The following is a 144,179-nucleotide window of genomic DNA, read 5'->3' on the forward strand; positions in this document are numbered from 1 at the left end:
GGCCGCCTCTCCAGAACACCCCTTCGAGCTGTTGACTTTTGCTTTTGGCTCTTTCCCTTTGTGGTAGGTGGGAATCTGTCGTCCTGGAGACGTTGGGTCTGATGTCTCACACCTAAATCTTCACAAGACCTTCTGCATTCCCCATGGCGGAGGTGGCCCTGGCATGGGGCCCATCGGAGTGTGAGTTCTGGGCCCTGGTTGCAGGATGGCTTTGGAGACTGAGAATCAAAGATGGGTCTCAAACTCTCTGTTCTTCTCTTCGAGGTCTTCAAGTGTCAGGATACCTTCACATGTGGCGTGCCTATAAGGGCTGGGTGAGGAGCAGTGAAAGGGGTGCTTTTAGGGTTTGTCTAAGGAGAAACAGACTTAGATTTTGTTAACCACAGTGTGTGACCACACTCAGCTCCCAGTCATGCATAGACAGAGCAGGATTATTAACCGAGTGATGAATAGGGAGCTTTACGGAGCATTATGGCTGAGAACCGGCGTATTAGCACCTAGAAGTGCCTCTCAGACTTTAACTTAGACTTCTAAGCAGCTTTTCTTTGTTTCTTTTTAAAATCAGCTGATGGTTACGCCTGAGGATCTAACACATAACATGGTGACTATAGTTGAGAACACTATTGTATAATTGAAATTTGCTAAGAGAGTAGAACTTAAACGCCCCTCCCCCCAAAAAAAGTGAATTGGGTGTAAGATGTTGAACACTTTGCAGCCTGAATTCTTATTACATCTGAGATAAGTAAGAAGGAAACAGACCTTATTACTAGAAATAATTGGATGAAGTCAGAATAAGACTAAAGCAGTATCTCGTAGCAGTTGATAACTTTACACCATGAAGCCAAATCATCTCATGAAAATGGTGCTGAGCAGCCATTTCCTGAGCATCTTCATTTTTCCAAAACTGTGCCAAAGGGGGTCAGTCTTCAGGAATGCTGCGAGCCTGGCCCCCTTGCTTTTTTCTTCTTTCCTTTTTGATTACTATTATTTATAGTAAGTGAAGGAGGCCCAGTGCCTCAGCTGTGGGGGAGGCAGGGTGGCTGATGTTCACGTGCTGGCCTCTGATGTGTTACCCCATGGGGCTTCTTCTCAGCAGCGTCCTTCTGTATCCCTTAGATGCCTTGGGAAAGAGTGTGGGAGCCAGGGCTGGGAGGGAGAGGGTGTGTAGGGCTGGGATGTCACCACATTCTTGTGAGCCCATGGCCCTGCATACTATTCCAGGCTGCTTGTCTCTGCCAGATTCGCCGCCCCGGTTCTTGGGTGAGCTGCTGGGATGCTGATGGCTGCTGAGCCATGCCTCCAGCAGAGGAGGAAGGAAGGAACACTTCCTGAACATCTGCCCCTTAGCAGGTGCCGGGTCCCTCCCATGTCAGAGTTCCTCTGCTAGGAATAGAGCTTCCCAAGAGGGCCCAGCACCTGCCTGTTTGGTTAGACTGGATCTTTTTACAGCTTCTAAATTTGTATTAAAAAAAACAATACAGGAAGAAGCATCTTGTCCCTTTTCTGCCTAATCATCCCATCATTTCGGTAAAGCCAAGCGAAGATGCCCGGCCTTTGGGTACCGTCAGCGCGGCCCCATGGGGCTCCAGTTCCATCTTGCCCATTTCATGGGCTTATATTAAGGTGAGGCCTATGGATGTGTGTTAGAGGGGTGGGGGGGTGTGATGTGTGGGTGGGGAACTGAGACTGCAGACTTGAAAATTGCTTACTTGAGTGGAGAAACCTTCCTAAAGAGATCAGCTAAAACTCATTTTGTCTCTTCTTCATCAGGCTGTTTTCCTTTGGGTTCTCATAGTGGGTTTAACACCAGAGGAACTGACATGCCAGATATATTTTTCCAGACAGAGTTAAGTACCATGAGTCATATAGATGTTCTGGCCACGTCATTTGGTTTCCTGTAGGATTTGTACGGCCCCTCGCAAGTGAAAAACAGTACACATACTAATTATTACACTTGGTTGAGATCCTGGGATAAATTTTAGGAATACATCTCGCTTTATATTTCTTGGGAGCCTGGAGGATAAGATGAAAATAGCAGAAATTTGCTTATGTGGTGGTTTCCCAAAGCTCTTTGCCCTTTAGGGCCTGTGGAACTATACTCTTGGGGGTAATTAGACTTCGTCGGAGAACAGGCTTCCTTCCTTTGTGTTTTTCCAAGAAACACTATGGCCAGAGTTTATTTTATACAGCTCTTGTTCAAACTGTCCTGCCTACCTCCTGGGCTGAGAAGACCGTGCATTGGATAGGAGCACTTCTTCAGCCGCTAATTAGAGCAGCCTTCCCCAACTGGCTCCCCTCCTTAGAGGAAGGGAGGCTTCTGGTGAAATAAACCCCTAACTCAGCTATGCAAATAACACCAGATGACTCTTTGGGCTGGTTGTTATTCTTGAACAGTGTCGCATTTATGATTCTTAATGAAAACTTTCTGGGAAGCTGGAACAACAATTCTGTACCCCAGAGACTAAAACCTGCTTTTTGAAATGATACTCCAGTTAGTTTGCAAGTAGTAAAAACAAAAACAATCATCATAAAGGTCTGCTTCTTTGCAAACAGAATCTAATTTACAGCTTCCTTTTGGTCTCTACAAACCTGAGTTATTTGTTATGGAATGTTATTTGGGCTGGAGATGAATCACGTATAGAAAATAAATGCCCCAAGGCTGGTTTGGCCATATGCCAGGAACACCAGAGAGAGCCTCAGTTTAAAAATGAAATAAATAAAGTAGGGTTTAAGCCACCCCTCTGACCTTGGGCCCTTTCGTTATTTCAGGCTGTTGTTACTTATCACCTGGACTCTAGAATTATCTTCTCTCCCTGCTGCAGTCCCTCTTGGAGCCTCCCTACAGGACTGCTAGATTCCCGCCAGGGCTCTCCCTCCTCTCCTCGCTTCCCTTTGCCTCTGCTGCTGGATCTCACTAGCCTAGCCTGCACAAAATCCTTAGGGGATTCTTCCAAAATGCACTTGCCTAGGGCCCATCCCAGAGAGAATCAAATTCAGCATATGCAGGTTAGGGCTTGGGCCATCAAGCTGCTCAGAGACTCTGATGCACAGGCCGAGAGGCAGTGGCTAGCTGAACCAAGTCCAGGTCCTTCCCAGCAAGGGTTTGAGGCTTGTGAGAGGTAGTCACAGCCTACCCGGCTCTACAGCACCTCCCAAGCTGCAGCCATGTGCCTTCCATTCCCTACCTTTGTTTCTGCCATTCTTCTCACTTGGAGTGTCGTCCCCTTTCTCTTTGTCTATCCAAATTCTACCCATTTTCAAGTTTCCACTCAAGTTTCTAACTCTTACCCTAGGAACCCTTCTTTGACCAAAATGTGTCCTCTCCTTACTTTGGACTTCGGCGTCCCTGCCCTTTTACTTGGTGCTTTCTCATTTGCTTTACGTTAGTTATGTATTAATATACATCAAGCCTCCATCATATGAGGTGTTTTGGGAAGAAAGTAGTGAGTAAAAATTGGTGCAGTCCTGGTTTTAAGCTCTTTGCTGCTAATGGCATTCACCCCATATAATCACAGGGACTTATGAACCACCAGAAAAGAATAAGATTGAACCTGGCAGTTGTTAAACATAAAGGCCTCAAATATGGACAATTGGAAGACAAACCATACAAAACGGATTCAGTGGGGATTTTGGCCAAGATCCCATGAGATTCCTGGCAATTATCAAGGCATCTCAAATTCACAATGAACAACCAAACAAAACCTCCCCCAAATGCATGTAACCTAAGAACAATTCTTTTTCTTCGGTAGATAACACAATAGTCAGCAGTTAGTTTTGCCCTGTTCTAAGCTTTGTAACTACAATAAGAAGCATAAAATTACTGTTCAAAGGAGAAAACCAAAAATTATTTCAGGCTTAGAGAGGATTGACAGATACCCTTGTTAGGATATTTCACTCATCTGCAACCCAGAGAGCGATGGTAGGCCGATCTCCTTTGTGAGTGGGATTATCTGGGGAGACCTTTGGTTAGCGTCCATTGGGTTCCCTGTTCTGTGGCTGATGGCTCTTTTTCCCTCTGTTGCAGATGATGGGAGGCAAGGGCCTTAAACAGGCCACAGAAATTGCTATATTAAATGCCAACTACATGGCCAAGAGATTAGAAAAACACTACAGAGTCCTTTTCCGGGGTGCAAGAGGCAAGTATGAACTTTAGTCTGTATTCACCTTGGTTTTCTTCCACCTAGTGGATGAGGCTTTCAGAAGAGGGTGGGGAACTTCTGTTTCTTAGCACAGACCAGAGAAAAGCCTAGAGTTATTGGAAAGCACTTCAGTTTAGTAAACAGGATATCACTGTTTGCAAGGCTCTGCCATGCACTTAGTCTCTGAAGCGCAGCCCAACACGGAGCCCACACCACTGAGAGACGTATACATAAATACCATGCACTCGTTACCTCCTCCAGTTCCATGGGAATGAGTGGAGTAATTCAGACTGGGCAGAGGCAGGGCAGAACAGTTGGGAGAGCCTTCTGGGAGGAGCCATTTGAGATAAGCCTGAAAGGAAGAGTAGCAGAACCCCAGTAAACAGAGATACAGGAGCAAGCCGGAGAGAAAGGAGTTGTCTGGGTGGCAGGAGTGTTGGGTGGGTTGAAGGATGGGATAGGAGGAAAGGGAGCAGATGAAGATGAGGCTGGAGAGGTAGCATGGGGCTTTGAAGGCCTTGGAAGGCTCTGGACTCTACAGTTGGGCCAGAAGGGTTTTTGAGCAGGGTAATGACAGGATTAAGAGGATGTTAATATCATTAAGACAGTAGGAGATGAACATGCTGTTAGAAGTAGAATCAGGGGAGTTAGTTACTAATTAGTTGAGAGTGAAGAAATGTTAGGTAAGCCTCCCTCTTAGAGGGAGTAAGAGATGGAGGAACAAGCTCTCCCTGGAAGTGATGGGAGAGGCTGGAGCAGGTAGACTTGCAGAGATGTGGCTCTGGGCACAGGATCTGAGAGCAGGCTCTTGGAATTGGTGGGACCCAAGGAAACAGTGTTGAGAAGCCAGAGCAAAACCCCTGAAGCAGATGGCTACATGGAGTGGGTGCGGAAAAGTGGCATCTGGTGAGGGGGGCTCTGCGCCGAGGCAGCTTTAGATGCCCCCCTTCCCAACCCCCAGCATTTGTCATGGCGCCTGTCCTTCCTGCCTCTGCTCTGGCCCCACCTCCTCCCTGAGGCTGCCCTTTCCTTTCCCGGTGGTGAGAACTGCTCCTCTTGGCTCCCTCCTCCACGGAGGATTCTCCCACTCCGTTTATCATCTGGCTGTCTCCTGCAGACCTTGAGCTCCTGCCCGGCGGAGGCTGTGGCTGCCTCGGTCCCTGGCATCGTGTCAGCACAACACGCACGTGTCAGCTGACGCACATGTGGGTGGTCTTACGTGACATGGAGGGACAGGCTGAAGAGCAGGTGGCTTAAAAAGACTGAGGTCTCATGAGTCTTAAAAAGCACCATTACCTTTCACAATTAGGAAGCCTTTGGTCACCTTGGAAAGCAGTTAGGGCCCAACAGTGCGGTAGATGCTAGATGGAAATGGGCTGAGAAGTAGGCTGAGGTTGGGAGAAGGGAGAAGCTTTCATGGTTTGGGGGGTTTGGTGGTGAAGGGGGACAGGAGCTGCTTCAATAGGATGCAGCTTTGTTTTTTTTTTTTTTTTTTTTTTCGGTACGTGGGCCTCTCACCGCTGTGGCCTCTCCTGTTGCGGAGCACAGGCTCCGGACGCGCAGGCTCAGCGGCCATGGCTCACGGGTCCGGCCGCTCCGCGGCATATAGGATCTTCCCGGACCGGGGCACAAACTCGCGTCCCCTGCATCGGCAGGCGGACTCTCAACCACTGCGCCACCAGGGAAGCCCAGCTTTGTTTGTTTTTAAATAAGAGAACAAGATGATTTTAAGCTGCCAGGGAAGAGGCTGTGAAGAGGGGAGAGTGAAGCTACAATAGAGGGAATAATAGGAGGGGGAGTCAAGTCAACCTGGAGGTGATGGGAGGGTGGCGCTAAGAGTCAGGTGGACAGGCGGCGCATGGGCTGTGGGCACAGAGTCTGAGACCAGGGAGCCACGGGTCTTGAGCTTGGGGCAGAGAGAGCAGAGAGCTGTCAGTAACCAGTGCCCAGACCCAGGGCCACGGGTAGGAGGCCACTCTTTGGCTCTTAGTGTCTCCAGCCCAGGGAAGTGTGCATCTCCACCTGTGATCTTTAATTTAAAGGCTCATCTTGCTTTGTAAATATGTATCCAAAAGGGTGGTTCTGGAGTTTGAAAATAGAAAAGAACTAAATAATCGGGAGCTCTGGTTAACAATGCTCCCCAGAGAGTAGGAAAGAAAGTTGTGGGCAATATGTCTCTAAGCAACACAATGAAATGCTTTTGTTGGGTATGAAAGAAGCTACAAGAGCTACTAATTAATTCAAATATAGCTCCTGTGCTGTGAGATGCATCCTGCTTATGTATTGGCCTTCAGGATTAGCATCAGTATTGGTTTTGTCTGATTATATAAGTCATGTACATATGCTCAACATAGAACATTTGGACAATAAAAAAGTTTGAGGAAGAAAATGTAAGTGATCCATGGTTCCATCAAGCAGACATAACCACTGAATATTTTGCTGTATTCCTTCCCACCTTACTTTTAGACAATTGAGATCATATTATAAACACAGTGTGTATCCTGTTTTTTAACTTTATTTTATATTGCGATTATTTCCCTCGTCATTAAAGGTGCTTTGAAAGTTGCTACATCGATTCTATCATATATACCATGATTTAAGTAATTGTAGGGGTCCCCCCCCCGCGCCCGCCTCCTGCCCACCATGTTATTTGCATTTGTAACAATGCTGCAATGAACATCTTTTACCTAGATTTTTTCTTTAAACGTCCTTGACTATTTCCGCAGGTTAGAGTTGTAGAAGAGAAGTTATCTCAGACGATCTGAATGCATTTAAGTTCTTGAAATGTATGGCCTTATTTCCCCTCAGAGACAATAGCAATTGATTTCATTCTAAGAGCATACGCGTGACCATCACATTAGGGCCCAGAGAGCACCAAGTGCCAGGCTGGGAAAGCAACACAAACCAAACCCAAAATGTCTTTGCCAATTTGATGGGTGAAAATCATCTTTTTGCTTTAATTTACAAGGTTTAGGGTTTTTTTTCTTCTAATTGTTATTTTTTATTTAATACTTCCTTAGGATTAAGTCTGTTTAACAACTTCATTGAGATAGGATTCACATACCATACACATCACCCACTGAATTTCAGTGGTTTTTAGTGTGCTCACAGAGCTGTGAGATGCAAGCCTGAGTTCTTTAGAGCAAGAACGAATGTGGTGTGGACCGCATGGGGATGCATGGCACTCCAGGAGAGGAAAGTGAATGAGCACCTGTGGCTCAGGTGCCTGCCGTGTGCTTGGCATCATGTGACTGGTTCGGGCAGAGACTGTCCCAGGAGATTCGCAACACAGAAAGATGGATGAAATTTCCATTTGTTTCCATTTTATCCAAGAATTAAATAATGAATTGTATTTCTTATCCCAAGCAGAAAGAGATTGGTGATTACAGACTTTCTTACCCAATCCCAAAGTTCATGAAACCAAATATTGTCTCGTGTTTGGTCTGGTAAACACATTCATTATACAATCGGAGGCTTAGTATTTTAGAGTCTAAAAAAGAATGATCGCCGTACCTCCTGAGAGCCCCAAATAGAAATGTTCTTAATAAACACATTGTATTCCAAAATGTCTAATGGCAATATTAGAAGACGTTACTCATCTTAATCATATTTACCAGCTCTAAATAAGACTGGAATCACGGACGACTGTGAGGCAATAATTTTAATGAACTCCAGGCTTCCCTTTATGAACCATTTCTTTGAGAGATTTGAAAATACCAGCGAAACTTGTTGAGGCTTAGGGTTTTGTGAAACAAGGAAGTGATAGCCAAGAATTGGGATGGGGAAGCAGCAGTGGTATTTATTCTGCTAGGATAAGGAAAGGAATTACCTCAGGTAGGGTGAGGCGTTTTTAAAGGAGGAACTGAAAAAATTCACAGGTGTCTGCTCTTGTGGGAGGCTAGGCTCACTGTTTGACCCGAGTTCCCATCAGTGGATAGGCCATTTTGTTAGTAGCCCAGTGTTTTATTTACGTTTTAATTTCTTAAATGCTTATCTCTTTTTGACCTTAGGCAAACCTAACTCTGCCTGGAAATTCCTGTCCCTGAGAGGTTTTCCGGTGGCCTTTATGGGCAGGTGGACATGGGCCTTAGAGGCTGGACCCTCACATCCCTGGCTGGGAAGTGACCTCCTGAGGCTAGAGGGGGATGGCCCACCTACTTGACCTCATTCCCAGGGAAACAGGAGTCTTGATGCTGTTAGTTGTGGTCCCTGGGTTGCAAATGAAAAGCTTGACCGAGTGTTGATTGCCCACCCAAGCTCTCTAATTAGCTAGTAAGTTCCATTTATTTCTAGGCATTCACTCTGAGGATGCAGGATAAGAAGGTTTCGATGCCTGCTCTCAAGGAGGGTTTTGGGAAGCCTTATCTTTCTGTAGCACTTTCCCATGTCATCTTCAGCCTTGTAAGATAATTAACACATGAGGGGTTGAGAGGGGGGATGTTCCAAGCTTAGAGCCAAGCCGCTTTCTTTCTTTTTTTTTTTAGTTGGGGTATAGTTGCTTTACAAATCTGTGTTAGTTTCTTCTGTACAGCAAAATGAATCAGCAATACATATATATATATATCCCCTCTTTTTTGGATTTCCTTCCCATTTAGGTCAGCACAGAGCATAGAGTTCCCTGTGCTATACAAAGTTCTCATTAGTTATCAATTTTACACTTAGTAGTGTATATATGTCAATTCCAATCTCCCAATTCATCCCCCCCCCTTACTCCTTAGTATCCATACGTTTGTTCTCTATGTCTGTGTCTCTATTTCTGCTTTGTAAATAAGATTGTCTATACCAGTTTTTTTCAGATTCCACATATATGTGTTAATATACGATATCTGACTTACTTCACTCTGTATGACAGTCTGTAGGTCCATCCATGTTTCTATAAATGACCCAACTTCGATCCTTTTTATGGCTGAGTAATATTCCATTGTATATACGTACCACATCTTCCTTTTTCTTTTTTTTTTTCTTTTTTTTTTTTTGCGGTATGTGGGCCTCTCACTGCTGTGGCCTCTCCCGCTGCAGAGCACAGGCTCCGGACGTGCAGGCTCAGCGGCCATGGCTCACGGGCCCAGCCGCTCCGTGGAATGTGGGATCCTCTCGGACCGGGGCACGAACCCGTGTCCCCTGCATCGGCAGGCAGACTCTCAACCACTGCGCCACCAGGGAAGCCCCACATCTTCTTTAACCATGCGTCTGTTGATGGACATTTAGATTGCTTCTATGTCCTGGCTATTGTAAATAGTGCTGCAATGAACATTGGGGTACATATATCTTTTTGAATTCATTTTTAATCTTTTCCAGATACATACCCAAGAGTGGAATTGCTAGATGATAGTTCTATTTTTAGTTTTTAAGGAACCTCCATACTGTTCTCCATAGTGGCTGTATCAATTTACATTCCCATCAACAATGCATGAGGGTTCCCTTTTCTCCACACCCTCTCCAGCATTTATTGTTTGTGGATGATGGCCATTCTGACTGGTGTGAGGTGATACCTCATTGTAGTTTTGACTGGCATTTCTCTAATAATTAGTGATGTTGAGCATCTTTTCAAATGTTTGTTGACCATCTGTATATTTTCTTTGGAGAAATGTCTGTTTAGGTCTTCTGCCCATTTTTTGATTGGGTTGTTTTTTTTGATATTGAGCTGCATGAGCTGTTTGTATATTTTGGAGATTAATCCTTTGTCAGTTGCTTCATTTGCAAATATTTTCTCCCATTCTGAGGCCTGTCTTTTCGTCTTGTTTATGGTTTCCTTTGCTGTGCAAAAGCTTTTAAGTTTCATGAGGTCCCACTTGTTTATTTTTGGTTTTATTTCCATTTCTCTAGGAGGTGGGTCAAAAAAGATCTTGCTGTGATTTATGTCATAGAGTGTTCTGCCTATGTTTTCCTCTAAGCGTTTTATAGTGTCTGGCCTTACATTTAGGTCTTTAATCCATTTTGAGTTTATTTTTGTGTATGGTGTTAGGGAGTGTTCTAATTTCATTCTCTTACACGTAGCTGTCCAGTTTTCCCAGCACCACTTATTGAAGAGGCCGTCTGTGCTCCATTGTATATTCTGGCCTCCTTTGTCATAGATTAGGTGACCACAGGTGTGTGGCTTATCTCTGGGCTTTCTATCCTGTACCACTGATCTATATTTCTGTTGTTGTGCCAGTACCATACTGTCTAGAGCCAAGCCACTTTTATTTTGCTCTTCCATCATCCCCCCGACCCCTCTTCTTTCCTTGCTCCTTCAACTTACCCTTTCAGACTCTCAGCTGTAGTCATGGTTAGGCCCAGAGGAAACACATACTCACTGAAAATTAAAACTTGTACTGATCAGTTTATACAATTTCTACTTCAGATTACTCTGACTCACCATATGCCATATATTTGTATATTTTTTCTCCTTAAAAACTGCAAACAAAGATGAACATCTTGGCATCTGGCCTCCAAGAACAACCAAGTTTAAATTTCACCCCTTTTCAGCCTCGAGAGAGAGAGAGAGAGAGAGAGAGAGGCCGAAATCCCACTACAGTTTCCATTTGAACGTATTAGAATATGGACTTAGAAAATAACATCTGAACCTCATTTTGAAAATGGAGCTCTTCCCAAACCACTTGGCTGTGGCGGGGCCTCTGCAGATGAAGTCTTGCTTTAGCAGCACTGGGCTGGGCTTGGCTTGATGCGGCCTTTGAGCTATTACTGAACCTCTGCTTGAAAGACTGTGCTGTCTGCCCGCCAGCAAGAGAGACTCCTCCCCACCGTGTGTCCGTCTCCTCCTCCCCTCCTGATGGCTGAGTGTTCTTCAGAGCAGTGAGCTCCATTAGCCGCCTTCTTTGAGTCATTGTCATGGTACTGGGATGGCTGCCAGAGCCTCAGAAAAGGTCGAAGCTTGAGGTTGGGCTCCCCAAATGGGGTAGTGTCGTAGGGCATTTAGCATTTCTGAAATTAATAGTTGATGAGGATTTAAATAATGTCATGATTTTCCCCCTGAACATTCCAGCTGGTCATTCCTTTTAGGCACTTTTTTTTTGGTCTAAGTTTATCTACCTCTGAATACACCTTTCTAGTTTTGAACCACACTCCTTACAATTGAATCCTCATCACGGTTAGAAAGCTTGTTTTAAAAATATGCAGTGACAGTATATTCAAAGTCTCAGGTTCTCATACTTTTGTTTTCAAACAAAGCCAATCCCTTCATATGTATTCATCACACAAGAAGCTGAGCAGTTCACATACTAGATCTTCAGGGGCTGTTAATGACTGGAGCTTTTCTTCTCAGGCTTGAGGAGTTATGTCAGCTCCAAGTATCTGTAAGTAGATTCACTGTTTGCTGAGGGTCAGGATAGCGGGTTAAGAAGGAGTACGTTATTTTCACCTGAGTAGATACTTTCCTTGAAGGAAGTTCATCAGTTGTGTGGGCCATGGAATTTGGGAAGCTCCCGGGAATGTTGTTCTATTTAAGAAAATGCTGACTTACTCCGTGGTTTATTCTAGATGTTGGATGGGTGGTCAACAAGTCATGCTGGGGAGATGGCAGCCTGAGGCTAGAGAGGCAATTGGTTTACAAATTAGAACAAAGTGAACTGACCCCCACAAGACTTCGGCCTCATCAGCTCCTTGCCACTTGTGGTGTGCTGTTTGACAGCCCTTATTTCTAATTCTCAGCCTGAAGCCTGAAACCAAAACCTCAAAAGCCCCTTTGAAGAATCAAATAAAATTCTGTGTCTTATGGATATTTGTTTAGTATGTATTTACACACACACACACACAGAAGAAACCGTTATTTGATGTTGGGAGCAATGTTGTTGAAAAGGGTGTCAATGTACCTTTAACTCTAGAAATATTTTATATAAAAGGATCAGCCCCATGATGACATGTTTAACTGTCCCAAGTAGATTTTAGGTCCTTTGAGTAGAAATGGTCTCATCCCCTGGGATCTCAGCAAGTCTTCCAGCTACTGTTCCACCTCCCACCAGCCTCCTGGCTCATGGGTGTGTTGAGCACTGAGGACGGGACATATTGGCCCAACATGTTAACAATTTTTATATGTAATAAGAGCAGATGAAATCTTTGTTGTCAACTATAAACTTACCAAATGCCCATGGTTTCTTGGTCCTCAATGATATGCATTAAAAAGCTGGTTTATTTGTTCATTTGCTTGGGTAAAACAACAAGCTGATGTTAATCTTGAGCTGAAATAATCTTCCTCGACAGGTTATGTGGCTCATGAGTTTATTTTGGATACAAGACCCTTCAAAAAGTCTGCAAATATTGAGGCCGTCGATGTGGCCAAGAGGCTTCAGGATTATGGTGAGTGGTCTCCCGGGAGTGACCCCTTGTAGGGGAACTTGGGTTTTTGACATTCATGTAGCTGCCCATGTTGGCTATGGACCACAGACTGAAGGTGCAGGTACCATAGTAACCTGATCCACAGGCTAAATGGGGATCTGGGGGCTGTGGATAGAGAAAAAACTTTCCCCATGACTCCATCGGTACCATCCTTCAAAAGATATTAAATCACGCGTCTTGAATCCATCAGCAGCTAGGTAAAGACGACTTTATAGTTAACAAAGTTAAAAATCCCAGAGAAAATGATTGCTGCTCTCTGCCCATGTTTCTGGTAAATCCTTCCACCTATCCTACTCCTGGTAAACAGAGAGGTCCATGAAAGTGAAAGAAGTGAAGCAGGCATCCTGTAGGAGTGTTAGAAAGATGAGTGGCATTTGAGTTTTATAGCCACCTCAGTCGTGGCATAGCTGTTTCAGCTGCTCGTAGAGATGAAGGAATAGGTGCACCTTGTTTTCCCAGAGATGATGTGGTTTTCTGTGAAGTCTTTTATCTGTGTGTTGTTAGTGGATGTTCACTCAGCACAGCCGTTATTAAAATACATTTTCTTAGTGACATTATTAATAACATCACAGAACCTTCAATTCTCAGGAAGGCTAAGTTGGGGAGAACTTTGCCTTTTGATGGATGTGGAGTCCTATCTGAATTTTAAGATGATTTGAATGACTTCTTTTAATAAGGAATGTAAAAACTTTAATAATTTAATAGTTTTACTATCATAACGGGAGTCCCACGTGTGTGACTCATTTCTCTCGTGAATGAATGATATTATGTAGAGTTACACTGATAATAAATGGGAAAACCAGAGTTTTCATTAATGAAATTAGCCATTACCTCAAAATCTCCTGTTGGCTGCTCCTATGACCTGACTTAACTTCTCAGGCAATGGCTGAGTGATGGCTGATTCAGGTTAAGGCTTCCCTTCTGCGATATGTGGTCTGTATCCCGCATCTGACTGCAGCAGCATTTGCAGGGAGCGAGGTGGGGGATGGAGGTAGGAGGGAAGTGGTGTTTGAAGTCACTGCCCAGTATTTCCAAGTTCTGCTCTATCTACAACCTTGATATTTTGATGTTTGATAGAGTGATGGCTATGCTTGCCCTAAGCCCAGAATTGTCCAGGTGCCTGGCACATAGGAGGCACTCAGAACAATTGTGCTTAATAAGTGAGAGAATGAATGAATGGCTAAGTAAAAAAAAAACAACAGTGAAAATGACAGCACAGATTCTGGGTCTGAATCACCTACCGAATCAGAATTACTGATGACACTAGGGGTGAGGCCTAGTGATCTGTGTTTACAAGCACTGGGATGAGTCCTATCCGGTGAGTTGTGGGTGGGGCATGCTGCCATATGGCAGAGATTTCCAGACTTAACCTGATTCTGATATGAGTTTTTAAAGGCTCATACCTTGGATTTCCTGAATCAGGGTTAAAATCCAGGAATCCATGTTTCCATGACAACTCAGATGGTTCCAGATATGGGAACCACTACAGCAGAAAATACTGGGCTGAATTTGCTCACACATGGAATTGAGGTCAGACTTAATGGGTAATGAGATCAGCTTGTTGTTTAAAAAAGAAATCCCTGTCTGATTTGGGTGACACAGTTGTAGGCATTTGTCAAAATTCATTAAATTGTACACTTAAGATTTGTGTATTTCACAATAAGTAAACTATCACAAAAATATGGGGACAGACATTGAATTCTAGCTAATAATATGCATGCTGAAGTGTTTAAGGGGGAAGTGTACTGATGACTGCAACATGCTTGGAAATGCATCAAAACTAAGATGGATGCCTTAGATATGTGATAGGAATAGATGAGTAGATAGATATGTGATAAAGCAAACAGAGCATCATTGTAGATTCTAGGTAGAAGGTATATGGGTGTTCACTCTGCAGTCCTTTCAACTTATCGGTATATTTGAACAATTTTATAATAAAATGTTGAGAAGACAATCCCTTAAAGAATGCAGGCATGACTCTATTATAAAGCACTCCACGTAATGATGCACACCAGAATTGGGAATCATTGCCCTCCAGGGCCAACTTAGTTGACAGAAATATCAACCTGGGAGCTGTTCTTCATCTTTTAAAGTTTCATAGGAAAAAGTGTAAGAATTGGGGAAAAGTTTTTGGCTTTTGTCCAGGAAAAGACACTCTTGACCATGTGTCTTGTCAATTGATCTTAACACGTGAAAGCTTTTGGAAACATAGAAATACCTTCAGCCTGTATTCAGTGTAAAGGTGAAGACTTTCTACATCCTGGGCAGGCCTCAGTTTCCTCATCTGTAAAATAGGGACAGTAACACTCACCCCAGGCTCCTTAATGCTTGTTACCTCATTATTTAACTTTTGGTAGGCTATAATATTTTAATTTCTCTTAACCTAAAGTATTACATGAACATTATAAAAAGATTCTAAAACACAAAGTGAAATAAAAACCCTAGCCTCATTTTCTGGCAATAGCCCTGTTAGAATTTTAGTATTTATTCTTCAAAGCAGCTTCCCTCATAAAATATACATACATATATAAAGTGTATGTATATATATATACATATACACACATCTATAAATGTGTAAATATATAAATACTTTGCCATTTTTAAAATAGAAATGAGACAATATCATTAGGTAGCTTGCCTTCACTTAAGCTGGGTAAACATTCAAAAATATTAACTAATATACATTTAAATACTAAGAATGGTTGCATATTTATTGTATGGAAGCCCAGTAAAATTTGCCTAACCAATCCTCTATTGTTGGATGTTAGGTTATTTCCTAAGCTTTTCTTCCATAAATAGTGCTAAAATGAATCCCTAGATATATACGGTAGCAAATTTATCAGATTATTTTCCTTGGGATAAACTATAAGATGGGGAGGGTCTCTTCTTCCCAATTGGGGAGGTCAAAGTTAGTGACACAAGTTCCCCCATCTCCTTTGCAGGATTTCATGCCCCTACCATGTCCTGGCCAGTGGCAGGCACTCTCATGATTGAGCCCACTGAGTCGGAAGACAAGGCAGAGCTGGATAGGTTCTGCGATGCCATGATCAGCATTCGGCAGGAAATCGCCGACATTGAGGAGGGCCGCATCGACCCTAGGGTCAATCCACTGAAGGTACGTAGGCACTGGTACTTTATCTAAAATATCCCAGAGAGTATTAAACAGTGTCTGGATGGTGTGCCGGCAACCTCTGAAGTCTTACTGGAAGATGATATTCTTGCCTAGAATAATGCCATTCTTCTGAGCAGACCGTACGTTCATTACCTGGAAGTTTAAATCTTCTTGAATCAACACAACCACTGTACTCAAGTATAATGTGGTTATTTATTTTCTTTTTCCTTTTTTTTTTTTTTTTTAAGATTTTTTTGATGTGGACCATTTTTAAAGTCTTTATTGAATTTGTTACAATATTGCTTCTGTTTTATGTTTCCGTTTTTTGGCCACGAGGCATGTGGGATCTTAGCTCCCTGACCAGGGATGGAACCCGCAACACCTGCATTGGAAGGCAGTCTTAACCACTGGACCGCCAGGGAAACCCCGAATGTGGTTATTTCTGATATGTTTTAACTTTATGTATGCGTTTGGTGGTTGCAGGAGCTATTTACCCCACAAGGACCCAGTTGGCTTCCAAAGGAGGGAGCAGAGGCTGAAGGACCCTATATAGTTGGAGAAGTCTTATCATTCTGTGTCTCTGTTTGATGTACTCTACTGAGATTATTTACCTTATAAACTCTGGATAAATATATTCTTTTATTGGAGTAGTTATCTCTTAGAACAACCAGATTGGTACTTGGCCTGAATGTTTTACCATGTTTATGGCCTACACTGGAAAAAAAATTGTTAGGCATTACTTCGCCTCTTCCAAAATATGTTCCTTTTATATCTGGTCAGAGCTCTAAGTTCTGCATTAGGTCCAGACATTATTAAGCTGAGGGATCATGAACTGAGAATACCTCGAAGGCTGTGGTTCTGTTGTTATGGCTTCAAGCCAGAGGAGTATGAGATGTTCAGGGGAGCTCAGACAAGTTCCAGAGCTGCCCAGCTGAAGGTGGAGTGCTGGGGCCAGTGGCTGGCGGGAGAAGGCCAGCACCGTGCTCAGTGTGAGTTTGACAGGGTAGTGGAGGAATATATGATTTGCTCTCATTATTATTTCTCTTTTCTCTGGATTCTTTCAGGGTTTAGGCAGTTTTTTTAAAAATAGCAATAGACATCTGAAGAATACAATACTGAGATACAAAAGCAAGTGGAGGATAATACTCACAGGATGATATAAGGTTTAAAAGTGTACCAAACTAGGCTCTATGCAGTTTATTAAAATATGCAGTAATAGTATAAAAACACGATGAGAATTGTGACAACCAAATTCAAGGTAGTTGTTATCGCTGGGGAGGAGGGCCAGCAATAAGATGGAAAGGGGATATGCAGGCAGCTTCAACTGTATCTGTAATGCTTCTTGTTTTAAAAGGTTAAGAAATATGACAAAAATGTTGATTTATGTTGGGTGCTTATTTTATTACTGTAACTTTCTGATATTTGTAATATTTCACAGTAAAAATTTCCCTACCAAAATTTCCTTACCCCCCCAAACTGAAACAAAACCACCACCCTCCGTCCATGGGCTTCCATCACCTCACTGGTTAATGTGATGTGCAGAAGGAAAAGGCAGTGTTCTGCTCTGACCCCTCTCCCATCCATGTCTCTGTCTCAGATGTCTCCACACTCGTTGACCTGCGTCACATCCTCCCACTGGGATCGGCCGTATTCCAGAGAGGTGGCAGCATTCCCACTTGTAAGTTCTCCTCTGAAACTGGATGGGCCAGCTGGTCCACGTTCATGGGTGTATGAGAGGCCATCACCTGCTCTGAAGGGCTCCCACTCTTGCTGTCTCCTCACCATAGTGACCACATGTAGTCAGAACAATGCAGAACCCAGGAATTGGCTTTCAGAGCTCTGAGGTCAGAGTCAGAATGCCAACCAGGGGGCTGGGAATCCTCGGGGTGCACAGTGCAGGAAGACCAAACAGGAGTCCCTGTCAAGTGGATCGATGTTTTCTACCATCATCCAACAGAGAGATGGCCCCAAATGCAGTCTTTCTCCCCTTTGATTCTTAGGTGAAGGTGCTCTGTGGTATGCTCGGCAGAGTAGGGACAGGGGGATTCGGATGGACAGTAACGAAGGAGTTTGGATTTTAGCTTTTTATACTTTTTGAGTACTTGTTGGGCTAATGGTACCTCAGGCCGTGGGAATATCATTGCAGTTTCCTCTTCCCCACCAAGAGAAACCTCTCAGAATATCCCAGAAGATTTCCGTCTTTTGTCCCTTGCAGCCCTTCGTGAAACCAGAAAACAAATTCTGGCCAACCATTGCCCGGATTGATGACATCTATGGAGATCAGCACCTGGTTTGTACCTGCCCACCCATGGATGTTTACGAGTCCCCATTTTCTGAACAGAAGAGGGCCTCTTCTTAATCTTCTCTCCCTAAGTTCAAGTGACTGATTTAATGGCTTTGGAGCGCCTGATAAAGAAATGTTTCACTTTCCACCGCAGACTCAAGTAGGGGTTTTATATACTGTGTATATTTTTGTAATCTCTCTCAAGGTAAATGTAAATACAATTAGCATAGTGAGTGGAAGCTCATTGTTGGAAGATTGATTTGCTTTGGTGCCTCTGCTTTCACATGTAGCAGTTGACGTTCAGGTTGCCTTGATTGGGACCACTTAGTTTTTTGCATAGAAAATTTGGGGTGTGCTAGTAACTTTAACTGCAATGTAGCAAGTTTGCAGTATAGAGACTATACTGAAGATCCGATAGACATATTTTTATTCCAAATAAGTCCTTGTGGACTGTGCCATCTGTGGGAAATCCCAGGGCAAATGTTTACATTTTGTATACACTGGAGAAATCTTCTTCCCCCTACTAATTTGCCTAATCTGTAATAGTATTTCTGAGTGTTCTCCTTTTTCCATGTGTGTAGTTTTTTAAAAATCTGCAATTAATAATATTCTAATAAAAACACTGCAATTTGAAGAATGCCTTTTTGGTCCACTTTCCAATGTTAACTCCCATGTACCCTAGTTTCGGAGGAGTTTGAAGGGTAATGAGAATACCTAACCCAGTAGAACCGTTACATTATTAGTTGTGTCTTTGGCTAAAGAAACAGTTTGTATGTCTCGGTCAGCAGTGAATGCCACTTTAGCCCTTTCTGCTAGAATTGTGTTTGGCTGCATATAACTGAAAAACAACCACAGCAGTTTAATTAAACAGCAGCTCATTTTTTCTCATTTAACAGTAAGTCCAGAGATAATAAGCCGAGGGGTAGTCTTCAGTCTTCCTGTTCTGCCTTCTTTGCATACAGTCTTCATCCTCACGGTCTTAAGATGGCTACTGCATACCCAGGCATCACATACCCATTCTAGGCAGGAAAAAGGAGGAAAAACAAAAGGCAGATTCCATCCAAGTCAGCTGCTTTTGAAATGCTTTCCCAGAGGTTCCACCCAGTAACTTCTGCTTACTTTTAACTGGCCAGGCTTGGTTCAAATTGCCACTCCTAGCTGCAAGGGAGTATGAGAAGGTCTTTTACCTGGGCATGTTACTGCCCCAAAGAAAACCAGAAGTTTGTTAATTGAAGAAAAGGAAAAGAATGAGTTTCAGGTAGGCAACTAGCAGGCCTGCCACAAATAACTTTTCCCTAGAAATAGCAAATGCTTCATATGTTCTTCCCCAAAAGTTATTGAGCAGCTGCTCTAACCCTGACTACTTGGTTCCTTGTTTGTTACTCAACCATCATTCAAGCTATTATGATAGTGACCTGGATGAAAGGTCTGCGTGCTCTACTGAATGCTCTGCAAGCGGTCTACTCATTCTCACACTTAAAAGTTTGTAGAACTGTTCATTTCAGCCTAACTAAGCAGTAGCGGAGCGATGGGATCCATGGTTCCTTTTTTACATAATAATTAAATGATTAATATCTGTTGAGTACTTCTCAGGTACTATTCTAAGTGTTTTATTATTTCATTGGAGCCTCACAACATTCCACTTTTACACGAGGGGGAAGGTATGGAGAGATGCCCAAGGTCACACAGCTGATGAGAAAGAACAGCCAGAATTTGAACCCAGGCTGAACAACTCCAGTTCCTACCGGTGTAAACTGGGTACCACACTGCCATGGTCACCACACACCTGAGACTCTGCCCTTCCTGAGCTGGAAACCAGGCTCTCAACACAGACTGACCATCAGGGAATGGAGTAGCCCCTTCTGAGGAAGGACAAGCATGTGTAAACAAACCATCAGAGTGAACAGCAATTCTTTTCTTTCTTATCAGACTGTAAAGTGTTAGTGGTCGAGTGCCCATGTTGTCTCCACAGCTGGTCATTCACTGCTTGCCCTGGAATATGTTAGGGGCAAAAGCAGGTGATTAAGAGAGTTGAAGTAAACTGTCTGTCTTCACTATTAAGTCACTCATGCGTTCACCTGAGGCTTGTGCCGTCTTTCCCTGCTCCGGGTCTTTGCCCGTGTAGTACCGTCCACCTGGAGCACTTGTCCCTGTCACCTTTGCTTTGCTGGCTCCCGTTTGTTCTTCATGTTCCAGCATCTCTTCAGGAGGTCTTCTGCACGTCTCCATGAAATGGGATCTCTCTCTTATTTTCTAGCTTGGCACTCAGTTTGTTATCCTACACTCTTTGCACAGTTAGTAATTATTCTGTTTACTTGGTTTTTGTCTGCCTCATTAGACTAAGTTTTCTGAGAGCAGGGACCATATCTCATTCATCATTGGATTCCCAGTGCTGAGCTGGGGTCTTCCACATTGTATGTGTTCAACAAACAAATATAAATTGAATGAATGAAGGAATAATCCTTGATCTCAAAGAGGGACACTGCCATGGAAACCAGTATTCCCAGTGCATGCTGTGAGGGTTCTATTAAAGCTAAGTACAAAATGCCAGGCCTGGGAGACACGCCTCTGGACAGGCTTTGTGTAGTTCCCCCTCACCCCCACCTTGTGATAAAATTTACCATTTTAACCATTTTAAATTATTCAATTCAGGGGCATTAAGTACCTACAAAATGTTATGGAGAATATATACCTTTTGAGCACTTTTGAAGATGAGGAGTCTGATGTAGACACACACATACATCCTGTGAATCGGGCATCCCCTTGGCCTTCTCACAGCCCTGGGACAGGCCACAGGCCACTCCTGGAACAACCCTCGCCTTGCAGCTGTGTGTCATAGAGGGGAAGAGCCCCAGCTCAGTCTGAAAACCCCATGAAGGATTTCCCTGGTGGTGCAGTGGTTAAGAATCCACCCGCCAATGCAGGGGACACGGGTTTGAGCCCTGGTCCGGGAAGATCCCACATGCCGCGGAGCAAGCAAGACTGTGCGCCACAACTACTGAGCCTGTGCTCTAGAGCCCGCGAGCCACAACTACTGAGCCCACACACCTAGAACCCGTGTGGCGCAACAAGAGAAGCCGGCGCAACAAGAGAAGCCACCGCACTGGGAAGTCTGCGCACCGCAACGAAGAGTAGCCCCCGCTCATTGCAACTAGAGAAAGCCCACGCACAGCAATGAAGACCCGATGCAGCCAAAAATAAATAATAATAATTTAAAAAAAATCATGAACCCTCTAGATACATATAGGGAACGTGTTTTCCAATGACCATACTGGTGCCTTTCATGCAAATAAAGGAGGTAGGTGCCAGTTTTGGGTGCAAGAAGCCATCTGGGACAAGCAGTTTGGAAGTTGAGATGTTAGCACTTTGAGAGGTTTGCAGGGCTCTGGGACCTAACATTTGGCTCAGACATCAGCCAGGGTTAGGGATGTTACCTAGGGCAGTGGTTTTCAAACCTTAGTGTGTCTAGATCACCAGAAGGGCTTATAGACAACAGAATGCTGAGCCCTGATGCATTTCTGATTCAGTACCTCTGGGGTAGGGCCAGAGAATTTGCATTTCTAACAAGTCCCAGGTTTTGTTGCCGCTCAGCTTTCTTTGTTCACATTTCAGAGACATTTCCAGAACTCTAAGCCTTTAAGGGATGGGTCTGGGGAGGCAGGTAGGGGTGAGGAAGAGGCTGGACTTAGTCAACCTTGCATCTTTTATGCAAATCTTACCATTTTGAGAGGAAAATCCCTCTATGACCGGAGTAGACTGTCCTAGAGCCGATGCCACCTGTGCTTCTGCCTGTCTGGCCTGCTAGGCTCGCTCCTGCCATTTGGAAAACAAATCAGCTTTATTATCAATAAGAAGCCAATTGGAGACTGTGGTTTTAGACCTCTAGCTGGAAGGGCTTGCTTCTCCATTTTTACCCCCATGCTTCAGCAATCTGAGCCCGGGGACACCCCACTCAAGAAAAAAGCTTGAGTCTGTAGAGCAGATACGCTAATCCAGAATTGCCGCCCTGTGCTGATCCCAGGTGAAGGGAAGAGATAAAGGGGGGGGGGCCTCCCCAGTGCTAGTGGAGTAACGTGGTGATCATCATCAATCACCTCCTCTGGAGAGCAGTAAGAGGTAAGCCAGGAGGCAGGAGTGTTACATCAGCTGAGGTCATTCCAGAATGTCCAGAAGATAAGAATCCAGGAAGCAGGAGTTGGTGCCCAACACAGAGCATACTACTCTCATAAGTCTGTTTATTTTCCTGCTGGGTGTAGTGCAGGATAGCAACCAGAGTACTTGCTTTGTAGTCAGACTGCCTGGGGTGGTATCCCAGCTCCCCTATATCGTACCTGTATGGCCTCAGAGAAGATAATTAGCATCTCTGAGCCTCAGTCGCCTTATCTGTAAGATGACATTACCACTCCTAGGTGAGAGTGAATTCGATATATTGTTTGGAACCTGGCACAAAGTAAGTGCTCCTAAGTGTTAGCTCCTGTTATTATCCTCATCTTCACATAGGATCTAGTGTCCTATTCTATACATCCTGCACTCCCTGTACCAGCACAGGAGTCCTGACTCCAGTTTGACTTACCTTGCATTCAGATCCATCTTCTTTCCCTTTCCATTCCTAAGGGCCCTTTTCCTCTGGACCACCAGAGAAAGTGGGAGGAACATGAGCTGTGACTTCATACGGATCTGGATTAAATTCTCAGATATACCAACTGTTTTGAGACAACAGGCAAATTCACTTATCCTTTCTGCACTTCAGTTACTTAAGGTATAAAATAGCAATAATAAAAGTACTTACTTCAGTCAGCCTTGTTGTAAGGATTAAACAAGATAGAGCGAGCACTTGGCATAGTGTCTGGTACCTAGAAATCACTAACTTATTCAGCAAACTGACTGAGCCATTATGTACCAGGCACCATTCTAAATGACAGAGATAAAAGATGAACAAGAAAGTTAAGTCCTCTTTCATGGGACATCAATTCTAGATGGACCAACACATCAAGACTTCACAGTATTAAATGTTCTTTAGAAAACAAAAACCAATATGGTCTGTGGGTGGGTGGTGTTTGGGAATCCTTTATATTAGGTGACCAGGGAATGATTCTCTTACAAGGTGACTTTCAGGCTAAAATCTGAACAAAAAGAAGCCAGCCATGACTAGATGTGGAGAAAGGGCGAAGGGGGTGTTCAGGAAGAGGGAGAAGCATATTCGAAGGCCTTAGTATCTGTATTCTCCATCTTATTTATTTAGCATTTGGTTATTTTCAATCTCATATGTAAAGGGTTTTAAGAATCCCTGGGAAATAGGGAAGGAAGAAAGAAGATGAGGAATAAACGCTGGGGTCGAAGAAAGGTGTCCGAATCTCTCTGGAGTCAAGAAGGGGGAGGAGGGGTTTGAGCCTAGAGTCGAGATCATAGGGAATGAAAATAGGGTCCAGAGAGGAAAAAAGGGACCCTGGCACAGGAATGGAGGGCTTTGAGGGAAAAGGAGAAAAGGTGTTGGGGAGAGGGAGCGGTCCTTGGGTCAGGAAGGGAGGGAAGGATTTGTAATTGGGGAAGGAGGGAGGGAAGAGAACTGAAAGTGGGAAAAAGATGCAGGTTAGGAACAGCAAGGAAATGGGGGAGGCGGTGGTAGGGGTCTGTGGTAGGATGGGGAGAAGGATCCAGATGTGGAAGAGGAAGGAACATCATTAGCTCAGTGACACGGCAGATGAAAGAAATACTGGGGGGAAAGAAAAGCCAGATGGGGGGGTAGGGGAGGTGGGAGAAAGTTCTCCAGGGTGAGAAGGAAGAGAAGGGAGTCAAGAGCACGAACAATTGGCCCAATTAAGGAGGCAGAAGAGAACTCCCTCAAATTAGGAAGAGGAGAGAAATCAAGAGAATGGGGAAGGGGGGTGGTTAAAAAGTTGACTTGAGAGCACAGGGTCTGACAAAAGGAAAGGGTGGAGGGCAGGAAGAAGCCCAAGCTTGGGAGGGAGGGAGGCCAGCAGTAAGCAGAAGGTGGAGGAAGAGGAGAGAAGCAGTGTTGGGTGGAGGGTGGGTGGCGAGTGGACCAAGAGACCTAGGATCCAAGTTCCCTGGATGAGAAAGAGGCTGGGAGGGGGGCACCAGACATAGTGGAGTGGGAAGGTCTCTCAATACAGGGGTAGAGGGAGGACCCCATGATTAGGAGGGAAATGTGTGTGGGAGGGGAAGACGCTGAGAGAAGAGGAAGGACAAGGAAGTCTTTCTTAGAAACCAACTAGGTGGCAAGAGTTCTGAACTGAGGGAACCATACAGGATCCAAACCTGAGGCCAGAGGTAAGGAAGTAAGAGGCAGGGGGGTGACTACCTCGGGGTTAGGATGTCTGTGAAGTTGAAAACTGAGTCCAGAGAGCAGCAAAGCCCTGAGGACAGGGCTGGTGGAAACCTCCCAGGAAGGGAGCCTGAGGGGCTGGAGGACCCGCCTGCTTATTACTGGCCACAGAAGCAGGCAGGGACCCTGCTGTGTATGACTAACCAAGATGTGTGGTCTGTGCAGGTGAGTGTATAATGTTCTTTTTCCTCTTTCTTGCTTCTCCTGTTCATATGTAATTCTTATCGCTTGCTTCATTGACTACTTGATCTCCCCCTTCCCCCCTCCCCTAGCCCTCCCTGTTCCAGGGGGCCTCCCAGCTGTAGCTTTACCTTGCCAACTAACTTCCCAGCCTTCATACACGTTGTCCATCTGGAGCTTTTCCCATGTCTTCTCCCCACCTCTCATATATATAACTTCCTCAGGATGGGGAATAAGTCCCTGATATTAAAGAAGCTACAATCTCTGCTGTCAGATCACCCATCCCGAAGTTTGTTTTGGAACATGTAGTCTATCTAGGGGAGGGCACAGTCTCCGGTGCCTGGAACTGGGAAGGGTTACTGGATACCTTTTCCGTAAAAGCAGTGCTGCTCAATTAGGGTTTAAGAGGCTTTTGAAGGCTAACCTGGAAATCTACCTCTTTCCTCTGTCTCATTGTTCCTACAGGAAATATTTGTACAAATTCATAGAAGAGATTTCATTTTCAACCTACATTAAGTCATAGATTATGGCCATCATTCTTCGACAAATTAAGTTCTGAAATGCAGGTTGGAGATTGCCTGTAATTTCTCCTGAATTCAAGAGAATCAATGGACAGTGGAAGGTTGAAAAAAATCAACTACAAATTATTATTATTATTATTTTGCGGTATGTGGGCCTCTCACTGTTGTGGCCTCTCCCGTCACGGAGCACAGGCTCCAGAAGCGCAGGCTCAGCGGCCATGGCTCACGGGCCCAGCTGCTCTGCGGCATGTGGGATCTTCCCGGACCGGGGCACGAACCCGCGTCCCCTGCATTGGCAGGCGGACTCTCAACCACTGTGCCACCAGGGAAGCCCCAAATTATTTTTTTTTAAATGGACCTCCATGACTCTCTGGGGGTCTGGATCTCTTATAGAGGTCTAGGGTTTTCAGAACCAACGCAAGAGAATTTTAGTGTGATTTTGATCTGTCTATTGCACTGTAAAAGCACTAGTAAAAGCGTTTGTAGAGTTTGGGGTATGACATTTTCAATTTCCTACAAAAGCACTTCTGAAGATCATTTGAAAAAAAATACAACAAAAAACTTGGTGAGATTCACAAGGTTTAAGTGCTTTAAGTAACAGCCGAAGTTATAAATTCCCAGAAAACAGGGTGGAATCCAACAGCACCAGGAGTGATATCAGTCATCCTAAAAAAATGCAGAATTTCCCCCAACAGTGCTGCCACTGGGAACTTGATCCAAAATTGCTACTCACTGCAGTAGGAAGCAGCCAAAGTACAATTAGATTACAAACAGATTCTTTCTTAAAAGTCTGGCATAAAGAATGGAAAAAGATAACTTGCTTGCATTCAAGACATTTTATCCAACATGAACTGCATAGGAATATTAAAGTTCCCCAAAATAGAAGAACTAGATGTTTTTATTGGTTAAGAGAAGCAGCTTCAATGCATTCCAAAAGACAATGAAGAAAATACTTTCCATGGAAGGAGACAGTTGGGTAGGCTGTTACATAAACTTGCAAATAGCAAAGGAGTGAGTATAGTGTGTGGTGCCAGCCATGTTGGCTGGGGGTGGGGTGGGGGGAGTGGGGGGGTACAGAGCAGAGTCAGCACTATTTCTGCATTTTGTCAGAAAGACAGCCTTTAGCCTGGGACAGCATCTGCCATTCACACCAGTGCTGTCAGTCTGAGGTCTAATGCTCCTGAGCAAGAGGCAGTTTGGGGACGAGAGGCTGAAAGGAGCCAGTTAAGTAGGCTCAGTATCATCCTTAAGCAACTTCATTATTTCCCAGAAACTGGTTGCATTTAGGAATGAAGCCCATGGTTTTTACGGTATGCAAACGAGAAGAGTCTCTAAAAAGAAATAGGTGCCATGCAACAACCACTCAGACATTTTCAGATAAAATTCAGTCAGGTTACACACTGGTTCTCTTTAAAATAGTGTCCAAACCTGGTTTTCAAAGAGCAAAAGGATGTAATACGAAAATACTGGAGTAAATAATCAAACAACATAGTGAAGCAGAAAAAGTAGTGGAAAGTAACACAGCCTTGAGCTTCAATTCTAAATCTGCTCCTGACTACCGTCAGTGACCTAGGATGAGTAACTCTCTTATCTCCAGTAAAATGGAGATGATGGCATTTACCTCACAGGGTGTGTGAGTAGTAAGTCGGTATGAAAAATACCAACGGTACTCAATTCTTTTTGGACACAGAATGAACATATACGGGAACTGTTGCTATCCCTGCTCCAAAGACATAGATATGCCAGTGAAATACTTCTCTTCCCCCCATTAAAAAACACACATAGGTTCTCAAGGAAGAAAAGGAAATCTCCACTTGGCAGAAATGAAGAGGGAACCCAAAGGACCTGACACTACGAGGCCCACGGAGGCGGCTGGACTGAATATGTGTCTTAGGAATTGGGATTCCAAAGATGCCAGGGAAGAGATGTTAGGAATTGAGGCTGCAGTTATAATGTATAGTAAGAAGCAGGAATGGGGTATGCTTAGAATTGGGAAAGTTCTGTTCCAATACCAGGACTGAAAAACTGGTATTTCTAGCTCAGGGTCACAGCAGGAAAACAAACTTTCCCTCCCAGGCCACGGGTGGAAACAAAGCCACTAACAAGAATCTTTGCTACATATGAATGCAGAAGCCAAATTCATACTAGTTGCATCGTGAAAGAGTCCCATTCAACAAAATTAACAACTGGTTCAGTTAAAAAGTGGGCTAGACTCAAAGAGAAAATTCAGTGAATTGGAAGATTTAAGGAAATCACTTAGACCATAGCACAGAGTGGGTAAAGAGATGAAAGATGTAACAGATACCAAGGTATGGAGGGTAGACTGCTGCAAACTTCTAGGAGGTTAAGAAGGAGATAGAAAAAAATGGAACAATTATTTTTAAAAGAAAAAATTTTAATTCCAGAACTGCATTTTCAATTTAAAGGAGTGCAATGAATCCCAAAGCAAAGCAAACAGCAATTAATCCACACCTAGATAGATTTTAGTGAAACTCCAAAGTTATTGGGGGGAAAAACATATATCCTTCAAAGAAATAATCAAAATGACATCCAACTTTTTTCAGCAATAAAAGATGCCAGAACGCAATGGAATACCTACAGAATGCTACAAAAAGAATAACTAGCAACCTAGAATTCTAAACCCAGCCAATTTATCTTTCTAAAATCAGTGGGAAAAAAAACATTTTCAGACCCACAAAGACTGAGAAAATTTACTGTTTGTAGACTTTCACTGAAAAGTCTACGGTAAAAAAACATCTTGAAGTATTCAACAAGAAACAGTGAGTAAACAGACAAAACCTGTCAAGTAAAACAGCAAGTCATATTTAAAATAACTTGAGTTTTAAAAAATAAGTTATAATGAATACTAAACATTAATAGGTCAGAAAAGGTAATCTGAAGGGAAACAAAAATATATTTGTTTTATTCAGAAAACAACTGAGCTACTGACCATTTTATAAATATCAATCATATCAATATGCTCTAAAGTGTAGTAAGTTGAAAGATTAAGGATGATCACAAAATGATAGAAACATTACCTTTCAGTCCAGTGTGTGTGTGTGGCAGGGGTGGGGCGGGGAGGATCAAATCCTCTTCAATTATGAGAATATGGAGGAAAAGTAAGAATTACTCCTGCCTCCTCCGTAACAATAAACAAACTGCAATGATAGGAATAAACATTCCAGTAAAACACACATAAAGAGACTAAGTTTACCTATTAAAAGAGAAGACTATCTTAAAGCATAAAGTCCAATGAAATAAAATTTGCAGATTTTAACATTTGAAATACTATATTTTGTTTATGAATACCTAAGTGTAAACAGAAAAGGCAACACTGAACTCATAATTTCTTGGGAGGGGGAGGGGAATGGGCAGGGTGACTGATGAAACTATGTCTGCTTTATTTATAGTATTTTATCCATTTTTGAAAGGCTACTTCGAGGACTCTGAGTACCACACAAGATGGAGTAAATATATTTCATCTCATTCCTGCTACTAAATATAACCAAAAACCCTGGACAAAATATATAAAGCAACTATCAAAAGGCTCTGAAAGGTGGAAAAAAGGTGGTAGCCTGGGTAGGCACTTTGGAACTTGAGGAATGACCTGGAAGTTTCCTGGGGTTTTTCTTTTGCCACCTTTTTACTTTCCTGATTTGGGTGCAAGAAAAACCTAAAACCTGAAAACATCAATGGGTACAGATGAAGAAAACAAAAAGCCTGCTCTCATAAGCCAAAGGATGGGAAAAGGGTGACCTGTATGAAAAAATCCATTTGATTATACCTGCCCCATTCCAAGTGAACACCCATCCCCATACTCACTAGATGTGGCCAAGACTGTGGGGAGGAGCCCTGTGGACCATCCCTGCCCTGTACTGAGTGACCAGCTGCAAAGAGGCAGCATCTTAACCATCCCAACTAGAGGTTGAGGGAGGATTACAGAGAGAAAGAAGCTGGAGAAAGGGTTCCTTTAAATCTATTAATGAAGTCTTGGGCAGACCCTCAAGCAGATCATGCATGAAACTGACCATAATCAACATGGCAAAGTGAACTATGGGTGGACTACTGCTGAGGTTTCAGATTGGTTTCTGGGTAGCATCCAAGTGGAGGTGAACCAGAATGGCAACGCAGAGGCTTTGAAAATTGACACTGAACCACAAAAGTGGGCCTGAACCCCGCTGAACCTAAACAGTTGGCCTTATAAAATAGAAGATTTAAATAGGAATAAGATTCTCATACTACTCAAAATGTCCAGGATCCAGTACAAAATTACTCATCATATAAACTTGAGTAAGAGATATGCGGAAGACCCAAACAAATTTTAGAACTGAAAAATACAATAACCAAAATAGAAAAAACTTACCCGATGGGCTCAGTAGCAGAATATAGATGGCAGAGGAAATTATCAGTGGACCTGCAGGTCACTAAGAATTAATCTAATCTGAACAATAGAGACTATAAAGTGAGTAAAAATGAACAGAATCTCAGAGACTTGTGGGACAACAACAAAACGAACATTCATGGCATTAAAGTTCTGAAGGAGAGAAGAAAAAGTACAGGGCTGAAATCACATTTGAAGAAAAAATGGCTGCAAAGTTTCCAAATTTGACAGAAGATATAATCTAGACTCAAGAAGCTGAATGAATCCAAAACAAGACAGATCTAAAGAAACTCATGCTTAGTCACATCATAATTGAACTTATGAAAATTAAAGACAAAAAAAAATCTTGAAAGAGGCTAGAGAAAAACACCACATTACCCATAGGGGAAGAACAATGTGAATAACAGTCGCTGTTTTTTTTAATTTTTAGTTATTTTTGGCTGCATTGGATCTTCATTGCTGAGTGCAGGCTTTCTCTAGTTGCGGTGAGCGGGGGCTACTCTTCGTTGTGGTGTGCGGGCTTCTCATTGAGGTGGCTTCTCTTGTTGCAGAGCATGGGCTCTAGGCACGTGGGCTTCCGTAGTTGTGGAATGCAGGCTCAGTAGTTGTGGCGCACGGGCTTAGCTGCTCTGTGGCATGTGGGATCTTCCCAGACCAAGGCTTGAACCGCTCTCTCCTGCATTGGCAGGCGGATTCTTAACCACTGCGCCACCAGGGAAGCCCAACAGGATACTTCTTAACAGAAAGCATGGAGGCTCAAGCCTTGACCAGGGGAGAATCCAGTTCCATACTCACCTCCTCTGGCTTCAGGATCTTACTGGCTGTTGGGTGGAGACATCCGTTTCTTGCCACATGAGCCTCTCTTGAGCAAGAGAGGGTGCCCAAGTGGAAGCCACAGTATCTAACTTTGGAAGTGACATCCCATCACTTCTATTCACTACATTACATGAGTTGAATAAAAGCATTCCAGCCCACACTCACAGAGAGTAGATTACAACAGGGCATGAAGCCCAGGAGGTAGAGATCACTGGGGACCATCTTAGAGGTTGCCTACCATGCCACCAACCAATTTATCAATAGCTTTGTCAATCAATTTGGATAGTAAAGAATTCAGTTTTAAAACAGCAGACGTTCTAGTGCCAAAGTATTAAAAAGATCAATTAAATTCAATTTCATGTCTACTGATAGGCTGAGGAATTTAGGAATGCTATCGGTCAGGAAAGGCTGGGTCATGTGTTAGCGACTCAAAAACCTTATGCTCTTAAAATTTACTTCACACTCACGTTGCATGTACATCACAAGTTGGCTGGGGACCCCACTCTGATAGAAAAGCTCTATTTAGATGCTACTGGTCTCCATGGAAGGGGAAAGAAAACTCTGGAGGGCAATGAAATGCTCTGCTCGGAAGTGACACATAGCATTTGATACAACTAACTGACCAGCTGGTCACGTGGCCCTGGCCAAGCACAAGGAGGTTGGGATGTATAATCCTAACGTGTGCACTTGAGCCAGAAATACCTGGTGAAAAGTAAAAATGACTACTACAGTCGTTCTGGCCACTAAATTTTCAACCCACTCTTGTCTCCTACAGAGACTACACGCCCCCTCTGTCCAGAATGGTTATAATGAAAGAACAAAATGAAGTGTTAGTGAGATTGTGGCAACCTGAACTCTCATACACTGCTGGCAGTGTAAAACGGTACAAACTGCTTTAGAAATAGGTCTTCATTCTTCCTGAATAAATATTAATGAAATTGATGGGTTGTATGTTAAGCACGTAATTAATTTTATAAGAAATGTCAAACTATTTTCGAAAGACAAAGGTTCGCAGCAGCTTGCCTTATAATAGCGAAATCCTGGAAACAACCTGTACATCAGGAGGTGCATAGACAGATTGCAGGATACTCATATAATGGATTACTCAGCAATACATTCAAATTCTGGCAGTGTCCATTCTGTTTTGTCTGTTGCATTTTGTTTTCACAGTCATGTTTATTTCAAAGAATTTTAATCTCAAATTACTCTTTGCACAGCAGCTTGTTCTTACTCTATCAATACTATGCAATTTCATACTTGAGGATACAGTTGTAAAACTCTTATTCTTTCATTCATTTTTTTCAGTACATCATTTGGTCGGCCTGCTTGGTCCCTCTAGCTGGCTCTTGATTCCCTGTGTCCAGTGACTGGTGTTTAATCTTTTTTTTTTTTTTCCTGTGTAGCGTCTGATTAACCCAGGCTACTAAATATCAGTTCTTTCAGAGATTTAAAGGTCTGGTGTGGGGACTAGTCAGCACTAGTCAGTGGACAAGTAAGGATAACTCTTCTTACTGTGAGCTGGTGCTGAGTGGGCCACCAAGTTATTTCCTCAAATTAAGACAGACAAATCAGACAGGTAGGCAGTAATGAGCTCTATCTTCAGGGTGTCCTGAAGAAGAACGGGGAAATGTTTCGTCCCTGGTGCGCAAAGAGAAATAGACAGTGGGCAAGTCAGAGCAGATCCCCAGCTCTTATAAGTAGGATCTATACTGAGATCCAAAGCTTTAAGCTTTATATAGGCAGGGCCCCTTTATGTTAGCCAAACTGTCACAGCAGGGTTGTAAGACAGCTAAGGGTGTTTTTGATTGCCAGCTGCCAAAAGATTACCTAATACCCTTAAACATACTAGCATGCACATATTTGTTCAATGAACCGTATTATTTAGAAGTGAGTCCTAAAACTAGAGGATCTGCCTACTCTAACTAGAAAGAAGAAAACTCCTACCCTTATGAAAGTGGCTGAGTGCTCAGCAATCAGTATAACTTACTAAATGTAATAGAATCCAGTAAAACCCTCAGCTTTCAAACTTATGCCCAAGAGACAACGAGACATTATGTACCACCCTCCTGAAGGATGACCACACCACTTATGAGGAAGTCTTGCCGCACCCCCCCCAATTCAAGCCTGAATTTGGTCAGTCTTGAATTCTAACTACCAATTTATAGAAAATAAAGAGAAACAGGTTAAACTATACCACATGGTTATAACTGGCAAAATCTATTCTGTTTGAAAGGCTCCAGAACATTTCAAAATGCAAACTGTAAAAGGCAAAGGGAAAAAAAAAGATTAAGGGGATATACACAGATTAAAGATACTTACGAGACAGCAATTAGTAACAATGTAAAGTCCTTATTTGGATCCTGATTCAAACAAACTTAAATATCCATGTATGACATTTGAGACAATGGAAATTCAAACAAATATTTACTAGATTTGATGATATAATTAAAAAATTGTTTTACACCTGTGACAACATAGTGTGGTTATGCTTTCTGAAAGTCTGTATCTTCTAGATACAAACTGAAATATTTATGTAAAAAAAAACTTGAAGTCTTTAGAAAAAAGTTTAAGAGTAATATAAAATTGTTTAGCTTTGGGACATTCTTGACACTTCTGAACATGTTAAGCTGTAATCACCTTTTTTTTCATAATCTATCATTTTATAGCAAAGTTAAAACAACATATAGCATAAATGTGGGAATTCCTTATTTCCCTAAAAAGTGGTAGAACAAATTCAAGTAGCTGAAACTGGAAGGTATTCTCTACCCTTCATGCAGCGATATGGCCAATGCCAGAGGAAATAAAATACTAGATGATGCAATTTAATGATTCATTTTCAATCTAATTTAAATTTGATTCTTCAAAATAAAAATGATTCTAATGTTTAAAACTAGCCCTAAGTGACAGTAGCTCCAATCACGGTGCTGTGTTTCCCAGAGCTGCTTTTGAGCTTAACTGAATGCAGGAAAAGCACTGAAACCAGTCTGGCTTATATTCAAATGTGAGAGTCTACATAGCCCAGAAGTAGATTGCCAGGTCTGGACTCAGATAGCCTGTTTACAGCACTGTTCTGGCACTTCCTTGCCCTATGAACTTTGGCCAGTTTCTTAACCTTCTGTGCCTTTGATATTCATCCATAAGAAGAGGATAAGAAATCCTGCCTATTAGGACTGTCAGTAGAATTAAATAAATACACATGAACAAACACAAAGCAAATATTCAATAAATATTGGCTATATTTATGGCTCTGAATTCAGGGGTAGGAAAACTGATTCGATAATATTAAAAGTTTTATGAAAATTTAGTTTCAGAAACTAGAACTGTTTTAGAATATTCTCAGGTTTGTGAAATAAGTAGCACTGATTATGCTTAAATTGAACGTAAGACTTGGTTGTTATAAATAATAGTCACTTGGTTCTTAATTTGAAACTTTTCCCCCATTCAGTTAAAAACAACCCAAAAGATCAAACCCAGGGTGAAATCTGTCCCTTAGTGCTTAAGATTTCATACTAGTTCTCAATACCAAAAATTAAGAGTAGAAAATTGTGCAAAATGTTTCAGTAAAAACACACAATGAAATACTCTGGAAATGACTGATTCTTAAAAACACCTACAAATATAAGCCAGACAAACGTAAAAAAGTGAAACAAGATGAACTATTTTTCTGGTCATAAAATATTTATTAAGGTATATTTTAGGGAATATAGTGAATATAAAATTTAGGATCACAATATGAAGCAATTTCAATCCTCTCAAAAAGTCAGCCCAGTCCTCAATGCTCTGCAGATGTAAAACCACTGGTGAGACTCACTAAAAGCAGTTTGACTAGTACAGAAGAGGCTTTTCACATGAACATTTACAACTAGATCATCTGAATACCTCTTTTAAGTGCAAAACCACACCACATTACACTAATGCAGCAACAATGCATTCATATTGTTTTCATTAGTAGTCAGCTTGCATAAAACACCAGAAAAAAGCACAATGAAGCTCACAAAATTGGCTAAAAAAAATGAACCTGTCCTGCAAAACACACACTGTAATGGAAGAAGACATTAAAAATGTATTATGCACACTACAGAAGCTGCGTTCATTCCAACAATCTCAAGTGTCACTTCCTTTTCTGAAAATCAAATTACATGAACCAGGCACAACTAATATTTGGGAGGCAGTGTGTAGCTAAAATTTCATTTAACTAATTATTCAATGATTTAAAAAATCCCCATAAATCTTTTCTGTCCTGAGGTAGTTGCAAAATAAATCATAACTTGGATATCAACTAGAGCTGAGGCTTTGACTTTTTACTCATTAAAACTAGTTGTTAAACTGACAAGAACTACCTTTTGATATTTAAAAGACAGTTGAGAAATGGGCCTCTTACTACACACACAAGATGATGGCTACGTAGGAAAGAGGATTAGCTGCTTCAGAACGTGAGAGATATGGTCCACCATTGCTTCCACCACCCCCCCACCCCAACCATTTTAGATTCTTTATTGTCCAAAAAGCCACGGGGAGCAACACAGTAGAAGTAGACAAATCATCGTCCTTTGCTGTAGCCAGGGAAGAAAAGGTCAAGTAGGGTCTGCAGAACCTCATTGGGAATCATGATGTAATTCTGGCCAAGATCGTGCCGGCAAGCAGGGCAGGAGAACACTTGAGCCTTAAAGGAGCGCTGTAAGCAATCCTAAGGCAAAACCAGAACCAAAATGAAACAAAATAAAAAAACACCTCATTTCATCTGAGGGTAAAGCATATAGAAAGTACTCAACAACTTAGGCTTTTAAACAGAACTAGAAACTTACTGTTTGGCAACAAGAGAAACATAAAACAAGAACAACTGTCAAGGCCTGAATCTGCACTATGAAAATTAACCTACAGACGTGGCTTTAGTTCCACCTCTAACACATACTGTGAGACTTCAGGTAAATGACCACTTTTGTATACATTAATTTCCTCATCCAGTAAAAATAAATGTTAGAATTCTGCATGTTTCCACTAGCCTCACCTTCTAGGCTGGATTTTAATCCTGATCTTTCCTGATAGAGCACAAAAGAAAAACAACTCAGGAATCCCCTGCTTAAAACTATATCTATTTTATGAAGTCAATGTATAATGTGCTTTCCAAAAATATATTTAGCTCTACTTAACTGACTCAAGGTCACATACTAACACGTATGTGGAAGGTCGGTTTCCATTTTACAAAAGAAACTAAGTTCAGAAGTTAGGTCAGGGCACGTAACCACCAGTCAGTAGAACAAGATTCCAACCTTGGTTTGACTGAAATTCAAATTCCTTTTACACCACACTGATAAGACAATATTCAACTCCTCTGGGCATGCTGCCAGACAGAATCTGTTCTAGGTCCCCTCAAGTATACGAAATTATTTCAGTTTGCACTATAATATATGAAACATACGTAAGCTGTAACAGAAAATAGCAACAACACATTACTTTCTTCTCTATTTCAACCCCTCCTCAATAATTTCAAACATGATAGAATGTTGAGACTATACAGATTTGAATTACTATAGAATTAAAACATGGATTCACCACCAAGATGTAATTAAATGCTTCCTAACCAGCAAGGTTCCTTATCTATTCTGCTTCATGAAAAAAATGCTTGTTCACGTGCTGAAAAGAGGTTTGGAGGTTAGTGTGCCTTCTGGCCTAACAAGGGAAAATGAGAAAGGAGTTCTACTTACTTTACAGACATTGTGGAGGCAATCTGTTGTCACTGGCTGGTAAACTAGCTCCTGGCAGCAGACACACATAAAAGATTGTTCCAATTTTTTCAGAAAATTCTAGAATGGTACCCAAGGAGAAGAAAAAAAGGTTAGCATTTCATAATATATTAAAAGAATTCCAAATAATTGGAGAAAAAAGTGTCAATCCCATTCAGTACGTTTTCTATTAAGAAAAAAATCAAGTAGTGATTGTAACTACAAGCAAATGTGTAATAGCAAACTGCAGAAATCCCATCCATAAGATAGACACATTAGTTTTTAAATCTTAGGATTGAGTTGCAAAGGTTGCAAAGTCAGGACATATGGCTTTAAAAAGTAAACTTCATATTCCAGAGATTACTATTTTTCACTTAAAAAAATCATGAACAGCCTGTCTCAGGTCATTACATACAGATCTATTTTCAAAAAGCTCCATGGTATTCTAATATATCTATATATATTCAATCTTCTTCTCTTACAAAACTTCAATACTTATTTTTTATGCTTAAAAAGATAAAAGCACTTGGCAATAATACTCTAGTATCTAAGACCCCAAAGAATCAACGTATTTATTTACCTAGAATAATTTTCTGTGATATTTTGCCCCAATCCCCAAATCCCATATTTTCCTGGTGCTACTGTTTACTCAAATTAGGACTAAATTACAGAAGGTCGAGCTTTATAAAGCAAACATGATCAGATGGGTAGTCTATAATCTTCAAAAGCCATTACTGGGTTCCATCTTATCCAAGCTGTTTGTTTAACCTAGAAGGAAAAGTAGTTTTTTGAATAGTCACCAGGATAATCCTCCACTCAGTTATTTTTTGGTAGTAGGGGAGTATATTTTATGTTTGTTCTTTATGTTAATAAAAAAAGTAGAATCTACAGGAATTTCAAGTAAAAAAAAAAAAAAAACCCCGAAGATTCCATTTCATAGTTATGTCTTGATAGTAACTTATTTTTAAGCATGGATTATAAAGCTCAAATGAATTATCAATGAAGTGTTATTCAACACACTAGAAGAATATACCAGTTAGGGGGAGATGTGGAAAAAACTTAACTTTACTACCAGGTACCTTCTCTCTGACAAACTACTTTGTTAATGACTGATATTTCCCCAGTACCTCCACAGTGCCTGTAATATGAGCATATTTAGTATCAACATTTTGATTTCCTACAATGTGCCAGGCACTCATCTACATAGCAGTAGTAAAAAGGCCAAGTCTCTGCTCTCATGAACTTTATATTCCTCTAGGAGAGCAGATTTTTAAAAACTCAACTTCAGATAGTAGTATCTGAGGAAACAAGGCAAATTAAAGCAAGAGTAAGGAGGGTCTATTTTAGAAAGGATAGCCAGGGAAGGCCTCTCTGAGGAGTGTAGTATTTTGCAGAAACTTACAAGATATGAAGGAATGAGCCACATGAAGATACAGAGAGGAGAATTCTAGTCAGAGAGATGGTATATGTGTAAAGGCCTAGGAACAGGAACAGGTTGAGTGTGTTTAAATAGCACAGATGTCACTGTGGCCAAAGCAGTTTGGGCCTGAGAGAGCAGCAAGAGGAGAATGCAGAGGTAGGTAGGGATGGATGCCACATCATATAGGGCCTTGGGAAGGTGTTTGGATATAAGCATACATATGTAATATATGCATTTATTTAAAAGTCACTGCTGGCCAAAACCTGATTTTTCTGGCTTACTAAATGTGTTCCTGATTTATCTGAAAAGAATAGGCATGAAACCTACACAGGGCAATAGTACATAAATGTTCAGAGTAACCACTAGCAGCAATGTCACAGTCACCTGACCTAGGTATAGGTATGTAAGATCCTGCCACCAGGGGCAGGATTTTTATTGTTTTTGTTTGTTTGAGAACTGTCAGTTGGTGACTTTCACATAAAAGTTACATTGAAAGAAGAGGTTGAAAAGTATACTTGATTTGCACATACCTACCAAGTCTCGCAGGGTTTGACCACTTCAATAATTTGTTAAAACTGATAAACAGGGTATATGAAAAGCCGCAGATTGAAGCCTAATACACGTCCAACCCAGACAACAGACGCGCAAAAGAGAACTTCCATGTGCACTCAGGTGGCATTATCCTTCACCTGTATCTGCTATTGTGTCTTCTGCCCACTCACAGCTGGAACTCACCTGAGTTATTACTAACCAGCTGTATCCTCTCCAACCAGAAAATAATCAGACCATGACCAACAACTGCTTGCTGTTTCTTACTTGCTCTAAGTGAAAAAGAGTCTGACGTACCAAAGTCAGACTCTCCATGTGCCTGGTTCTCTTGGCTAAAAAGCAAGTAACACTTCTCACAGAGCTAACTCACGTTTCTCTGTCCTCTAAACATGTAAGTCTCATTCTACCCAAGGACAACCCAAAATATCACATTTATAGACGAAACAAAGAAAAAAAACCCTCCAGTATCAATCCAAAGGGCATCTGATAAACCTCATTCATTTCTAAGTCTACAAACTGTATCAGGAAGATGTTTCCATAATGATGACTATCTGTCAAACAAAAAGCAACATAAAAACTATGAGTTCCCTCTAAATGCACATAAAAGGGGCATATAGATATGCATTAACGCCATTTCAGACACACAAGAAGTTCTGGCCAACGTACTCAGAAAAATGAAGAAAACATTGGAAGGAAGAAATTACTAAAAAATGACAAAGTGGAATTTCAAGAGAGGATACTAGACCTCACCCACAACAGCAGCTTTTCTTTTTGAAGAAAGCAGAAGAGTACCGATATTACACATGACAAGGGGCTAATATCTAAGAAACAAAAGAATCAAATTTATAAGCAAAATTAGAGACAATAAGAACAGTGAGCAAAGAATGAACAATTTACATTTGAAACCCCTACCTTTTGGGATTTGATAAGAAAGCTTCATTGCAAAACACAGCTTAACACAAAACCCAGATGTCAGTTAACCTTGAAATTCTTTTCACTTAAAAATTTTATCATTACCAAAAAAAAAGGAAAAAAATCCAAAACATATGAAATACTTAAATAAATGCTGGTTTATTTTACTCCTAGGTTGAACATGTGGGCATTGAAAATTATGCTGAATTGCTTAAGACTTGTTCTATCAGGTAACTTTGAGCTATAACAAAACTTTCCTGATGAATTTTAGATTAAACTGAATGTGTTCCACAACTGAAAATTCTTCCTATGAACAGCACCTCACCATAAATGATCAAGTTCAAGCACAGAGAGGTCAAAAAACCAGCATCTAAGAGGACAAATATCAATTTAAAAGCATCAAGTGCTGCCTCATTTCTGAAAGGTGGCCGTACTGGGTGAGAAGATTGGATAAAAGGACCAAGTTTTAACTGACTTGTGAAAATGATAATTCATAGGGAAAATATTTTTCATCATTTGTTAATATTAGAAACTTATCAAAAAATATTTACATACTGGTCCTTCCACAAGAGATGCAAGAACTTCATCCCATAGCTTCTGGTTTTGATGATCTTCTCTGATTAGATGTTGTTGTTGAGGGGTTAGTTGGAAAGCCTCAACTGCTTCTGCTGAATCTGATGCTTTCGGTACTTTGGAGGCACTTGGACAATCATCTAGATTTATTTAAAAATACATCAGCACACTACAAGTGGTTCTAAGCAGAACTATGAAACGAAAGAGTAAACTGGCACCAATTATGTTTAGCATGAAGATAACCAGGGTAGAGCAGCATTTAACTTTCCCATATAGTTTAGGATACTTTGTTTAGGCTCTGACACTATTAAGATACACAAAAAGCTCACCCCACCCCACCCCCACCAAAAAAAAAAAACCCTTCATTTTTCTTTTAATTTCTTATGAGTTTTCAATTTACTCCCTTAATATTTCTCTTTATTAGAAACTATGTTATTCAGATTTATGTCCTGCAATCATTACCTACCATCTGTAGATGGCCTTTTTGGGGCTCCACTGGCCTTCTTTGACTGTCCTTTAGTCTTCTTCCCTTCCTTATCTGAAGGGTAACCTACTGGATACTGACGAGGGAAAAAAGTACAATGTAGATTTAAGCTTCACAGAGAAGAGGGGTTCTAGATCCTTGTCAGAAATTTAAAAAGGGGAATGGGGAGGAATCTATACTTTCCCTAAATTGAAAAGATTTATATAAAGGACACAGACGTTTAAAGAAACAGAATTCAAAGGACAGAAAACTATTAAAAATCCCCAATTCAGTGTAAAACCATGTAGCTTTGACTGTTAAAGATATTCTATTTTATCTTAGTTTCAGATCAGTGATGATCTTAGTTTCAGATCAAAAAGAGGAAAGAACTTTTTAGGAGTTGTGACTAGGGGGCTTAAAAAGTTTGAGAAAGAAAGGAAAGTAGAATTAGATATGAAGGTAAGTGAAGGTCAACCAAAGAGCACAATAGATGATACTCATATAGTTGGGGTTACACTAAGTTATGGAGCCAATCTTAAAAACAAAAAACCCCATGAAGGGCCAAATTTCTATCACCCCAAATTAAGAGGCAGGGGTGGGGTGGGGTGGGAGAGCTTTTAGAAGACCTAAAGCCACTAAATTACTGAATTCTTTATCAACTAAAAGGTTAGGCTTTAAGGGATAAATTCTACCTTATTACCCTTGTGTTTTATTGGCTATGCTTTCTTTTGGACATGCTTTGTGATAACACTCATATTTAAAGCTCAATATGTTATACAGGCCTCATCAATGATATTAACTCATCATAGCGACTGGCTTATATGCTTCGTTCTGCTCAACTGTTTCAAATTTAACCTATCTAGAACACTGCTCTGCTGAACAGCAGACCTGAAAAAAAAATCCTTTGAAAATGGATTTAACAATAGGTTTAAAAAATATTTAGTTAAAAAAGGAATTATTTTGACAGCTATTTTAGCAGCTGATGGGTCTCATTTAAACAATTCTATGAGTTTAAAAAGAAAACAAAAACAGAAACAGACTTGCACTAGAAGAGACACACTCACCTGCCTGGGTGGTCAGACACTTGCCCATAGTTCAGCCCCTACACATGCAGTGTGGGCAGAGCCAGGGGAAATGACAAAGCTGGTAGTCTTTACGAGAAGCACAGCGATGGGGAATGATGGAGGATGAACTCAAACCATGCTCTGAAGTCAGTGTCAGGGACAAAGTCTAGGGTGTATAGGCAGTGGAGGGGAAATGTAGCCATACCATCCATTATGTACAAAAAACCAACAAAGTCTTATATGGGTTAACAGCTGAGCATGGGCAAAGGGAAAAAAAAAAGGCAAAGCACTAAAGGTGGTGACAGGACAAGGAAGCAGCTTTGAGGGGGAAGAGAGAAAAGGGGTGAGGAAAAGTGAGAAGGGTAGAAAGCAGACCACTCTTATAAGCCACCTCCCCCCTTCCCCTACCAGAGACACACCCCCTGTGCCCTCTAGGATAAACTTCCCTTCTCAAGGCCTCTTATATCTAAATTTTAGGTATCCCTTTCCCTCATACTTCAAGTCCAGATTGAACTGGAAATACAGCTGACCCTTGAACAACACAGGGGGTTAGGGCGGGGCCAATCCTCTCAAGTTGAAAATCCCTGTGTAACTTATAGTTGGCTCTCCGCATCTGCAGATTCAACCAACCAGAGATATGTACTGAAATATTTGCTATTGAAAAAAATTCATGTATAACTGGACCCATGTAGTTCAAACCCATGGTGTTCAAGGGTCAACTGCATTTTACATTTCATTGTCAAGCCCAGCTTTCCCCAAGCACAATTCTTGGTCTTAGGGCAGTTTGACACCTAGGATGCTACTTTTTTACTTCTTTTCCTTCCGTATACTTGCATGATCTCATTCCTCACCCCTTACAGTCCACTGACCAACTGCTGTGGGTTATATCCAGTGTTAAGGCACATAGATAGTACAGAGGCGTACGTTTTTATGAAAATACAAGTAGCCTAGACAAATGTAATCTAACCTGTAAACGTAGACATAGTCTCCTTGACCGTTCTATTCCTTCTGAGGTCCAAGGAGCAGGTTCAACATCATCTCTCCTTAAAAGATAGCGCCAAACCAAGAATCCATGGCTTGATGAAATCTCTGGCCAGTATTTCACCACCTAAATTGTAATATTTCAGTACTAGTTTGAAATGTAAAGTTTAGACTTATTTATAATATCATATTAGTGTTTTAAGTAAACTTGGCAGAACTAAATGCAACTTTGAAAGATACTTGCTCTGCTGTAATAGTAAGTAAAAAATATGCACTTAAATATTGTTTTGACCTTATTTCCTAATTATGATAATTCCCGTTAAGTATAGATTGCTATAAATTTGAAGTAGCAGCAAGATTATGCTCATTAATTAACAGAATTTTGCATAATAGTAGATAAAAATGGTGGCAGTAGATGTCTTCATTTTTAAAACAAAGAATGCAACCTATTTTCAAAATTATGTGCTCCGCTTCGAAAAATCTATTAAAATTAGAATCATTCTGGAAGATATAAGAATCAACATCTACAACGGCCAAGTTATTTGAACAGTTTTATCATAAGAGAATATATACTTGTAAAAAAAACTTAACCCAAAATATAACTCTGCCTTTAGGGACTTCAGATAAGCCTTAAAAGACAAGTGTCAAAATTAAGAGATCGTTTTGTACGTGTTGTATTTCCAGAAAAAGTAGAAAGACCAACCAAGATGATCTATTGTTTCCTTTAGCCCACCCACAGTAGAGCAGTTCCCTGTGGCAACCCTGTCTTGAGAGCCCAGGAAGAATGACTAACAAGATGTCATGCCAGATAGAGCACCTTATAAATGCCATCATATCTGTTGCCTTCTTCAGGAGCATATTTGCTGATCTTCCTCCCTTTAAAACTGCGTATCACTCTGACTGGCTTACCAGCTCTCCAATTCCGAGACTCTGCTCCAATTTTATCATCCAATGGAGCATCACAGTTTAGGGCCAATGCCCTAAAAAATAAAACAAAGTCTTTATACCAAGTAATCTTTCTTCAAGTATATAATCGCATCATTAGCTCAATTAAAAGGTGAATTATGCCTTACCTGATGGTTAAGATTCTATGATTCTTTCCATATTATTCCAGATAATAGGATTATGCTTTCCCCCACCAGCAGAGAAGACAAATCAGTTTTCTGATGTCACCCCCAAGCCAGGGGATTGGTTCTCAGATAGCCTGTAGGGTTCTTCTGAAAGTAATAACATCTGTGCCACGTATAATAGAAAACAACTAGAAATACATGGAATTTTCTTTAAATAACGTTTGTTGAGGGAAGGGAGAAAGTTGGAAAACTAAAGCAAGTGATTGTTGTAATAGTTATTTTTGATAAGGGAATGAGGTAAATTGCTGGAAAAATGTAGAAAGAAATCCAGAAAAATAAATTTGTCAGCAAGGTATGAATGACCTTTCTAGGTCTACTTTCCACATTCCAGACAATAGAGATTCCTTAAAGTTTAGAATAAGAACAAGTTTAATATGAGAATATCCTTTAAAGACTTCCAGTAAAAAGGTAAGTGTAAATAAAACTGAAGCATTCAAATACCTGTGCTAAATCATGACAATAAAGATTTTTGGCTGCTCAAGATCACTACATTTTACTGATGACACATGAACAAGGAAGAACACTGAGCTGGAAGCAGCACTGGATTTAGCTGAAGCTTCCTTAGTATGTGTACTCACCTAGTAGTAATTAATCAGTAAGGTTAACAGACGTTAGAAGACCTTCCTTGGGGAAACTTAGTCCTGCTCCCCAAAAGACAAACTAGAATGTATTTAAAGTTAGTATTTTTCCTCTAAGACACCTATATCCTAAGTGAAAAGAATCCACTAAGAACATTTAAGGTTAAAAAAAAGATACCCTCCCCTCAAATCTGGTAAAATCAGATATGATACAACATGCTTTTTCAGGGTATAGTTCTTTTTATGCAAGCTCAAAAACAAACAAAAAAAACCCCAAACAAAAGACCTTAAGACTAAATGACTAATCTACTACAATCTTTCTATCATAGTTAAAGTAAATGAAATTAAGTGTTTTGTTAAAACATTTTTTTAATAGACATGGTCAGAGAGTTAAAGGTCACCAAGTTATCTTTTTTATCTCAAATGGGAGATGAATTAAAACTCTGAGGTAGAAGAAAATGCAGCCATCAATTCTAGGGCTGGTATTATTTATGGAATACCTATTGAGATACATATACTTCATCCTCTTAAAGAGCTAAGAAAGAGATATGTACTATCTTCACATTAATGAGTGGAATGCTTTGGTGCTCACAGGTACCTTCCATCATAATGACTGCACCATTAACTGGAATTAACTCACTTCTAGTTTCACCTAAGTATGCAGTCTGTTCAAGTTTGTGTAAAGAGTCCAAGAGGATGAAACTAGGCAAAACAAGGCTTTTCCATTATTCTATCCACAGCTCAATCGATTGCCTCTAACCGCCCTGATAAAGGATGGCCAGGTTACCTGCTGCCCTCTTCAGTTTCATAAAGTGGAAGAGCTGAGAAGAAACAGGAACAAACTTCTCAAAAGCAAAAAGCAGGTATCAAACTACCTCTTAGTAGAGAAACAAAAAAGGAATTAGACCATATACACGTCAGGAAAGAGTATACTATGGGTCAGAGCTTTCACCTCAGCTTTCGTGTTTATAAAACATATAGGTACCTTTGCCTAAGAGGCCTTTACAATCACAAGGTGTACTCACAGCTTCATGTATAAATTACCTGAAGGAATGTTAGTCTCCATGATAAGTCAATCCTAAATTGTTTTGAGTTTCTATTTCATTTTCACTACCTTCCTTATTAATATAAACATTTTTACTACTTGTCAATTATTTTCTGAGATTGTGACATATGATAAACAGGGTATATTTATTAGATTCTTCAAAAGCTTGACAAGAATCTATCATGTACATTACAAGTGCAGGTAGTTACAAAGGAAGTTTCATTCAAGCCAAATAATCTTATTATTAAAGGGAAAATATAATTTTCAGATTTGACAACATGAAAAAGCCCTTTTGCAAATTCAAGATACATTTTCATTGACAATACACATCGAAATATTTCTAATCCCTTTTAAGATCATTCTTCCTAAAGAGTTGCTTTCTTGTTAGAAAAAGACTGCGTAGGGGCTGGACTCCTACCTCAGCAATGTTTCACCAGCAAATCTGACCTGTCTCCTCTGCTGGTTCAATAAAATAATCCTACTGTCAGAAATAATATAGAAGGAAGACATAAAAACAGATTCTACGTAACTTGGTATGCAACAAAGTCTTGAAATCATAAAGTATATTCTTTACTTCACATGGTGATCAGAAATTAAGGACACACTACTTAAAACTGAGTGATTTAGACTCAGGAAAGCGAAAAATACTCACTTTTACTCAGTATTCCACAAAATACCCTTAATAACAGGATACAAAAAATTTCAACTTCATGATCACAAAATTATCAGTATGACAGGTTATAATGTGGTCATTGGTATCTGATGGTTTGGGTTACTTAATTATTGGTATTAGCATGCATTTACAAAATAAAACATTTTGAAGTTATTAAATTTTCTATTCCCATGGAAGCTGGAATATCATGAATATTTTTATAGAATAAAGTCAGCACAAGGTGGCTCTTTTGTACCTAAACATTCTCTTTTTTAACAGATAAAAGACATTTTATCATAAATCCTAAAAGCACCTTGTGTAGTTCTGATTAAGTTATCTGATGTTTCACTTATGCACATAAATGTGGCTCCCAAACATAACCCTATTTCACATTAGTCTTCTCTAAAAAGAAGTTTGTCACTTTAAAAGATAAATCTGTGTTTAGTAGAACATAACTTTGACCTATGTGGTAGTAGATAAGCCACCTTGTACTCAATTTCATTAAATTATATAGGTTCCTTTCCTTTAAAGGTTTCAACATGTTTCCAAATGCAAAGCACATGTATTAAGACTGGGAATTATGTCATTTTAAAAAATGATACTAAGAAATAAGTTAGGAAGCTTATAAGTAATTATATACTAATCAGGTAATAGGATTTATATTTTAGCTATATTAACTCACAATTTAAGATTCTCCTCTACAGTGTAAGTTATAAGTTATAGTCCTATAATCCAACTTTTACACAAAGCCCAAATTCTTAACAGTCTTTACAAACTAACAATATAGAGTACCTGTTCATGTTTGTTAATGTTTGATCAGCCGATGGTGCACCAATTCTTTTATTACCAGCAAGATTTTTACCACCACTCCCAGTGTATGTGAATTCATCACCTCGGTCCTGCAGGAGAACATTTTTGGCATTAAAACACCTAAACCCAGGTATAATCCACCAATTCTTGTTTCAGAGTCAGAACTTTTGGCTCGGACGTTATAAGTTGACATGTTCTCTCAAGGTATCTATCTACCAAAACAAGGCAAAATTAAAATGCAATCTTGTGTGTAATATACCTTCAAGCTGTATCACTTGATCTAAAGATTTCATTTTAAAGTTATAGCTTCCAACACCTCCAAACATAGCTATTCTTATACAAGTAATTTATAGAATGTTACAAAATAAGGTCTTATGGGTTGGGAATATTGTTTAGTTTAATTCAATGTTATTAAAATCAACTTATCAATATTAATTTGTAGGTTCTTTACAGGGCACCATTTTAATAAATACTCCAAAACTGATTTCCCAACAGCAATCTATACCATATCCAAGGCTTTTTTTTTTTTTAAACATCTTTATTGGAGTATAATTGCTTTACAGTGGTGTGTTAGTTTCTGCTTTATAACAAAGTGAATCACCATATCCAAGTTTGCTGCTAAATTTCAAACTTAAAAATCGTAACAGCATTGTAAGTTCCCCACATTTTACAGTCCATGGGTTTAGTCACATTATATTGGCATAAAACAATTATCTATCATTAAGAAGAAAGTCAGAAAAGAATTTGAATACTAAAAGTTGTATAGCATCTACTAAATGTGAAAAAAACACGCCCAAAGAAGATATTAAAAACTAGCTCCACGAGTAGCTACAAATTTATCTTGCTATTGTTTTTGCCTGATTCAGTACTTAAACCGAGAAAAGTAACTATCAGTATGTAAATTAATTCTACTAACACTATCTCAATAGTGGTTCTTCTTCAATGCAAGATTATTTTAAGTAGTTCAGACTGAACTTAAGATAATGAAGTTTTCTCTACTTAATTCTTGCTTGTAATAAAGGTCAATTATTTTGCATCTAGTTTTTCCTTTGATTAAAAGTCATAACTAAAATCTCATGGTTTTAAGTGTTTCTATATGTCCTAAAACCTTCATTCAATTCACTTTGTTGACCCACAATTGAGGTCTATATTTTAAAGAATAAGGTGTTAAGGAATTTCATCTTCAGTGTATACTCCATTTGAAGGAATTCTAATAAATAAGTACATCTAAAACAGTCCAGAATACTTCTTAAATTGATCAGATACAGTCTTCCAAATGGTATCTGGATTGACTTCACAATGCTCATATATTTATAACCTTGTCGACTTTTAAAGTTGTAACTGTGGTAGTGCTATAAAGGAAAAAGTAGTGTGAACTAGGTAGGAGAGAGCATAATAGGGACAACCTAAGTTCAACAGTGTTTGAAACATAAGAACAAAAACATTTCTGATTATTCTTCAAGCAGCAAATAATCATGTAAAAATAGTTAAATTCTATGTCATTAACTCATCTATGCTTGAATTCATCATTATACCATGAAAGCACGCGGATGAAACAGACTGGGAGAAAATACCTGCAAACTACACATCCAATGAACAGTAAAAACAAACAAAACCCACAACCCAATTAGAAAATGGGCAAAAGACCTGAAGAGCTACACCACCCAAGAGGATATACACATAGCAAATAAATAAATCATGTCCAACACTCTTAGCCATTAGGGAAATGTCAACTAAAACTACAATGAGCTATATCTACGTACCTATCAGAATGGCTAAAAGAAAGCAACAACACTGAATGCTGGTGAGGATGCAGAGAAACTGAATCACTCATACACTGCTGATAAGAACAAGAAGTGGTACAGTCACTCTGGAAAATACTTCAGCAGTTTCTTTTTTTCCATCTTTTTTTTTTTTTTGGCAGTTTCTTAAAGAACTAATCATGCAACTACCATACAACCCAGCAATTACACTTCTGGGCATTTATCCCAAAGAAATGAAAAATGAACACTCATATTTACAAAAAAACCTGTACACAATTTTTAATGCAGCATTATTTGCTGGAAATAACCAAGATGTTCTTCAATGGGTGAATGGTTGTACTGTGGTACACCTATATCCATGGAACACTACTCAGCAATAAAAGGGAATGAACTATTGACACATGCCACAATTTGAGGATTATGCTGAGTGAAAAAAAGCCAATCCCAAAGGTTATACACTATACGATTTCATTTATAAAAATTTTTTAAGTGACAAAATTATAGAAACAGAGAACAGATTGGTGGTTGTCTGGGGTTAAGGGGGGTTGGGGGAGCAGATATAGTATGGTGGCTAAAGAAGGGCAACATGAGGGATCCTTGTGGTAAGGGAAATGTTCAGTGTCCTGAATGTATCAATGTCAGTATCCTGGTTGTGATATTAAACTACAGTTTTGCAAGATGTTACCACTGGCTGAACCTGAATAAAGGGCAAAGACATCTCTGTATTATTTCTAATGCTACATGTCAATCGACAATTATTAAAAATGTAAATGAAAAAAAAGATGAAAAAAAATGTAAATGAGTCCAAAATTAAAAATGAGCTCTAAAGAAAATGTGACTATTTTCACTGCAAAAATCAGTACACACAAAGATTAAAGACTGCCAATTGATTTACTTTTTAACTGGTAAAAAACTGACTACTTCAACATAAAAACGATGCTAAAAGAGATGGGATTTATCCTGGACAAAGCTTCTGTATTTTACTGAATGATCAGAACAGGTTCTAAAGAACAAGTTTGTATCACGACTTACTACTTCATCCGCAAATCCACCAGCCAGGACAAGAGAGTAAGCTCCATCATTACTTCGACCATGAATTCCACCAACATGGGGCCTATGGACACCCGCTTCGCTCACCTATAACATCAAGACAGACGCAAAATACCTTTGAACAGTTCGTTAAGTTACATTTACAAAATGGTTTCACATATGTTATTGTATCCTAAAAGCTTCAACTAAGAACTGAATATCACACAGAATTCTAAGTTTTGCTCACAGACTACTTCTCCCCAACTATATATCCTTCAGGTACTGAACTGATAACTCTTAAAACTGCTCAGGCCTAGAACTGTGTTTCAAAATAACTATTAAATAATTATTATCCTATGTCTATTGGTAATTCCAGCTCAGTTTGGGCAAAAAATAATTTACTATAAGTGCTCTAGATCTCTTTTTTTCTCATTTCTCATCTTTCATTATGGTCCTGTTCCCTAGCCAAGTCAAAAAGGCAAGAGTCATTTCAGCCTCATTCTTCTGTATTCTTCAAACCCATCTGGTCGCAAATATTGCTGATTTGATCGCCTAAATCTCTCAAAACCATCTTTTTCTACTTTCACTGATATAAGCCTAGTTTGAGTATGAATACTTAAAACATACCCTTTTTCACTGCCTCCAGCAGTTTTGTTCCTTCAAACTCATTCTACCTATCACAAACAGAATGATCCTTTTAAGAACATATCTGCTTTTAATTTCCAACTGCTTAACATGTATTAAACAGTCTTAATAGTATATTAAGCCCAAGTTAAGTATTACATATTACCCTCTCTCAACCAGGCTCCTATCTACTTTCCCAGCCTTATCTTCAGCTTCTCCATTATGGAGCCTATACATCTGAGCCCAACTACTCAATGATAAATATACTACCCATTTTCAGTTTATTCATGCAATTCTTCTATTTCAATGGCCTACTACTTTTCCCCATGTATCTTCAATGCTGGCTCACTTAAACTTAAGTGTCACTTCTTTGTGTACTTCAAACTCCCTAAGAGAAGTATTCTAATTCATTTGTTTATCACACAACTGTTCTTAGCAGAGTAAATCCAAGCCTGTATAGTGGGCTAGGTAAAGAGGCACATTAGAAGTTGATGAGAAGCTGATAAGAGCAACAGAACCTGGATTTAGGCCTTGGAAACACTTAGGTACTTTAGAGCATAGGACCATTTGATTCCCAACCTCACCAACCCCGATAATAAATCATGCTGAATCTTCCCTACTTCCTAAACTGCAAATCTGTCCTCCTAAATGCTTAGGCCAATGACCTCAGTCATCTTACACCATTATTAATGAGGCTTTTACAATCTGGGAATGAATGACAGGCATATAAAAAAAAGAAGCAAACAAAGAACAAGGCAATTAAAAATACACTAAGTGTATTTTATTATAATTTTTATTTCATATATAAATATTATAAATAATACATAGTATAAAAAATAAATCTTATTTATTATTGTACAGGCATACCTCAGAGATATTTCAGGTTTGGTTCCAAGACCACTACAATAAAGTAAATATTGCAATAAAGCGAGTCGCACAAATTTTCTGGCTTCCCAGTACATATAAAAGTCATATTTACACTATACTGTAGCCTTAAGTGTATGACAGCATTATGTCTAAAAAACGTACACACCTTAATTAAAAAATAATGCTGTTGGAAAAATGGCGCCTATCGACTTGCTTGACACAGGGTTGCCAAAAAGCTTCAATTTGTAAAAAACACAGTATTTGTGAAGTACAATGAAGCAAAGCACAATGCAATGAGGTACGCCTGAACTCAGTTTTTTTTTTTTTTTTTACTGTATTTATAGATCCAAAGTCGTAATATAAGCCTTGAAAATTGATTTATTCAGAATTATGATATAACCATTGCAAGGATGAGAGGACAGAGTGTGTTAAACTAAATTCTTGTCTTCCATTGAAAGAGATTAATAAAACCAAAATATAAAGACAAAAGCCACACAAACATGTTATTTATAAATAAGGAGGTAAATTCAGAAAAAGTAACTTTAAAGTGATTGCCTCTTAGAAACAGAAAATGGTGAAAAAAGAGGGTAGGTTTTTAAAATATAAATCATACCCTAGTATTTAACTTTCCATGCTATGTATATGTATTACATTATTTTAATCTTAAAATTTTTATCAATGGTCTAAGCACCAGGGCTATTCGACTCTTAAAGTTCAGAATCCTATCTTTACCTAAGATATTCTTTTTTCCACATTAAATTTTCCATAACGAAAAAATTACCTTTCTAAAGAAGAAATTAGAAAAATACAAGAGTTTTCTTCAAGAGGAAAAGAGAAGTAATTTAATCCTTGGATTATCTGACATTTCCTCTAACCAATATCTTAACATTCATTCAAGAGGATAATCCCCAAAGAAAACACCCTAAGTGAGCTTCCTTGCAGATCAATGACATTAAATGAGAACTTACTGCATGACTTAAAGATCTATTTCAAATATTAAATTCTTGGCAAGAAAAGTTCTTCAGAACAACTTAATAACTTTAACTACCATAACAGAATAGTAAAACGAAGTGATTCAAAGGCTTAGAGGAAGCCTAATTCCATGATGTGTGCTCCTCTGTCAGCTAAGCTATGACCAAGAGTCTACCCATCCTACAGGAAATCTTTCATTCTAACTGAATGCCATGTGATACTACCTAGGTTAGTCCATTTAGAATCAATCGACACTAACACTGCTACAATTTGAACTATACCCAATTTTACCCTTTCAACTAAGCCAATTTAAAACATACCTGAACTCTAAATCTCCAAGTCGATCCAACAGGAATTCCAGGAATAGGTCCATAATGATTAGAAGGAACAATAGTACATTCTCTAGTGCGACCAACACAGGCCATTCCCTACAAGGTACCGAACAAACTGAGAAATCAGTTATGTTAAATCTTAAAGAAAGCCCTTAATTCCCATAAAATGTGGATAAAATAAAAACAATTTATATGATTAATATTTAACAATTTATATGATTAATCAATATAGTTATTTGTTAATATTTCAGATTCTTAACATCATTTATACCATTACTACTATTGGAACTGAAACACTGTAACTTGCGTCACAGTTATAAACATTATAACTAGGAAGAAAAAGAAACTTCCTTCTTTACCCTGCCCCAGTCTCTTCGGCTTTCAGTACTAGCTGATGGCATCTTTGCTTTCTTTTTACTCATCTTGAGTCTTTCACCAGCCTTTACAACTTCACTAGAATCAGTTTTACAGGAAGGACAATACCTTAAAAAAAAAGAAGAAAAGGAATTTTGATAATATTATATTAAAGCCAATAACAGAATGGCCTTTCTAGGTTAGAACAAGTTTTAAGATGTAATACTTGGTGTATATTACAGTTTCAGTTAGCATTTCAGTATTAAGCTTTTCAAAATATTTACGTGATTAAGCTCAACGAAAAAAACTTGTCATTCTTTTAGAGAACTTAAAATATTTTATTATCAAATTCTCAAATGCAGTGCAAAAGCCAAACAAGGCTGTCCAATTTAAATGGCACCATAAACTGTGATCTTATCACTAATCCTCAGAGTAGAAATTATTCATTTGGAGTTTTTATCATTAAAGCAAAAGTGGTAAGAATAGATGATTCTAGACTGAACAATGATCCATGCAACTGGTACATCTCCCCATCTAAATTGGTTATTAGAATTCTCAGATTCAAAAATGTATATAGTCTAATTGCAGGCATAATGAAATGTGATTGATATGTGCGTGCTGAACGGGTGTCCTGTCACCTTGCTAAAATCACATATTACCTCCAGAAAGCTTTCTGTAGATATTTTATGATTTTTCTAATTAGAGAATATTGCTGCAAATAAAATGTCCCCTCCCAAAAAAGTATAGTTTATTATAACAAGTACACTGGATTCAAGGATGCTTGCTTATATTAGCTTTATCTCTAGTTCAATTTCAATTCTCTATACTTGTTTGTCCTTTAGTCTATCTGTAGTTGGTCATTCTACTGTAACTTGTACACCATTATAATCCGTCTTATATCATTTCTAAAAAGCAAAGCATAAGTATGTCTATAGAATGAGATGGGACTATTCTTGAGTCACCAAGAAATGGAAACTTTGAGTATATCCAAAGATCAACTGGCCACTCCCCCAATTAGTCTTAGATTTCTTTTTCTATACCTCCCATTTTATAATGATCTATGCCATGTGGCCTACAGAGTAAAGAAAATGACACCTGTACCCACTAGTTAATTTTGACTGCCTAATTATGAGACATGTAAACAATTCGGTCCCTGAGAAAATTAGTAGGGCAGTGAGATACAGAAACAAATTCAAGGTAAAATTATGTATGATACGGCAATAAATACTATCAAGTAAAATCCCTACTAATTTGGAAATCAGGAAGGCTTCCAAAAATTAATTTGTTGTAAGAAAGATTGTATTCTACCTGATGTGCTAACCCTATAACTATAATTTTATCAAAGATCTTACGGTGAAAGCAGATATTATCTCTGATGAGAAAATGAGTTCAGAGGTTAAATATCCAGACAACATGATTTGGAGAAGCGGAAAAGAAGATTTAAGGTTAAGGAATTCCAGGTAAAGTGAAGGACCTCGACATGAATGTAGAAATACTCCACAGAGTAATCTAAGACAGTCTTCTAGTTATAGTCATCCCTGGGATCCATCTTTTCATCAGGTTTGTTAAGAACCCAGGCACTGTTTTGGCACTGGGTAGGGATAAATGTTTGTGATCAAAATATTTGTAAACAGTTAAGGAAAACTAGTACATACAATGAAACAATTTCAGAAAGTGGTAAATGCTATAAAGGAAATACATCAGGGTTATGTGGGTGGTAATAGTGATTAGAAATGTTATGTGTCTTTAGATACAATAGTTAAAGCTTCTGAGGTGGCATTCCAGCTGAGATTCCTATCAAGAAGCCAGGTAAGACATTCCAGGCAAAGAGGCGTTAAATGTAAAGGTCCTGAGGCATAGTAAGGAATGGTACGTTCTGAAGAACATAAAAGTAGTCGGGGGCAGGTCATAGATGGCAAGGGATGAGATTTTATCCTAAATGCAACAGGAAGACATTAGGGGGTTTTAAACAGGTGAGTAACCTGATTCAGGACTTAGATCATTCTGCTGCTGTGGCAAGAAGGATAGCTGGTAGACAATGTGAAAGCAAGACTAGTTAGTCATTTACTATACAGTTCAGGGTAGAGATAGTGGTTTGAACTGGGTGGTGAGAGTAGAGAAACATTATGGAGAACTGTAAGATTTGCTCATGTGTTATTGGATGTGAGTGGGGAGAAGAGAGAATCAAAATTGTGTTTAGCTTTTTGGCCCTCAACAAGTGGATGAGATGATCGCATTACCTACTGGAAATTAGGTGAGGAGTGGGATTTTAGGGGACACGTTTGTGGAAATCAAGATCTCTATTTGGACTCACTAGTTTTGTGATACTAGTGAAGCAAGCAGTTGAATATAAGGAATATAAAGCTCAGGGAAGACTAGATCTGAAAATATAAATTCCAAGCTTTTTGCTTGGTATTTAAAGTCTCATGATTACATGAGGTCATCTAGGGAGCAAGGATGAAGAGAGAAAACATGGGTAGTGCTTTGGGAAACTCTGAAATGTGGTAGATGAGAGAAAACCAACAAGAGACCAAGGAAAGGCCGGTGAAGCTGGAAGAAAATGAGATTAGATGATATCATACCAACTACAAAAACAGAGTTAGCAGGTAAGCAGGACAGTAAGGAGAGGACTCAGAAGTGACCCTTGGGTTTGGCAACATAAAATGTGTAAGCCTAATATAAGCAGATATAGTTGAGTAGTGAGAGGGAAGGTCAGACTGGAGTGCTGGGGTATGGACAGGAGGAGAGCAAATGGAAATAATCAGTGGAGACAGCTCTGAGAAGCAAGGAAGTGGGCAGCTTTCTCCCACAATACAAAGGTGGGAGAAATGGGACCTAGGAAAGAGTGTGTATGTGCATGTGTTGTGAAAACAAAGAGATTCTAGGATACTAATGAGAATAACCCAGTAATGGCAATTCAGGAGAGGAATTAACTGCAAGAGTGAAGTTCCTCAAAATGCAAAAGGATACGAAACTGAGAGCAGGAAGAAAGGTTCGCGTTTAGTGAAGCAACACATCGTCCACAGAAACAAAGAGGAAGAAGCACATGAGACTTCAGAGGAAATATAATTACTGGTGATGGTAAAATACAGGGTGTGACCATGCAAAGTAGCGGCAGAGGGTTAAAGGAAGTTGTATCCTTTTTCTTCTTCCCCCACCCCTACACAGCCTCTGCTGTAACACAACAACCTTCCCAACAGGTGGGGAGAGACCAAAGGAATGGAGAACAATCTATTCTTCACAATGATATCAGCTATGTAATGGTCATGTTAGTTATTTCTGAGTACAGCCTGTCATCTCTTTAACTTAATCCTCCATGCTAACAACATGAACCGTAGTCTAAAAAGAAAAAACTTCCTAATATGACATCTTAAGAAGCGTATTATAACTTTAACTGGGAACATTTTCCCCCAGTCTCTTTTCTAATCCTTTCTCTTTGTAGCTAACACTACTCAGTAGAAGTATAGATTTTGGCAAGTATATTTGACCTTGGTGCCTGGTTCTACTATTAACCTCATATGATTAAGTATGATAATCCATACAAAGCACTTTATTAGTGTCTTGCATGTACGAAGCACATAACTGTTAAGTACCATTATAAAACATTCAATAGGCACATCTAAAATAACTGAGGGGTAGAGGGAACCATCTACAAAGGCTTCCCAGCTGAAGTCATACTTAAGTGAAAACCTAAAGGATGAGTATCATCCTGAAGTTACGCAAAGAGGAAAATGTTTCCAAGAAGAAAATGCATCAAGTGTAAACCCAGAGAAGATAGGGAACATGACTTATTTAAGAAGCTAAAAGATGTTTAATCTGGCTAGGGTATAGAGTATTTGGGGAAATAAAAGAGGAAAGTGGTAAGGGATACAGTGGGAGAAATCAACTAAAAAACACTGTGCAGGGCCCTGTACAGTAACATAAAGCCTCTGAAGCAAAGGAGTAACTATCAAATTTGCATTTTTGAAAGAACACAGGACTCATATTGGAGAAGGGACTGGAGGGATTAAAAAACGGAGCGAGAGACTGGGTCAGAAGCTGTTGTTATAACTGAATAAAGGTATCAATGCCAAATAACCATTAGTTATACAATTTTAAGCCCTTTAATATACACTATGTAGGCCGCTCTCGCCTTCTGAGATGGACCGCATTCTGCCTACAGAATGTTTATCTCTCTCAATAAATCTACCTCTTACCTATCAAAAATATATATACACGATGTATCTTTAGAAATCTACTTTTGGTGTTTCAAAGACACATTTCACATTCAATTCTTAACACAGTAGCAACAAAAATCCCCTGATAATCATACCAGTATTCCTCTTCAGGGACCTTATCCAAAGGAGGATTCAGGCAGTAAATATGATAGGCCATGTTACATTCATCACATAGAACTTGCATGTTGGGTTCCTGTTTTCCACCACATATACGACAGGAGCAAGAACGGCATTTCTTATTTGGGTCTCCACCACAAAAGTCACATTCAGGGTCATTTTTCCCTATTAAGAACAAAATTATAGCAAGCCTAGTCTTAAAATCATTTTTATCTCTATGAACCTTATAAAGAAAAACCCATGAGAATAACATGCAGCTTTTTTAACAAAGAGAAAAGAACCATAAGAAATAATCCAGTATAGTACTTTAAAGTTCCCCAAATGTGCATCGAGATGCCTAGGGGCAATGCAGTGAACTCATGGGGCACCGTAAGATATATTAAAATTTCAAGCAAAATACAATACTTGAACAAAGTTGTTTGGATTTAACTACGTAATAAACGAAACTATTATGTAACACCTATTCTGCAGATCCAAACCTTTCCTTGTGGACTGAACTAGGAGGGGTACGGCTATTAGAAGTTAGCAAACCCATTTTGGTTTTGCTATGCCCCCAATATACTCTTTATTAGTAACAGTATCTAACAGTTTATTTATTTTTTTTATCTTACTTGTCAGTTGGTTCAGAACTCTGGCAACTAACAGGTTCCGCTTATTGCTCCCCCACCTCCCCCAACCCACCAGCCTCCCCCATCTAAACCCAAACACCTTCTGCCAAAATATTCACTTGAAATTATAAAATATACATATATACACAGAAATCTTATAGTAATGCTCACTAATACCAAAAGTAAAATTTAAATGTCAAAAGAGTTAACAGCTGGACAGATTTTGTGTAAAATGAGGTAAGTTTATAAGAACTATAATACAGAGGTAGCCAAATATGTTAAATTCAAAAAGGAAATTGCAGAATAAATTTTTTACACAAAATTAACTGTATAGATACACAAAGATGAATTAGATAGATACAGAAAGAAGTCTAGAATGACATATATTGTTAGAGTGATTACCTCTTGGGAGTTCTATAATTTATATAGTTCTCTGAATTTCTTACAAACGCACACAAAAAATTCGCGAGGAATTTACCATATCAGAGCTGATTGTTCAATAAGAGAAACAGGGAAGAAGTACTTGACAAATAAGAGACAGGGAAAGAAAATTGCCACTGATTTCAGTGCTAACTTTCTGACTGATCACACTGCCTATTCTTGCTAATGAATGGAAGGTTACAATTTTGTTTCACTTCCACTAAGGTAGCTGTGACAACATATAAGTAATGGAAATTTCACAGACCTAAAATACCAAAGGTATGTTTAGATTTTTGGTTTGGAGAATGATCTGGTCAATGGCAATCTGGCTGTGAAATGGTTTCTTTACACAGAAGTTCAAAGCTGTAGCTATAACATGATTAGCATTAGACAGAGGAAAGAACATATATATGCAGATACACTGAGAGAGAAAACACAAGAAAAACCTGGTCAATCTTCTTTTTCTATTGTGTTTTACTGAGAGCAAGTAAGTCACATTAAATAAGTTTACTCATCAAGTTTACCTTTATTCCTAGAATATAACCATACAGTCATAAGCCATAGAAGCAGTCATAAACCACAGAAACAGTCATACACAGTATGCCTTAAGGTTCTTAATTCACGTAGATGTATTAGCATCACAGCCTCAAAAAATGAGTATGGCTTAGACCAGTAACATGGAAATCTTATTTATTGATCTGTTAAAGGTCTTGTCTTGTTCTAATCTTGCACAACTGTGGTAAGAAGAGGTTAGGCAGAACTATTTAATCTTGAATATTTCTTTTCCCAGAATATACTAGACATTGACACACAGCATAAAGTCAATGAATTGTTGTTTTCCAGAAAAAAAATCAGAATTGACAGAGTATGAGACACTGTAACCTATTTGTAAAGATAGTTGACTGAACCATGAATGAAAAGACTTAGAATCTAGTCTGCCTCTGTTACCAACTAGCTACATGATATTAAGTAAAATATATGCAAGGAAGAGATAAGGCTACACTCCAACATCCTAACGATGACATAAACCTCATTCACTACCTCCCAGAAATTCAGGGCTCAACCAGCATTATTCTTCTTAGGCTCTACTAGTATAAAAATAAGTCTCACTATTCAAAATTAATCTTAAATGGCCACAACATTACCAAAGTGGGTTTTTAATCTGGACAGACTCTATAATAAAGGAAACAGCAAGAAAATGGCAATAAAATGCCAAGATGAGAAAATATTTTTTGAAGACAAATCTTATCATTTGAGGAAAATCCATTAAACCAAAATAGATCTTACATCAAAATGGTTGTCTTGAAAATAAATTTGTATGGTCTACAATTTTATGCTTTCTCAAAAGTTATTCCCTGGCCAGTTAAAATGGCAATCATGAACAATAAATGCAGTCTCAGCCCGTAAGAAAAATCCATACTTAAAAACTTTCCATCTGCCAATGAAAGAGGATGGGCTCCAGGTTTCTCGATCTTGAAGATTTCATTTATGAATCTTATCTGACAGTCATTTAATTTTCCTTCAGAACCCCTGTTTAAAAAAGGAAGAAAGGTTAACCTCTGCCAGCAAAATCTAAATCACACACAAATAGTAATTAAAAGTCAGTTTGGAAACTCGCTGAACACTTCCTATTTACAAATGGGGATTACAGCTATTCTAATCACTGAGTTATTGCTTCCAGCAGTAGGAAAAGTCCAATGATTAATATTTGAAGTTAAGTGTCACTTTTAATATCAGGAAAAAAAATTCAAGACTCAGATCATCTGGTGAGAAGATAGCTATCTTGTAAATTTAATTTAACTTAAAGACTAGGTAAAATGATACTCCCAATTAAAATGAAAGATTTAAACGTATTTCCAATAAATATGGCAAGTTTCTGGGTAAATAGATGACCTCTTATTACAAAGAAAAGTCTTTCAAATACTAAGCCATATTTTTCATAGCCACATTTATAGCTGTTTGCATATACTTCTTCAAAGTTTCTTGCTGTGACTGTGGATTTGTATAATTCTTTTAATTTATCAACTTTTGCTTTGTATTTTTGAAGATATATTATTGGGTACATACAGATTAAGGATCCTTAAATCTTATGAAATGTCTTTGTATCTCTAGTAATGCATTTTGTATCAAAAGTGTACCTTTGGTTTTTTTTTTTTTTTTTTTTGCCGTACGCGGGCCTCTCACTGTTGTGTCCTCTCCCGTTGCAGAGAACAGGCTCTGGACGCGCAGGCTCAGCGGCCATGGCTCATGGGCCCAGCCGCTCCGCGGCATGTGGGATCTTCCCGGACCGGGGCACGAACCCGCGTCCCCTGCATCGGCAGATGGACACTCAACCCCTGAGCCACCAGGGAAGCCCATACCTTTGGTTTTTTTGATTACCATTTGCTTGGTGACTTTTTCAATCATTTCACCTTTTAAAACTTTTAATGTCACATGCAGAAAATTTATAGATAAATGTATGGTTTAGCCAATTATAAGGTACACATCCTTGTAATCAACCATGACAAGAGATAGGACTGTCAACTACCTCAGCAGTTCATGTCCTCCCTCCCAGTCACAACCTCTTCACTCCCTCCCACGAGTTATATTTACCTTAATTTTCTTCAATCTTCTCACTTGTCTGCCTAAGTATATGATATAGTTTTGTGTTTCAAAAACTAAATTCCCAATATTTTTCCTTATAATTTGTTGAAGAAGCCCCACCATTTGTCCTATAGAGTTTCCCATGGTCCCGATTTTGATACCTGCATTCCCAAAGTGTACTTTAGTTTTTTCTGTCATTTATATTTCCAGTAAATCAGTAGTTGGATCTGGAGTAAAGGCTGAAAACCCTTGGTTTGATGCCTGTTTTTAACAATAAAGTTTTACTGGAACACAACTATGCCTATTCGTTTATGTATTCTCCATGGCTGGTTTCACGCTACAACAGCAGAGTTGAATTGTGACAGAGACCATCTGGCGGCCAAAGGTTAAACTATTTACGATCTGTCCCTTTATAGAACAAAACTGCTGACCCTTGCTCTAAATGTTTACTCAAATCCAGGTTCATTTTTTGGGTAAAAGTGTCTATAGGTCTATTTTCATCAGTAAGCACCTAATTATTTAGTTGTCTTTTCCTACAGCAGCCATAGATGCTCAATGCCTAGATTAATTCACTGGGAATTGGAAAATGTTGGTATTCTAGTTCTTTCATTCCTTTTTTACTTATTTGCTGGAATAATTCCATAAAGAGAAACCTGAGCTCATCAATTGCTTGGTGACTCAGTGGTATAGCTCATATAACAAATATAGATGAAATGCTTTCTTTAGCAGTTTAAAAAACATAGTTTTCAAACATTCTATGTAGGTGACTAATGAGTTTCTATGTAACTAGGAGTTCACGTATTTGAGGTGTTTCAATCCACGCTAGATATTTTCATTACTGATGTTCAAATCGTCTCATCTTTGGCCAATGGGATATTCCAGCTGATTCTCAAATCTTTCTGACAAGAATTTAGCAATGTTTGTGGGCTTCCTTGTTATGTGCAAGACAAGATTTTTGCTCTCAGTTCATCTTGTACATTTTCTGCCCCCACCCTGTGTCTTTATTTTTTTAATAGATCTTTATTGGAGTGTAATTGCTTTACTATACTGTGTTAGTATTACAATACTGTATTAGTTTCAAAGTGAATCAGCCATATGCATACATATATCCCCATATCCCCTCCCTCCCACCCTCCCTATCCCACCCCTCTAGGTGGTCACAAAGCACCGAGCTGATTTCCCTGTGCTATGCTGCTGCTTTCCACTAGCTATCTATTTTACATCCGGTAGAGTATATATGTAGATGCTACTCTCAATTTGCCCCAGCTTCCGACCCCCGACCGCCCCCCCAGCCTGTAGTCTTATCTCCAAGGAAGCCTAGTTTCTTTTAGGTGGAAATGGTTATTTTAAGACCACAATTTAGGCACTAGAAAAACTTTCTAAAACTGGATTGATCACTATTTCTAGACCAAGCTACAAAATTTAGACATACACATTAATACACGTATAAGATACCTCATGAGTTCATGCAAACACTTTCTGTTCAAATTCAGGACTAAAGGATAAGTCTGCTTTTGACAAAGCAATTATTTCTCTTTCTCCTTTCCCCCACAATCAGAAAATCCTAGTTCTCAAAGACACCAGGGATGCCTAAATTAGAATGCTACAAGTACTTCTTTGCTTTACCCCACATTACATGACATTTTCACCAGTTGTCATTATGACTACAGAAAATACTTTAAAATTTCTTTGTGTATTTCTGCCATGTCTTACAGTTATATCTACAGTGTCAGACCATAAAACCATTACATACTACACTTTCTCCTTTATGTACCTCCCTCTAGTCCCAGTTCTAGATGCAGAGATATTTTTAATGTTTATCACTACTCTATGTCAAATTGCCTACAGTCATCTTGATGGTCTGAAACTAGTTCTCTACAAGATTTCCCAAGAAGGGTTCATGAGAACAATTCCTCCCCTAGTTCTTACAAGTTAATGACAGCTTGTCTCCAGCCTTTATACTGAAGGCCAGTTTGGCTAGACTTAAAATTCTTGGCTTACCTTTTCTTGACTCATGGGTGTCTTTCTGGGATGTTTTCCTTGTAAGGGTGTTATCCTGGTTCCTTATTTTTTCTTTTTCTTCTAATTTTGTATGGATTTCACATCAATGTTTTTCTTTTGCTTGTTTTTATAAAATTTTCTTGACCCTTTAGAGGGTATAACTTCAATTAGGTTTGCTAGATCACAGCCACAGAGCTCCATATAACTCAGTTTTGTTGTTGTTGCTTTTTGGAGAAGCATTCAAAACTACAGCAGCTAAAATCTAATCTGATAGAAAGCAGATCAGTAGTTTGAGGCCAAGGTTGAGGGTTGTAGTAGTAATTGTGACTCTGATGGAGCCCACAGGGACTTTTGGTGAGGGGTAATGAAAAGGTTCTATATCTTGATTACAGTGGTGGCTTTATATGGTACATATTGCTTTAAGTAAATTTTGCCTCAAAAATTAATTTAAAAAATGACGCTATAGAAACTTCTTTTTGGTATCTCCTGGCTCTATTCCCCTGCCCTATTTTTAACTGGACCCTTTTTTCCTTTGTCTTTACTGTTCCTGTCCTACTCAATTTGGACTGCATTCCTAGTAGTTTATTCTCAATATGGGACTTTGTCCTGGAATGGAACTTTAGCTGACTAATTTTGAAAGTACATAGTGCTCTAATCTCTTCAGACCTTGCTGCAAACTGCGTATACTCATCCAAACTGGGGTGCATACCCATTTCTGGCTTCAGCTGCTGTATTAGTTAACTATTACATAACAAGTCACCACAAAACTAGCAGTTTAAAACAAAAATTACCTCTGTTTCTGTGGATCAGCAATTTGGAAGCAGCTTAGCTGGGTAGTTCTGGCTCATGATCTTTCTTGAGGTTTCAGTCAAGCTGTTGACCAGGCCTACAGTCTCATCTAAAGGCTCAACTCGGGGAAGACCAACGGGCTGTCTGAATTCTCACAACATAACAGCTGGCTTCCACCAGAGGAAGTGATCTGAGAGAGCCCAAAATGGAAGCTTCCATGTTTTCATAACCCAATCTCAGAAGTGGTATACCATCACTTCTGCCATATTCTACTGGTCACAAAGAGCAACCCTAATAAAATGTGGGAGGGAACTATGCAAGGTGTTGAGTACCAGGAAGCAGGAATTATTGGGGGTCATCTTAAAAGATGGCCACCATAGCTGCTACTCTCAGGTGAGATAGCTTGCTGAGGTAACTTATTATTTTGGAGTTCTTAGGTCAATCATATATCCTGTTACCCTCTTCTTCCTCTTGTAATAGTTACCGATACCGCACAGGTCTTGTAGCTTTCAGTTGTTTATCTCAGCAGCTATCTTGATGTTTGTGGGAGATACCACATCACCCTAAATGTCTGTAGATACTGCCCTTAATTTTTGTATTAGATCTTTTCATTCTATTTGTTTTTATAAGGATATCCTTGTTTTATAAGGATATCTAGGAAGATTAAAATCTATGCTGTTGCCATCTTCCTAGAATCCCATCCATCCTTATATTTTCAACTTCTGTGATTTCATATTTAAGGAGATTTTCTTATAAGCAGCCTAAGAGTTTTGTTTTTATTTTAATCTAGTCTGTTGATCTTTGTCTATAATATTTAGTTCATATATAGTTAATATAATTGATGATATATTTGTTGCTACCATTTTACCATGTCTTCTATTTTATCTACCTTTTTGTCTTACTCTTCTTGATTGCCTTCTTTTGTATTATTCTATTTCCACTCTTAATTTGCTAATATTTTATTAATTTTTAGTGGTTCTTAGAGAATGCACCATGCAAACCTGAAAAATCAATCTGCTTTACGTTTTACTTTCAGTACTTTCCTGATCACGTCAGAATCTCAAAGCTTCATTTACTAATCCCATCCTTCACATGGTTATCATGATTTTATTCTACACATATTTTAATCTTATTTTTTCAGTAGTCTATTTGTACTCACATAGTTATCCTTCCTCTGTTCATAATTATTTCCTATATTTCCTTATTTCTATCTGAGATCATCTTCCTTCTGCTTAAAGAACTCCCTTTAGTATTTCTTTTAGTGCAAGTCTGTTGGTTGGTATCCTCTCAGGTGTGGTCTGACGTCTTTATTTTAGTTTCATTTTTGTAGTATATTTTCATTAAAAATGTATTTCTAAGTTGAGAACTTTTAAAGTTAGTGTTTTCAGATGCCATTCCACTGTCTTCTAGCTCACACTACTCCTGGTTAAAACTCAGCCGTCTTCCCTTTGATTCTACCTTTAGTTTTCTGCAGCCTTATTGCAATACGCCACTGTTTTCTTTTTAATTATCCTGCTTAGGAACTACAAAATTTCAATCTTCGACTGATGTCTTTTATCAGTTTTGGAAAATTCTAGCTATTACATTTTCAAATAGTTTTCACCCTACTCTCTTTTGGGGAACTACAAAAAGATGTAAACACACCTCTTCACAAAGTCCCACATATATAACAGTCTTTTCTGTATTATTTTCCATTATATTTTCAATGTTTTAGTTGGATATTTTTCACTGACTTGCCTTTGAGTTTATCCTATCTTCTGCTGTGTCTTATCTGCTGATAAACCAACCCAAGGAACTCTTAGTTGTGGAAACTGTATTTTTCACTTCTTATTCTCCATCTGATTATTTTATAGATTCTAATTCTCAGTTGAAATTCTCTATCTTTTCAACTATTTTCTTAAGCATATTAATTATAATTACTTTAAAGTTCCTGCCTGATAACTTGATCAAGATCACTTATGACTCCATTTCTGTTATTGGTTTATCTTCTTCTGGTTTTTGATTATGTGGCCCTGTCTTTTGGTAGCACAGTATTTTTGATTCCATGGTAGATAGTATATTTAAAACATTAGAGGTGGGCTTCCCTGATGGCACACTGGTTAAGAACCCACCTGCCAATACAGGGGACATGGGTTCGAGCCCTGGTCTGGGAAGATCCCACATGCCACGGAGCAACTAAGCCCGTGTGCCACAACTACTGAGGCTGCGCTCTAGAGCCCGTGAGCAACAACTACTGAGCCCGTGTGCCACAACTACTGAGGCTGCGCTCTAGAGCCCATGCTCCACAACAAGACAAGCCACCACAATGAGAAGCCCGCGCACCACAACGAAGAGTAGCTCCCGCTCTCCGCAACTAGAGAAAGCCCGGGCACAGCAACGAAGACCCAATGCAGCCAAAAATAAAAGAATAAAATAAATAAATTTAAAAAAAGAAAGAAAAGCATTAAAAAGAAAACACATTAGAGGCTTCAGACATTATCTTACCATTAAGAAGGTCCAATCTTCCTTCTGCTGGAGAGATACTACAGTGGTTTAACATTTTAATTAGCAACTCTGTGAGGCAAGGCTGGTTTTTCAGCTTTGGTAAGGTTTAGTCTATCTGTCTGCCTTAACCATCTACAGTTTTCAACTAAGAGCCTGTTGTATATTCTGTGGGTCCACTCCACCAGGGATCCCCACATTCATGTTTGCCTTCTAAGACTGCTAAAAACTCCACTGTTTTACTTATGTTTTTAGCCTCCTGCCTAGGAAAACCCAGTATTTGGCAAAAGTCCTAAGAGAGCACAGGTCATATGCTTGAGGCATCCCACATATCTGCCAACAGCTCTGATTTCTTGTCCCCACACTGCCGCCAGTTGTTCAGTGAGGTTTGCCCTGTATCCATAATTAGCATAGTCCCCAGGGTAAAAAGCAACTACAAAAGCTAACTGTCAGGCTTCCCTGGTGGTGCAGCGGTTAAGAATCCACCTGCCAATGCAGGAGACAGGGGTTTGAGCCCTGGTCCGGCAAGATCCCACATGCTGTGGAGCAACTAAGCCCGTGCGCCACAACCACTGAGCCTGTGCTCTAGAGTCCGCACGCCACAACTACTGAAGCCCACATGCCACATCTACTGCAGGCCGAGCACCAAAAGCCTGCGGCTCTGCAACGAGAGAGGCTACCGCAATGAGAAGCCTGCGCACTGCAATGAAGAGTGGCCCCTGCTCGCTGCAGCTAGAGAAGGCCCGCGCTCAGCAATGAAGACCCAATGCAGCCATAAATAAATAGATAGATAAATAAATAAATAAATTAAAAAAAAAAAAGCTAACTGCTTCCTAAGGTTCTTCCCTTTCCAGAGTCATACCCCTGGTAGTTCTTCTTACCTCTCTGCTGCCTTTCAGATGACAACTGTACTTGATCTGGCTATTCTAGTTGTTCTAGGTAAGAATGCTGATCTGCGGCCAGCTATTCCACCCTACCTGGAAAGAGAAACCTTCTATGGGCTTCAATAAAGTCACAAAATCAGACAGCTTAAAACTAAAATCACTTTTCCAGTCATTTATCATTTTAAGTTGAAGGCTTACTACATCCATTTCCTCTTGACTAAACTAATGAAGGCATAGATCATAACCAAAACAGGTAGTCAATTCATTCCTTCAGGAAACACCCAATTTCACTGAAATCTAATAAACGAACAATTGTAAAAATGCACTATTTTATATACTACCAAAAAAGAAACTGGCCTGCAATGGGTCAGTATAAGAAGAACCCTCAAATAAAGTTGGGACACCAAATGAAAGCTAACAACTATAAGATATATTATTTTATGAAACCTCAAGCAAGAAAAAAGCCTGAGATGAGCAGTCTAAGAAGGACCCTCAAAGCTAGGACAACAAATGGCTTCTCTCATGTTAAAGAAAAATGGCAAATAAACCACCTTGCAGATACAGAAAATAAAGATGCCTGTGTTTCAATATTACCCCTGGGTATAAGGAGAAAAAGTATCCCCTGAGAGTTGAACCACAGGCATACCTTGTGGTCTGCAGATATGAATTCATACTACCTGTGTGGTTTAAAAAAGCTCAAGCAGGAAATTTAACTTCAAGTTAGATGGCACTCCAAGGTGACTAGCAGAAGTAAACTCAAATATCTGAAAGAACCCGACTTTAGTCAGTCCAATAGCAATTTTCAGATACATCATAATTTCAGATGTTAAAATATGGAAAACCGTTAATTTCAGATTCTATGAAGTATTGTATTTACTGAACATTTATTTTAACTAGTGCTTAGAACAGGGCCTGACACACAGGAGCAAACAACAACAACAACAAAATCAAAGCATTAACATTCCAGTGGTATGCTTGGCAGAATAATAGGCCCCAAAGACATCTACATCCTAAGCCCAGGAACCTGTGAATATGTTACCTTATATGGCAAAAGGGACTTTGTTAATGACCTTTAAATAGGATTATCTAGATAGGCCCAATGTAATCACAGGGGGCCTTGAAAAGTAGAAAAGGGAAGAAGAAAGAGCCTGATGAAGATGTGACTACAAATGAACAGTCAAAGATACAATTTTGTTGGCTTTAAACATGGAGAAGCGGGCCACAGGCCAAGGAATTGGGAGGCCCCTAAAATCTGAAAAAGGCAAGGAAGTCAATTTTCCTTCAGTCTCCAAAAAGGAACACATCCCTGCCGACACTGCTTTTAGCCCAGTGAAACTCAAAAGATTTCTGACCTACAGAACTGTAAAATAGTAATAAGTGCTATTATTTAAGCCACTAAGCCTGTGGTAATTTGTTATAGCAATAACAAGAAACTAATACAAGTAGGGCAAGAGAAAATAATAAATGTCAGGTGATAATCAGTATCATAAAGAAAAATAAGTTAGACTACGGGAGAATTCAATCATATATACACACACCTATGCCTGGTATCTGTCTGTCTGTATTGTTTTACATAGCGTGATCAAGAAAGTTGTCTTTCGAAGTCATATTTGAATAAAGAAATAAAACAAAAGACAAAGTAAGCCAACTGAATATCTGTGTGGAGCAGACCAGTCAGAGGAAACAGCATGTACAAAAGCTCTGAAACAGGAGCGTGTTTACATGATTAAGCAACACAAGGAGGCCAATATGGTTGGAATACAGTGAGTTTTGATTTATAACTTGATATGGACATCAAGTTCATAGTCTGTAAGAATGGTACATTCAATAATCAGATCACTAGAGATGGCACGATAAACGAGTATGGATAAAATTTAGTAAATAAAACCCTAAAAAATGACACAAAATACACTAAGTACATCCATAGTTTTAGTAAGGTTAAAATTTTTTTGCTATAGGATTCAAATTCTACTTAGGAATATCTAATCTAGTATAATTTCATACAGTATTAAATATACAAGAGTAAGTGACCAAAGTTTTGAAAAACTGATTTAAACCCTACACTTCTGTTTTGAATTTTCTTCAAAGTTAAAATAGAAACAGAAAATGGCAAGTTAAAAATAGAATTTTGTTAACTAGAATTAGATAGTTTAAGCATATTCACTTTTTGGTACTCACAAATTAAAAATTAGATACAAGCATGAACTTTAACTCCAAGTTCCCTTATCAAATCTCCAAGGCAGATTACAAATCATGTCCTCTGTTTCTTCCTTTGTACCTTCAATACAATAGAGAGGATCAAAGCTGAACGTTAGTTTTTTTGTAAATGTCTAGTATACGCCATGATCAAGTGGGATTTATCCCAAGGATGCAAGGATTTTTCAGTATCTGCAAATCAATCAATGTGATACACCACATCAACAAATTGAATAAAAACCATATGATCATCTCAATAGATGCAGAAAAAGCTTTTGACAAAATCCAACACACATTTATGATAAAAACTCTCCAGAAAGTGGGCATAGAGGGAATATACCTCAACATAATAAAGCCCATTTATGACAAACCTACAGCTAACACAGTACTCAGCGAAAAGCTGAAAGCATTTCCTCTAAGATCAGGAATGAGACAAGGATGTCCACTTTCACCACTTTTATTCAACATAGTTCTGGAAGTCCTAGCCACGACAATCAGAAAAGAAAAGAAAATAAAAGGAATCCAAATTGGAAAAGAAGTAAAACTTTCACTGTCTGCAGATGACATGATACTATACATAGAAAATCCTAAAGGTGCTACCAGAAAATGACTAGAGCTCATCAATGAATTTGGTAAAGTTGCAGGCTACAAAATTAATATACAGACATCTGTTGCATTTCTATACACTAACAACAAAAGATCAGAAAGAGAAATTCAAGAAACAATCCCATTTACCATCGCATCAAAAAGAATAAAATACCTAGGAATAAACCTACCTAAGGGAGGCAAAAGACCTGTACTCCGAAAACTGTAAGATGCTGATGAAAGAAATAGAAGATAACAAACAGATGGAGAGATATATACCATGTTCTTGGATTGGAAGAATCAATATTGTCAAAATGACTATACTACCCAAGGCAATCTACAGATTCAATGCAATCTCTATCAAATTACCAATGGCATTTCCACAGAACTAGAACAAAAAATTTTTTTAATTTGTATGGAGATACAAAAAACCCCAAATAGCCAAAGCAATCTTGAGAAAGAAAAATGGAGCTGGAGGAATCAGGCTCCCTGACTTCAGACTATACTGCAAAGCTATAGTCAACAAAACAGTAATGGTATTTATTGGCACAAAAACAGAAATATAGAACAATGGAACAGGATAGAAAGCCCAGAAACAAACCCATGCACCTACGGTCAATTAATCTATGACAAAGGGGGCAAGAACATACAATGGAGAAAAGACAGTCTCTTCAGTAAATGGTGCTGGGAAAACTGGTCAGCTGCATGTAAAAACATGAAATTAGAACATTCTTTAACACCATACACAAAAATAAACGCAAAATGGATTAAAGACCTAAGTGTAAGACCAGATACTATAAAACTCGAGGAAAACATAGGCAGAACACTCTTTGTCATAAATTGCAGCAAGATCTTTTTCAATCTGTCTCCTAGAGTAATGGAAATAAAAGCAAAAATAAACAAATGGGACCTAACTAAACTCAAAAGCTTTTGCATTGCCAAGAAACCATAAACAAAATGAAAAGACAACTCCCAGAATGGGAGAAAATATTTGCAAACAATGTGACGGCCAAGGGATTACTCTACAAAATTTACAAACAGCTCATGCAGCTCAATATCAAAAAACAAACAACCCAATCAAAAAATGGGCAGAAGAACTGAACAGACATTTCTCCAAAGACATACGGATGGCTAAGAGGCACATGAAAAGATGCTCAATATTGCTAATTATTAGAGAAATGCAAATCAAAACTACAATGAGGTATCACCTCATACCAGTCAGAATGGCCAACATCAAAAACTTTACAAACAATAAATGCTGGAGAGAGTGTGGAGCACCCTACACTGTTGGTGGGAATGTAAATTGGTACAGCCACTATGGAGAACAGTATGGAGGTTCCTTAAAAAACTGAAAATAGAGCTACCATATGATCCAGCAATCCCACTCCCAAACACATATCTGGAGAAAACCATGGTCCAAAAGGATACATGCACCCTAATGTTCATTACAGTGCTGTTTACAATAGCCAAAACATGGAAGCAACCTAAATGTCCATTGACAGAGGAGTGGATAAAGAAGATGTGGTACATATATACAATGGAATATTACTCAGCCATTAAAAAGAATGAAATAATGCCATTTGCAGTAACATGGATGGACCTGGAGATTATCATACTAAGTGAAGTAAGACAAATACCAAATGATATAACTTATATGTGGAATCTAAAAAAAAATGATACAAATGAACTTATTTACAAAACAGAAATAGACTCACAGACTTAGAGAATGAACTTCCCAGGGGGGAAGGGTGGAGGGAGGGATAGATTGGGAGTTTGGGATTGACATGTACATGCTGCTATATTTAAAACAGATAACCAGCAAGGACCTACTATATAGCACAGGGCACTCTGCTCAATAATCTGCAATAACCTAAATGGGAAAAGAATTTGAAAGAGAATAGATACTTGTATATGTATAACTGAATCACTTTGCTGTACACCTGAAACTAACACAACGTTGTTAATCAAAAAGAATTTGTTAACTAGAATTAGACAGTTTAAGCATATTCACTTTTTGCTACTCACAAACTAAAAATCAGGAACAAGCATGAACTTTAACTCCCAGTTCCCTTATCAAATCTCCGAGGCAGATTAAAAATCATGTCCTCTATTTGCTTCTTCCATTGCACTTTCAATACAATAGAGAGTATCAAAGATGAAGGTTAGTTCTTTGTTAATGTATAGTAAAACTGATAAACCTTTGGTGAGATTAAATCACAAACTAAACTCAGGAATGAAAAAGGGAACAACATTAACAAAGACTATACAGGTTAAAAGATGAGGCTATCCAAACTTATGACAATAAACTAAAATTAAAATAGGTTCCTAGAAAATTAAATCCTATTTCAAGAATAGAAAATCTGAATAGCTCTATAATCATTACAGAAATCAAAAAACCTTCCCACAAAAACTCAGCCCCAAAGGACTTTACTGAGAAGTTTTAACATTCAAGCAAAGGACACAAAACTCTACCATAAAATAGAAAAATATTACAGCACACGGTAATTTTATAAAACCAACATAATTTGGAAAGGATAGCTAAGATAGGAAAGTTAATATACAAATTTCACTCATTAACCTAAATGCAAAAATCCTATACAAAATATTGTCAAACCAAGTCCAGGAAAGCATACCTACAAAATACCTGTCAAACATTATAATTACTGGTAAAACTTTCAAAGGGATATCAGGAGAAAAAAAAAGATGCCTGCTCTCACCACCTCCTTTCAGCAATGTACTAACAGGCAACTGGTGAATGAAGACAAGAGTTAGCAATCAAAGGAAAACTACAACACAAAAATGTCATAATTCACAGATTACAATTATAAAAATCCTGAAACAATCTACATGTGAATTAAAATTATTAACTCTAGTAAGGCTAATGGATCCAAAATCAAAGGTTACTTATATACCAGTAACAAAGAGAAAAATGAAATTGAAAAAGGATTTATAATAACAAGTGGTATCTGAGGTTAAATAAGGATAACAGACACATAAGATCAGACCTCTGGAGAGAATTATATAAGGCTGAACCATATAATGGCCAACATTCAAATATTTTGAATCTATAAAAACATTTCATATGGTTCCACCTAATAAAAACATGACAAAAATCATAATAAAGACCTAAGTAAATGGAGAGAAATCACACCCATGGATTACATTTAATGGAGTACCTATCAAATTCCCAATGGTTTTTATGTAGAAATTACCAAAATGACTAGAAAACCCGAATGAAATTACACAGAGCTAAGAACAGAGAAGAACTATTGAAGCACAAGGTAGAAGACCTGCTCTGTCATATTATGAAAGCATGGAACTTATATAAGGACACTCAAAACAGACCAATGATACAGAATAGAGACCAGATGGATGCATCAAATATAAAGATATGTGGGGCTTCCCTGGAGGCACAGTGGTTGAGAGTCCACCTGCCGATGCAGGGGACAAGGGTTTGTGCCCCGGTCTGGGAAGATCCCACATGCCGTGGAGCGGCTGGGCCTGTGAGCCATGGCTGCTGGGCCTGCACGTCCAGAGCCTGTGCTCCGCAATGGGAGAGGCCACAATAGTGAGAGGTCCGTGTACCACACACACACACACACACAAAAAGATATGTGATGAGGTGATACTGAAGATCAATGAGGGGAAAATGGGCTTTTCAATAAATGATACCAGGAAAAATGATTATTCATATGTATTAAGTCTAACCCTTACCTCACACTGTACAAAAAGACCTACTTCAAGTGGATTAAAGATCTAAAAAAGGTAAATATTAAGCTTTTATAAGGTAATAATGGAGAATATCTTTATGTTTTCTGAGTAAAGTTTCTCCCCTCCACCCCACTCTATGTTTTATTGAGATATAATTGACATACCATTGTATAAGTTCAAGGTATACAACATAATGATTTGATATATGTATATATTGACAATGATTACCACAAAAAGTTTAGTTAACATCCATCACCTCACATTTACAATATTTTTTCCCTTGTGATGAAAACTTTAAAGATCTACTCTCTAAGCAGCTTTCAAATATACAGTACAGTATTGTTAACTATAGTTGCCATGCTGTATATTACATCCCTAGAACTTATATATCATATAACTGCAAGTTTGTACCTTTTGACCACCCTCACCTATCCCCAACCCTGACCAACCCCCAGTAGGTTTCTTAAAGCAAGACACAGAAAGTATAAGCATTAGGGAAAATTTTTGAGAAATTCAACCCCTTAAAATTACGACTACTACTCAAACATAGGGAAAAAAGATAAGCCACAGAATTGGAGTAGACATTTTCTCCACATGTAACTGAAATGGTCAAGTCCCTACTCTACTTTAGGAGTTCTCTAGAACTCCTAAAAATCAGTGAGACAGACTACCTAATTAGCTACAACAACACGCACCAATATTTGAAACAGGATCCTTACAAGATATATCCAAATTGCCAATAAACATAACGGTTCTCAATCTCATTAATAGTCAGGGAAATGTAAATCAAAGCCACAATGGAATACTATTATATACCCACCTGACTAGCAAAAACTCAAGCCTGACAAAATAAGTGTGGTTAAGAATGCAGAGCAATGGGAACTCTCATACTACTGTGGAAGTGCAATCTGGTACAACCACTTAAATATTTGGTCCTATCTATTAAAGTTAAAGATGCACAACTTCTACAACCCAGCAATTCTACTTCTAGACAAGACACATCCTACAGAAACTAACGCACATAAGCACCAGGACAGAGGTATAATGTCACGGCAGCACTGCTTGTAACAGCCCCAAACTATCAACAGCAGAATATATTTATACTTTCCCTCTGGTTATTTATCCATTCTTTCCAGTGAAGGGAAAAGATTTCTAACAATGAAAAAAAATTCCCATCCACAAGCCACAGTGACTCCTTTTTGACTCTTGTATCCCTAACATGTCTAGTAAAAGCCTAAATGACAGCAAACATAATCCTTTATAGGACAGTGTGTTTTACTTTGGGATAGCCATCATATAATCATTTTCTCATGAGCCAATATTTGCCTATCTATTATTTTCACTCAATCTTAGTTCTAGTCCCTAAAGCCAGAATGCTCCACTCTAACTGTACCTCATAATTACTCAGGAAAACATGTTTTAAATAGCAAGCTTTTTTAGCTCAATGTTATGAGTACTGTTATCTCTTCCCATTGTGTAAACATGCTTCTTTCCACTTCCTACACTCAAGAACATTATAAGAGTCCCTAGATAACTAATTTATGTAGATGCTTTCTCCTTTCCTTCATGATATGTATCCATATCAGAATTTCAAGTTGCTTAGAACTCTGTTAATTGTTACGTCCTTAGCCTGGCAATAGAATCACACTTGTGGTTGTACAAATTTCTGAAACTGTTTTCTAAAAGATAAGCTCACAATATTCTTTTTCTTTATCTTAGGAGTCAGCAAACTTTTCCCATGAAGGGTCAGAGAGTAAGTAGTTCAAGATTCTGTAAGCCTCATGTGCAACCACTCAACAATGCTGTTGAGCACACACACAAAAAACCAGCCGTGGCCAATACATAAATGGGGATCACTGTGTTCCAACAAAACTTTATTTTCATAAAACAGGTAGCCAGTGGGACATAGTTTACCAACCCCTGCTTTATATTATTAATCATAAGCAGATGCTTGATCTTAGATTTGTCACCTCCATGTTATAACAGATATGATAATATATGTCCATTATATATAATACATAATATATATAATCAGTTAACCAGAACTTGACAAGAAATGTTAGTTTGGCTGCTTCCCTTAAGTAAAAGGAAACTGTCAGGGTCTTTCTAGTATCCCCCATGCTCAACACAACAAATGTACTTCTAATAATTCATTCTAAAGAAAAGAAATGCACAAAAACATATACACAAAGTTGTTTACTTAAACATTGTAATAAAGAACTGGAAATACTTTTAACAGCCTTTTTAAAAAAGTAAATTAGTGACTATTTATCCAATACACTTCATTCAGAAGAACTGAACACAAAATGATGTTTACTATTTCCCCAAGTGTAAAAAGGTAGCTTTGAAACAATGCATAGTACTTTATCACCTGAAGGAAACATCTAAAAGTATTTCTTAAAGAATTAACAATGGAAATATCTGAGTAATGTGAAATCTTGGGTGACATTTTACATTTTGAATTCTCTTCATTAAGCTTGTTTTAAGTTCTTAAATTACTATAAAAGAAAATTTTTGCTACCTTGCAAGTCCAGCAGACAGCTGCCTAGGTAGACATTCACTGGTGTTATATCAACATAGATCCTCATAGCAACCATAGCTATTGAAATGCTTTTGTATATTATTGGTTTAACCTAGGAGAATCCTGTGGGGTAGGCAAGAATTTCTCTAATAAGATATTCAATTATTTCCAAAGTGCTTTCAAATAATACCTCCAGCCTTAAAGTAACAATGGAGATTTAAGGGCCATTCTTAATAAAAAATTCTCAAGAATTTATTAAGTTTTCTTCTAGTATGGAAATTTCCATCTTTCATAGATTCCATCTTTTTTTTTCTTTTTACTAAAGAACGTGTGTTTAATACCTAAAAATTACACTCAATTCAGTAATTAAATGGCATCAGTGAAGAGAATCTTACCCCAAGAAAACAGTCACACGAAGTTCTTTTTTGGTCCTTGAGATCGTCTTCAGTGTGGTAATTTCTGCATCAAACCAAAATCCTCTATTACTAGGACTTTCTACATTGTAATTAACCATTACCACATCACCGACATTTAGTTCGTTCCATTTCAAAGTGGTTCTAGCTCGTGGTCGAAGATCCTTGACATTTATTTCTACAGTACCACTTTCCGGATACCTGAGAATAGAGAAAAAAGAATCACAGAACACTGCTTATGATTATCACCAAGGAAGACTAAAATTATATGCAACATGTATAAAAACCTAATCATATTATTCTTAATGGCACTTAAAGTAAATGATATTTATCCCTGATTTTAACTGCCAGAATAAACAAGTCTTGCTAAAATCTTAGTAAGTCATTCTTTGCTAGCTTGGGGATGGTGGTGGTGATAGGGAATAAAGAGTAGGGTAAGTAAAAAACCCAAGTTCCTCTTTTCCACATTTTCTTAACCCATGTTTAAAAATTACTTTAATAAGACTAGATGCTGACCTCCTCCTGAACTTGGAACCAGTTCATCAAGTTCTGCAATTTGCTTTACGCATAATAAGAACATAAACCTAGTACATTTTCAATGGCCTCCATTTTTCCAGAAAGAGAAAGATAAGATTTCAGTTCTTACATGTAGCTAGCTGCCTAGTAATGGCAAAATGAAAAAACAAGAGCAAAAAATCCTGGAATTTTGTATGTATCAGAAAGTAGAACCATGTGAAAGAAATCTAGCAGAATCTTGATCTTACTTGAATTTCTAAATGTAAACTTAACAAACCTAAACCTGACCCAAACTTAAAGCTTTACTTTTTGGCCTAACATCTGGTATCCATAGGCCCAAAACAGCAATGTAACAGTCCATAATGGTTTCTATAAAATTAAGATCTGTTGCCTTTATGTATTGCTTGCTAAAAGAAATGAGTAATATCTGGTTCCTGCTCTTGGAAAACTCAATCTACTGAGAAAGGCCAAACTACTATAGCAGTGGCTCTCAAACCGGTGGTTCCATCTGTGAACATGCTATAAATGCAGACTCTTAGGCTCCACTTCTGATCTGACTCAGAAACGCCGGGAGTGAGGCCCAGTGATCTATTTTCACAAATCTTCTCAGAAATTCTCAAGCATACTCAAGTTTGATAAGCTACTGTGCTGCAGAAACACAAGAATAGTTAAATATCATACGGTTCTGTGACAGCATTAACAATGTAGAAAACTAAGGGAAGAAACCATTAACCCTTAACCAACTGAGCGGCCTACTCAAAATTTAAGTGGGCCTCAAGTTGGAAGCAGCTCTAGCAGCTAGCCTTGGCTCTTCCAAATCAAACAAGTACTATACAGGCCTAGGACCCTCACAGTATATCTAACTCATTTATAATAAATGGATATTAACCCTGGGTAGAATTTTAATCAAGTTTCTTCAAATTTTAGTAAATTGGGGAAAGAAAAATCTCAGGATTAGCAAGCGGCCTCAGAAACGATCTGGTCCATTTACCCTCTCAGTACTATAATTCCCCTTTACCACAAGCCTCCCAAATAACCATGCAACCTCTGCTCGGATGCTAAGTGATGAGAGGCCAGCTTTAACCCTAAGAAAAACCATTCTGTCTTCACATAGCTCTGACATAGGAAAGAGAATATACTTGATACTGGATCAAAGATAAACACAGAATGAATTCCATAGCTTAAGTGCCATGAAGAAATCTATATACTCTCTCCACGAAAGACCTAATCCTTGACAGTCTAAGTCTGTCACCTGCCCTCCTCTATCTTCTAAGTATAAAACATTTCAAGTGAATTTCCTTCAACTTACATAAGGTTTTGAATCCTTTATCATACTGGTCTCTTCACTCAAAATATGTTCTATATTCAACCTGCCTGGGTTTAAATTCCATTTTAGCTTCCTACTACCGTGTATCCTTGGGAAAGTTACTAAACTTCGCTGTTTTACATGTGTTTAGTTTACATATGACTACCTCTCATGTGTAAAACGTACCTAATGGTAACTACCTCATATGGCTGTTCTGAGAACTAAAATGGAGAAGACTTGTAACTAGATATTTTAGGGCTTTTCTAAATCTAAAGTTGTGAATTTGTTTCCTGATTAAATATTCTTAAGGCCATAAAGGATAGAAAACTATTCTTTTAGATGAGATCCTTTTCTCAGATGTATTGTGATTTTTACATCATGACATTATCATATATCCCTGTATGATTAACACAGTAAAAAAGTGTATTTCACTGGTAAAAAGCTCTCCATTTACCTATGATTGCCAAAATTAGATACCATGAATGGAAATATTTGTAACAAACTTTTAAAATCATGTTTATTGGAGATGAGTTAAAATAAATCATTGCCTACATCAGAGCAAAGGAATTTAAGCTGTTTGCCCTGAAACTAAGTATGATTTCAGAATTAAAGAATTCGAACATATGAATACATCATCTTTATGTATACAGTAAGTGTGTAAAAGTCATGAAAGTGAAGTATACTTTTTCTAATGCTACCCAGAGATGATAAGTCAGTTGCTGTATAAAAAGATATAGAAGGGACCCAAAAACTACTTTTACCAAAGTCAAGAACACGCCCAGACTCAAATATCACTATTATTCTTTTCTTGGGCATCTTCATCTACACATATCTTAACATCACATAGAGTGATGACTCAGAAGCTCTGTTCTAACCCAAAATTCTCTCTTCAGATTCACATATCCAACTACATCTCTAACACGTATGTCTCAGGAGCACCTCAAATTCAAGAAATTCCCCCATCCCATAATCTGAAAATTTAGAGAATATTGAGCAACAGCATCATACTCCCACAAACTGGAGTTATCCCCAATTCCTCCATCCAGTTACTAAGTCCTCCTTATGCTATATACTGTTAACACTTATTTAATGGAACTGTACCCTTAGTGAAGGCCTGCATTTCTCTGAGACTACTGTCAAGGCTAACACAACTCCCTGTCTTTAGGATTACACCTTAGACTCCATTATACTTTTGCCAAAGATTCTAAAACACAGATCTGCTTAAAACATTTTGTGACATCTGATAACAATTTGTTCATAGGCTGTGGGAAAACAGGCATTCTTACATTGCTGATAGGAATACAAAGTGGTACTGTCTCCTTGTAGAAGGGAATTTGGCAATACACAGCAAAATTGCCTATATATTTACCTTTTGATCCAGGAATTCCACTTCTAGGAATGTATCCCAAACGTTAAGTACATAAAACCCCAGGAAAAGACACATACACAAGGCTATTTATAGCTGCACTATCTGTAACAGCAGGACTAGAAATAATCAAATGTCCATAATAGGAAACTACTTACTATATGATACAATTATATAATGGAATATTATTCTCCTGTAAAAAGGAATATGACATCTGCTATGGAGAGACATTAACTAAAAAAAAGACCAAGATGCAAACAGCATTTATGTGTGCTTTCTACCTAATGAGTGTGTGTGGAAATACGTACTTGTACATATATAAGTGTGTAGTATGTATTTGTGAGTATACAAATAATCACATACATACATATATTTTGAGACAGAAGGATAAACAAAAACTCATTTAGTTACTACAAAAAGAGGTAAGAAATAAGGTAGAAGGAACCAAGATGGACACTTTTTTTCTTAATGTACTTGTTTTGAAGTTTTACCTATAGGATCGTTTAATGTTTCACTTGATTATAAAAACAGAATTTACAAAATGTGAGAAATCCCTAAAAACCAAAAGCAAAATAAAAAAAGTGACTTAACTACTGAGAAATACCATTACAAGTGACTTGAAAATACACTAACTATACATTATTAATGGGGTTATATCCGTTTACTAAGGACAAAGTAAAAAACATACCAACTTTTCACTAATCATATTGTTTGCAATATTGGTACTGTTAGTCTGAAACCATCTTATGAGTAAAATAAAACAAGTCAGTGGTGACATTAATAGAAACCGTGATTTTCAAGGTAAGAGAAAAAATAAGAGATTAAGGATATTAAATGATAATCCCTCAACTCTAAAATTAATTGGAAATATCAATACAAACATTTCCTAGCTGTTTCCAATGTTATGACCTAGAAACATGATCAAAACAAGTATCAATGAACAGCTGACTATACGCTCTTACAAAAAGAACTAGGGCTCCTTAAAGAAATGGCTGAATCCAGGCCTGGGCAGGAAATAGAAGAGCTTGGGACTTCCTATTGTACCTGAATGCAAAGAAACCCTCATTATGTCAGGTTCAACCTGAAGGAGCCTCCACAGGCCAGAGATGAGACAATTTGGGCACCAAAAAGAACTGAGCTAGAGTAAAACAAGTATTAAAATCCATTAGCTCATAATGAGACTTAGTAAAAATCTCACTGACCAACCTCTGGAGGATGCTAGGGAATTTATTCATTCTGAACACTGAATAAGTTCAAGAATCAATAGTTTATCCTACCTTTTGTATATGAACCAACTGCTTGTTGAGGAAAGCTCCTTATGAAAAAATTATGGCTAATAAATGAAGGAATGAGGTATCACTATTTTTACTACATTTCATAAAATAGTGGCTGTAGGTAAAGACTGATGGCTACTAAAACTAGTAAAAGCTGGCAGCAAATTTCACAATGGATGTATCAGGCAGACAACACCCAAATCTTACAACAAAAAAACAAAGAAGCAGGTATTATGTGCCTCCCAATGCCATGTAATAGGTAAATAAATACCATCTCTAAACTAGTTTTAACAAATAATGAAATTTAAAACCAATCAAGCCTCTAAGTACAGTCGTCCCTCTATACTCATGGGTTCTGCATCCAGTCAACCAACCACTGATTGAAAATATTCAGAAAAAAATTCCAGAAAGTTCCAAAAGGCAGTTCAATTTGCCAGGCTCAAGCAACTATTTATATAGCATTTACATTGTATTAGGTATTATAAGTAATCTGACATGATTTAAAGTATACAAGAGGATATGCATAGGTTATATGCAAATATGACATTTTATATAAGGGACTTGAGCATCCATGGATTTTGGTATGCGTGGAGGTCCTGGAACCAATCCCCCATGGATACCAAGGGAAGACTGTATAAACTTTCAGGAAACTAACATTAACAGAGGAACATATTAAATACCACTACAGAAATGTAATCAGTAAAGTTCAGACTGTGGGAAAACTGAATAAACTGTCACTTGTACAAATAAATAGCAAGGAAGAAAGAATAGGGGAAACCTGTAGGTTGAGACTTAACCTATCAACTACATGCAATGGATGGATCTTAATTTTGATCCTTATCTGTAAATCCCAAGTACATTTTTAAAAAATAAGTCAGTCTGAACATTGACTGGTTATTTGATTTTAAGGAATTATTGTAAATTTCGTGTGGATTTTTTTTTAATGCTTTAGGGTCCCCATCCCAGGATCAATGACTTATTCTCACAGGAGAGCACATAGTTCTTCCCATGGCTATGATTTACTACAATGAAAGGATACAAAGCAAATTCAGCAAAGGAAAAAGGCACATGGAATCAAGCCTAGAGGAAACCCGGTGCAAGCTCAAGGAGTCCGCTCCCAGTAGTCACACAAAATGTGCTTAATATGTCCAGAATACAACAACATGTGTGTAATGTTACTACCAGGGGTGTACAGTGAAGAATGCTCAAGATTTTTATTAGGGATTCATCACATCAGCACTCAATGTCTAGCACATACCAAAATTCCAGACTCCCAGAAGCAGGTGTTCGGCATAAATAATATATTTTTTTGCAGAGTTTGTGCAGAGTGAACCATTTTTGTCAAGGAATGATGAGAATCCTCCTGAAAGTTAAGTTCCCCAACACCAGCCAAAGGTCAACCACACACAGACCTTTTAAAGAGTAGTAAATCAGGCTTCCCTGGTGGCGCAGTGGTTGAGAGTCCGCCTGCCGATGCAGGGGACACGGGTTCGTGCCCCGGTCCAGGAAGATCCCACATGCCGCAGACCGGCTGGGCCCGTGAGCCATGGCCGTTGAGCCTGCGCGTCCGGAGCCTGTGCTCCGCAACGGGAGAGGCCACAACAGTGAGAGGCCCACATACCACAAAAAACAAACAAACAAACAAAAAACAAGAGTAGTAAATCTCTGGCCTGATGTTAGCTGTCTTCTGCACACTTTAAAAAGAATCCTTTTACAGTATTCAACTGAGAAAAAAGATGTCGAGATCAGGATGAACCTACGAAAAATAGAAAGAGTAGGACTAGGAAGCAATAGCCCTTAGACCACGATGCTGTCTTTCACTTTGAAAGGAGAGGAAAAGAGGGTTGAGAAAGAGAAACATGAGAGTGTGATACAAACAAAATCTTCGCCAATCCAATCGTGAGCTCTGGAGCAATGTTGGGCATAATTGCCAGGCCCTAGAACTGCTGCCACACTTAGTCACCAGCTGGAGGATGCCAAGAAAGAGTGTGGCTTTGGCTCAAACACTGTCACAGATATCAAAAGTGCTGTGGCTAAAAGTTATCACTTAACTGCATTCATTCCTTGCAGGTCAGCAAGTTCTGTCTTGAAGATCTGAGCACTGTGCCCACCACAACTGCTAAGGCTATTTCTGGTTGAAAAAACTTAAGATTTGGTACTTGCTTCAAAATAATCCAGTGGTGGTGCTTGGGGATGCCGGTACGGATTAAACAAGATTGGCCAGGAGTTCATAATGATTGAAGCTAGGTGGTGAGTTCTTTCTCTCAACCTCTGCATAAGTTTAAAGATTTCTACAATAAAAAATAAAATGCTCTGCGCTTCAAGTTAAAATCCAAACAAAAGGCTCTTCCCACTTTTTGAAGTTTTCCCACAAGAGTACAAAACTCTAAGTTAACATTCAAGGCTTACAGAGAGGACAAGCAGCCTCCTGCCCCAGTCCACCACACTGATTTCTACTCCCCCGATGCAACTGTTTAACTTTTAGCTATTTCTTTTATTTTCCAGCATATTTTAAAGTAACATGCTTACACATTGCTTTTTACTTCAAACTGTTATTCTACCCATCCCTGATGTACAGCTCATTTGCCTCTATCTCTTCTTCCTTATAATTACTAACACAAGGCACTGCTCTAAGTGTTAACATATTTACCTCTTAGGATAGAGGGAGGCACTATTCTATCCCCATTTTACAGATGTGGCACAGAAGTTAACTTACTTGGACAGGAGTAAGAAGCAGAGACATGACTCAAACTCTGATCACCTGGCTCTAGGACTTATAATCTTGCAGGGATTGACAAAATTTCTTGCTCTTAAGCATGTTATACAAACCAAGTTGTTTGTAAAAATCAGTATTTTTTACAATATTTTTTTTTACATGTTGACTAAATAAGTGTTCATAGCTAACTAATGAAGTATGCTTTAATTATAAATCCTTTCTTTCATAACTTTGTTTTCTGTTGAGTACTTAACTCTTCTTTTTGGTTGCTACTTGCTTAATTTTCCATGTACATATTAATTATCCCCATTCTGCCACAGGTGTTAAAACTCTTCTACGTTCAGACATTTCAGGTACTCTACTAGTGTTCTGGGTTGCAAAACATCTTCTAGAGACCTCTGTCCTATTCTAATCTGGAAAACTTGCTCTTCAGGCTTAGACCTGTTCCACAGCTGTCATGCTGGGATCTCCTTTCATTACTTCCTGCGTTGAATCCTATTTCCTGAATACCATGTTTTCCTCTTTCTTGATTTAAGCCTTGAGTGGGGTAGAAGTGATTAAAATGCTCTTTCATATAAATAAACCAATCCTCTTCTCCTCAGTTTTATTCCATATGCCTACGTCCAAAGTACCTGGTAAATCCAAGGTCTGAACCTTCCAAAGGTTCTTCGATGTCAATTTACTTGCTTGTTGTTGGCTTATCTTTAGGTTTCAGCTTTTTCTGGCCTAAGTTACGCATCATTTACCCATTAGCTTCTTACCTTCCAAAATTTTGTTGCTTTCTCTTCTGTGTCTTACTTCTATCATATTTTTTGTCCTCGGGGGTTTATGCATTTATTCTTTTACTGTCTTCTAGGAGGGTGTAAGAAGGAGTGGAGACAAACATGCAACTTAATCTGCCATGTTTAACTTGAAATCTTTATTCACCTTTAGTTTCATTTCTTACTACTCACCACATATCTCCTACACCCCAGCCATACTAATCTACCCTTAGGTAACCCTGTATTTTGTACCTCCTTATCCTTGGTATCCTGTGGCTCTCCTTCAGGAATACAGAAGTATCTTCTCTACCTTATAATCTCAGAACTTTAGTTACTCTAAAAGCTAGTTGTGCATTTTTCTATCACAGAACTTAACACTACAAAATAGCAAGTTTTCATTGAGAAGCAGATACCATGTTCAAACTTTAGTGTGTTTGGGATATACCAGGCCTACAGATGTTTGGAAACATGCAACTCATTAAATAGAAAAATCTTTTGTATAACTAAAGCTCTTAATAAAATGTAATAAACTGTGACCACTGTGTTTTATGGTAGTTAAGTGGGAACAAAGAATTCTATACAGAGATAATAAGAAAAAGGCGTTTTAAAGATTATGTTTTTGGATTTCTTAAAACGAAGAAACTTGTAGTTAGCTCCAGTTACTTATACAAGTACACAAGAGAAAGTCTTTTTAAGTATAGGCAGCCTCCAACACAGCATTCCCTGCCTCCCATGAAGTCTAATGTATGGCTGAAGATAACCACTGCAAATTCTACAAATTGGTCCAAGCGCTGACTTCTTCCAGCATTTGCACTGGCGAAAACTGCAGGAGACTGAAACATTTTGGGAAGTGTTAGAAGCTTGAAAAACTTCTAAAACAGGGCTCAAGATATCCCCAAAGACCGGAAGCAGAGAAGAAGGAACATACTGAAGCTGACTACACTGTGCCAAGAGCCAACATACAGCTGTGGAAGGATAAGACTAGGGTCCTTTTTTTCTCCTATTCTACATGACCTGTTCTTAGAACCTGGAGTCAAGGTATTACCCCAAATACAGGTATAAGTTTATTCTAGTTAGCTACTCTGCATCTTTGAGAATTTAGAAACACTTTGGTGTTATAAAGTCTACATTCTCAGATAAGCCTTAAATATCCTTAAGCTTGTTTTCCCAGTAACATTTTCATTGCTCCAAATACTCTTTAGATGTCTTTTAGAGATATCCTTCAGAGTACATGCTTTTGATTATCCTGAACTATGTGACATTTTAGCAAAAACCAATTGTGTTTTCAATTAACAAATCATTGAGTAAAACCTGGGGAATTAAATTTCAGGGAAATTGATTAAGCACAATTTTTAAAACAGGTTTGTTATAAAATAGTAAAAGTACATTTCCTTAGGTGACTTGTAAGCTAACTAAGCATTTTAGAAGACTCAAACAGTATTAAGCAAAGTACTATCACTGAAACCTTCCTTCAAAACATGGCTTCCTGGTGTTAAAATGCTTAAATAAGGACAACATTCACCTGGAGGCATGTTCTAGTTTAGCAAATCTTTAATGTCATACTACATGCAAAAAGAAAGCATTTCTTAATCTAACATGACATTACTCAGTTTCACACCTTAAATGTAAAGCTTACTCACAGACAAAAATAACTTACTTAAAACTGCTTACAGTAGGACTTTACATATTACATGGAAATATATCTCACTTGTGCAACATGTTAACAATGGTGTATAACTGTTTTAATAGAGGAAACAATGTAATCAGGTTAAAAGATACCTATGCCAAAGATAAATTATTTAAGAGTGCTTACCAAAAGAACCTGGCTTTATTAATAAATGAAAAGCAGAAAATCTGACTATTATTACTGGATACTTTTCAAGGTTATTAGGGGAAAAAAAGAACATGGTCAAGTAGCTATTTACAGATGAGGAAATTAAAGCTGAATGAGTTCAAAGAAAACAAAGCAAAAAACTCAACCAAAGACCTAGAATTCAAAGCAAATTCTGATTCTAATGACTAAAACTATACAGCCTATAAGAGAACCAATGCTCTGTATACTTAATAGGCTCCTGGCTGCTTTCTGAAAAGCAGATTCCTGGGCTCTACCCCAGGCCCACCCAATGCAGGGAGTGGGGGTGGGATCTGGTATCCCCCAGGAATCTGCATTATAAATACCGTACCTGGGTGAATCAGCAGTGTTGCTGACCATCCTTTTGAGAAACACTCATGTAAAGGAATGATGTATAAATTTGAAAAGGTGACATCAACTGATATCTGTAGTCATTTTAACTGATACCTGTAGTCATTTTTCTAAGCACCAAGTGATCTTTTAACACAAGAGAAGAGCAACAATAAAGTCAAAGATCTAACTTCTGCCCTCCTTTTGATTATCATCCATTTAGAACACTGCAAGTCATAGAAAGAGGAAATATTCTAAGTCTTTGGCAAACATGTCAGTAACAACCAAAAAACAATGGGGGAGACTGGTCACTGCACCAGGGTTCTGAAACTAAACCTCTCATTTATAGCTCCCTACTCAAGATCAACATGACACTCTGATCTGATTTTTTAAAATCTTATTCCTTTTCTCCCATGAAAACCCAGACATCATTAAAACATTTTTGGGATTCCTTCAGAAATAGATCACAACAATACATTCAAGAAAATCAGTTTTGTTACTTTATAGAACAGCAACTTTTATCTAAAAATACCACTTGATTTTTTTCAGAATTGGCTCACTGACTTCTATTTGCAGTAGCCATAATTAAGAATACTCAAAAGCATGCACCACAGGCTTAGAATAGCTCAAAAAATCTTAAGAGAATGCTGGCAGCAATGACAACATGATCCTAAGACGTTCGCCAGAAGAGCTTTTAATTGTAGCCTAGCGTAAGTTACCCTCCAAGTTCTAAGTGATGCTATGACATTTCCATTTGATCTCAATCCCATGGTAGAACCTTGACACGCTGTTAAAAGCAGCAGTTTAACCTATTTGGTTTAAAAATCCTTTGAATACTAGCGAGCTATGCATTCTCCTTACAGAAAAAGGCACACAGGTGTTTACTGATTTAAGGTTTCTGTTCTGTGACAGATAACTGGAGAGAATGATAGAAATTTTTTAAATATGCAAACATAACTGCTTTATAATATTTTATATATACTTATTTATACATTAAGGTATTTTATAAGCATGCTTCTCTCAAAATGAGAGGTAGTATGGTAGAGTGGTTCTAAGTATGTGCTCTTCTGAATCTCAGTCTACCACTTATCACCTATTCAATACTAGGTATATTAACTTCTCTAAATCTCAGTTATTCCCTCTTTACACTTAGAAAAGTATCCACTTCATTGATTGTTTAATGAGGATTACATGAGATAATCCAGGAAAAGTACTTGTATAGTGCTTGGCACATAGTGTTGTTTTAACAAGTGAATTATTGAACCATGCTTTAAAAAGGGTACTTCAGAATAATTTACTAAAAAGTCAAAACAAAAAGTTTGTTTCTGAGGTAAACTGACATTTCTATTTGAAATGTGAACAATATGGAGCATGAGAGATTATATAAGTAGTTTTCATGTCACTATGAAAACTCTCTCTCATGTTTAAAGATTTCAACTTTGCCTAGCCATAGACAATTCACTACGATATGATACAGAAATAAAATAACTTTCATAAGCATTTTCCCTCTTTATATATACTTCCTTGTTCAAACTACTATGTGTTTTCTAGCTTACATTTCTCTTTATAGAAATCAGCTCCAATCTATAAATCAAGGTCTCTAAATTAGAACACTAAATTTAATAAAGCAATTAGAAAAAGCAAGTCACTAACAAGACTAGTATTCCCAAATTCACCTTTTTAACTGACCTGTAAATGTACCTGTTGAATCCTTAGAAGAAGGTATATGGGGAGATTCTGAGATCTAGTTTAACCCTAAGTCCAATTTAGAAGGCTTGTCTTAGAACGACTGACTTGATGCATTTAAGAGTCTAATTCAAAGGAAGGCCAGAACTAGATCTCAGAACAAATATTCAACTACTACAGAGTATTCTCCCCCACTCAAGAATTTACCAATACTTAACGGTTGATGGAGCAGACAGAAGAAATAAAGAATACTTTTTAAACAGTGGTTCTGGAGCTAATTCTGCAAATACTACTCCCATGTTAACCTTTCCTTTTATATGGTCTGGGTTGGGGTTTGAGTTCTTAAGAGGAAGTGCAAGTTTGGGGAATTCAGAGAAATTATCAAGTCAAAAGAAACATTATGTGAATGATAATATACTAAAATTGCCACAAAACTCAAAACAGAATATTTCAACTGGTTAAAAAGGAAAAAAAAGAATGTACCAATACATCATAAAAGATAAATTCTCCACAAACACATGATGGACACTGCTTTCTATGTTAGCCAAGGTACAGATAAAGACTGCATAGTGGAAAATGGTCCCTCATTTAAATGATACAGATCATTTAGCTGGAATGAAATATAATTTCTTTTAGAAAAAGACTTAACTAATCCTTTATGTATATGGAAACGAAATGGAAAAATCAACAAGCCATAAGCCACCTATACAGGTACTAAAATAAAGATGAATACTCAGGTTCCTCAGGTATTGTATATCATCTCCAGCCTTTAATGTATTTACTATGTTTAAATTGTCATATCAACCCCTTTCCCCCATATTGGTTCTTAGTAGCAACTGATAAGGCTGTACAAAAGGCAATCAGTGAGTGGTTCTTAAACTTGAGTATACATATTAACCACCCAGAGGACTTATTAAAACACGGACTGCAGGGCCACCTTCAGACAGCGATTCATTACATCTGGAGTAAGTACAAGAACTTGGATTTCTAACAAGTAATGTTGATGTTCCTGGACAGGACTATACTTTGAGAACCACTAGTCTAAGGCAGTGGTTCTCAACCATGGCTACACATTAGAATCACAGAGGAACTTTTGAGACAGCAATCCCCTGAGGTCCCAAAGATCAACCATACAAGAAGTTATGGAGGTGGGTCCTAGGCACTGATATTTTTAAAGCTTCCTAGACAACTAATGTGTAGCTAGGGTTGAGAACCGCTAGTCTAATTAAGAGGAATCTAAACCAAATCCACTAAGAACAGATGTTTCTTAATACAGAAGCAGGGTAAGGAATTAAGCCTTTATCTGTTGATAAAGCAGCCAAATGATGAGTAAAGATTAAATTCAGTAGTGTGGCCTCAGTTGCTTACATACCCAGGGTTTAACTCAAAGTTGTATGAGTGCTGTCTGCTTTAAAACCCAGGCCAAGTCTAAAGCAAGTCTTTAGGTCATACAAAATGGCTGACCTTTGAAGTTATGTAGGCTATTACCAATTACATGTACCATGTTTAAGGCAGAATGGCAATAATGCATATTGGTTAACCCTTAAGCTCTGGAGTCAGACAATTTAACAGATGTTACCTCTGGCAAGTTATGTAAGTAAGCCTTGGTCTCTTCATATGGAAGTTAATGTAACTAACATTATAGTTATTGTAAAGATTACATAAGCATTCATGTAAGAAGTTAGCTCAGAGTCTGGCACATGAGAGTTAATGTAACTAAATTGCTGTAAGCTATGCTATAGACATATTAACCTACCAGAAACACTAAGGTAATGATTGCCCCCTTCCCAGTCTACTTCCCTATAAGTCAAGATCATGGCTCATCACCACAATTAGCTTCAGGATCTCTACTCTCACAAGACTGCAGTCACAGATTTGTGAATTTAGATGTTCAGTACCCTTAAAATTTTTAAACCTTACATAACTACAGAAAGTAACTAATGGGAATAAAGACATCTTTTAGAAAGCTATGGAAATATACAGTACAAGCTTACTATGAAATAAGGGAAAATTTGATGTTCTTTTTCTTTAATTGACCGTTTAACCACTCCATGGGTTTATAATTGCCTATATTACCTTGACATTTGCTCATTTCTGAATTCCCTTCCCTTTTGTTTTCTGCCCAAAATACCACTAAAAACAAAAGTTTCAAGCAGGCATAGTCATTCTCCAATAAACACACTTTAGTGGTGTGATCATTTTGTGATGTATAGAAATATTGAATCACTATGCTGTACACCTGTAGCTAACATAATGTTGTAGGTTAATTATACCTCCTATACTATAGGATGGCTCTAATCAAAGTTTTGGTGAGGGTGTGGAGAAATTGGAACCCTCATACACAACTCATGGGAATGTAAAATGGTGCAGCCACTTTGGAAACAAGTCTGGTAGTTCTTCCCAAGGTTAAACATAACTGCCATACAACCCAGCAATCTTGCTGCCACATACATGCCAAAAAACTAAAACAAATGCCTACACAAAGAAAATAGTACATGAAGGTTCCTAGCAGCAAAAAGTAGAAAACACCAGTGTCCATAAACTGATAAATGGATAAATAAACAGTGGTAGTATGGAGCATTATTTGACAATAAAGGAATATGGCACTGATACAAGCTCCAACATGGATGAACCTTGAAACATTACGCTAAGTGAAAAAAGCCAGTCACAAAAGACCACGTTATAGGATTCCACTTATATGCAATGTCCAGAATAGGCAAATCCAGAGTCAGAAGATTCCCGATTGCCTATGGCTGAGAGGGGTTGGGGGAAGGGCTGGTGGGGGTAGGGAAACAGGGAGTGACTGCTAATGGGTACGGGGTTTGTGGAAGACCAAAATGTTCTAAATTAGATTGTGGTGACTGTTGCACAGTTCTGTTAATATACTAAAAAAACACTGAATTTTACACTTTAAATGGGCGAATTGAATGCTATGTGAATTATACCTTAATAAAGCTGCTTTTAAGAAGTTAAAACTTTACAGAAGATTTAAGAATCCGTTGGAATCTAAATCTCTAAAGTCTAGATTTAATATTTGTACTGCTAGCTCTTTCTCCCAAAATACTTACTGGATTGGTTTAATTCTAAAAATACACAGCCCTTGCTAAGGCAAGGGTGATGACAGATGAATAGTACAGAATAGCCATCATGAAAAAACAAAACAGAACAAACCCACATATATGTTCTTTGTAGCAGGCACTTTGATGTTAACTCCACAATTTTGCTTTATATTATTTGCAGTAGGAAGCTCTCAATTCAGTCTATATTCATCAAGGAATGTATAGAAAAGGGACCCCTGAAAACAGTAAAACTCTTAAACCTTAAAACATTTCAAACAGATCTCTTAACATAACCTGCTTTTTATGCACTTAATATCCATAATTTTGAGAGGAAAAATAGAATAAGGTTAGCAAACAAATGATTTCACTAAGATTCTAGAACAATGTCAACTACTAGATTTGGCTTTTGGGAGTGTTGTTTTGTGGAACACATCTACCTAATAAGTAACATTATAAATCTTTAATACGTATCACTTCTCACAGATTAAAAATTGTTTTTAACTCTGCTCTGACTGGAGTGGGGATTGAAGATGCAGAGTAGTATACCTACTTAATCTTGTTCTGAGACAGAAATGCTTTTAATGAAATTCATTTCAAAGACTGAGAATTCATTTAGCCTGGTTAATATATTAGGACCTGTAGGTCACTACAAAAGTAACTTTTGAACAGTGCCATTTTAAACTGACAAACACTGCAAATCCCAGAAGAATTCCTTGAACAGGTTCCTTGGTCCCATGTACAATACCTCTCTGCACTGGCTAAATGACAGGCTGTTCAAAACGCACTCGCACTGCTGCACTCAGAGTTTGGAGACAATTAAGCAGATTACTTTCAACTTAATCTATGAGAAAAATGAAGTTAATTCATTGAGAGAAATGACAGATTTAGAATCATAAATGGAATGGGATGGCAGCCTGTATGTACTTAAAGTCTACTAAGTACAAAAAAATTGTCTGACAAATACTGTTTTGGAAGTAAAAATTAGAGTGATTGGATTAATAACCTCTAACTTTATTTCCCTTTGCAATGTAACATTTCTAGTAATTCCCTGTCTAAGGTTGAAGACAGCCAATGCTTGTTTTTGTCTCCTTCTCAGTGCAGACCATTCTCTATCTTTAGAGATTTGACTGGTAGGAAGTTTATGTTAACCTGAAACCTACCTTCTATGTTGTACAGAACTTTCACCCAGAGCTTTTAAAATATGAAAGCTATCTTGATCCCAGTCTTTTCAATGTAAATACTTAGTTCTTTTAGCTATTCTTCATGTTGATTTTACATTTTGACCTCTACTCTAAAGATGCACCATGTCCTGTTGGTATTATTCGTAAAGCACGAAGATGCAAAACAATATTCCAAGTAGAGAATAACCAGCCCGGTAAAACGGTAGCACCACCAGTCTTGTTCTAGATATCTTACTTCTAATAAAACATCCTACAGTGTAACTATTTGATAGCTACATTCTATTAACTAAGTTGGAGCTTACTACTCAATAAGAATCTATTACTACTGCTAAGCCATATACTCCACAATCTGTCTTCAATGCATCCTCCGTCCAAGAATGTGAGAACTTGTTTAATAAGTTATTGAAATTAACATGAACTTGACTATAGTTTTTAACTTTTCTGATAACCGTGACGAAAGAAACTTTAACAGGATTCTTTATCACATCCATATGGGATCATGATTTTTTCTAGATGCTTATACCAGCCTTTTGTTATCTGGGACTCTTATCCAGAAACTCATCTATTTTATTTATTTCATACTTTACTCTGTATAGTCCTTTTCTCTTTTTGAAGATATGAATGACATTTACTAAGCTTCTGATATCTTACGTCTCAAAGAAAGTTCAGCTACCATATCTTTAAGTTGCCAACACTGAAACAATTCCATCATGTAAAATTATTTTGGACAGATAATTTTAGTCTTCTCATGCATGTTGGGTTTAGACTAACATTCATTCTAATCAAGACAAACTTCTTCATTAAAAAATAACCAAATAAATGCTAAGATACTGTGATTTATGTTCTAACATTGTACCAAACTCAGGTCTATCCCTCGGAAAGTCTTATTCCAAAACCAACTAAGAGCCCCTAAAACTTTAAAAAATTTAATAAGCCTTAGTTTACTTAGTGTTTAAAGCTTCTTACCCTATTTCTACACTGTGCCATTCTATACAATTTTTCTTGGGGGGGGGGGGCCAAATAATAACGCCTTTATTGGCCAGAATCAGGTCCCAGGTAGCAGGTTTCTGAGTTATTTCTTCTTTTCTCCAAGAAACAGAATAAAAACTTGAAGCAAATCAAGACCTCCACTTGTTGACAGCCAATATACAGATAGCTTAAATCCTCCACTCTTGCCTCTTTGCCATGGTATTCATAAACCCAGACACTGGTTACTATTAACACATCAACTCCAATCCCTTTCTATCCCAGGCTCGATTTACCAATATTGCCAGTCCTGGCCAATCCCAGATATTAATACCCATTCTAGTTGTTGCTTCTATTATCATCTACTATGGTAAAAAACAGCATGATTGCACATTTGAAATAAGCCACGTTGACAAGTTAACTAAAACCATAAGAAGTATCAGAAAAGATGAAAGGGATCTACTTTTGACCCCTTTCCAGGTATCCTGGAAATCTGAGTTGACGCCAGTCTTTTATACCATTTTTGTTAAGAAAAATCAAAACCATTTTAGGATCTTGAACTCACACCTGATAAAGATTTGGTTTCATACTTTCTATACATATTAAAATGTCACTTGAATGAAGACAAAGATCATTTAGTGTTGAATAAACACTAAATCTTTCCCCATAGTAACTTTTATACTAGGATTTTGAAAATAGGTAAGGAAAATAATTCAGTGTTAAAGTCTAAGCCCTCAAGCAAGTTCTTAATACTACATTTTGTTGTATAAAATGGATGACTAATAAGAACCTGCTGTATAAAAAAAATAAATAAAATAAAATTCAAAAACAATTTTTTTGTTGTGAGAGGAGGATTGGGAAGTGATTGCCGGGCATATAGTTTTTCGGGGGAAAATAAAAATGTTCTAAGAGTAGTGTGTGATAATGCACAATCCTATGAATATATTAAAAACAGTGAATTGTACCCTTTAAATGTATACATTTTATGTGAATTATCCCAATAATAGCTTTTAGAAAATATTTCAACCTCATTCTAAAGGCTATTACAGGAATTTCCCTGGCTGTCTGATGGTTGAGACTCTGCACTTCCGCTGCAGGGGGCATGGGTTCGATCCCTGGTTGGGGAACTAGGATCCCACATGCCCCACGGCGTGGCCAAGATAAATAAATGAATGAATGCTATTACATTACACACTGTTATATACTTTCTAGAATATTATTAAAATACATAGCAAAAACCCTAATAGAGGACCAGACAAAGAGAAACCCTTACATATTGAATTAAGCCAGGTATTAGGATACCCAAAACAACAAACCACTTAGGAGCCAGATGCTAAATGTTGAGGAGCTCTTATTATATTACAACCACTAAACAAACAAAAACAAATGGTACTAGACCGAACATGACCCCTAGATGATTTCTTCTGAAAGACTATTATTTGAAAACAATCTTGAGATGGAAGATTTTTTTGCTTCTACAAACAAAAACATGAATGAAGTCCTCAATAGCATGAGCACTTACTCATCATACTCGATATGATAAATTACGTCTTCAGCAGCAGCAACAGAATCTGAGTTAGACGTAGAGGGTACATTGTCCAATTTATTTGTGTTCTCTTTGGAATTATGATTTATATTTCCATTAGTCCTTTTATAAGAACTGCCATTCTTCAGTGGAGTTTTGCCACGTGAGTGTCCATCAGAAGCTCTAGTAACACTATGTATACGTGCTTCAAACCAAGCACCAAGGGCGACATCTCTGGCATCCACCAATTCATTTACCTAAAAAAAAGTTTAAAATTAGTTAATGAAGCGTAATTTCATCTACTGCTTCAAAAACATTAATATAACTCAAGTTATTTTGAGGGTTATCATAGTTAATATTTGCAGATATTCATGTTTAAAGTAATTTCAAAGATTAGAACGAAACTATTCTTTTTGGATTATACTGTCAAATCTGTTATTTACTAATACGAAAATTAACTTTCCTCCCAATATCCTTCAATGAAATAGGTATTTTCTTTATTCCTTACCCATATCTATATTAGACGTTTAAAATATAATTCTTGTGTACCCAAGAGTTATTCTGGCATGTCATTCATTAAGAATGTCACTAACAGGGCTTCCCTGGTGGCACAGTAGTTGAGAGTCCGCCTGCCGATGCAGGGGACACGGGTTCGTGCCCCGGTCTGGGAGGATCCCACATGCCACGGAGCGGCTGGGCCCGTGAGCTATGGCCGCTGAGCCTGTGCGTCCGGAGCCTGTGCTCCGCAACGGGAGAGGCCACAACAGTGAGACGCCCGCGTACCGCAAAAAAAAAAAAAAAAAAAAAAAGTCACTAACCAAAAGCCAGAACTCTGAAGTATTATGACTGTGATATTAATTTGTTCCATTAATTTCTTCAGAATCCTACAGATAATTTATAGTCAGTCCAACCACAAAACACAGTATTGAACAGAAAATAAAACTCGAAAACGAGGGACTTACGCACATGTACAAAGGAAAGAATCTAGTGAACCTACCTATACAAAATGGAGATAAGTTCCACCAACAGCAAGTCACTAGCAAATGCATTATTTAGTACCTCAAAGAACGAAGAAAATATAAAGAGAACAGAGCTATAAACATGCAAAATGTATGTAGTCAACTCTAGTGGATGATCCAGAACTAAACCATACAATCTAACAAAAGGAAAACAGTATTAGAAGACAGAGAAATTTAGAGTTACCTAAGGAATTGGGTTAAAAAAAAAAAAAATCCTGTCCTAAAAACGCTGAGGGAATTGGTCTAAAGGTCAAAGCCCTTTCAGGAGCAACAACCAAGAGACATCCCTTCAACTTTTTAAAAACTCTTTAAAAAGAAAAAAACCAGACATTACTAATACAAGATCATTATCTAATCAAGCTAGCTCTTCCTGAGGGTCTAAGACCACTTAAGGTATCCAACAGAACTCTGACGGATGGTATCACATGGGGTAGGGGTGGGGGTTAGTATGTACTGAAGTTAATACCCATATACCAGGTATTATGCAAGGCTCCTTTAGTTAGGCTTGTCTAACTAACCTTAATAATTAATAAATCTTATTTTACAGGATAAGGAAACAAAGGCTCTGACAAGTTAACTTGCTCCAAATGAAAGTTAATAAAATGTAAAACTAGGATTTGAAGACACCTTGACCTTAAAGCTTATGTTTTTGCTACTATTCATTACTATACATTTTGTAAGGCTATAGCTACCATAGTGATTCCTCTGATGGATCTCAGCAAAGCTGACTGAAAACCTTCTGGAAAGAATTGACCGTTCTCGATGCCATTAAGGACATTTGTGATTCATGGGAAGAGGTCAAAATATCAACATTAATAGGATTTAGAATACATTGATTCCAACCCTCATGGATGACTTTGAGGGGTTCAGGACTTCAATGTGATGGAAATAGCAAGAGAGCTAGAATTAGAAGTGGATCCTGAAGATGTGGGTGAATTGCTGTAATCTCATGGTAAAACTTGAATGGATAAGGAGTTGCTTCTTATGGATGAGCAAAGAAAGTAGTTTCTTGAGATGGAAGCTACTCCTGCTGAAGATGCTGTAAAGATTGTTGAAACAGCAAAGGATTTAGAATACTATATAAACTTAGTTCATAAAGCAGTGGTGGGGTTTGAGAGGACTCAACTCCGATTTTGAAAGAAGTTCTACTGTTAGTAAAATGCTATCCAACAGCCTTGTATGCTACAGAAAACTTGTTTGTAAAAGGAAGAGTCAATCTATGACAAAGTTTCACTGTTGTCTTAATTAAGAAACTGCCACAGCCACCACCACCCTGGATCAGCCAGCAGCCATCAACACGGACGCAAGACCTCCCACCAGCAAAAAGATCATGACTTGCTGAAGGCTTAGATGGTTATTTTTTAATAAAGCATTTTAAAATTAAGGTATGTACACTTTTAAAAGAAATTATGCTGTTGTACACTTAATAGGCTATAGTATAGTGTAAATGTAATTTTTGTATGCACTGGAAAACAAAAAACTTGTTTGACTTCTTTACTGATATTCTTTTTTGAGGTCGTCTGGAGCCAAACCCGTATTATCTCCAAGATATGCCCGTAGCCACATTTAGAGAAGAGTCTTTCATGTCCAAGTATTTGATAAAAACCCAAACAAACAAAAAAAACCCAAGTATGAGAGGCAAGGAAAAATCATTAAAAAATAAAACAGTACCAAGAGCAAATACTTGAGAAATTACCATAGCTAGCTGTAGCACTTTGTATGTTCTGTGGAAAACACACAAGCTCTGCAGATAAACCTCAGTTTAAGCCCTTGCTTATCACCTACTAGATGTAACCTTGAACAAGTTACTTAACCTGTCCCAGCCTCAGCTTCTTTTATAAAGTAACATACTTTGCAGTATATTGAGAGTAGGTGACAAATCTGTATGATGTGCCAACCTAGCAAGCATATAGTAGGAACAAATGAAATAACTCTCCTTCCACTAAGTATCAACATATGTCCTATGTTAAAACTTATTAAAACTCATAGTATGGTCGGTCTTATTACCATACCATGCTTATTCAGTAAATACATTAGCCATTTAACGTTATATGTTACCTCCTTTAAAAATTACAATGCAACGTCATTCTTATTTTCCAATTAGGTTCAGAAGTGAAATACACTTGCCCTCAGAAGATACACAGCTAGAAATGGGAGCTAAGTTGATAAAGGTTTCTCTAACTCTGAACATGATTCTCTCATTATACCGTGTTTCTTCAGAGTTACAAATCAAAACACAATACGGTTCCATTTATATAAACTTCAGAAAGAGGAAAATTAGCGATGCATACATAGGTTAAAGGTTATTAAGAGGTTAAGTATAATAAAAGGTTAAAGCTAATAAAAAGTAAAGAAATGACTACCATAGAAGTTTGGGTAGTAGTTACAACTAGGGAGGAGGGAGTTTAATCGAGAGGGGCACATGAGAAGCTTCTGGCATACACTGCTGTTCTATTTCTTAATTTGAGTGGTATTTATGGACACTGACTTCATAATATCTTGTTAAGTTCTACTCTTATTTGTTGTCTATTACATTTCATGATCAACAAGGTTAAATAAAGCAGCACTGCACTATAGACAAAAGACAGGAAATATAGGAAATCCATGATTTTTACTTAGTAATTACTGATAATTTTCCTCTTTATTTGCTACAATAAGCATAGACATGTAAAAAGTTTTAACAGTGCCACACACTTAGCTAAGCCCTAAAAGCTTACTATCATCATGCTAAACAGTTATTATTTAAGCCAGAATGAGTCATTTCAACAGTAAGATCTGATATGAGTCATACAAAGCTTCCACATCTAAAAACCAGAATTAAAACCAATTTAGGCATCAGAGGTCCACCTGGTTTCAGAAAATAAATTACTTCCTAGAGCCAGTGTGATTCAATGTGTTGTACAATGGGAATGGATGGACCCAGCCTCTGCAATCTTCCAGAGACTTTCTAAACATGATAGTGATATCTGGTTTCTTACAACGTATGAAAAGCTATCTGAAATTGACCAAATATCGCTCAAAGTTATCAAATAGGGCAAAACAAGACTGATACTGGATAACAACTTCAGATTAAAATTTCATCTTAAAGTTTAAATGTTTACCTACGTCTGTTTTGAGTACACTACTTTGAAAATTCACTTTTTGTGCCTGCTTATCATGCGGTCCAAAAATATTCTTAGGCAAAAGGAAGGGAAAGCCTCCAAATCTGTTTGCTCATCCATAGAGAAAAATCTTTATAAAGCAAAAAATTACATAGGCAAGAATTCATGAAGAGGAAAAAAAAACCTCCCAATTTTTAAATGATTCAGACACAATTTAATGAAATTTTGATATACTCACTATTCAGAGACTCGCTCTAAGGAAAACAGACAAAATTCAAAGCAAACTCAAAATAAGTCAAAAGTAGAAGCCTCTGAGCATTTTCAGGCTAGCCCAAAAGAATATCTAATATAATTATGAAGGCAGAGGGCAATATCATCTATTTACTCCTCATTTCTAGTACCCAGTACAAACATATACTAAATATCTAAATATTCAATGAATGGATTATCCAGAAATAAACCCTTCTATATGAAAAAGTCACTAGTCAAAATTTCAAATATCTATGACAATTACCGAGCTTCATCCAAAAAAGCAAGTAAGTTTGTGTTAGTCTCTTCAACTAAAGAGGAAGGTTAAGTGCAGCTTTGACTAAACATATTACTTTACAAATAACAGTAGCCTTTTGAGAGTTCACATGCCAGGTTCCAAGTGTATTTCTAAATGAGGAAAGGGAGACAATGTACTTACTTGCCAAATTTGTCCAACTCAGAAAGTGGCTGAATTGAAATTTGAAACCAAGTCTGACAACAAAGCTCAAGTCCTTAACATCTATGCTATATATTAATATGAAATATGAGATGTTTAAAAAACAAAACCAAGTACTAGAAATAGTTGACCGCCAAAGTGCTAACACTGCAAATAAAAAGCAAAGATCTGCTAAGAGAAGTAGTTTCTCATGATGCTTGTCTGAATTAGTTTGGGGGAGGGGACACAACTGAGTATTGAGAAGTGTGCTAAACAGAGAATTTAAATTGATCGTAACTACTTAACCTTTCTTAATCTCAGATCTGCAGGTTCATAAGCTGGTCCTCTCCTATGAAAACAAATTCATACCTACATGGCCCAAAACAAATCAAGTCAAAAGTAGCAGCTTCTAAACTGTTGCCCTTAAAAGTTAAAATGTAATAATGTAAGCTTAATATGGACACAGATGGTTACATAAATATTATAGATACATGGATATACAGGAGTTATTATACATACTGCATGTATTTCCTTGCTGTCAGCTGAGGGCCCTAAAAACAAGGACACCCCAGTAGCAAGGAGCACCTAGAGCCCAGATCTTAGTTTCCAATACCATTCTCCAATTAAAGGAACCAAGGCTCCTTGGAGAAATGGTTGACTGCAGGACTGGGGCAGGAAACTTACAAGATGAGCCCGAAAGAAAAGCGCTAGTGCTAGTGCCAGAAAGAAAGCGCTTCAACGAAAATCAAAGGAACCCAAAATAATGGGGGTATATGGAAGGGACACAGGAGAAAAAATATCCATACTGATGTCAATAAATGACTGAGGAAATGAAGAGACAAGTCTCCCGCATAAAAGAATTCCCAATAATTTTTGTAGATAATCTGACTACATGTAGTTTGGGCTGCATATAATGACTTCATCTCAAAAAAAAAAAAAGTGTAAAGGGGGGTGGGGGAAAGTAAACTGACAGTGAAGAAATGTGACACACACTACACCTTGGCCGGGTGATTATGGTTCACATCAACAGTAGTAAGTTACTACTGACGTAAAACCTAAATTATAATCACCAAATAGAATGTCGACAGTACAGTGCCCTAGATAGGTGATGAAAATAGCACTTCACCTCTGTGCTCTTCCTCCCAAAATATGTAAATCCAGTCTAATGATGAGGAAAGCAAATGAATCCTAACATGGCATTTTACAAAATACCTGACCAGTACTCCTCAAAACTGTCAAGATCATCAAATACAAGGTCTGAGAAACTGCTACAGCCAAGAGGAGCTTAAGGAGACGTGACAACTATCTTAGTATAATACTAATGTAAATGTAATATGGTGTCCTAGATGGGATTCTGGAACATAAAAGACATTAGGTACAAGCTAAGGAGATATGGTTCATTAATTATAACAAACGTGCCACACACTAATGTTAGATGTTAACAGGGCAAACCAGGTGTGGGATATATGGAAACTCTGTAGTATCTTCCCAATTATGCTGTAAATCTAAAACTGTTCTAAACTAACAAGTTTATTTTTAAAATAATGTGAAAAAATATCAAGTAGAAAGTTTTGGTAACTGAAAGAGTGATGAAATCAATGAGTGACATAGACAACAATTTGGCAAGTGGGCTTTCAATATTAACAATTCAATCTGAACTGTGAGCACTACATAAGGCACTAATTTATGTAAGTTTTGTGCATATCATGTAAGTTTATTCGCATACTTTTGTTTTGTTACTATACTTTTTTCTTTTACTAAATGATCATAGTAAGGAAAGCTACTGGTATTTCAACAGCCACTCTTCTGATGGCTCATAATGCTCTAAGGTATCTTCTCAGCTTTCCAGGTATTCCTAAGTAAAGATTGCCTTCTCCAGTATTTACAACACTTTGTTTTCTGCTTATCTGTATCATCTAGCACTTCTAGAAAGATGTTAAACAATAGCATTAACGGGCTTCTTTGTCTGGCTCCTGTCTTTAATGGGGATGCTTGTGGCTTTTCCCCACCATTAAGCATGATGCTGGGTGTGGTTTAAAATATTCATCTATTCCATCTGTTCCTGTTAACAAGGATTTTTTTAAAATATCAGAAATGAATTCAAATTTTTATTTAGATGAAGAAAACAGATCATTTGTTTTCTTTGGTTTATTAATATGAAATATTAAAATATTTCTTAAAAATGAACTATCCCACTTCCTGACAAACCACAATTAGTCAAGGTATGGTCTTCTAATAGTTATAATTTTATTTGTAAAACATAACTTAGGTTTTACATCAATATGTAGTGATACTAGTGTGCTTTTTATCATGTTTCAAGTATCAGTATTACACTAAATTTACAGAACAAATGAAAGCTTTCTTTTTTTTTTTTTTTTACATTTGTGGGTCAATTTAGATATCTTCATGGGTTTAAAGCAATTCATCAGTGTAGCCAGGCCAGGTACTTTGATACAACTCTTTGCCAGTTTTGATTCTTTCCATTTTTATGGATCTGTTTGCATTTTTCCATAGATCTCTATTTGCATTTTCTTAATTCATTTTGTCTACCAATCTTTAATTTTTTGCCTTGAAAACGCTCTGAAAATTAAGTTTGGGTCCCAGTTTATCCCACCCAGTAAGAATTAAGAAAAAACATAAGGATAGAAAAAGATGGAGCAAAACTGTCAATTATTCCCACAAAATTTACTAGAATTTGAAGAAGTTGCTAGATAACAAAGGTCAATAAATAAATCGATTGCATTTCTACATACCAAACAAACCGCAATTTTAAAAGGCAACCATTTGTAACTGCATCAAAAACAAAGCTAATAGAAATAAGTCAAAGGTATGTAAACAGAAAAGTAATTGAGAAACATGCCAAAGATCTAAATTAATGGAGACATCTATCATTCATGAATGAAGGACTCAACATTGTAAAGATGTCAATTCTCCAAGCTGATCTACAGATACAATATGCATTGAAGTTCCACCAGCACTTTTATTTCTAGGTAAAAATTCCTAAAGAAATTCTTGAACATGTATGCCAGGATACACATAGTTGGTTCAAAACAGCACAGTTTAAAACAGCTAAAACTGGAAACAGCCCAAATACCTATTAATCATGGATTAGATATATGTATTGTGGCATGTTAATAAAACGGAATAACATAATAGTGAAAAATAAAATATCTATATGCAAAAAAGTAAAAGTTCAAATACAGGCAAAACAAAACATTGTTTAGAGATACATACATAAGTAGTTAACACTAAAGAAAAATAAAATGACCAGAGAAGTGAGAACAAGTAGTTTACCTCTTAGGGAAAGAGAGGGAGATGTGTTCTGGTAGGGGCACACAGGAGGCTTTAAAAAGGAACTACTTAACCTTGGTGGAATTACACAGGTGTTTGCTTTATTATTCTCTGTACCGTACATACACATTTTATACATTTGCCTATATATCTTTCACTAGTATTTCAAGATTACTTTTAAAAGTTAAAATATTAACAGCCCAATCTTTACTCTCAAACAGCAATCAATGTTTTCTTGTTCACAACACCCTGAAGAGAACATATCTATATTCTCACAATTAACCAGAAGTCTGAGGAAGACAACATACCTTGTATAGTCCAATGCCAGGATCAATAAGAAAATCATGAGTTGATGTAGACGGCTGACCGGAAGGTCCCACCCTTGGGGTTTTCTTTACTTTAGGTGGACTATTAGAACAGGGTTTGGCCTGTACATCAGTCTGTTTAGATGTGCTAGGAAGGTCAGGGTCTGGACGAACTAGCAGCTGAATTATATCATTCAGTCCAACATCATAATCAAATAAAGTATATCCATTTTCTAACTAGAAAAAAAGGATAGAAAAAGATTAAAATGCTTCTCTCAAAACTCAATCTTTCTACATCCTTAGTTACTCAAATGTCCTAGCTAAATTATTAAAATAAAATACAGAGCACTGAAATTTAGTGACTGTGAAGCCATTCCTATGGCCTCTGATGACAGCATCTTTTCAGGACCTCAATAAATTCTTAAGAATCATTCTATATCAACTATAGGGAAAACTGATAGCCACTGAAACCAAAAATGTTATCACTGCTGCTGTGACCTCATCACCTAGGCAGAAAAACTCTAAACTGCAACAGTTTTGTGTATTTTAATGAATCTACAAGAAAGGTGAATTTTGAAAGTGAACTGTTTTATGACCTTGTGTTCATAAGGACATTTAACCATTTTATCTTTCTGAAGCAGTAATTTTAAAAAATCAAGCAAAAAAAATTCAAGCAGGAATAATTACAATTCTTGCTTATGCTACTCCAACTTGCTCAAAGTTCCCTGTAAAGGCGATCAAGTTGTATTATGAAAAGTATTCCAGGATGACTAGTGAATAAATTATCTTGCAACTTACCCATATTTTGGCAGGGTCTCTATAAAGGACTGAATGGTGTCCACCAGCCCCATCCCCAACCCCTCCCAAATACGGTGAAGTCCTAATCCCAAGTAACTCAGAATGAGACCTTATTTATTTGGAAATAGGATCTTTACAGATGTAATCAAGTTAAAACTAGATGAAAAGGGTGGGCCCTAATCCATTGTGATTGGTGTCCTTATAAAAAGTTTAAATTTGGACAGACACAAGGGGAGAAAATAGCCACATGACTGGAGTGACACATTTACAAGCCAAGAACACCAAGGATTGCTAGCAAACATCAAGCTAAAGGAAGCAAGAAAGGATTCTTCCTTAGAGCCAGAGATGGCATGGCCCTGCTGACAACCTGAGTTCTGGCTTACAGCTTCCAGAACTGCTGGACAATAAATTTGTTGTCTTAACCCACCTAGGGTTTGGTACTTTGTTACGGAAGGCCTAGGAAACTAAGTCTCCATTTTGTTTCTTTATAAAAGTCAGTTGGCCATTTCTCTAAACTCCTTGAAGTTCAGAGCTACCATTTCCCCGGAAACATTACCAATTTAATCCCTAGTCATTCTTCCCTCTTTGCATGTAATACCTGTCACCATTCACAGCTCTAACACAATAAAGCCGTATGTGAGAAGTCAACCAAAGAGAAAAGAATGAGAATCTGTCCTTGAATGACAAACTTACTAATGTACTAGGTAAGGTAACTTTAATTCAAGTGGTCCAAGAATACACTTGGCACAATCCTGCACACTACAGGTGTTCACACCGTTAAACAGAACAAGGGATTGAGAAATTCAAATTTTCCAGTGGGGGAATTAAATGAGACATTATCTCACAGATTAGTTAACATGCTTATTTCAAATAAGTCTAAGGAGTCTTCCAAGTCAGTAAGCAGATAAGCCCTTATAGGGACATGATGTTAACATGGCTTATCTGATTAAAAAAACAAGAACTCCTAATCCTGAACTCCTGGGAAAACCTCAAGAAGCAAAAAACTACACACTCACACCTTCATTTTGACTTTCTCCAACAGCATCCCCTTCCCTCCCCCCTCACCCCCAAGTAAGAACACACCAATTCTGTAACAACTGAAAAAGCGTAACTTTGATTAAACATACAGCTGTTGCACATTATGACAACTACAAAAAAATGTCATGTTCAAAGTAGGGAAAAAACTAACAGCACAGAACATGCAAATTAACTGGTAGGGCATGCCCCAAAATGAAGACAGCTGTTAAGGTGATGAAATAATTGGAAACCCAAAGTATTTCCATAAACACTTTTCCACTGAAATTTGAGGTGTCAGTGAGAGGAACCTTGGGGGCATTCTTATACCCAACCCCTCTGACTAGTTTCTAGGAAGTGATCAGAGTAAATATAAGCTGCTTAAAGTGAGACTTGGTTTGAAAGGAAAAGGAGTATCTTAAGTCATAGTGAAGCGCTAAGCATATGAAGGCATGAAGCCCTGTAATAGAAATTAGGCCCACAATAACAAGTAACCACTTTTCCTCAATTACTCACGCTCGCTAGGATAGCGACTTTTACCCAGATTATATAGTGCTTCCTAATTCATAGGTACCCTCCCAGTTTTCCTGAAACAGTGATTATTATTCACCACACTGAAAGTTCCACAGAGTTAGGCTATTGTGAAGAGTTGCGAAGACTGTTGGAATGTTATTTTAAAAGTACTGGAAATTCCCTGGCAGTCCAGTGCTTAGGAGTCTGAGCTTTCACTGCCGAGGGCCCAAGTTTGATCCCTGGTCAGGGAACCAAGATCTTGCAAGCTGCACAGCTAAAAAAAATAAGAATAAGTACTAAAGTTCTCCCGAATTTAATGAAAGTATAGATTGAAAATTACCTGCACTTAAAGTATGCTGAGTGGGGGAGAAAAGGACTGGGTAATTTGGAAATTACAAACACCTATGGGTTTCATGCATTTAACTATAGTCCATCAATGTCTCACAGCAGAAAATGTTTGATAACTGCCATCCTAGAAGATGGGGCTGCAGAATTTACAATATTAGAGAGGCAGGACTAGTCCTAGAATTTTTTCCTTGAATTGGGTTGAAGAAATTCCCGGTAACAGTAAGAACGGCAACAGTGATGCAAGGGAAAACTAGGAAGCAAACACCAATTGGCAGCGGCTGAGAAGGCAGAGAAGTCATTCCCAAGGGGCTAATGATAAGGGATGCAGGTGGAGGGCATTACACTTTCACAGCATATACACTCCTCCCTCTTCCTCTCCCCCTCTTCCCTTCTCTCTCACTCTCACTCCCTCACTCCTTTAAGTAAGCAAACACTTTTACTTTGTACTCCATGTGAAAACTGAGTCCAGGGGCAAAAGGAAACTAACTACTCAGCTTTTCTTCAGTTCTGGTTCATACCCCACATCCACAATCTATTCTAAGAGTCCCTACAGTGATACAGGGAAGGAAAGAGAAGCGGGAAGAGAATCCTTTCGAAGTAGGAAAAGCTCTGGATTCTCAAAAAGATTTATAGATCCACCAATATAACTCTTCCTTAAAAAAACCCCCCAACCCCCAGGGTGCAAACTCAACTTCCCAGAGAAGAATATCCAAATGAGGTTACCCTACTTTAACTGGAACTTACAGCCCTGAATTGAGGCTCTCCATTCTGACTCTCTAAAGTAGAGAGAATCACATAATTACAGAGCTTCTCAAGCTTCATTTGCATACAGACCACCTGGGGACCTTGTTAAACTACAGATTCTACTTCAGTAGGTCTGGTGTGAGGCTCCCAGGTGAAGCTAATGCTGTTGGTCCTGCTGATCCAGGGACCATACTTTGAACAGTAAGAAACTAGTATGAGGCTGACTATCCTTCAACATTCATTTTCAAACTCTGGTGCTCATCAGAGTCTCCCATGGGGTCTTGTTAAATTCAACCACTTTCAATTCTGGGGTGAGCTGAGCATCTATAATAAATATCCACAGGTGATTCTGATGTTTTCCAAGGATTAAAAGCGGCAGACCTAACATACAAAGGTGGGGGTAGGGGAGAGACCACTTACATCATGGACACTGTAAATTTGTTTTTATTTATGACATTTTTCACTATGTGGCAGTAAGGCATCTTGAGGAAGGGGTGGCCTTTTTCTAATAAGCACAAAGGCATTTTACAGGATAAGGGCAGCCCTGTGACACCAATCCAGTAGTAGGACACACTATCCTGTCCAAGGACTGTGGACACCAAAGAGGAAAGGAGAATAGAGATAATAATCACTGCCATGGCTACCTGTCAGCTCATAATGAACAAACACAGCTTCAGCAATGTCTTCCTTCTGTCTCCAACTAAGTACAGCACCCAAGGTCCATTCCTAATTCCTACTGGTTTATCCCTATAGTGAAATCAAAGTAGGGAGTTATCAACTGTCCTGGGCTAGGAGATACATAATGTTGTTATCCTCAAGTTTTTCCCTGAACCTGGAATAGCCTCCTGGTTTCCTAAAAATGTACCCTGTTGCCTTGAATTTATCCCAATCCCTACTTTCTCCTAAAGACAGCCAGGTGCACATTTTCTTTTTATCATATTTGATAATTAGACTGTAAGGGGTGTCACCCAGGAATACATTTTCACGCTTCATTTCTACCTCTGGTGAAGTCACCAAAGTATCCCAGGAATTCATGTACTATTGTTCCTAGCTAGAAAATAAAATTCAATAAACTTGATTACATGCTTTTCACTTTTGACCAAAAGATAAAAAGGTGTTAGCCACTGGAGGCATAGCAATATAAAGCTACATAGTTTTTAATACACATACATTTATTTCTAAAGCAAAGTTTACAACTAAATTGAACAGCTGTTTTTACAAGTCTAACACTATTAGATCAATATAAAACTGGCTACTAACACATATCAAAGATGCTATCGTTTACTTGAAAACAAAAAAAAACCCTGTCTCTTTCTCAGAGTGTAATCTTGTTACTCTGAAATTTCTGGGCAGGTTTCAAAGGGTAACTAGGAAGGGGAGAAAAATATTCCTATCAAACCCTTTGGCTGTAGGAAAACGGCTACTTCTACCAAATCAAAGAGAGTTACACTTATTTCAAACCACAGGATTGGAGCCAAACTATGATCTACCAACTGGAGGATGCCAACTTCTTTAGTGGATTAACGTTTTTGTTTTTGTTTTTTTAAAAAAGGCAATAAAATAGGATGGGTCTGGGTCTCTAGGTACAGGCCATGTGAGTAGGAAAAATCTTCTTCAATGGACCAGACCAAGGCTAAACTGTTCAACTACCAGCGACGCCCACAGACACCCTCACCGCCAAAAAACACTTTCAGCCTTCAAGTATGTACCGCTGGCTATGCTCCAATTGCTGTGTTAAAAGCTTGAGTGAGGGGTCTAATTAGAAGGTGAAAAATAAGAGCAAAACGAATCTTTTACACTGCTTTTCACTCTGCGAACAACCCCCCTGGCAAACACTGGGCAGTTTAAACCTGTCCCGGGTTACATCAACAGCTTCTTCAGCCCAGGTCTCTAATCTGCCCCACAACAGATTCGATTCTAGGAAAAAAGGTGAGGGAAACGAGTGCCAGAAGTTCTGTAAACACTTCGAATCTTCAGTATATATAAATCCCTTCCACAGTAAGGAGGCAGACTTCGGGTCTTGAGCCCCAGAGGGAGCAATGTATGTTTCCCCTCCTATTTGGGAGCCGGGAGCCCGGCAGAGATACGGAAGCGATACGAGCCGTGAGCCGGGTCAGCGCGGCCGGGAGCGGGGGCCTCCGACCCTCCCCACCCGCACTTCGGCATGGCCGCCAGAGCCCGCTGCCCTCCCCGCCCTGCAGGGGCCCCGGACCCCACCAAGCGCGGGAAGCGAGGGAACCCAGGCGCTCTAGCGGGCTGTGCCTGCGGAGGCTGACCCGCTTGGTAAGGGCGGTGAGGTCTCGGCGCTCGGGGCGCCCCCGCCGAGCGCACCTGCAACGGGGCCGGCCAGGACCCCGCTAGGCCCCGTAGGCGGGCGCAGGGCCGCACTCTGAGTCTCGCGGGTTGCCCACCCGAAGTGGAGCTAGGTGCGCTCTGCGTGCGCCGTGCACCAAGCACTCCGGCCCGCCCAGCCCACGCAACCCCGTGGCGCCCCGCTGTCCTTGCTCCGGCTTCCAGAGGGGTGCGGTGGGCGCGCCTCACCTGTTTGCCCCGGTAGAAGAGGCGCTGGCACTCGGGCCGCACGTCGAACAGCGCCCACACCCGTTCGCGCAGCTCCTCAATTGTGGCTTTCCGAGACACGTCCTCAATGGTGCGCGTCTGGGAGCCGTCGATGGTGCGAACCTGGATCCACATCTCGGCGCCGGGAGAAGGGGCCGGCTTCGCTTTGTCTCCCCCTGCGCTCCGGGGGCCGCGCCCCGCCCGGCCCGCGCCGCTTCCCCGGCTGCTCTGGCTCTCCGCGGCTGGCGGGCGAGCGCGCGCACAAGCGAGGAAGACCGACCAGACGCCGGGCCCGACAGGCGGCGGCGAATACTAGACCGCGAGCCCACCTAAGAGAGCTGAGGAGGGAAGGAAACCGGAACCAGTCGGAAGCGCGGCTGCTTTCGCAGCCCCCGCCTCACAAATGGGAAACAGCCTTGTCTGCACCGCGCGGAGTGTTTACTTATAGAGCTCTAGCTCCCACATGGAGGTCACGGCGCCAACCCGGTTCTCGCGAGATCTACGCCGGGCTCCGCCTTAAAGAGGAAGCGACCAGGGAAGTGGCTATAGACAGGAGGCAACTAAAATGGGCGGGTGCGGGGAGGGCGGGGCGGAGGGGCGGGGCCGCCGAGAGCCGTTACTTGCGCCTCAGCGTGCACCTGGGCCCTGGGCACGCCCTCTAGTCTTCGGGTGTCTGGCGGTTACAAGGCCGCCCACATGGGTTGCACCCTTGGTCTCGGTTTCGCGACCCAGGGCGCGAGCGACTCCTCAGGCTTAGCCGATTCGGTTCTGTGGTCTCAAAAACACACCAAAGATGAGAAACTCTGACGTGCACTTGTATGATCATGAAAAGCGGTGTGCGTGCGCGCGGGCGCGGCCTAAATTTGTGAGAAAGCATGTAAGGAAATGAACCCGTTTCACCGCGCTCAGCCAGACACCGCCAGCCACGCGGCCTGGTGCGGCCGGCCACCCAGGAAAGCCCTTGGGGACCCTTCTGCTTCGCGAACTCGTTTCCCGCCGGCCCGAATGCTGCCTTCGCGCGGAAACCAGCTTCCTGGGGTTTCCCGCCGCTGGGCCGAGGTGGCGGCCTTAGGCCTGCAGGCTGCGGGGCCGGCTGGGATCGCCCTCTACGGGCCCGCTGCGCTCACAACCGGACCTCGGGCCACGGAGGCGTTGGTGCCGCCGCCCGGAGGGCCTCTCGCGGTTTCCGTTTGTGGACCTTCCGGGTTAGTGAGCATTTGGCCTAAGGGGTTGCGGGGTCATGCAAAACGCTTTTAAAGGATGCAAAATTACACACCTCGGAAAAGGACTTCTAGAGAGCCTACCAGGAATAAATTCTCCGAAATAGGCCCAAGCAGGGTTACCTAACACACCTAACAGTGGGCTTATTTCAAATAAGAAGGGAGAGAGCATATGAAGGTAGAAAAAACTAAATATATAAGCTTTGGACTTAATATTGGCCAAAATCCATAACGTGACTATTCAGGCTGGTGGAAATTATTACCCTAAAGGTAGAGCAGCATTTTTGTAATAACCACTTAAAATAACTGCAAGTACAGAGAAGTCCAGTAGTATGATAAAAAAAAAGATGGCCCAACACGGGAAGGACAGAAAAAAATGGAATACAGATACACACTTCGGTCTCTACTCTTGTTGAAAATTTTACATTCACTGTATCCTCTAAATATAATTCATCTTGTCTGCTCCTGATTTAAGTAAAGCAAATACTGAGTATTCATTACATGTGTAAATATTAAGTATGCTTATAAACTGCCCCAATAAGAGATAACTAGTTGCTATTATAGGATATGCTATGCCATTGCGGAGGCATATTAAGATTTTTTTTTTAATTCTTTGCTCACAAAGAATTTACAATCCAATTCAGATAAGATTTAGAAAAAAATTAAAGAGTAATTTAATACTAAATAGTGTGTTATTGGTTAAAACAACAATTAGAGATGAGTGAAGGGGGACTAGAATGATCTGTGAGCTTAAAGATAGGGGTACAACTTGACCTGAGTTAACTGGTATATTGTAATGAAGGCAGCATTTAAGTGTTCAGTTTGCGGATTGAGATAGACCTGAATTGTAAACCCAGTTTTGCTGTTTTCTTAAAATGTGATCTTGGACAAATTACTTACTTCAATTTCCTCAATGTAAAATGGTGCTTATAACATCTAATGAGTGTAGAGTGTTTAGCATAGTGCCTATCCCTTGCTGCTACACAATAAATTATTTTTGTGCTATTATTATGGAGAGGATTTAGTTAAGTACAGAATGCCCAAAGAGGAGAGAGTGCTTAAGCAAAGACAGGAGGTATGCATTTTTACAGGTCAGAAGAGATTGCATATAAGAGAAAGGTTGACTAAATGGAGAAGAACACAGTGTGAATATTAGCATTCAAAGCAGTAGATTTTGTGGGCCCCAGGGAGAAACTAAGGTTTTTAAAGGAGTCCACTGTTGTGATTAAATATGCCTTTGGAAAGACAGAAGAAGGAATGTGGAAGGATGCCTTAGGGAAAAACTAAGGGACAAGGAGAGGAGGGGGAGATGCTGTCAGAAAGCTTATTGAAGAGGCAATTGTGTCAGTTTTGGTGAAATTTGTGGCAGTGGGTGAGAGAAGAAAGGGTAGCTTCTAGAATATTCTAGAAAATAAAGCCTATCAGACTTGTAGAATGTGTGGATATGAGTAATGAGGAAAATGGAATGCTAAGAATAATTCCCAAGTTTCCAGTTTGGGAGACTTAAATGATGGTTTTGGTAGATGGTGATGCTCTTAACTAGAAGAGGAAGCAAATTGGGAAAATTCAGTGAGTTCCCTTTGCACTGTGTAGCATTTGAAATGCATCCAAAATATACCTAGATGGAGCTATCTAAGTGACAGTTGGAAATGCAGGTCTAAAGTTTTGCCGGGAAGTAGAAAAGTTCTGAAAGAGGAACTAGTCAAGATCTCCTGTACTCATTCCCATAAGACAATTTGTCCTTCTTAATGTGGTGGGTCTTCCATGGAGAACCCTTGGTGGTGGTGGGGGGCGATGGAGGGAAACTACTGTCAAAATTGGGTATCTACTGGGACAGTATAGGATTTGTGTTAATCTAGTCAGCGTAGATCCCAAATGATTGACAGGACAGGGCTTAGAGCTGTGAGACTCAGAAAAGATAAATTTGTCCTGTGCAGACCAAATTAATTACATCTGGAAACGTGAGCTTTTGTGAATAGTATGTTACTTAGGCTATAAATAACTGCAAAGACTGATTTTATATGTAACAAAATACATCTTTCTGTGTTTCTCCACATAGTGCATGTTGTAACTAAGGTTTTCTCTTCCCCTGCAATGCTGTTGTCTGCTTAGGAAGCTGCCGGGTTTTAAAAACAAGATAAAAGTTCTCTGACAAAAACCATCATATCAGAGTTCTGACATACCATGCCTTATTACCAGATGTGTAACTGAAACAACTTGGATGGGAGCAAGGAAAGAAAAGAGGAATTATTTACATGGATGAGAAGCAAATGCTAAAGTTTATGCCATCTGTCATGATTCAGTATTCGTTCAGGTTAAAAGAGGCAAAACAGAAAGATAAAAGATTGATCGTAGAACTAATTATTCTAGAATCTTATCACCCCTCACAATATCTCATTTTCTCAACTAATGTCTCAAAGTTAACACACACACACACATATGTAAAGTGAATTTCAATCTGGTCTCTAAAGTTCTGATTACCAACTTTTCATCCGCACATCTTTGATGATTACCTTCCTTTCTCTCCTCCAGGGCCACTCTCTACCAGCTGGCTGTCCTGGAGTTCAAGGGCAGAGAGTACATCAATGGGGTCAGTGCTCTCAGGCTTCCAACTGAGTTTGGCCAGTGGGGAGGAAGCACAGACAGGAAACTGCAGGATGGGAAGAGAGGGAGGTCAGTATATTTATTCCCCTGGCTTTCTTCCTGAAAGGTCACCTCGCCTTCTTGGGAAGTCACTACTCCTCTAAAACTGACCTGCTCTGCATGACTCACTTTTCCATGTTCTGGTAACCTCTCCCTTCTTTTCTTTTCTTTTTTTTTTTAATTTACTTTTGGCTGTGTTAGGTCTTCGTTGCTGCATGTGGGCTTTCTCTAGTTGCAGAGAGCGGGGGTACTCTTCGTTGCGGTGTGTGGGCTTCTCATTGTGTTGGCTTCTCTTGTTGCAGAGCGTGGGCTCTACGTGCACGGGCTTCAGTAGTTGCATCACGTGGGCTCAGTAGTTGTGGCTCGTGGGCTCTAGAGCACAGGCTCAGTAGTTGTGGTACATGGGCTTAGGTGCTCTGCAGTAAGTGGGATCTTCCCGGACTAGGGCTCGAACCCGTGTCCTCTGCATTGGCAGGCGGATTCTCAACCACTGCACCACCAGGGAAGCCCCCTTCTTTTATTTGTTTGGGTCTAGGGATTGTAACATTTTTACAGTGCTAGATTCGTACATATTCCTTCAGTTCCCTATACCTTGGCTCACAGCCTCTTTTTTTCCCCCTTTTTTCTTTCAATTGAAGTACAGTTGATGTAAAATATTATATAAGTTTCAGGTATACAACATAGTGATTCACAATTTTTAAAGGTTCTATTCCATTCATAGTTATTATAAAGTGTTGGCTATATTCCCTGTGCTGTACAATATAATCTTGTAGCTTATTTATTTTATACATAGTAGTTTGTACCTCTTAATCCCCTACCCCTATTTTGTCCCTCCTCCCTACCCTCTCCCCAGTGGTAACCACTAGTTTGTTCTCTATATCTGTGAGTCTGTTACTTTTTTGTTATATTCACTAGTTTGTTTTATTTTTTAGATTCCACATATAAGTGATATCATACAGTATTTGTCTTTCTCTGTCTGACTTATTTCACTTAGCATAATACCCTCCAAGTTCCTCCATGTTGTTGCAAATGGCAAAATTTCATTCTTTTTTATGGCTGAGTAATATTCCCATGTGTGTATATGTGTGTGTGTGTGTGTGTGTGTGTGAGTGTGTATTTATATCTCACATCTTCTTTATCCATTTATCTGTTGATGGACATTTAGATTGCTTCCATATTTTGGCAATTGTAAATAATGTTGCTATGAACATTGTTGGGGTGCATGTATCTTTTTGAATTAGTGGGTTTTTTTTAATACACAGGAGTGGAATTGCTGGGTCATATGATAGTTGTATTTTTAGTTTTTTGAGAAACCTTCATACAGTTTTCCACAGGCCCACACTCTTTTAATTGGTCCCTTGTGGGGAAAAACAAAACATTAAAAGTCCCTTAACTGGAGGTTTTCTATTATAGTTTCTAATGCTATTTCTAAAAGAACTACATGTTACAAGAAGTGAACTAGAATTTCCACTGACTAAAAAGCGCTTCATATCGTGATTCTTTACTTAAACTAGCCATATTTTAAAGGGTGTTCTCTTTTTAATAGAATCACAGATTTTTATTGTGGAAATCTACTTCATAGATTATTCCTGTCTAAGCTCTTTAACAAAGGAGAAAATGATTTGGACAAGGACATGTAATCAATGAGTGACAGGATTAGAGCTTAAATTTCCAATATCTTTCCTCTTTAGCCAGTGTTCTTTACCCTTCAGCTATCTGTCTTTTATTTCTCTGGAGGCCTCCCCATTCATTTTGTCCAGAGAATAATCCTCATCCTTCTTGCAGTGAGTGCTCTGGCTCTTTGGAATACCTGATGGTTCAAATAGGAGTGGGGATCTGGGATTCTCATTAAACACCTGCAGTTTATTCCTGTTTTCAGTCACATGCCTTCTGAGATTGGTCCTTCTTATTGTTCAACCTTTCTGAGGGTTTTCGGATCAATTTTGCTCAGATTTCTCCACTGAAGGCTGTTAGGGTTTAACTTCCTGATGATGGGGTCAATTTAGTGTTCAACTTCCATTTACAACTTGCTCTGCAAAACAGATTTTAGAGGTTTAAAATAACAGTCATTTTACTGTCTCTAAGTTTCTGTGGGACAGGAATTCTGAAATGGCTTAGTTGGAAAGCTGGAGCTCTGGATCAGAATATGTCATGCTGTTGCAGTCAGATGCAGTTAGAAGTGGAAGAATGGGGACTAGAACAGTAGGGAACTAGCTAGGCATCTCTCCGTAAGAAGTCTCAGGACTTCTCCATGTGGCCTGTCTCTTTGGGCTGGATTGGACTTTCTTACAGCATGGCTGCCTCAAAGCAGTCAGGCTGCTTACATGGTAGTTGAAGATTTTAACAGTGAGAATTCCAGTGAGCAAAGTGTAAGCTGTATCACTTGTTATTGCCTAGTTTGAAAGTCACATGATGTCACTTTTACCATATTCCTTTGACCAGAACATTCACAAAAGCCCACTCAGTTTCAGGGGGAGGGGGTAGAGACCCCGCCTCTAGATGGGAGTGGTGTCAAAGCCACATTGTAAGAGTATATGGGATGGAAGATGTTGCAGCCATCTGGGGGCAGTAGAATCTGCAACATAACTCCTCCATCTAATTTTTCTTTTTTTTTTTTTGTACAACCAAGAGTTTTCAAGTTATGAAATGCATCAGTCATACAAAAAAAGGTATAGAGAATAATATAATAGACACTTGTATTCACCACCTTGCTTTAGAAATAAAACATTTCAAATTGTTAAAACCCCTCTCTGTTTACATTCCTCTTTCTCTCCCTTTTCCAAAGAGATAAACATTGTCTTATTTATTATTGTCATGCCTGTCTTTATACTTTTAATACATGTATCTCTAAACAATAGTAAATTTGGGGTCTTTTTAAGCTTTATATAACATGATTCTTTATAACATTGAAACTTACTTTTTAAACTCAGTATTATTTTTCTGACACTTACTCATGTTGATATATAGCTCTAGTACAAAGTTTCTTAAAGCCTCAGATGGTAAATATGTTAGATTTTTGTGGGCAGACAATTTCTGTTGCAACTAGTTATTCTGCAGTTGTAGTACAAAAGCAGCTCTACTCAATATGTAAATGAATGGCGTACCTGTGTTCTGATAAAACTTTATTTATAAAAATAGATGGCAGAGTACAGAATTTGGCCTATGGGCCATAGTTTGCTGACCCCAGCTCTAATATAAAATTTATGACACTTTAGATATATTGTGTTCCCTGAAAGTTATTTTAGGTTATAACCCATCCCAAACCCCATCCTTATCATGCTTCTCTGCATTAAGAAGAAATTTTAGCAACACTGAATAAAACTGACAGATTTACTAAATTTTGATTTATGAAAAGCCTCACTGGACTCCACTTTTCATCTTTTATTCTTGAGGGTAAAGGTCAGTAAACACCTACCTTTAGACCCCTCTAGCCACCCTCTTTCGAACTCAGACTGGCTCTTTCCTACCATGCCTTCTCTGCCTAGAAAATTTTAATTAATATGTTAAGATCTCCTGCGAATGCCACTTCCTCGAGGATACCTTTCCTGATAGCTCCCAGCTGAAGGAAAGACTTCCTCTGTATTCCCATACTTAGTTCATATGTCTAACATCTAACTCAGAGCTGTAATTATTTGTTTGCATGATTGTCTTCATCATTAAAATTTTGATTGCCTAGGGAACAGAGACTTACTCTATTAGTCTTTGTTTCCAACACAAACAGTGCTTGGTACCTAGATATACTTAACAAGTGGCTGTTGAAGGATGGAAGGGAGGGAGGGAGGAACTAGTATTCAGGTGTCTACTTGGAAGAAGAAACAAGTCTGCATAATATGCAGGGCCTCTAAAGGCAAAGACACTTCTCTTCATCGTTCTATCCCACCTCACCTGAGATCATTTCTTCATGCCCTCCCACTTCCTCTTTGCAGGGAGGCAGATAAATCATGTCTTCTTTTATACAGATAGTTATAATTTCTGCATAGAAAAAACTTTGCTGTACATTTTCTTATGATCTAAATTCCTAGGTTCTAAGGTATTGAGCCCCTCAAAACTATTACTATTTATGAAGAAGGACAAGAAAATTGAGATAAAAAATAGATATTTTTCCTAGACTATTTTAGAGGAAAAAATAGTTTCAATCTCACTAATATAATATTTAGTTTGCTGTAAGGATTATTGCCTGTGAAGGAGAAAGGTTACTGACATTAAAATACTTTCTATAGAAAGGTATGCCCCCCTCCTCATTTTCCAGTTAAAAACACATGTTGACATTATTTTGCAGATTTACATGAGTGAGAAATACTGTATAACATCGATATCCATTTAGTAATTAGTTTGTTTAATGCAGATTTAATGAAATTATGTAGCATGACGGAAAGAACATGGGCTCTAGAATTAGATAGACCTGAATTTGAATCTGGATTCTTCTCATTACCAGCATTGTGGCATTGGGCGACTTATTTAATTTTCTGAGCTTTGATTTCTGTACCTGAAAAGGGTATAATAATACCTCTCATAGTGCCACAAGAACCAAATGAGACAAAGTTTTATTGCATAGGCACTCAATAATGGTTACTTTCCTCTGTTTTTGTCACAACATCTGAGCGCATTCAGTCAATAGAATTTATTCTGGTTTTCAAATGATCTTGTTAGTGATTTGAGATAATAAAGAATTTGGGATGGGAAGCATTGGTGTTATTTTAAAAAGCATTTTATGGCTTTGGATTTATGAGCCTGAGGGAACTCTTTCCAATAGGGGTCCTGTCAGCTCAAGATGGAGATAAATTATGAAGTGCTAACTTCTGCTTGGCAAATTTACATGTAGCTAAATTAATTTGGTGTTTTATTAGTTCAAAAAGCAAATCATGTTTGTGAGGCCCTTGAAGCAGATTTCGATCCTCTTTTGATATCCCAGAGGATTTCCAAAACTGAAAAAAGATCTACTGTCTGCCTTCTCTCTGCTCACTCCCAGACCCCAAATTAAAAACCTAAAATATAACTTTGTAAAGCCAAAAAAAATTACAACACAATTGCGAGAAATATTTACAAAAATACAGTCCCATTTTCTCATTTTCTCCCTGGTACCTAAAATGTTATTTATACAGTGTGAATAAACCAGGTACATCTAATGCACTCCTTCCAAAACTGTACTATTAAAATTACATTTTATAAGGTTTCCATACAGTGAAGAAATTTTATTATCCCTTCTAGGTTGTTGAAAGAGAATTTTTCTAGAATATTTAGCCTACATATTTTCTTTTACAAAATTACACAATTTTTTATCATAAGCATTAATATAATTTATAGACTACAAAGAATTTTAACAAAAGACTATATTAGACTGGGAGTTAGAAGGACCTGCTTTGGGCAGATCATAGCTTTTCTTGGCTATCAATTTACTATCTGTAAATTGAGCTGAGCAGGAAAGGTAGTATTGGGTCAGTGTAAGCTTCTCGCTCTTAGCTGGTGATGCAGTGGTTGAGAGCATCAGCTTTGGAGTCAGCTTTGGAGTAAACTATGTGAGGCAAACATCAATTTCCTCAACTGTAATTGATTAGGTACCTAGTAGATTTGTGGTAAGAATAAATGAGATATCACATGTAAGTACTTAACGTACCATTCAGTGAATGTTGACTACCACTATCAGCAGCAGCTGTTGGCAGGACTCAGAAGCAATTTAAATGTGAATTTCTCCTAATAATAATAAAGAATTCCTTCTCCATCAAGTACTTGAGATATACTTCTTGTATTTGTTAGGTTTTGCTGCCTAACAAACCATCTCAAAACTTAGAGGCTTAAAACAACAGCCATTTATTTAACTCATTATTCTATGTGGTAACAATCTGGTCTAGGCCCAACTGAATAATTCTTCTTTCAAATGATGGCTTGCTGGATCTAGAATGGCCTTACCTGAGATGATCTGTCACTGCACCATATAGGTCTAGCCTGGGCTTGTTCGCATGGTGGATGTGCAGGGTTCTACAAGAGCCAGTATAAGCCAACAAGGCCTCTTGAGGCCTAGACTTGGAATTGGCACAGGGTCAATTCACCAGGTTTTATTGACCAAAGCAAGTCATAAAACCAGCCAAAACTCAAGGAGAGGGAAAATTGACTCCTCTTCTTCAAAGGAGGAGCTGCAAAGATTCATTGCAAAGGGATAGAGAGGGAAATAATTATGGCCATTTTTGTAATTAATCTAAAACATCACTCCTACCAGTCCTAGTCATAATAGATCACCGTTGATAATCTTTTATGGCTTTAGTAACTTTGTTACTCTACTTCTCACAATCTTCCAATATTTCAGTCTACCACAGATTATTGCTGTAAGTGTGCTTCATATGTGTTCTGGTAGAGGCTGAATGTTTTTGGCACATGACCAGTTGATGCTGGTAAACTTTGATCTACCTGAAATTTGTGATCCAGTATCATTTTATCTAATCCCTGATAAGGCAAAATTATATTTAATAATTTCTTGAGTGACCCTGCAGAATATATCATGATACAATCTGAAAGACATTAGAAATTATTGTTTTTTTGGTTTTTACCCATAAAAATAAAAGTTGTTTCTAAGAATATCACAACAATATTTAGTTTCTTAAAACTTATCACAAGTCTTGGTAGAATGGACTCAAGATAAAAAGACTGAAAATATTGAGTGTTAGCAAGAATATAGAGCAGCTGGACTTTTGTACATTGCTGGTGAGAGTGCAAATTGATTAAACCAAATTTGAAACCTGGGCATAGAAATTAGTGTGTATGTTCAACAAAATGTGTACAAGAATGTCACAGTAGCTTTAGTTATAATAGCTCCAAATTGTAAATTGCCTAAAAGTCTATAAATAGGAGAATGGATGAACAAATTGTAGTGTATACATACAATAGAATACTGTACAGCAATAAAAAAAGAATGAACTACTAATATAGCCACAATATGAATGAATCACAAAATTATTGATTAAATTAAGCCAGGCACAAAAAGCACATACTATATGATTCCCTTTATATAAAGTTCAAGAAGATGCAAATTTAATCCGTACTTTTAGAAGTCAAACCTCTGGGGAGTAAAGGAATTGCTGGTGTTGACTGGGAAGAGTACAAGCAAAACTTCTGGGTGATGATAATATTCTATATTTTGACGTGGGTAGGGGCCACAGCAGGGTTTAGATATGTAAAAATTTAGTGAACTATACACTTACGATGTATTCACTTTACCATATGTGTATTGTAATATATATACACATAATTATATAGATGTCCTTCTTAGAAAAAGTGGATTTTAAAATTCTATCTGTTGGTGGCATAAATGAAAATGTAAATCTTACCCCTGGCCTCAGGTTGATCTGTATAGAGAAATTAAAAAGCTTTCTGCTCTTCTTCCTCCTCTTTCAGAGATTAATTAGGGAGAAAGCCCAGTATGAGAATTTGATCTGGTGAAAAGTAAAGAAAAGCCAAATTTAAAAGCTTTTTAAAAACACACACACACACAGGGCTTCCCTGGTGGTGCAGTGGATAAGAATCCGCCTGCCAATGCGGGGGACACGGGTTCAAGCCCTGGTCCGGGAAGATCCCACATGCTGCAGAGCAACTAAGGCCATGCGCCACAACTACTGAGCCTGTGCTCTAGAGCCCATGAGCCACAACTACTGAAGTCCGTGCGCCTAGAGCCCATGCTCAGAAACAAGATAAACCACTGCAATGAGAAGCCCGCACACTGTAATGAAGAGTAGCCCCCACTCACCACAATTAGAGAAGGCCCGCGCACAGCAATGAAGACCCAACACAGCCAAAAATAAATAAATTAATTAATTAATAAAAACCCAAAAACAAACACACACACACACACACACACAAATAAAATCTTAAGTGTTCTATAGGTTCCTGACTTAAGAATATTGATAAGCGATTGGTTGTTCTGTTTTTTGGGAAAAGTATGGTACATACACACATGTATGTGAATATATATGCATGTGTGTGACCGTGTGTGCATATGCTCTGTGCACACATGTGGTGCACCTATGTGTGCACATGAATGTGTATGTGTGTGCATGTGTGTTTTCTACTAGATTCCCATAGGAGGAGTGAGGAGGCATAATTGTCCTCTAAAATAGCAACGTTTTCATGAAAAGGTGTATGCTTTGAGTCCCAAAATTCTGCTGAAGATTTCCGAGGACTATTATCCTAGATATAACAATGCAGATTTGGGGAAACGTTCAGCTTCAGATGAATTGCTCTAGGTGGAGATGGGATACAAGGCACAGAGCTTACGAGTAGTATGTTACTCCTGTGTTAGGGACTAGAATATTTCTAAAGTAGGGTTAGCACCACACTGTGAAGGGAAAAGGAGGGTAAAAGTGAACTATGAAGGAGGGTAGTGGAAGCAAGTCTAGGAACTAAGGTGCTGGTCCAAGGGGACCTTTATTTCTGTTCATATAGCATCCAGTTCTATGTTTTTTCCTATATTGTAATACACTCTGTCTTTCCCACAATTTTTCAGAAAAGCATAGTACCCATCCTGCAGCCTTATGTTAGTGGTGTTTTGGGGACAGTGGGGAGGGAATTAAGAGACAAGGCAGTAAACAGGAGAGCAGCCTTACCACCTCACCTCTCCATGGGGCCAATGTAACTGGAGAGGGAGGATGGTGATCCTAGAATTCACAAGGCCACCAGTAGTGAAGTGAACCAAACCTCACTGTGGAGGTGGTGGTTAGAAGTTATGTGACCACAGAGAAGCTGCTATAGCATGGACAAATGCAGGAGGGGATGAGAGACCACCTGAGGTGAGGCTGCAGTGGGAAAGGTGGGGGAGAGTGAGCAGACGCTTGGTTCACAGTGTGGTGTAGGATCTTTGATAAAGTGACTGGAATGACATGTGAATGAGAAGATAGGAAAGAATGCGAGCTATTGGATTATTTTTTTCATGTGTTGAAATATCCCATGCATATAATTTTAAAAAGTGAAAATTAAGAGCCAAAATGCATTTGCATTTAGCTTCCTGATATCATGAAATTATGGCGACAAATTGAAGCAAGGTACAAATTTTTTAAAGTAGGGTTATACTCAAAATATATTCCTTGAGGATTTCAATTATTCTGAATTATTCATAGATCGGTGGGGAAAAAAAATAATGGATTAGAAATGAATGTGGTTGAAATTGGTGCATATCTCTAGCAACTTTATCCAAAGTCAGCATATATGCTAAATGAATTATAATTGTCAAAAAGGTCAAAAGAAACTCAAGGAGAGTGAATGTAGTTGAGACAGGGTCATGGCCTTGTCAGATTTTGGATTCAGGAACTTTAGCAAAGCAACTCTTAAAATATTGCTTGAGGGTTTTTATATGTCCTCTAGTTTGGGAACCTAAGTAGAAATAGAACAGGTGCCCTGAATGTCTCCTTTGAAGCAGGAAGTCTAATCAGGGCAATAAGAGAGGTAGTAGTGGTGCACAGAGGAAGTATGATTTACCTGTATCTTTTCTGGGCTGAGTCCCAATACATATATGGTGATTAAGTTGGTAACTCTGAATGTGGCTCAGTTTTGGAACAATCAGTTCAACCATGATGTAGTCATTTTTTTAAAATAAATAAATTTATTTATTTACTTTTGGTTGCATTGGGTCTTCGTTGCTGTGCACAGGCTTTCTCTAGTTGCGGCAAGCAGGGGCTACTCTTCGTTGTAGCGCGCGGGCTTCTCACTGTGGTGGCTTCTCATTGTGGAGCACAGGCTCTGGGCGCACAGGCTTCAGTAGTTGTGGTGCGCAGGCTCAGTAGTTGTGACTTGGGGGCTTAGTTGCTCGGTGGCATGTGGGATCTTCCTGGACCATGGCTCGAACCCATATCCCCTGCACTGGCAGGTGGATTCTTAACTACTGTGCCACTAGGGAAGTCCATGATGTAGTCCTTAAAACATGGTCATTCTATTTGCTATTGTGTGTAGAACCAGTTTATTATTTTTCTGTTACACTGTTTGGAAGATTCCTGTGGTTTGTTTTTTTTTAAAATTATCATTTGTAGGCATTTATCTGTGGCTTAAAAATACTTGGTGATTTAAATGCCTCAGATGTTGTATTAGTTTGCTAGGGTTGCCATAAGAAAATACCACAAACTTGGGTGGCTTAAACAGATGAAATTTATTTTCTCACAGTTAGGAGATGGAAGTCCAAGATCAAGGTATCCATAGGTTTGGTTTCTCCTAAGCCTCTCTCCTTGGCTTTCAGATAGCTGTCTTCTCACTGTGTGTTCATATGGTCTTTTTTCTGTGTTGGTGCACCCCTGGTGTTTCCTCCTCTTCTTATAATGATATCATGTTGGATTAGAATCTTACCCTTATGACCTATTTAACCTTAGTTACCTCTTTAAAGGCTTTATCTCCAAATACAGTCACATTGGGGATTAGGACTTCAACATATAAATTCTGGGGGAGGGGGACACAATTCAGTCTATGGGATAATGCTACACCCATGAACTTAAAATTGTCTTACTATTCACTTTCCTTTTAGGATTACAATTTATTACTAATTACAAATAGCAAAATACCTTAAGTAAAGGATGAAATGCTATTAAAAAAAACCCAGAACTAATTTAGGAATTTAAATTTTACTTCAGCCAGGTAGAACCTCAGATTGCTAAGAGTTGAATGAATTATAGCCACATGTTGAATATTAATCTTAGAAAATGCAATTATCTAAAATGTTAGTAAGCTCACTGGCAAATAGATAAGAAAAAATAACTGCATAGAAAAAAACGCTGTGAGAAAGAATACAATGATCTGATCTTTTTTACTTTGCAAAAAAAAGAAAAAAAAACTAGATGAGATTATCTTCAGAGCTCTTTTTCCTTTTAGTAGATCAGATAAATCCTAAAATAGCTTAAGTAAAGAATTTTGCTTTCTAAAGCTAGATAGTTAGGATGAAATGTTTTCCTTAAAAAACAAAGAACTCAATAATTCAAATTAATAGTTTCTAAAAATAAGTAGTGAGAAAAGAGTTTTGTATACAAAACCAAAAGAGACAGAATCTATATGTATGTTTTATCTTAAGAACAGATATTGGTTTTAGAAAAAAAAGAGTGTACTGAGACAAACTGTTTTGAAAAATAATTGTTCTGATTTGGCTTTCCTGATGTGTGAATGCAAGAGAAGAAGCCTGTGGTTGCTTGGCTGGTTTGTCTGCAAATCTGGAGTGGCTCTTGTATGCTGGCAAGTTTTGGTGTGCTTGTTCTCAGAAATTCTCCCTATTCTGAAAATCCAAACCTTTCATTAGGGTTTAAAATATTATATCATGATCACATAAAGTTATAGATATAAAAGATATTTTTAATTTACTTTTCAAAATTCAAGTTAGAAAAATTTACAATCTGTTCCTTTTCTCCAGCAACTATAACTACAGATAATGTCTACTGCAAATATCTTAATTTTGTTGAAAATCCAGGTAAGATATTTTTGTTATTGCTGCTCAACGATGTTTTCTGGGACAAAGGAAATGTTTATATACCTGTATGCCTCACTTTAATCGTTTCTAGAATGGTTTATGAAAATCAAAAGAGAAAGTCATTCCATTTTCATTTTTTCCCACTCTGACACTGGTAAATAAATGCACTTCAAAAGTCTATGAAGCAATAATAGGGCTTCCCTGGTGGCGCAGTGGTTGAGAGTCTGCCTGCCGATGCAGAGGACACAGGTTCGTGCCCCAGTCTGGGAAGATCCCACAGGCCGCAGAGCAGCTGGGCCCGTGAGCCATGGCTGCTGAGCCTGCGCGTCTGGAGCCTGTGCTCCGCAACGGGAGAGGCCACAACAGTGAGAGGCCTGCGTACCACAAAAAAAAAAAAAAAAAGTCTATGAAGCAATAATAAAAGTCTATTGCAGGGAGTAACATGATATATTCAAAGTCCTGAAAACGGAAAACCTGCAACCTAACATACTCTACCCCAAAAGATTATCGTTTAGAATAGAAGGAGAGATAAAGAATTTCTCAGACAAGAAAAAAACTAAAAGAATTCAGCAATACTAAACCTACCATAACAGAAATATTGAAGGGTCTTCGCAAAATAGAAAACAAGCAAGAATCTATAGGAAAGGGAAAATCATAATAGGAAAGACACATATATAAGAGGATTGAGGATCACTTAAATAAGCCAGTGCATAGATTAAAATACAATAAAAATAAGTCATAAAAGCAATTATAACTACAACTAACAGTGAAAGGATAAGCATGAAGTTATAAAATATGGCACCAAAATCACAAAGTGTGGGGAAGGGGAGTATAAAAGTGAAGATCTTTTAGAATGTGTTTGAGCTCAAATGGCTATCAGTTTAAAGCAAGTAGATATAGTTATGGGTCACAACATACTTGAACTCCATGGTAACCACAAATCAAAAATATGCAATAGATTCACAAAAACCAAAAATAAAGAAACTCAAGCATACTACAAAAGAAACCCATAAAACCACAAAAGGAAAAACAAAAAGGAGAAATGAGCAAAGAAGAACTATAAAACAAGGATTAAAATGGCAATAAGAACATACCTATCAATAATTAATTTAAATGTCAATGAACTAAATGCTCCAATCAAAAGACATAGAATGGCAGATTGGATTAAAAAAAAAAACCAAGAACCTATAATATACTGCCTACAAGAGACTCACTTCAGTGTGAAAGACACACACAAACTGAAAGTGAGGGGATGGAAGAAGATTTTTTCATGCAAATAGAAATGATAAGAAAGCAGGAGTAGCAATACTCATATCAGACAAAATAGACTTTAAAACAAAGGCCATAAAGGAAGACAAAGAAGGGCATTATATAATGATAAAGGGATCAATATAAGAAGAGAATATTACAGTTGTTAACATATATGCACTCAATATAGGTGCACCTAAATCTATAAAATACCAACAAACATAAAGGGAGAAATTGACAATAACACAACAATAGTAGGAGACTTTAATACCCCACTGACATCAATGAACAAATCATGCAGACAGAAATTCAATAGGCAACAGAGGTCCTGGACTTCCCTGGTGGCACAGTGTTAAGAATCTGCCTGCCAATGCAGGGGATATGGGTTCAACCCATGGTCTGGGAAGATCCCAAATGCCACAGAGCAACTAAGCCCGTGCACCACAAATACTGAACCTGCACTCTAGAGCCCGCAAACCACAACTACTGAGTCCACATGCTGCAACTACTGCAGCCCACGCGCCTAGAGCCCATGCTCCACAACAAGAGAAGCCATCGAAATGAGAAGCCCACGCACCGCAATGAAGAGTAGCCCCTGCTTGCCGCAACTAGAGAAAGCCAGTGCACTGCAATGAAGACCCAACGCAGCCATAAATAAATAAATAAATAAATGAAAAAAAGAAAACAGAGGTCCTAAATGACCCAATAGACAAGTTACATGATATTGATATCTACAGGACACTACATCCTCCTCCCCCCCCCCAAAAAAAACAAAGCAGAATACACGTTCTTTTCAAGTGTGCATGGAACATTCTCTAGGATAGATCACATACTAGATCACAAAACAAGCCTCAACAAATTTAAAGGATAGAAATTGTTTCAAGCATTTTTTTCTGATCACAGTTGTATGAAACTAGAAATCAACCACAGAAAGAAAAACAGGAAAAGAATGAACACATGGAGGCTAAACAACATGCTACTAAAAAAAACAATGGGTCAATAGTGAAATCAAAGAAGAAATGAGAAAATAGCTCATGACAAATGAAAAATGAAAACCCAATCTTACCAGATCTATGGGATGAAGCAAAAGCAGTTCTAAGAGGGAAGTTCATAGTGATACAGGTCTTCCTCAAGAAACAAGAAAAATCTCAAATAAACAACCTAAACTACCACCTAAAAGAATTAGAAATAGAAGAACAAACAAAACCCAAAGTCAGCAGAAGGAAGGAAATAAAAACATCAGTGAGAAAATAAATTAAATAGAGATTAAAAAACAATAGAAAAGATCAGTAAAACTAAGAGCTGGTTTTTGAAAAGATAAATAAAATCGACAAACCTCTAGCCAGGCTCACCAAGAGAGAGGACCCAAATAAACAAAATAAGAAATGAAAGAGGAGGAATAACAACTGATACCACAGAAATACAAAAAAATCAAAGGATAATACTATGAGCAGTTATATGCCAACAAATTGGGCAACCTAGAACAAATGGACAAGTTTCTAGAAACATACAGCCTGCTAAAACTGAGTCAAGAAGAAACAGATAATTTGAACAGACTGATCACTAGAGGTGAAATAGAATCTGTAATTAACAACAACAACAAAAAGACAAAAAACTCCCTGCAAACAAAACTTCAGGACCGAATGGCTTCACTGGAGAATTCTATGAAACATACAAAGAAGAACTTATACCTATCCTTCTCAAACTATTCCAAAAGACTGAAGAGGAGGAAACAGTCCCAAATTCCTTCTATGAAGCCACCATCACCCTGATACCAAAACCAGACAACGATACTATAAAAAAGAAAATTACAGGCCAATATCTTTGGTGAATATAGATGCAAAAATTCTTAACAAAATATTAGCAAACAAAATCCAACAATACAAAAAAGGATCACACACCATGATCAAGTCAGAGTCATTCCAGGGTCACAAGGGTGGTTCAACATATGCAAACGAATCAATGTGATACAGCACATTAACAGAAGGAAAGACAAAATCACATGATCATTTCAATAGATGCAGAAAAAGCCTTTGACAAAATTCAACATACACTCATGATAAAAACTCTCACCTAAGTGGGCACAGAGGGAACATATCTCAATATAATAAAAGCCATTTATGACAAACTCATAGCCAACATAATACTCAGTGGTGAAAAGCTGAAAGCCTTACTGCTAAATTCAGGAACAAGCAAGGATGCCCATACTCACCAGTTCTTTCCAACACAGTATTAGAAGCCCTAGCCACAGCAATCAGACAAGAAAAAGAAATAAGAGGTATCCAAATTGGAAGGGAAGAGGTAATTGTCACTATTTGTAGATGACATGACACTCTATATAGAGAACCCTAAAGTCTCCATGCAAAAAGTATTAGAACTAATAAATGAATTCAACAAGGTAGCAGGATACAAGATTAAAATGCAGAAATTTGTTACATTTCTTTATGCTAATAATGAAATATCAGAAAGAGAAAGTTTTAAAAATTCCCATTTAAAGTCACATCAAAAAAATACCTAGGAATAATCTTAACCTAGGAGATGAAAGACCTATATACTGACAACTATGAAACATTGATAAAGAAAATTGAAGATGATTGAGAGAAATGGAAAGATATCCCATGCTCTTGGATTGGAAGAATTAATATTGTTGAAATGGCCATACTACCCAAAGCACTCTACAGATTTAATACAATCCCTATCAAAATACTCATGACATCTTTCACAGAACTAGAAGAAATAATCCTAAAATTTATATGGAACCACAAAAGGCTCAGAATTGCCAAAGCAATCCTGAGGAAAAAGAACAAAGCTGGAGGCATAATCCTTCCCTAGACATGTAGATGAATGGAATAGAATAGAGAGTCCAGAAATAAACCCATGCACCTATGGTCAATTAATCTATGATAAAGTAGGCAAGACGATACAATGGAGAAAAGACCGTCTCTTCAACAAGTGTTGTAGGAAAAGTTGGACAGCTACCTGCAAATCAATGAAATTAGAACACTCCCTTGCACCATATACTAAAATAAACTCAAAATGGTTGAAAGACCTAAATGTAAAACCTGAAACCATAATACTCCTAGAGGAGAACATAGACATAACATTCTTTGACATAAATCATAGCAATATATTCTTCAATCAGTCTCCCAAGGCAAAAGCAATAAAAACGAAAATAAACAAATGGGACATAATCAAACTTAAAAGCTTTTGCATAAGAAAGGAAACCACAAACAAAATGAAAAGACAACCTATGGACTGAGAAACAATGTTTGCAAATGATGTGACTGACAAAGGGATAATATCCAAAATATACAAACACTACATATAACTCAACATTGAAAAAAACAAATGACCCAATCAAAAAATGGGCAGAAGACCTAAATAGGTATTTCTCCAAGGAAGACATACAGGTGGCCAACAGGCACATGAAGAGATGCTCAACACCTCTAATTATTAGAGAAATGCAAATCAAAACCACAATGAGATATCACCTCATACCTGTCAGAATGGCTGTCATTAAAAAGTCTACAGCGACTTCCCTGGTAGCGCAGTGGTTGAGAGTCCGCCTGCCGATGCAGGGAACACGGGTTTGTGCCCCGGTCTGGGAAGATCCCACATGCCGTGGAGCGGCTGGGCCCGTGAGCCATGGCCACTGAGCCTGTGTGTCCGGTGCCTGTGCTCCACAGTGGGAGAGGCCACAGCAGTGAGAGGCCTGCGTACTGCAAAACAAAAACAAAAACAAAAAAAACTACAAATAATAAATGCCATAGAGGGTGTGGAGAAAAGGGAACCTACCCACACTGTTGGTGGGAATGTAAATTGGTACAGCCACAATGGAAAATAGTATAGTAGGTTCCTTAAAACACTAAAAATACAGTTGCCATATGATCCAGCAATCCCACTCCCAGGTATATATACAAACAGATGAAAACTCTAATTTGAAAAGATATAGCAGCACTATTTACAATAGCCAATACATGGAAACAACACAAGGGCCCATCAACAGATGATTGGCTGAAGAAGATGTCGTATATATCATGAAGCTTGCACAAGCCTCTTAGATAGCCTCATCCACCAGAGGGCAGAGAGCAGAAGCAAGAAAACCTACAATTCTTCAGCCTGTGGAACGAAAACCATATTCACAGAAAGATAGACAAAATGAAAGGGCAGAGGACTATGTACCAGATGAAGGAACAAGATAAAACCCCAGAAAAACAACTAAACGAAGTGGAAATAGGCAACTTTCCAGAAAAAGAATTCAGAATAATGATAGTGAAGATCATCCAGGATCTCAGAAAAAGAATGGAGGCAAAGATCGAGACGATGCAAGAAATGTTTAACAAAGACCTAGAAGAATTAAAGAACTAACACCTAGAAGAATTAAAGAACAAACAAACAGAGATGAACAATACAATAACTGAAATGAAAAATACACTAGAAGGAATCAATAGCAGAATAACTGAGGCAGAAGAATGGATAAGTGACCTGGAAGACAGAATGGTGGAATTCACTGCCATGGAACAGAATAAAGAAAAAAGAATGAAAAGAAGTGAAGACAGCCTAAGAGACCTCTGGGAGAGCATTAAACACACCAACATTCGCATTATAGGGGTCCCAGAAGGAGAAGAGAGAGAGAAAGGACCTGAGAAAATATTTGAAGAGATTATATTAAAAACCTTCCCTAACAGGGGAAAAGAAATAGCCACCCAAGTCCAGGAAGCACAAAGAGTCCCAGGCAGGATAAACCCAAGGAGAAACACACTGAGTCACATAGTAATCAAATTGACAAAAATTAAAGATAAAGAAAAATTATTAAAACCAACAAGGGAAAAACAAGAAATAATAAACAAGGGAATTCCCATAACGTTAACAGCTGATTTCTCAGCAGAAACCCTACAAGCCAGAAGGGAGTGGCATGGTATATTTAAAGTGCTGAGAGGAAAGAACCTACAAGCAAGATTATTCTACCTGGCAAGGATCTCATTCAGATTGAACAGAGAAATCAAAAGCTTTACAGATAAGCAAAAGCTAAGAGAATTCAGCACCACCAAACCAGCTCTACAACAAATGCTAAAGGAACTTCTCTCAGTGGGAAACACAAGAGAAGAAAAGGACCTACAAAAACAAACACAAAACAATTAAGAAAATGGTAATAGGAACATACAAATCGATAATCACCTTAAATGTGAATGGATTACACGGTCCAACCAAAAGACACAGGCTCGCTGAGTGGATACAAAAACAAGACCCATATATGTGCTGTCTACAAAAGACCCACTTCAGACCTAGGAACACATACAGACTAAAAGTGAGGGGATGGAAAAAGATATTCCATGCAGAGGAAATCAAAAGAAAGCTAGAGTAGCAATACTCATATCAGATAAAATAGACTTTAAAATAAAGAATGTTACAAGAGACAAGGAAGGACACTATGTAATGATCAAGGGATCAATCCAAGAAGAAGATATAATAATTATAAATATCTATGCACCCAACATAGGAGCACCTCAATACATAAAGCAACTGCTAACAGCTATAAAACAGGAAATTGACAGTAACACAATAATAGTGGGGGACTTTAACATCTCACTTACACCAATGGACAGATCACCCAAATAAAATTAATAAGGAAACACAAGCTTTAAATGACACAATAGAACAGATAGATTAAATAGATATTTATAGGACATTCCATCCAAAAACAGCAGATTACACTTTCTTCGCAAGTGCATATGGAACATTCTCTAGGATAGGTCACAACTTGGTAACAAATCAAGCCTTGGTAAACTTAAGAAATTTGAAATCATATCAAGCATCTTTTCCGACCACAGTGCTATGAGATTAGAAATCAATTACGGGAAAAAAATGTAAAAAACAAAAACACATGGAGGCTAAACAATACGTTACTAAATAACCAAGAGATCACTGATCAAAGAGGAAATCAAAAAATACCTAGAGACAAATTACAATGAAAACACCACTATCCAAAACCTATGGGATGAAGCAAAAGCAGTTCTAAGAGGGAATTTTATAGCAATACAAGCCTACCTCAAGAAACAAGAAAAATCTCAAATAAACAATCTAACCTTACACCTAAAGTAACTAGAGAAAGAAGAACAAACAAAACCCAAAGTTAGCAGAAGGAAAGAAATCATAAAGATCAGAGCAGAAATGAATGAAATAGAAACAAAGAAAACAACAGCAGGGATCAATAAAACTACAAGCTGGTTCTTTGAGAAGATAGACAAAGTTGATAAACCTTTAGCCAGACTTATCAAGAAAAAGAGGAAGAGGACTCAAACCAGTAAAGTCAGAATTGAAAAAGAAGTTATCACGGACACCACAGAAATACAGAGCATCATAAGAGACTACTACAAGCAACTCTATGCCAATTAAATGGACAACCTAGAAGAAATGGATGAATTCTTAGAAAAGTACAAGCTTCTAAGACTTAACCAGGAAGAAATAGAAACTATGAATAGACCAATGACAAGTAATGAAATTGAAACTGTGATTAAAAGTCTTCCAACAAACAAAAGTCCGGGACCAGATGGCTTCACAGGTGAATTCTATCAAACATTTAGAGAAGAGCTGACACCCGTCCTTCTGAAAATCTTCCAAAAAAATGCAGAGGAAGGAACACTCCCAAAATCATTCTACAAGGCCACCATCACCCTGATACCAAAACCAGACAGAGATACTACAAAAAAAGAAAATTACTGACCAATATCACTGATGAATATAGATGCAGAAATCCTCAACAAAATACTAGCAAACAGAATCCAACAACACATTAAAAGGATCATACACCATGATCAAGTGGGATTTATCCCAGGGATGCAAGGATTCTTCAATATATGCAAATCTATCAATATGATACACCATATTAACAAATTGAAGAATAAAAACTATATGATCATCTCAATAGACGCAGATAATCTTTTGACAAAATTCAACACCCGTTTAGGAAATAACTCTCCAGAAAGATGGCATAGAGGGAACATACCTCAACATAATAAAGGCCATATACGACAACCCCACAGCCAACATCATTCTCAATGGTGAAAAACTGAAAGCATTTCCTCTAAGATCAGGAACAAGACAAGGATGTCTACTCTCCGCACTATTATTCAACATAGTTTTGGAGGTCCTAGTCACAGCAATCAGAGAAGAAAAAGAAATAAAAGGAATACAAATTGGAAAAGAAGAAGTAAAACTGTCACTGTTTGATGATTACATGATACTATACACAGATAATCCTAAAGATGCCACCAGAAAACTACTAGAGCTAATCAATGAATTTGGTATAGAGCAGGATACAAAATTAATGCACAGACATCTCTTGCATTCCTATACACTAACAACGAATGATCAGAAAGAGAAATTAAGGGAACAATCCCATTCACCATTACAACAAAAAGAATAAAAAAATACCTAGGAATAAACCTACCTAAGGTGGTAAAAGACCTGTACTCAGAAAACTATAAGACACTGATGAAAGAAATCAAAGATGACACAAACAGATGGAGAGATATACCATGTTCTCGGATTGGAAGAGTCAATATTGTGAAAATGACTATACTACCCAAAGCAATCTACAGATTCAGTGCAATCCCTATCAAATTACCAATGGCGTTTTTTACAGAACTAGAACAAAAAAATCTTAAAATTTGTATGGAGACACAACAGACCCCGAATAGCCAAAGCAATCTTGAGAAAGAAAAAAAAAACAGATCTGGAGGAATCAGACTCCCTGACTTCAGACTATACTAGAAAGCTACAGTAATCAAGACAATATTGTACTGGCACAAAGATAGAAATATAGATCAATGGAATGAGATAGAAAGCCCAGAGATAAACCCACACACCTATGGTCAAGTAATCTATGACAAAGGAGGCAAGGATATACAATGGAGAAAAGACAGCCTCTTCAATAAGTGGTGCTGGGAAAACTGGACAGGTACATGTAAAAGAATGAAATTAGAACACTCCCTAACACCATACACAAAAATAAACCCAGAATGGATTAAAGGACTAAATGTAAGACCGGCACTATAAAACTCTTAGAGGTAAACATAGGAAGAACACTCTTTGATATAAAACACAGCAAGATATTTTTTGACCCATCTCCTAGAGTAGTGGAAATAAAAACAAAAATAAACAAATGGGATGTAATGTAACTTCAAAGCTTTTGCACAGCAAAGGAAACCATAAACAAGACAAAAAGACAACCCTCAGAATGGGAGAAAATATTTGCAAATGAATTAATGGACAAAAGATTAATCTCCAAAAAATATAAACAGCTCATGCAGCTCAATATTAAAAAAACAAACAAACCAATCCAAAAATTGGCAGAAGACCTAAATAGACATTTCTCCAAACAAGACACATAGATGGCCAAGAGGCACATGAAAAGCTGCTCAACATCACTAATTATTAGAGAAACGCAAATCCAAACTGCAATGAGAGGGCTTCCTTGGTGGCGCAGTGGTTGAGAGTCCGCCTGCCGATGCAGGGGACACGGGTTCGTGTCCCGGCCCGGGAAGATCCCACATGCCGGGGAGCGGCTGAGCCTGTGAGCCATGGCCGCTGAGCCTGCGCGTCCAGAGCCTGTGCTCCGCAATGGGAGAGGCCACAGCAGTGAGAGGCCCGCGTACCAAAAAAAAAACCAAAAAAAACCCCAAAAAACTACAATGAGGTATCACCTCACACCAGTCAGAATGGCCATCATCAGAAAATCTACAAACAACAAATGCTGGAGAGGATGTGGAGAAAAGGGAACTGTCTTGAAATGTTGTTGGGAATGTAAATTGATACATCCACTATGGAGAACAGCATGGAGGTTCCTTAAAAGACTAAAAATAGAATTACCATATGACCCAGCAATCCCACTACTGGGCATATACCCAAAGAAAACCATAATTCGAAAAGACACATGCACCCCAATATTCACTGCAGCACTATTTACAATAGCCAGGTCATGGAAGCAACCTAAATGCCCATTGACAGACGAATGGATAAAGAAGATGTGGTACATGTATACAATGGAATATTACTTAGCCATAAAAAGGAATGAAATTGGGTCATTTTTAGAGATGTAGATGGACCTAGAGACTGTCATACAGAGTGAAGTAAGTCAGAAAGAGTAAAACAAGTATTGTATATTAATGCGTATATGTGGAATCTAGAAAAATGGTACAGATGAACCTGTTTGCAGCAATAGAGACACAGATGTAGAGGACAAACATATGGACACCAAGGGGGGGAATATGTGTGGTGGGGGAAAATGGTGGTGGTGGTGGTATGAATTGGGAGATTGGGATTGACATATATACAGTAATATGTATAAAATAGATAACTAATAAGAACCTGCTGTACAAAAACATAAAATAAAATTCAAAAAAAAAGAATGTGTGTGTGTATATTATTATATATATGTAATAGAATATTAGCCATAAAAAAGAATGAAATACATTTACAGCAACATGGAGAATATTATACTTAGTGAAGTAAGCCAGATAAAGACAAATACTATATGATATCATTTATATGTGGAATGTGAAAATCATACAAATGAATCTATATGCGAAACAGAAACAGACTCACAGATATAAGGAATTTGTTGTTGTTATTGTTTTGACAATGGGACCCTTGATTAAAGTTTCATGTAATGTTTCTTGGATAAATGACCTCCAAATGAATTATTTAGGATTTGTAGTTTTCCTTTTTTTCTCAATTGATTTTAGTAACCTTTGTAATTAGACATAGATGTTCTCTAACAAATAGCTTAAACTTCTCAATTGTCAATTAAAGACATTAGACTGTTGTTTTTTAAACAAGTTCTGGTAGTAAAGAAAAGTGAATTTTGTATAAAAAAACTTTATCTCATTTTAATTGTTTATTATCCATAACCCCATTTTCTTTTTAATTTAATTTAATTTTTTAATTGAAACATAGTTGATGTACAGTATTATATGTTATAGGTCTACAACATAGCAACTAACAATTTTTTAAAGTTATACTCCATTTATAGTTATTATATAATATTGACATTTTCCCTGTATTGTACAATATATTCTTGTAGCTTATTTTATACATAATAAATAGTTTGTACCTCTTAATCCCCTACCTCTATATTGCCCCTCCCCCCTTCCCTTTTCCCACTGGTAACCACTAGTTCTCTATATCTATGAGTCAGCTTCTTTTTTGTTATATTCACTAGTTTGTTTTAGTTTTTAGATTTCACATATAAGTGATATCATATAGTATTTGTCTTTATTTGTCTGACTTATTTCACTTAGCATAATACCCTCCAGTCCATCCATGTTGTTGCAAATGGCAAAATTTCATTCTTTTTTATGGCTGAGTAGTATTCCGTTCCGTTACTCCTAATTTGACAACATTTGTATGTGTGCCTTTAGAATCTGTCCAAATCATTCAAATTAGTTTTCCCTGAAAGAACTCTTCTTTTCTTTTACATAATATTGATCAAATAACATAATTATAAAGCAAGTACAGGGACTTCCCTGGTGGTCCAGCGGTAAAGAAAACACCTTACAATACAGGGGACACAGTTCGATCCCTGGTCAGGGAACTAAGATCCCACATGCCACCAGGCAACTAAGCCCATCCGCCACAACTACTGAGCTCGTGCACCTCAACTAGAGAGCCTGCGTGCCACAAACTATAGAGCCCATGCACCCTGGAGCCTGCGCCACAACTAGAGAGAGAAAACCCACACGTCACAACTAGAGAGAAGCCCGCTTGCTACAACTAGAGAGTTGTTGGGTCTTTAGCCCGCATGGCAGCTAAAGACTCAAGGGGGTCAAAAATAAATAAATCTTTAAAAAAAAGTATAATTGGCATAAAAGTTGTTTGTTTTTTTTTTATAAAAAACACTGACTTTTGGTAAGCAGATAGTTCAGAATGGTAAGGGCAGATCAAAGACTAGTATACTGGTATCAAGGACTTGATGGGTCCTGGCCAGCAGTGTGTTTTATAGAAAGAATAGAGTGCAGTTTATCTAATAACATAGTTAATCCAGGGTTGGTTGAGAGAGTTTCTACTAAACTGCCTTCCAACAAAGTTCTATTGATTTGCCCTCTTATCAGCAGTGTATGAGAGAGCTTACCTCCTTCTACCCTAGTTCTCAAACTTCAATGGCCATAAGAATGACTTGGATAGCCTGTTAAAAATGCATGGCGCTTCCCTGGTGTAGCAGTAGTTGAGAGTCCACCTGCCGATGCAGGGGACACGGGTTCGTGCCCCGGCCTGGGGGGATCCCACATGCCACGGAGCGGCTGGGCCTGTGAGCCGTGGCCGCTGAGCCTGCACGTCCGGAGCCTGTGCTCCGCGACGGGAGAGGCCGCAACAGTGAGAGGCCTGCGTACCGCCAAAAAAAAAAAAAAAAAAAAAAAAAATGCAGATTCTTTACACACTATTCTAATAGATTCTGATTTGGGACAAGTCCCAAGAACCTGCAAAATACCAACCAAGCATTTGTTAGACAGGTGATTAGTCAAAATATTTAACTTAAGGATGAGATTCTATGATTCTCATTTGCCCACAGTCTTCTAACAAAATTTGGTTAAGATAACAAAATAACCCATATAGGTTATTTTCCCTCCTTGATCCAACGTATTATTACTAGAGAAATGACTCTTCGGAAAATAATTCTCTTGGTCCAGGTTTTCTGTGATAGAGATTTTCACAATCTAATATTCAGATTTCTTTTAAAAAATTGAAGCTAGATGTTTGAAAAGTCCAAATGCATCTTAACAGTAGGGGGTAGATCCTCTGAAGCACACCAGGTAGGCTTTTCAGAGTTGGGTTAGGATTCAGAGGTAACTCTGATTTTTGACTGTGTATCTGTATTAAACAATTTCAGAGGGGCAACCTCTCAGTTTTTACGCAGGTGGCTTTGCCATTAAACTGAATTTAAATAAACTAACAGCCAGTTAAATGAAGGAAACTGTTCTTTAAAAATTATATCTCTAATAAGTCAATGATACTAAAACATGAATTTATAATAAATAGGAGGTAATGCCTGTTTTCCCCTAAAACAGCGGCAGCAACAACAACAACAACAACAAAATACCCATTTCTTTCTGTACCATAGGAAACCAGAGTTATGTCATTAACACCTCTGGAGGTTTAGGAGCTTAATTAATCTTGACTAATTGCAGTGTATCTAACCAGTGTCTTGTAGAGCAGAGTCGGGGGTGAGGGGATGTTTATCAGGTTTTCTTGCTGTTTTGTCACGCTTGGTACTCAACTGCAAAGGAAGATAATTTTCTTACTGGGGTTTCTGAACTTTTTTTCCTAACTAGGGCTCTAGGACACTGAGTTAGCTTGGAGAGCCAGGGCTGGTCTGCTGGAGTCAGTGGATGTCAGAAGAGAATGCCCAGAGGTCAGGACAGAGTTGAAATCTGAAGAGACTATGTGCAGCTCTAGTAGGGGTCTTATTTTAAGGTGGCTGAGGCTTCCATCTGTGAGTCAGGGCTGAACTGTTAAAGGCCCCAACCTTCTTAGAGAAGTGTGGAAATAAATGTACATGAGCATCTGTCTGAAAGGCCAGGGCTCCACTGAAGAGGTCATCTGGTGAGGAAATCACCCTTGGGAGCAGAGAAGTTCTCTTGGTAAAGTTTAACAGGTAAGGGAACTAACATTTATTGAACGCTTTCTTATATGCATCTTCTCATTTAACATTGTCATCATCCCTCAGGAAGTTAAAAAATGGTTGAAATAAAAGACAAAAGTGTTGCAGTAAAATGTACCACCTTTATAAGACTTGCTTTTGCATCTATAGTATGGGATGTTCTAGCCTACAGAACTGGCTGATGTCAGATAGGGATATGTATCATAGTCCTTAGTTGGATGTACTGACAAAGACTGTTTCCTTTACCAAATTTAGGTTCCTTTGAGCCCTCTTTTCAATTAGGCCTTAAACTTGGCCTATAGGGACTGCAGACCCTCAGCACAAACAATTTCATTCAGTGCCTTCCACTCTAAGAGACCTGAACAAACTCTTGAACAAAAGCATGGTTTCTAACAGCTCAAGGCCATATACCTGGGATGTTCAAGCCCCTCCCCCTTAAGTACCTGCCTGGGAAAGCTCAATCTGCCAAAAGAATTTACTGTTTCAGTCAACATCTGAAGATAGGGCCCCTGTCTCCCGGTCTCAGTGGGAGGGTAACTAACTTCAATAAGAACCAGTTAGAAAACTCAGATGGCCTAATCATACTGACCAACCTCCCTACCCACTTTTTGTAATTTCCCTCTTCCCTGACTCTGTTGAGCTCCTATGTATTCTCTTTGTCTACTTCCTTATTCTCCCTTTAAAATGCCCAGTCACCTCTACATGGATCAAAATTGAGCTTGGTTTACACTGGACTCCCTTAACTACAGCAGTAGTTACTGAGTAAATCTGTCTTTACTGCCTTTAACTAGCATCCAGTTTTGTTTCTCTTTGAGAGTTTTAACAATAACTCTGAATGGCTCTAGCTGTGAGATGACATTTTCCCCTATTTGTGCTATGGGTACATAAGACCTAGGTTATATGTCTTCTCAGATCCATTATGTTCCATTGTTCTTGGCTGCTTATCACAGTAACTCTATGGCCTGTCTGATCCATGTGGAACCAGTGGATGTCCAGAGGGAATGTAGAAATGCAGGGGCATTAATGCTATATGAGGCAAACCTGTCTAAATACAGTAGGAAACAGGAAGGAATCAGTAGATAAATTGCCTACCTTTCTTCTCCCTAACGGGTGATTTCAAGACACAGTGGTTCTTATGGCTTTTCTAGAGAGGTCCCATGACCACTGGACAATCCACTGTATGCCTTATGAAGCTGTGGTCAACTTAGTAATGCTCTACTTTGTATTTGCCTTCTCTCCTTCCCTGGCTGACTTCTCATTTTTCCTCTTGCTTCCCTGGAATTGCACTCCCAATAAAACAGTAGCACAAAAGCTTTGCCTCAGGCTCTGTGTTTTAGGGAATTGAAGCTAAGAAAATAGATTCCAGGATTAGCCATAAAAAGCAAACTCGCAGGATGGAATTTTGGAGTTGGATTGCCTACTGGACTAAAAGCAATTGAGACCCTATTGCCCAGTGGTAACTGCGGTAATAATGACCCCTGGCAGTGGGATCACAATTAATGAAACTTCACCCGTGATTAATTGGGAGGAGATGCAAGGCATCTCTTGTTATGTGGGGTGGCTGCTTTTGGTGGCAGTGGAAATCTTATTAAAAGAAAATGATAGACTCGGGGCAGCTAATTGCTAACTTAAAGGATTCTCTGAAAACCAGAGATGTCACTGGCAGTCTGGTCTCAGGGTAGAATGGGTTGAAAATCAGATCCGGATTATAATTATAAAGACAGTAGAGATGTAAAGGAAATTAAATTTGTAGCTTCCATGAATATGCTAGAGGGCAGAAAGACCTGTGTAATGAGGATATTTGAGTGGATAAACCTAAGAACCCTGAACTAAAAAATTCCCTGGAATGTTCCCAGGCCAGTGAAATCTACCTGCTTTCTTTGACAGAGGAAAGCAGCCTCCCCTTTCCTAGAGGCTGTGCAATGGCCTAACAAGATGATACTTGTTCTCCTCAAAACTGCCTCTACTATACCTTATTGGCTCCAGACAAGTAACCAGGATTATATTTCAACACAGCCTGAGAGGAAAGGTATAGTCTCTGCTTAGGGGAGAAATAGACTACCTATCAAACAAATGACAGGATCTGGCCACTATATATCAGTAGGAAACAAGGGAATATGTGTAAGAGTGGGTTTTGGGGATATTAGATGGGGGGAATAATATAGGGCTGGATAGGGGAGAATTCACTGATATGGGGGTATTCTCCCATGATTAAGGATTCAATGCTCTAGGACTTAGAGCTAGTTTAAGCACACTGCCAAGTTGGCGCCTTGAAACTTGGTCATGCCAGTGGCCTAGAGTATGTGAGGTGATGTTGCTAGTCAACTTGGCATTACATTAAGCAAAATGGATGTATGCATTAGGGAAGCAGGAATGTTAGAATGGATTTACCATGTACAGCCTGAGAATCTATCACTGATTATGTTTCCTGAAGGACCCAGAGCTCATTCCCACCTCTAAGGCAGTAAGAAATATACTAGTGCTAGGTATGCCAGTTTCTTTAGGAAGCTTGGTGGTGCCTGTTCTCTGCAGGCCATGCTTGCATACGTGGCATGACATGCCTAATATCAATGAGGTTGATGGGATTTCAGAATGACAGAGACCAGTGGCAGGACAATTCTCAGAGGCACAATGGACATAATTACTGCAATGGGAATCAAAATCAGAGTAGCAATTAGAGTGCCTTGGCCTACATGGATCTATGGTGATTTTAGAGATAAGATAGATGGAGAACTGACCAGGACATTGCTTGATTTGTATAATAGAAAATTGAGAGCTGGAAAGCTGACATCAATGCTACAATGAAAAAATCACCCAGTTTCTAGAACTAAATTGGTTTATAGACCCAGAATCCATTTACTGAAGGGGAGACCAGGTCCCCTTGAGGAAGAGTCTGGCAATGCCACCATAGTATATATGAAATATATTTTTATGATCCTTCCCTAAGGGGACCTTTGGTCATTTACCAGAGTAACTGAGCCAGAGGAAAGGGCAATACTCAGGCTTTTCAAATCTGTTAGATATGAGGTCTGAGGTGGCTCTGGCACTGATATTAGGAGACCCAAAATACCATCCTGGTCTTCTAGTTAGAATGGAAGTTATGATAGTGGGGTATAAGATGATAAGTGGGGTATTAGCCCAAGTCCAATTCACAGTAGGACCAGTGAGTCAGCAGACCTGCCCGGTAGTCTGTAGTTAGTTCCCTAGTCCTTGAGTGTATAAATGGAATAGGTATTAGCTGGAATAGATATCAGAACTCTTACATGGGTTCCCTGCACTATGTAGATTAAGGGCCATTATTTTTAGAAAGGCCAAGTGGAAGTGCCAGAAACTGACCGTTCCCACCCCCATTCAAGAATGTAAATTAGAAACAGTGCCTCACCTGAGAAAGGATTGCAGCAATTAGTGCTACTATTGGACTTGAAGGATGTGGGGATGGCCGTCCCCATCATATTCCCTTTCAGTTCACCTCTATGTTCTCTCAAAACCAGATGGATGATGGTGGATGATGGTGGGTCACCATGCATCCAGTCTGGTGACAGTCCCAGTCATGGCTGATGGGCAGGATATGGTTATCTTTACAGAAGCACATCGATTTATCCTCTGGCATTTGCCATGCAAGTATCAGTTAATAAATGCTTTTCTTCCAATTCCCACCAGTAGGAAGTATCAAAATCTCTTTGTCTTTACATGGCAGGAACAGCATTGAAGTAATGCCCTATGGGAAAGTGGAGATGGAAAAAAAGCTGAAAAATACATTTCTTGCCCTTCAAAGATTCCAAGATGAAGTAATTCCAAAAATGCCTTTCTGGAGATATCCTACATTACTAAACAACTTGTTAAGTCTCTTTTAAAGGTATGGCCAGCTCAGTAAATAAGAAAAAGATTGTATTGGGTTGACCAAACCAATATTTACCTTTTTCTCCTTCCTTGCCTCACTTGCCTTTTTCCACTCACTTTTGCCTATCTGGGACTGCCTTGCCTCCAATGAAGAATTAGCAGAAAGTTTTGCTTCATGTTGTTTTCTAATAAATCTGAGTTAAGAAAATGGCCACACACTCCAAGTGGTTGAACCGAAAGGGAAACATAAATATGTAGGTAAGCAGAGATAAGTTTTGAAAGACAGCTGCTCTTCTCTATATAGACCTTCTGAATAGCCACGTAGCATCTGGTCATTTTAATTTACATTTATCATTTAGTTTGTGTCAGCAAACCAGTGTCCATGAGCAATTATTTCAAGATTGCAGGTACTAAATATTCTAATCTTTGCACCAGAATCCAAATATGATTGACATTCTGATTTGGAAAATATTTTTAAAAGACGGTCTTTAGTGTGAATGATAAAGTTTGTGTTGCAGCATTAGTTCGGCAACAGCCTTGTGAAATGCTGGGTTTAATCCTCAAACCTTGAAGCACTGTGTATATTGGAAGACTAGGAGCAAGTTCCTGGCTTTTCATCAAAAGAGGCAAGAACGAAAGTTTTCTTGGGGGTAACTTGAGCTTTGAGTTTCCCTGGCTTTCTGGTTTAACAAAGCTTTAATGAGTTGACATTCAGGCAGGGCACAGCTGAAGGCACTGCATTTAATTTAACTCTTCTTTTCTTTGGTTAGGGAAGACCTAACCAAATATGTTGAGTAATTTTATTTCTTTGTTCAATAATTACTTTCTGTGTCACTGTATTCCATAACATGCTGTGTAACACAGAGTCTAGAGATGTACATACCAGTGGGAGTGGTTCCTTCAGGAGGATAAACATAGGGAAAAGGTCCTTGTAAGCTCTAGCGGCAGGCTTGAGGCTGTTTGGTCAGAACCTTCTGTTGTCCTAGGAATCCCAAGTATGATCTAATAGGGTGATCTAATAGGGAGGTACTGGCTCTTGGTGGGCATGTCCCTTGTCTTGTGGACCTTGCCCTATAGGGAAGGACATAAATGAAGGAAGGCTAGATGGGACCCTATAAAGTACAGGATTCAGGGCAGGGCCTGGGTCTAGGGGTGGAAAGGGAGCTTGGAATGATCAAGGAACAAAAAGACTAGTGAAGCTAGAAGGAGGTAAGCATGGGAAGCTGTGGTAATAAGCTGAGATTGATGATCTAAGCTCTGAAGACCATGAAAAGGCTTTTGGATTTTTTTTTAATATCAATTTATTTATTTCATTATTTTTTGGCTGCGTTGGGTCTTCATTGCTGCGTGCAGGCTTTCTCTAGTTGCGGTGAGTGGGGGCTACTCTTCGTTGCTGTGCGTGGGCTTCTCATTTTGGTGGCTTCTCTTTGTTGCAGAGCATGAGCTCTAGGCACAAGGGCTTCAGTAGTTGTGGCACGTGGGCTCAGTTGTTGTGGCTCGCAGACTCTAGAGTGCAAGCTCAGTAGTTGCGGCGCACGGGCTTAGCTGCTCTGCGGCATGGGATTTTTGTTTTATTGGTATCTTGTTTGCCAGTCAGACTGCAGTCAGGTCTGTGGAGCCTTAAGTGAGAGTTGATTGGGACCTTGTCTGAGGCATAACTGCAAAGCTTTTGGACAGAAAATCTTCTGAAAGAAGGGACATGAGATTTCAGCTAGTCTGTGGTCAAGCAGAGGTCAAAGAAGACCAAAATATTCAGATGAAGCCAAGGTGATATCGCAGCTCTGAGGAAGGAGCTTTTGTATAGTATGATGCATACCCCTGGGCCTGGAACTGGAAAGAGGACCTGTTCCAACTCACCTGAAGACTGGGCAGGAGGTAGAAGGGTGCACACTTTGCTGTGAAGCTGCCCATGTATCCTTTTGGTTTCACTTACAAACACTCTAAGGTTCTTTACAGCAGTGCCCTTGGACACCTTTCTTTGCTCTCTACCTCCCTGTAAACTGAACCACATTTTGTCTGATTCTCAAGTCCTTGTTCTGAAATCCTAACCTGCGGCCTTTGGGTTATGTATTAGCTCCTTGTCTTGCCAACTTTGCAATGTAAGCTTTCCCTACTGGATTGTGATTTAGCTGGCCCATCTGACCTCCTGATGCCACATGGAAAACACTGTTCCAGTTCTGACCACTTGGAATCTAGCTTCTGCCCTAGCTAGAACAACCTTTCCTCCCAAACAAGGAGAAATTGAACATTTTGCTATGAACCGTTGGATTCAGAGCACCTGCTTGTTTGCCCTAGAAAAAAGGCAACGGCTCTGCTTTCCTTTACTCCCTAGGCCTGGGGAATATGACACTACAGAAGGAAAATTTAGAGTCCTGAGGACAGATTTCTGCTGGGTCCTTTCAGTCATTGGAGGTTGGGATGTAGATACAGACCCTGCTTTCACAGATACTGGGTCTAGCAGCTGCTGTGGGCAGCTAAGCCTGTCCCTGTTCACCCATCCAGAGGGATTTAGAGGGAATTGAGTAAAACTCTCTGAGATTAAGCAGTCATAATGATTCATGAATATCCAGAGCTTTGGTTGGGAATTGGTGGGGGGTTGGGGTGGGGAATGCTGTTGGGTGCAAACTGGTTGCATTTCTGACATACTGCATTTTAGGAGATGTGGAGGGTGATAACTTTAGAAGCCCAGCAGTCATGTCCGGGGGGAGGAGGGAGCAATGAAGTTCCACCCACAAGAACTGATAGGCATTGTT

At 38.6% G+C, this 144,179-nt stretch overlaps 2 protein-coding genes and 1 long non-coding RNA gene across 8 annotated transcripts in view; 1 reads left to right on the forward strand and 2 right to left on the reverse strand.

Moving 5' to 3' along the window:
• Window positions 1-18,502, forward strand: part of GLDC (glycine decarboxylase) — a 99,583-nt gene extending 81,081 nt beyond the window's left edge. For 3 of the 5 annotated variants that reach the window (XM_029202517.1, XM_029202515.1, XM_029202518.1), the window contains 6 exons: window positions 68-180; window positions 1,482-1,623; window positions 4,025-4,136; window positions 12,339-12,434; window positions 15,416-15,588; window positions 17,183-17,784. In XM_029202517.1, the coding sequence (XP_029058350.1) occupies window positions 68-180; window positions 1,482-1,623; window positions 4,025-4,136; window positions 12,339-12,434; window positions 15,416-15,588; window positions 17,183-17,428 (882 nt within the window). In that variant the 3' untranslated portion in view covers window positions 17,429-17,784. The other 2 variants (XM_029202516.1, XR_003790765.1) reach the window with 2 other exon arrangements.
• Window positions 18,503-18,693: 191 nt separating this feature from the next.
• On the reverse strand, window positions 18,694-22,915 carry LOC114884043. Its single transcript, XR_003790766.1, has 3 exons — window positions 22,443-22,915; window positions 21,589-21,682; window positions 18,694-18,888 (listed from the first exon to the last, which is right to left on the reverse strand). It is a non-coding gene; the product is annotated as an uncharacterized LOC114884043 (long non-coding RNA).
• Window positions 22,916-33,772: 10,857 nt separating this feature from the next.
• UHRF2 (ubiquitin like with PHD and ring finger domains 2) lies at window positions 33,773-108,845 on the reverse strand. Of its 2 annotated transcripts, XM_029201954.1 has the most exons (16): window positions 108,378-108,845; window positions 102,423-102,656; window positions 94,016-94,275; window positions 75,463-75,681; window positions 58,737-58,846; window positions 56,267-56,453; window positions 51,960-52,083; window positions 51,589-51,696; window positions 48,809-48,913; window positions 45,996-46,102; window positions 42,616-42,778; window positions 41,785-41,925; window positions 39,757-39,850; window positions 39,273-39,430; window positions 35,819-35,917; window positions 33,773-34,800 (listed from the first exon to the last, which is right to left on the reverse strand). In XM_029201954.1, the coding sequence occupies exons 1-16, from the start codon at window positions 108,528-108,530 to the stop codon at window positions 34,654-34,656; spliced, it is 2,409 nt and encodes an 802-aa protein (XP_029057787.1). In that variant the 5' UTR covers window positions 108,531-108,845; the 3' UTR covers window positions 33,773-34,653. The 2 variants fall into 2 exon arrangements, with proteins under 2 accessions (XP_029057787.1, XP_029057788.1); XM_029201955.1 differs by lacking the exons at window positions 33,773-34,800; window positions 35,819-35,917 and adding an exon at window positions 35,963-36,604.
• Between the last annotated feature and the right edge of the window lie 35,334 nt (window positions 108,846-144,179).

The sequence above is a fragment of the Monodon monoceros genome, unplaced genomic scaffold (assembly GCF_005190385.1).
Source record: "Monodon monoceros isolate NGI ecotype Baffin Bay Population unplaced genomic scaffold, NGI_Narwhal_1 Super_Scaffold_5, whole genome shotgun sequence".
NCBI classification, from domain to species: domain Eukaryota; kingdom Metazoa; phylum Chordata; class Mammalia; order Artiodactyla; family Monodontidae; genus Monodon; species Monodon monoceros.

What these genes read in the sequence shown, in the direction of transcription:
- UHRF2 (XM_029201954.1), bottom strand. Translation starts at nt 108,530, where the DNA reads ATGTGGATCCAGGTTCGCACCATCGACGGCTCCCAGACGCGCACCATT. An exon ending in TATCATATCGAGTATGATGA is followed by an intron (nt 75,682 to 94,015) that starts GTAAGTGCTCAT and finishes CTCTATTCTCAG; the next exon opens with GTATCCGGAAAGTGGTACTG. An exon ending in CGTGTGACTGTTTTCTTGGG is followed by an intron (nt 58,847 to 75,462) that starts GTAAGATTCTCT and finishes TTTTTTAAACAG; the next exon opens with GGGTTCTGAAGGAAAATTAA.